Source organism: Ictalurus furcatus, chromosome 6 (genome assembly GCF_023375685.1).
Source record: "Ictalurus furcatus strain D&B chromosome 6, Billie_1.0, whole genome shotgun sequence".
In the NCBI taxonomy this organism is placed as follows: domain Eukaryota; kingdom Metazoa; phylum Chordata; class Actinopteri; order Siluriformes; family Ictaluridae; genus Ictalurus; species Ictalurus furcatus.
Genome location: NC_071260.1, coordinates 7,035,199 through 7,157,094, shown reverse-complemented (window position 1 = coordinate 7,157,094; position 121,896 = coordinate 7,035,199). Strand labels below are relative to the sequence as shown.

Below are 121,896 nucleotides of genomic sequence, written 5' to 3'. Positions count from 1 at the left end.
CCCAGACCTTCTCATGGTCCATTTTTGTGAGGACCGTGTCCCCAGGCCTCAATGTTGGCAACCGTTTAGCTCCATGGCAACGATTGTAATAGTACGCTTGTCTGTCTTTCTCTTTCATGTCTTTCTATTTGACAGTCCTTTTTTTCGGCCACATGGGTTGAAGATTTTTCTCGATGGTGGATAGAGTAGTTCTTATCTTTCTGCCCATCAGAAGTTCAGCTGGACTGACTCCAGTGGTGGCACAGGGGGTCGATTGATAGCACATAAGAGCTGTTAGAGGGTCTGTCTGCTTTAAGATCCTCTTTGTGACTTGCACTGCTCTCTCTGCATGTCCACTTCCCTGAAGGTTTTGAGGGCTTGAGGTGATATGTTTGAAATCCAGTTGGTTGGCCAGTTCTTAAAATTCTGTGCTGAAAAACAGGACCGTTCTCACTCACCACTTCATTGGGAATTCGGAATCTGGGAAAAACTGTTTTCAGCTTCTGGGAAATGTGAGCTGTTGATGTAATGAAGGGTAAGTGCAGTATCTCTATGAATCTAGTATAATAACCTGATACAATTAAATAATTGTGTTTGTTATGCTCACAGAGATCAACTGCAATTGGTTTCCAGGGCCTTTCAGGGAGCGGTTTGGAGATTAGGGGCTCTTTCTGCTGGGTGTTTCTCAGCTCATGGCATGTTTGGCACGACTCCACTGTATGCTTTATTAATGCTGACATTCCTGGCCACCAAACTGATTCCTTAGCTCTCTCTCTACATTTTGTAAGGCCCTGATGACCTTCATGGATCTTTTCCAGGATGTCTTTTCTCATTACCCTTGACACAACAATCCCGTTTCTCTTTATCACAATACCCTCATATCCATTGCGCCACAGAGCCCAGGTTATAAGTAGCAAAGGTGTTTCATCTCAGGTTCTTCCAAATTCAGTGAGGGCATAGTGCTTTCCTGTTCTTGTTTAGTAAACAGGTGTTTTTCTGTTGACAGCACTTGAAATCTACATGCAACATATGTCTGAAAGAAAGCAACCTTAGCACAAACCTGAACCCACAAGCTTTTAATCGCATCAATGTCAAGGCTAGACTTCACCATCCAGTGTCCCACAGAACCAATCTTGGCTTGCTTGTGTGGTGTGTCATCTTAGGCTGTAAGAAAGGCATAACAGTTGCACAAACAGAAGAGTCTTGTATCAGGCATTGAAGAGATTCGCACTCTGGATCTTTTCTATGCTTGAGGGGCAATTTTGTGTCCCTGCATGGCATTTCCCTTTTCTCCCAGATTCATTAGGTTGCAATTACAAAAGAGTTCCTATTGATAGCCATTGAAATTTACATGCAACACACGTCCGAAAGCAAACAAATATAGCAGGACCTGAACCCACAAGGTTTTAACAGAATCAAGCCTAGAAGTCACCATCCAATGTGACACAGAACCAATCTAGGCTTGCTGGTGTTTTCTCTTCTCTGTAACAAAGGGATGAAAGGGATGGGATGACAAAGGGATGCTCTTGAAACAAAAGAAGGAGCAGGCATCAGGCACTGCTGGGATTTGAACCCAGGATCTCCTGTTTACTAGCCAGGCACTTTAACCAACTAAGCCACAGCACCATAAGTTTTAAGTGCCATCTTTCGGAACTGATTGTTGACTCTTACTCAAGCTAAGATTTATGCCTACGGCATGCAGACATAGATAACATATTAAGACATCTACTCAACCAGCCACAAAATGCACAGACTGTGGTGTCAGATTCAGAAAAAGATAGCCCAGACCAGTGGTCACCAACCCTGTTCCTGGAGATCCTCCTTTGAAGACCTTAGCTCCATCTAAAGTAGCCTAGACATAGGCATCCTGCACAGATGCTGATCTGGCATGTGCATACACGTTGTTTGTGCCAGAATGCTGCTCCTACCGCTGGTTTGAGGCATGCTAGGATCCTCAACCTATGATAAATCACAAACATAGGTCAAGATATATATCCCTAAACAGCAGACAAGCCACAGCAGATCAGAGATACTATCTGATCTCCAGCCATAGTCTTTACAAACATATCACCAAAATTCTGTTGACAGCAATTGCTCTGAGGGTACTCAGCACATGTTTCTAATATTTTCTAAGCAGAATGCTAGTTTGGGGTTTGAATATGTGAGCACAAATTATGGCATGAATCCATGACATCGGTATTTTCTAGGAATTTAAATTTAGCACAGCTTCAGTGTAATTTTGGACAAATGAGTAGAAACATGGGGAACATGATGATGTTGTTTTCAACTGGGGCCAACAAAGCATTCCATCTAAGTTGGAGAGTAGGGAATTGCCATATACAACAGGATACCCTCTCTAGTATAGAAAAAACTAACAAGCCAGACCCATGTGAAAGCAAATAACTCAGGAGGGACTTGAACAAAGAACCTTTGAATAGCTCCAATGTTGAACCTTGAAGTCAAATGTGCTATCCATTGTGTCACAGTTCCCAGGATATAATTAACAAAGGTGTTTCATCTCAGGTTCTTCCAAATTCAGTGAGGGCATAGCGCTTTCCTGTTCTTGTTTATTAAACAGGTGTTTTTCTGTTTACAACACTTGAAATCTACATGCAAGACATGTCTGAAAGAAAGCAACTTTGGCACGAACCTGAACCCACAAGCTTTTAATCGCATCAATGTCAAGGCTAGACTTCACCATCCAGTGTCCCACAGAACCAATCTTGGCTTGCTTGTGTGGTGTGTCATCTCGGGCTGTAAGAAAGGCATAACAGTTGCACAAACAGAAGAGTCTTGTATCAGGCATTGAAGAGATTCGCACTCTGGATCTTTTCTATGCTTGAGGGGCAATTTTGCGTCCCTGCATGGCATTTCCCTTTTCTCCCAGATTCATTAGGTTGCAATTACAAAAGAGTTCCTATTGATAGCCATTGAAATTTACATGCAACACACGTCCGAAAGCAAACAAATATAGCAGGACCTGAACCCACAAGGTTTTAACAGAATCAAGCCTAGAAGTCACCATCCAATGTGACACCTAACCAATCTAGGCTTGCTGGTGTTTTCTCTTCTCTGTAACAAAGGGATGGAAGGCATTGCTCTTGAAACAAAAGGAGAAACATGCCTCAGACACTGCTGGGATTTGAACCCAGGATCTCCTGTTTTCTAGGCAGGGACTTTAACCAACTAAGTCACAGCACTATAGGTTCTAAGTGCCATCTTTCTAAACTGATTGTTGACTCTTACTCAAGCTAAGATTTATGCCTACGGCATGCAGACATAGATCACATATTAAGGCATCTACTCAACCAGCCACGAAATGCACAGTCTGTGGTGTCAGATTCAGAAAAAGATAGTCCAGACCAGTGGTCACCAACCCTGTTCCTGGAGATCCTCCTTTGAAGACCTTAGCTCCATCTAAAGTAGCCTAGACATAAGCATCCTACACAGATGCTGATCTGGCATGTGCATACATGTTGTTTGTGTCAGAATGCTGCTCCTACCACTGGTTTGAGGCATGCTAGGATCCTCAACCTATGATAAATCACAAACATAGGTCAAGATATATATCCCTAAACAGCAGACAAGCCACAGCAGATCAGAGATACTATCTGATCTCCAGCCATAGTCTTTACAAACATATCACCAAAATTCTGTTGACAGCAATTGCTCTGAGGGTACTCAGCACATGTTTCTAATCTTTGCTAAGCAGAATACTAGTTTGAGGTTTGGATGTGTGTGGCTTGCTTGTGTGGTGTGTCATCTTAGGCTGTAAGAAAGGCATAACTGTTGCACAAACAGAAGAGTCTTGTATCAGGCATTGAAGAGATTCGCACTCTGGATCTTTTCTATGCTTGAGGGGCAATTTTGCGTCCCTGCGTGGCATTTCCCTTTTCTCCCAGATTCGTTAGGCTGCAATTACAAAAGAGTTCCTATTGATAGCCATTGAAATTTACATGCAACACATGTCTGAAAGCAAACAAATATAGCAGGACCTGAACCCACAAGGTTTTAACAGAATCAAGCCTAGAAGTCACCATCCAATGTGACACCTAACCAATATAGGCTTGCTGGTGTTTTCTCTTCTCTGTAACAAAGGGATGGAAGGCATTGCTCTTGAAACTAAAGAAGGAACATGCATCAGGCACTGCTAGGATTTGAACCCAGGATCTCCTGTTTACTAGACAGGCGCTTTAACCAACTAAGCCACAGCACCATATATTCCAAGTGCCATCTTTCTGAACTGATTGTTGACTCTTAGTCAAGCAATTGCTCTGAGGGTACTCAGCACATGTTTCTAATCTTTGCTAAGCAGAATGCTAGTTTGAGGTTTGGATGTGTGAGCACAAATTATGGCATGAATCCATGACATGGTATTTTCTAGGAACTTAAATTTAGCACAGCTTCAGTGTCATTTTGGCCAAATGAGTAGAAACATGGGGAACTTGATGACGTTGTTTTCAACTGGGGCAACAAAGCATTCCATCTAAGATAGAGAGTAGGGAATTTCCATATTCAACAGGATACCCTGTCTGGTATAGATAAAACTAACAGGCAACACCCATGTGAAAGCAAATGACTCTAGAGGGATTTGAACCCACAACCTTTGAATTGCACCAATGCTGAACCTAGAAGTCTAATGTCATGCTCTGAGAGCTCTGTTTTTGCAATCATGTATTCCCTGGCCACTGTAGGAATTTGACTCTTGTGTTGCGGCCATCCTGTCTTAATCAGCGTGATCACAGCCTGCAGCTCACTATCTGTTGTAGTGGCAATTCTAATGCAATCCATTTTTCGTTGTGTCGCAGGTATACCTTGCATTACTGCAGCCACATAGCACTCCACATCTGTATGTGTTTCCATTTCCTCAGTGTTATAGTCCTGAGGGCTCCTGAACAGCACATCAGCTACAACTAGCATCTTGCCTGGTATATACTCAGCTATTGGCTTGAACCTCATTAGGTGCATAACAAGTCTCTGACATCACAGTGGGACATTATCGAGGCCCCTGTTGTTGAAGAGAGGAACCAGCAGCTTGTGATCTGTCACCAACTTAAACTCATCAGGTCACACAGGTTTTTTTCAAACTTCTCACAGGCCCACACATTGGCCTGGTACTCATTCTCGATCTGCACAAGTTTCTGCTTCAGTACGTCACATAGAGCAGTATGCCAATGTCTTCCATACATCTTTATGGAGCTGCAGAAGCATTCTTCCCAGTCCATAGCTGCTGGCGTAGCTACTGTCGAAAGGTTCAAGATGTACCTCCCCAAATAATTCACCATACCCAGCACCCTTTTAAGTTTCTGCAGATTTTGTGGTGGGGACAGCTGTTGGATAGCATCCAACTTTTCTGGATCTGGCTGCACCCCTTTCTCATTAATTAGGTGACGCAGGAACCGCAGTTGGTTTTGTCTGGTTGCATTTCTTGCAGTTCAGCTTTAATTCTGTTGACTATTCTCTGCAGCACCTTTTCTAGGTGAGTGTCTTGTTGTTCTAGGGAGGGCCCACAGACAAGTATGTTGCCCATAAAGACCTCCACACCATCCAGCCCTTGCACTGTCTCTAACACTTTCCTCTGGAAAATCTCTGGGGCACTGGAAATGCCAAAAGGGAGTCTCTTGAAACAATACCTGCCAAATGGTGTAATAAAGGTGGTAAGTCTGCAACTATCCTGATGGAGTGGAATCTACCAGAACCCGCTGGCTGCATCTAGAGAGGAGAACACTTATACACCATTCAACTTAGCTATGATCTTGTCAGCAGTGAGTAGCACATATTGCTCCCTTTTTACAGCCTCGTTTAATCTTTTTAGATCCACCCAAATGTGGGCTTGGCCATTTTTCTTCAAGACAGGCACCATGGACGCGCACCATTCTGTTGGCTGTGTTACACGCTCTATGACACAGTTGTTCTCCATCTTGTGCAACTCCTCCTTCACTTTGTGCAGCATTGGTATGGGAACGAGCCTTGCAGTGTGTACAGCGTGTGACTGTGCTGACTCTTTTAAGTATATTTTTACAGGGTCTGTTTTAAGTGAGCCGTGCTCACCATATGCATTGTAGTGTTTGAGAGCCCCATAGTAGTCCTCTTTAATAGCCTCCTCGCCTCTCTTTACAAGGTTTATTTCGGCAGATAGAGAGCGGCTAAGCAGATTATTGACTTTATGTCCACGGATCACATAGGCAGAAAATGGGTAAAGCTTCTCCTTATACACTCCAGTGGCTTGAAACTGTCCCAAACAGGCGAGTTTGCTTCCAGGGCTATCTAATGTGATATTAGCAGGCTTAAGTGTCATTACTGGGACTAATGTACTGAAAGTCTCTTCTGCCACGATGTTCACGTCAGCCCCGGTGTCTATTTCGAACGTTACGGGGGTGGCCCCAACCAAGAGCTACACTGTCCACTGTTCTTCTAGCTCATTTGCATTATAAACAGTACCTAAAAAAATATGCAGGTTGGTCTAAACATTCAGTGACTTTTCTTACTGACTTGCTGTTACGGCATACTCTGGCCCAGTGTGCAATTTTTTGACATTTGTGGCATTTGCCTTTCCTTGCAGGGCAACGCTCATCAATTGCATGCTGTGCATTTCCACATTTGCCACATTTCACATGACTGTCTGCTCGGCTTTTGTCTTTAGGCTTATGTTGTCCACTCATAGATTTCCTATTTGAGGTGGCAACCGCCCTTACTGAGCCCACTGATTCTCCTTGCATGCTGACTTGTATGGCCACTTTCTCTGACAGTCCCGGACAGTTTGAAATGTTTGTGCCAACGTGAGCTCAGTTATTAATTGCAGTCTGTGAGAGAGATCTCAGTCCAGAATGCCGACCGCTATGCGGTTGCGAATATACTCGACTCACGTGTTGTCAAATTCACAGTGCTCAGACAGCTCATACAGTGCCCTAATGTAAACTTCTGCTTTCTCTCTGGGCTTTTGCACTCTCTGATGAAAGCACACATGTTCATGGATTACATTTCTCCTCGGGCAGAAATAATCATTTAACTTTTCCAGAATGAACGTGAATTAATTTTTCTGTGCTTCTTTGGCAAACACAAACAATTTACAATTTACATTTATTCATTTAGCAGACGCTTTTATCCAAAGCGACTTACAAATGAGAAAATACAAGCAAAGCGATATATCAAGCAGAGAACAATACAAGTAGTGCTACCATACAAGATCCGTTAATTGAGTTGCGCAGAGTAGAGGTGTAAGTGCCAGAGTAGAATTTATGAATGTTCTCTGTCTTGCTTCCCGTGGCATAAATGAGACAACTCACTTGTACTTCTCCATCCTCTTTAGCCAATTTATTAGTGGCCCGGAATCTATGAAATTGCTGTCTCCAGTCCGTCCACTCTGTCAGTTTATCGATGCCATCGTATCAATACGCATTCAAATCCTGTCTTTCCGTCACTTCTGACACCATGTAGAATGACTGAGGAGAGGCAGTTTCTTAACAGATCTCTGTTGTTTTATAAACAGTCTCATACGGGGCAGTGGTGGCTTAGCGGTTAAGGCTCTGGGTTACTGCTCAGAAGGGTGGGGGCTCAAGTCCCAGCACTGCCAAGCTGCCACTGTTGGGCCCTTGAGCATGGCCCTTAACCCTCTCTGCTCCAGGGGTGCTGTATCATGGCTGTCCCTGTGTTTCCTGACAGGCTGGGGTATGCGAAGAAAACAATTTCACTGTGCTCTACTGTATATGTGACCAATAAAGACTCATTATACATCAGCTCTCTATAATGCCACATCTCTGTATAACGTGTCATCTTTGTGTGACTTCACTCTCTCACAGTCGTAAAGACTTAAAGTGACATCGCTAAACAATAAACAATATCTTCACATGACACACTACTGTGCTGAGTTTTTCCATTTGGAGATAATGGCTCTGTCTGTCGTTCTTTGGAGACCCAGAGCCTTTGAAATGCAACCCCAATTCAAAAAAAGTTGGGATGTTGTGTAAAATGTCAATAAAAACAGAATGCAATGATTTGCAAATCTCATAAACCCATATGTTATTCACAATAGAACATATAAAACATATCAAATGTTTAAACTGAGTAAATGCACCATTTTAATGAAAAAAAGGTCATTTTGAATTTGGTGGCTGCAACACTTCTCAAAAAGAGTTGGGACGGGGCAACAAAACGCTGGAAAAGTAAGGGGTTATTACAAAGAAACAGCTGGAGGAACATTTTGCAACTAATTAGATTAATTGGCACCAGGTGAACTGTGTTCACAGACAATGAGTTCTGGAGGTGTTTCTGAGCCTATGCAGTGAGTTCCATTACAGAATCATGCTGGTTTTTAATGCAGTGCCGCCTGAGGGCATATCATATTGATTTTCACTCTTGTCCCTTGCGGAATCTTTGGATGATATTATGTACTGTGGATGATGAGATATTCATAGTATTCGCTGTTTTACGTTGAGAAACATTATTCTGAAATTGTTCCACAAATTGTAGATGCCGTTTTTCACAGATTGGTGAATCTCTGCCTGTCTTTATTTCTGAAAGTCTCTGCCTCTCTAAGATACTCTTTTTATACCCAGTCATGTTACTCACCTGTTGCCAATTAACCTTCAGCTGTTTCTTTTTAGTAACACTTACTTTTCCAGCCTTTTGTTGCCCTGCCCCAATTTTTTTGAGGTGTGTTGCAGCACATCTCTTAAAATGGTACATTTACTAAGTTTAAACATTATATGATATCTATGTTTGATATGATATGTTTTCTATGTTCTATTGTGAATAGAACAGTGTCCCAACTTTTTGGAATTGGGGTTGTAGCTTTGTAACCCTTCCCAGTCTGATATATTTCAATCACCTTCTTCCTCATCATTTCTGGAATTTCTTTCAATTTTGGCATAGTGTGTTACTGGGTAAGACCTTTTAACCAACTTCGTGCTGTTGAAAAAGTTCTATTTAAGTGTTGATTTGATTGAACAGGGTTTGCAGTAATCAGGCCTGGTTGTGTCTAGTCCAGCTGAATCCCATTATGAGTGCAGTTTCATAGATTTGGGGAATTAGTAACTATGGGGGCAAATACATTTTCACACAGGCTCCGATGGTATTGGATAACTTTTTTGCTTCAATAAATAACATTATCATTTAAAAACTGTATTTTGTGTTTACTCAGGTTGCCTTTGTTTTAACTTGGATTTTGTTTTAATTTCTGAAACTATTTAGTATGAGATATACACAAAAGCAGAAGAAATCAGGATGGGGACAAATACTTTTTCACAGCACTGTATACTGTGAAGTATCAATTAAGTGAAGCTTGTTTGAATGTGATTCCAAGCAACATTTCAAAATATTAGCACACAAAATCCATCTTTGATATTTCTATCAAATATAGTTGGCTCAGAGTTGGCTGGGAAATACCAGACCTGTCTTCAGTTTCTTTTTGATATTTGCCTGTTGCTAAAACCCCAATAATAAAGAACTAAAATCATCACAAACTCATCACTCTCAGCAGTCAATCTTTAGATATGATTTTACTTTACATTTCATCTGGGTCACCTGTCTGCACCTTGTGAGCACCGAAGTCAGTAATTACTCTGTCAATTATGCTAATATGATTAACAATGGGGTGCACGGTGGCTTAGTGGTTAGCACGTTCACCTCACACCTCCAGGGTCGGGGGGGTTTGATTCCCACCGTGGCCCTGTGTGTGCGCGTGGGGGTTTCCTCCCCCAGTCCAAAGACATGCATGGTAGGCTGATTGGCATGTCCAAATTGTCCGTAGTGTATGAATGGGTGTGTGAATGTGTATGTGATTGTGCCCTGTGATGGATTGGCACCCTGTCCAGGGTGTACCCCACCTTGTGCCGCATGCTCCCTGGGATAGGCTCCAGGTTCCCCATGACCCTGAAGAAGGATAAGCTGTATAGAAGATGGATGGATGGATGGATGGATGGATGATTGACAATGACTACGTTTACATGGACAGCAGTAATCTAATTATTGACCTTACTCTGATTAAGATAATAATGTGATTAAGGTGTTTACATGAGTCGCTTTTAGAATACTCCTGTCATGTTCCCGTTTGACATGTTTTAGAACATAATTAGATTAACAGCCCGCGTCATTACGTCACTGCGCCACGCCGTCCGACGTCCCTCCAGAATTTCACGCATCAACATACAGTTCGTCTTCGTTATGGTATACAGTATACAGTAAAACCGTATACAGTTTTGGGTGTTTTTATTTATTTTTTTTACGAACGCTTTAAGTGCAGTTAATTATTTGTAATGCTGTACGTGCTAATAGACAACTGCTTGAAGCCGTGGGCTGCGTCTCAAACCACGTACTTACCGTCTATATTGTAGCCAAGATACATGTATTTTTCCCCACTACAGGCCTATAGTAGGAAAGTATGCGATTTGGGACGCGGCCGAACTCTCTTGTTTGCCATAAAACTGCCATGTGTGATCATGTCCTGTCGCAAAATGCGGTGAAAACTCTCACACGACGTTCATAATGTGATTAAGGTGTTTACATGTCTGTAATACTCATCCATAATGCGACTAAAACAGGAGTACTCCACCTGTCTTAATTCGATTAGAGCTTAATTCGAGCTATGCTGCGAATTTCAAGACTCATACAGATAGACAGGAGACTCTTGTAAATGACTGTGTCGAAGGCTGCTGGAAGGTTGAGGAGAATGAGGACTGATGACAGTTTGCCGATCAAGTTTCATGAAGCTTCTCAATAATGGCCGCAGGGGCAGTTCCTGTGCTGTGTGCTGCTTTGAAGCCTGATCGGTTAGAATGTTGGAGGTCATTCTGGATTACTGCACTGACTACTACTGCTGTTGGGCAGAAGGTCATTAGGTACACGCATGAACAATCTCTTAAGATTATTAACTCACATTATTGTTCAGTATCTTTCACTGAATTGTGGTGGTTGTGATACCTGTTTGTTGTTGCTGTTGTTTAGTTTACAGATCTTGTGTAGTCTGGAGGAAACTCCCAAAGAATGGGGAGAACATAAACGCCGCACCCACTCTGGAATCGAACCCGGAATCCAACCGTGGAAGTGCATGTTTGGAGATTGTATTTTATAATTTATTGTACTGTATGTAAATTTATAATGTAAGTTTATAATTTATTGTACTGTATGTACAGTGTCATCCACTAATATTGGCACCCTTGGTAAATATGAGCAAAGAAGGCTGTGAAAAATTGTCTTTATTGTTTGATCCTTTTGATCTTTTGTTAAAAAAAATTACAAAAATACTCTGCTGTCATGGATATCAAACGATTGCAAATAAGACACAGGTTTATCCAAAAACATATATCTTTGTAAAATATAGTTGTGCAACAATTATTGGCACCATTTTAATCAATACTTTGTGCTACCTCCCTTTGCCAAGATAACAGCTCTGAGTCTTCTCCTATAATACCTGATGAGGTTGGAGAATACATGACAAGGGATCTGAGACCGTTCCTCCATACAGAATCTCTCCAGATCCTTCAAATTTCGAGGTCCACACTGGTGGACTCTCCTCTTCAGTTCACCCCACAGGTTTTCTATGGGGTTTCAAGTCAGGGGACTGGGATGGCCATGGCAGGACCTTGATTTTGTGGTCAGTAAACCATTTTTGTGTTGATTTTGATGTATGTTTTGGATCATTGTCTTGCTGGAAGATCCAACCATGGTGCATTTTAAGCTTTCCGGCAGAGGCAGTCAGGTTTTCATTTAATATCTATTGATATTTGATAGAGTCCATGATGCCATGTATCCTAAAAAAATGTCCAGGTCCTCATGAAAGAGCCACCACCATATTTAACCGTGGGCATGATGTACTTTTCCATATGCTTACCTCTCTGTGTGTGCCAAACGCACCTCTGGTGTTTATTGTCAAAAAGACCAAAAAGACCATAGAACCTGATCCCATTTGAAGTTCCAGTAGTGTCTGGTAAACTGAATACATTTGAGTTTGTTTTTGGATGAGAGTAGAGGCTTTTTTTCCTTGAAACCCTTCCAAACAACTCGTGGTGATGTAGATGACTTCGGATTGTAGTTTTGGAGACTTTCTGACCACAAGACGCAACTAACTTATGCAGTTCTCCAGCTGTGATCCTTGGAGATTTTTTGGACACTCAAACCGTCCTCTTCACAGTGCGTTGAGACAGTATAGACGCGCCTCCAATTCCAGGTTGTTTCATAACATTTCCAGTTGACTGTAACTTCTTAATTATTGCCCTGATGATGGAAATTGGTATTTTCAATGCTTGTGCTGCCCATCACAGCTATATTCCTTGGTCTTACCCATTGTTATGAATGACTAAGGGAATTTGGTCTATGTGATACCTCATATTATGAAACAGGAAGTCATGGTTTAACAATTTCCCATTCCTAGTCACCCTGGTGTACTAAACTTTTTTTTTAATATCACTGGAAATATACTTCAAATATATTTTTCTCATATGAATTCATAGGGGTGCCAATAATTGTTGTACACCTACATTTAACAAAGATTTTTTTGATAAACCTGTTTTGTTTGCAGTTGTTTGATATCCATGAGAGCAGAATATTTTATGATTTATTTTTTAAACAAAAGATAGAAAGGTTAAACAATAAAGAAAATTTTTCACAGCCTTTTTTGCTCATATTTACCAAATATTAGTGGAGGGCATTGTAGTATGTGAACTGCCCTTATTTTAACACAATCCTAATCGCTAATGTGCTTTTGCCTTAAGCATACAGCACCATCTGCTGGACATAACTACAGAAAACACTGCATAGAGCAACTCAGATTCTGAGTCCAGTAACAGTCCACTGTTGAATTAGTTTTCTACTCTAACACCAGCACATATTTTAGAGCAGGAAAGACTCAGTTGTGTTGTACCCTCTCACTTAAACTATACACCTGTTCCTCTTCTTTGCAAAAAGACATAAAGTTTGTGATTTTATTTGTTAAAATTAAAAGGTGTGTTCCCTTCAGGAGGTCATCTGACCAATCACATGAACCTCAGTGACCTCAGATTGAACTGAACTGAAGTGTACTCAGTTGAGTGGTTAAATTCTTATTCTTATATAATTATTTTTGTTTTTGGTTTCTTGTAATATATCTCCCACCCCACCCTTTAATTGTTGTTGCTGTTATTTTCTGTTTATATGGTCAGGTGATAAATCCAGATTAGGTTTAAGAATGCGTCTTCAGTTAAAATCAAAACATAAAAACATTATGTTTTATTCAGCAGGAGAAATTCAATCTATTCTCAAGTCAGTCACTAGCTTTAGGGTGGTACATGATAAACATTTATGATGGAGGGTGTGACTTTCTGATGTCTGAGGTTTTTAGGTCAGTGAGTGTAATATGTGTATATAAAACCACATGACGCAACAGCGATGCGGATTGGACACACACACACACACACACACACACACACAAACACACGCACACACACTCACAATGTGTATTTTACAACACAAATACACTTGTTCTAATAAAATAATAAAATCATTTCACTACTAACACACCATTTAAAAGTGAAGTGTTTTTATAACTATATTCAGGAAATAACAGAACATCATTCAACTTTATTTATTTATTTTTATTTAAATGTAATATATGGGCAATTTATAACATCCACCACATAATATATGAGCAAATATGCAAAAAAAGAAATGTGTTTTATTTATTTATTCCTTCCTTCCTTTATTTATTTATTTATTTCTGCTCATGAGACTCCATAGTGTTTATTGTGGAATATCGAGCCTCCTTTCTGTTAAATAACATTGATTAGTTTATGATTTACTATGTTTCTGCAGTTATGAGCTTCATTATGATCAGGTAAAGTTTAATAGTTACAGAAGAAATTTAACCCACTTTCTGAAATTTAATACAAATAACCTGAAACAAAGTTAGATTGGTCGCTTCAAACAAACAAATAAACAAAAAGATAAATAAATAAATAAATAAACAGATAAATAAATAGATGAGAGTAAAAGGAAAGCAGTGTTGTGTTGGTGTTTATAAGAAGAGCAGGACACTACGACTTTTCAGTACACTCTAATAGCACCTCAAAAATCCAAACTACCTGCTGACAGATTATACTGAATATCTCTGTTCCTTCACTGGTTAAAAAGGCTGAAATGTGTAGCTTTAAACATGACATCACAAACAGATTAAAATATATATTTTTGAAGACTCGTTGTAAATAGTAAAAAATAACATTAAAATATTTTTTAAAAGTAGGATTGGTTTACCTGTAAATTACTAATATACAGTCATTTACAGGCAAACATTTAAAAGCTATATGTAATTTATATAATCACAGAAAAGCCATACTCTTCCTCCTTTTGCCATAAACCAAATTTCCCTCCAAAATTTAAACAATGTAATAAACCCTCTGTAGAGTAAATCTTACATTAATTAATATGGTTGATATGCTTTCATAGTCACACATAAAATAGTGAGTAAAATAAAACTAGTCACTAATGATTGGCTAAAAACATACAACGCTTTAATTTTTCCCGCTTGAAGGTCTAAACCCCACCCCCACTTCCCCAGAGTGATTTTCCCACTCAAATTTGAACTGGCCAATCAGAAAAATTCCTCCACTGAGAAAAATGTAAAGGATCAGGAGAGTGCATAGGCTCAGAAACACACACACACACACACACACACACAGCATTGCTGGATGGCAATGGGGCTCATATGGTATGTGTAGCAGATGGTACAGTATGTAGACTCAAAGGCGTAACCATGGTATGGACATTGCCCCCTCACATCCAAAGTTTGATACTGAAAATTCACATAATTAGAACATAGTTTTAGGATTACAGTTACCGTTTGAATTCACGTGATTTCTGAGTGATAGAAGCTCCCACAGCATGGGGAAATTGTAGGGTGCTGTGGATGTCCTGTGGGCAGATGTATTCTCTGCTCCATAACCTACCATGAAACCTACCACACCAAGTAGAGGCGAGCTAAGATGTGTTCAGGCAAACCACACACGCTAACACTTAAACACGCAATCACGACTTTTAAACAAACTCAGAAAGGATGGCTACTATGAAACTAAATTCAACACTATATATGTTGTAAATACAATTTCCCCATGGATGCTTCCAAGCAATGCTGTGCTGCCTGCATTGTGACCAGGTACCATTATTTTCCCAGAAGAGCAATGACTGACTTAGATGATTGTTTTAATTTGATAAACTGAATATTCTGTTTGTGTAACTGGTGTCATTTATTATGTTAATGTCATCATGCTGTTTAGCTTGCTATGTAATAAGTGTACAAAGTGTACAACAATATATAGTTGTATCCTGAAACGTTAGCTATGTAAAGGGTACTGGAGTTTTATTTTCTTAAATCTAAAGACAAACTGCCATAACTAGTTCTGAATGGATAACTACAATATGACCACAACTCAGATGTTAGTTCCATATCTCTCGTTGCCAAGCTAGCACATCTCAGCACTATGCTGAGCCTTATATTTGTAAAATCACTTAGTTGTCCTTAGCCCAAATGTAGTGTAAAGGAACGAAATGCTGTGCAACTTTCCTCACTTTCACTCGCATTTATAACAGTCTGTCACAATGTGAGGGTTCACAGCGAACTCGGCGGGAGGATATGCAAGCGAATGTAACGTTAATGGTCAAAAACTGGAACTGACAGCCTAGCCCAGTGGTTTTCAAAGTGGGGGCCGCCAGGGGGCGCACATGGGGCCTCAACAATTTGTTGTGAAAACACACACACACACACACACACACACACACACACACACAATCAATTCCTAATGTAATGTAATGTAAAGATGTAAGATGTAATTATTCATAAAAAAAGGGGGATATATTCAGAAGTCTGTATTTTTAAGGTGTTTTAAAGACATCTTGCAAAAGGGGGACCTCGGTCAAATGTTAATGCCATTTGGGGGGCCTTGCCCTGGAAAAGTTTGGGAACCCCTGGTCTAGCCTACTTCGTGGGTGTGCAAATATCAAACGTTAATTGACGTTCTTAAGAACAAACCAAGCCATGGTATGATGCCTTCTATACTAAGCCAAGGTTACCTACTATTACCTGTTACTGTTACCTAGTAACTAGTATCTAGTTACTTACTGTCTGAAAAAAGAGCTCGTATGTTCTGCTGCACTTTTCTACACTTGGCTGCTGTCTCCATTTCTCACAGACTGAGCTGCTAAAATATATCAACAAATTTGCGTTGAGTATGGGCATAATAAATAGAATAGATGAAGAAAAGATCTGTTGGCAGGGTTAATTAAAGGGATTAGAAATTAGAAAACTAATATAGAAAATATTTTGTACCAAATTTCGGGGGGGGGGGGGGGGGGGGGGGCAGATTGGTATTCCCTCAACACTGAAGGGGGGTCATGACCCCTCCAAAGAATGCCTGGTTATGCCCATGTATAGACTTCAGATACTCGTCCACTTTCTAACTTCAAGTTCAATATCAGTTCAACTTCAACGTCAAATTCAACCCATAACTCTTCCCATTTTGGCTCTATAATGGGATGAGTCACTACTAACATTTAAATTCCTGCTTATTGTGCTGCTGTGTTTGACTTAACTTCCACCGAAGCAGAAAGATTCCTGTTGATTCATAATAATATTTCCCTCCACAGTACAGACACATTATAAGACGTGATAACACATTATGAGTTGGACCCTCGTGATGTGTCAGTTACACAGAGAAGAGTCAACACACCAGTGACGGGAAGTTCGGCTCTTTACAGTGAATCAGATCATTTGTTTAAGCTCATCTGAAAGAGTCGGTTCAAAGAGTCGGCTCGTTTGTGAATGACACATCGGTACGTGAATACTGATTCTTTTTTGGATTTTATATCACAAATCGGATTTAATCTGTGAAATAAACAACAACAACACCACCATTAACAGACTTCGTCTGTAAGCTCTCAGCCAGGAAACGTAGTGACTGTGTCTGTGATCATGTCCTTTAGCCTCTCCTCTCTCTTTCTCTCTCTCACTCACACACACAAACGCGCGGATATATAAATGCGAGACAGTAACTTCACACTTGTGCGCGCACACACACACACACACACACACACACAGTGTTTCGGGTGATAGCATGGCGGATGATCCGCTGGTTGGGGCAGTGGACCAGGGGACCAGCTCCACAAGGTTTCTGGTGAGTTAGTGAATGTGTGTGTGTGTGTGTGTGCGTGTGTGTTATAGACTGAAATATATTCATTCAACAATATTAAAGGTTGCATACTACTGTACTACATAGTGTGCTTTGTCCTAATCTGGAAAAGTACTAAGTAGCACAGAAATAATATTTATTAAAAAAAAAAAAACTTTAATACTACTACTACTACTACTACTAATAGTACTAATAATAGTACTAATCCTCCTCCTCCTCCTCCTCATCATCATAATCAATAACAACAACATAATATTCTTGAGGAGATAGCTGTTACATTGATTTTATGCAATAAATGAGTGAATAAAATTTTCTGGAATTTACTGCGAACAATAAAGAAGTGTTAAAAATTAACTATGTGTGTGGAAATAGATTTGAATGAGTGAGGTTATGCTTCTTTTCTAAATGAGTTGCTGGTACTGGTACCAACAAAACTAACTAAAATTGGTGACATTATTAGAAATAGGTGACTTGCAGTAGTGCAGTAGTTGTTTTTACTTCCTGCGTGTGACATCATGACTTCAATAATATCATGTAACTGCTTTATCGGTTGTTTGGTCAGTGTAGTTCACTGAGACTGCTGTAGAACTTTTACCTACCTTGGATTTCTGCAACTAAGTAAACACAACAGGTCAAAGTACAGGTTCATCAGTTTAACCTTTGACCTCTTAACAAATGAGGTGAATGAGTGTTACAGCAGTTTCATCATAGTGCTGTGTAGTAATGCAGGTTTTTTTCTGATGTCCTAATGTGGATGAATCCTTTATTTCCCCTGCTACTAATAATGTTTTAGGATGTACAGTATATCTTATGTTTTTTTTCTTTGTGTTCTTTAAGTGACAATACCTAATAAGGAAAGTATTCTTTAAACTTATTTATCCTCTCTTTCCTCACTGTGAGCTCCACATGCCATTTTTAATAGAATAATGATAATAAATCACCTCAACACTTCCTATTTACTTTGTGGTAGATGTGCATTTCTTGAATATACTGTGCTGATACCTAGTGTAAAGCATTTTTCACAATCAGGAATTTAAGTTTCAAATAAAATAGTGCAACGTTTGTTTTGACTGTTTAGTAAAAGTGGATGTCAAGTTGACCTACTAACCTTTCTTCAGTGACTAACCCAATTAAACAAATGAGACAAAAATGTTATGCTTGGTCATTTATTTATTGAGGAAAATCATCCAATATTACATATCTGTGAGTGGCAAAAGTATGTGAACATCTAGGATTAGCAGTTAATTTGAAGCTGAAATTAGACTCAGGTGATTTCAATCAATGGGAGGACAATCAGGTATGAGTGAGCGGCCTGTTTTATTTAAAGATCAGGGATCTATCAAAGTCTGATCTTCACAACACCTTTGTGGAACTGTATCATGGCACGAACAAAGACGATTTCTGGACTCCACCAGTCCACATTCAGACAGACTGTGTACAAGTGGGGGAAATTTAAGACCATTGTTACCCTAATAGTCCGCGAGGTCACAAAGGAACCCAGGGTAACTTCTAAGCAACCAAAGTCTGCTCTCACATTGGCTGATGTTAATGTTTGAGTCCACCATCAGGAGAAAACTGAACAATGGTGTGCATGGCAGGGTTGCAAGGAGAAAGTCACTGATCTCAAAGATCACATGGACAAGCCAGAAGGCTATTGGAAAAATGTTTTGTGTACAGATGAGACCAAAATAAAATTTTTGTTTTAAATGAGAAGAGTTATGTTTGGATAAAGGAAAACACTGCATTCCAGTCTAAGATCCTTATCCCATCTTTGAAACATGGTGGTGGTAGTATCATGGTTTGGGCCTGTTTTGCTGCAGCTGGGCCTGGACGACTTGCCATCATTCAGAACAATGACTTCTGAATTATATCAGCAAATTCTAAAGGAAAATGTCAGGACATCTGTCCATGAACTGAATATCAAGAGTAAGTGGGTCATGCAGCAAGACAACGATCCTAAGCATACATAAGTTGTTCTACCAAAGAATGGTTAAAGAAGAATAAACTTAAAGTTTTGGAATGGCCAAGTCAAAGTCCTGACCTTAATCCAATAGAAATGTTTAGGAAAGACCTGAAGCAAGCAGTTCATGTGAGGAAACACAACAACATCCCAGAGTTGAAGATATTCTGTACTGAGGAACAGGCTAAAATTCCTCCAACTGATGTGCAGGACTGATCAACAGTTACCGGAAACGTTTATTAGCAGGGGTCACACCAGATCCTGAAAGCAAAGGTTCACATACTTCTGCCACTCACAGTTATGTAATATGGGATCATTTTCCTTAATAAATAAATGACCAAGTATAATATATATATATATATATATATATATATATATATATATATATATATATATATATTATCTCAGTTGCTTAATTGAGTTCTCTTTATCCACTTTTAGGACTGATTAGGTTTAATTCATCTTTATGCAGATATATAGAAAATTCTCACAAACCTTCAAGCACCAGTATCATAATATCCTCCACTCTTCTGGGAAGGCTTTCCACTAGATTTTGGAGTGTGACTGTGGTGATGTGTGTTCATTCAGCTACAAAAGCATTAGTGGGGTCAGGTGCTGATGTTGGGTGAGGAGGTCTGGAGTGCAGTCCGTGTTCCAGTTCATCTCACAGGTGTTTAGTGGGGTTGAGGTCAGGGCTCTGTGCAGGACACTCAATTCCTTCCACTCCAGCCTTAACACACCATGTCTTCATGGTGCTCGAACATGTTTGGGCCTCTTAGTTCCAGTGAAGGGAAATTGTAATGCTATAGCATACAAATACATCCTATACAAATGTGTGCTTCAAACTTTGAGGTGGCAGTTTTGGTGTCCACAAACTTTTGGCCATATAGTGTACAATACTGTCACTACGTTAACTTCCATACTGAAGGTGTTCACACCATCAGGTGAAATGAATGAGCTGAACTAGCCTTTTGCAGCCAGATCCAAATTTCCCTTTATTATAGAGATGGATGCATCTAAAGTGCTTCTGCAAAGCTGCTTTGTGACAATGTCCATTGTTAAAATCACTATACAAATAAAAGTTTATTTAACTGAATTGAATTAAAGTAGGGGTAGGTGCTTTATTATCCCACAGGGGTTAAACCCCAAAAGGGTTTGCACTTTTTTGTAGTTCTGAAGGATTGGCCCATTTTTGTAGTTCTGAAGGATTGGCCCATTTTAGTAGTTCTAGCTCATCTGACTTTATTAGCACTTTTTCTTTATTTGGAAAGAACACTTAATGACAGAACCCTCATAAATCCTGTGGGTCCCTATTTTTTTCCTTTCATTTTTAACAATATGTATAGGCCTATAAGTAAGAACACTAAGGTAGATAGCCTTCCTGCTTTTATTTCAGTAAGTGCATTAAGAACTCATCATAACTGGAATCTATCCTAAATTGTGAATGACACTCATTTGGACATTGATGAAGATATCAGTCAGATCTCAGAGCTTCCCTGTCCTGAGAACTGTCATGCCAACAAAACCTATGTGCCTCTGCGTCAACTCATATCTTGGTCTCACTCCTCTGGCTTTCCACCAATACCAACCAAGTCTTGGCTCACCGAATATTTGCAGGACAGTACGGTCCATGATTACATCTTTGTTCTGACCTTGGTGTGGATTCTGTTACTACCTTGCCCTCTCCTATGATAAATGGTCTGCACTTACTGTATATAGCGCCTTTTAACCTTAGCGGTTCTACAAAGTTTCTCATTCACCCATTCACATACACACACACACACTCACACACCAAGCCACTAGGCGCTAGCCTGCCATCAGGAGCAACTTGAGGTTCAGTGTCTTGCCCAAGGAAATTTTGGCATGTGGAGGCACGTGATTAGTGGACAACATACTCTACCACCTGACCCACAGCTGCCCCAACACTACCATACCTAGTGTAGACCTTGAGTAGATATTTCAAGGCAGTTAGTTTCATCACTCATACCTCTCTGCCTTCTGATTTTGATGCATACTGACCACTTGAACAACATGCCTTCCTGCTTTTGCATGAGGTCATTTGACAGCAGTCTCCAATTCATCTCCAAAGTTTGGAAGAAACCAGGAGTCAATATCAATCTTACTTCCAGTTATCATCCACAGTCCAGGTTATTTAAAGTGAGCAGAGCGACTGCAAATAAGTTTCATTAGTAACCAGGTGACTTTGAGCAGGGATAGGATTGGAGGCCATGTGATGAGGTTATGGGCTAAGGACCATGATAGTTGTAGTCCACAACTTTAGTAGATGGTCCAGACATGTTGTTATTCAACGTGGTATGTTTTTATTTTTTCTCCACAGGTGTTCAATGCTAAAACAGCTGAGCTTGTCAGTCAGCATCAGGTGGAAATTACACAGAGTTTCCCCAGAGAAGGGTAAGTTACAATAACCTTTCAACACTTTTAACTGTTCAGCAACATTTAACAGGTCTTCATAGTTAGCGACTGATACCCCTGTTGGGTTTTTATTTGATCACTTATTAGGAGTAGAATCATTTTTAAATTATTTAAGGTATTTAAAATTGTTTAGCTTTTAGTAAAGTCTCTGTCTAACATCAGTGTCAAAAAACATCATATTGATAAGATCCATCCATCCATCTTCTATACCGCTTATCCTTTTCAGGGTCGCGGGGGAACCTGGAGGCTATCCCAGGGAGCATGGGGCACAAGGCGGGGTACACCCTGGACAGGGTGCCAATCATATTGATAAGATTAGGTCCACTAAATGTGACTATTAGTCATGGACAGATTAGTCACAGGGCTAATTGGTCCAAGTGGTCTCGAACTATAGACTGTTTTATTTAAAAAAAAATTGTGAAAGATTGATAGTTTTGACAGTCAAACCAATGAGCATAACTTGTGTGCACTTTAATAAAAAACCTTGTCAATAATTGGTCTTTATTTTTCTGGTGATGACACAGAGACCAGTCAGGCAACACAGACATGTATCTTGGCATCTATTCATTAGCTAAGGATATATACAGTATGTGTGTAATGTCTGGCAAAGTTGCAAATGGAGCAAAAGTGGAACCAAAAGAGAAAACCCTAAAAGAGCAAGAAACAAGAGAGATAGAAGCATTGCCTGTTGCACCAGCAATATCCACTTATTTTAAACCAATAGATGTTAGTGGAGAACTGAGTGCTGAGGATAACCTTACTATGACAATAATTTGCTAACTTATAACCATAAGAACCTTTGGCATGGAAAGGGGGCCTTCATGGTGTATCAGCCCATGGGTCCCTAAGTTCTTAATTGCTCTTTGTTATTAGTCAATGCTGTTGTTTTAGTCAATAAGGATACACCTTTTGATATTTATTAAGACAGAATGATGGAATCTAGTTTGAAACATTTTAAAACACAATTTGACCCTACTGTAATCCTTGTGCGTGACTGCCATTAGTGGAAGGATAATAATCTAGAATAAAAGTTCCAATAGGGCATGTGCAGTCAATAGATAATAAAACTGGGCATGTTGATTACTATCAAAATCTAAGTATTACAGTTTAATGATCACGACAACTTCACTTTAAAAAAAAAAAAAAAGGAAAATATTAAATAATGATCATTTACAGGTTTAAATGTTTTACAGGTTTAAATTAGTTAAAGCAGACTTAAGCAGTATTAGTCTATTATTGAAATATAGGATGTTTATATATAGAATAAGATGTTTTTTTCTGATTTTCACTTGGCAACCCTGCTTAATCTAAAATATGTTTGTGATGCCATTATTTCAGTCGGTTAACACAACTATTTCAGATTTTCTACTTAAGATAATATAATCACACAAACATAAAATGGACCTTATCAGGACAATACTGGATCAAGCTTAGAACGCATTTATGCTTAGCAACACATGCACACATGACAGTCTTTCCTTAGAAATTTCATTAAACATTTACAAGAAGTTGCATCATTATTTTCTTTTTGGACTTTTTAACTTTTTAACAAAAGTCCCCAATAAGCAGTACAAAGGTTTATATTTTCTGACAGAATTTCCTGACAGTGCATTATTGCATAACTTAACTGGAAATGAAGGGATGAGTAAGAATGATGCATTTTTGTGTCCCACAGTTTATGTATATTTATATATACTGTATATATTGCACATGTATACCATATATAAAAAAATGTGTAATGAATAATGAAATATTTAATCTTATAATTTGCATTTCAGTTTTGGTTCAAAGCTTTTCCTTGCTCTAATTTACTTCCTGTGCCATCTGTTGTTTTTTTGCTGTGAGATGGGTGGAAGAAGACCCCAAGGAGATCCTGCAGTCTGTGTACGAGTGCATGGAGAGGACCAGTGAGAAACTCACTCAGCTCAAGATTGACATCACCAATATTAAAGGTGCATGCATTCGTGTGTGTGTTTGAATTTATTTATGTTTGGCTTCATTTTCATCTATGCTCCTCCATGAGGGCCTCATTGTATAAAAGTGAAATGGAAGTTTCTCTGTTTTACACAGCCATTGGAGTGACCAATCAGAGAGAGACGACGTTGGTGTGGGACAAAGAGACTGGAGAACCTCTCTACAATGCCATTGGTGAGTCAGCCTACCCACAAGGCAATAGCGGTGAGATCAACATTAAATGTGGACCGTCTTAACAGGCCATTAATAAGAATAATACCTGCACACTTACCACTATAGTGTGATACATTCACAGGGCAAGAAGATATCAGGTCTTATGAGCACCATTAGCAAAAGCAGACAAAAATATATTTGTTTAAATTCAAGAACATTTGTGAAACATAGCTCTCATTAACCATTGTTTTCATGATTTCAAATTAAGATCATGCAAACTTTTACACTGAAATGTAATTTAATGAATAGTAGCAAAGCAAATACATCATTGTTATTTCTCATATCCTATAACTGTAGACAGATAACATATAATTAGAGAAAGTCACATCATCTGTTTGAGCTTCTGTGGGTTTTTGTGTGGGATCTTTTAAAATCCAGATGATAAGTTAAGGATTCTCCAACACTGAGTACACGGATGAAATGATAATATTTTATGTGTATATCTCATCTGTCACTGTCTTCAAGCCTGATTTGTGATAATATTTTAAATGAGCGTTAGTATAAAATCCTATTCTGATTCCCATCATAATGTATATTTTATACAAGTACAATTATTACTTAATTATATAGAAGACATAAAAGCCTTACAGTCTAAAGTCCAAATACTAATTTAATTCTAATTATATACCATTATTATTCACTAATACACAGAGGTGGATTTAGTGATTTGGGGGCCCTAGGCAAAAATGTAGGAATGAGGCCCTCATTTCAGTGTTTTAACATCGATATTTAAATTTTCAGCATATGTTATTTAGCATTAATAGCAATAATCAGGGGTGGCCTGGGACAAAAAAGTGGCCCTGGACTTTCTGACCCATAACACGACACATTATAACACACTGGCTCATTGAAGGTTAGACCAATTTTTAACACCACTTACATAAATGAAAACATAAAAGTAGCACTGAACAGATATTAAGTCATATTTGTAAAACAGGCAAACAGAAACAGAAGAACAGTGTGACAAAGAATATTAAACAATCAAGCATGTTAGCTAGTCAGGGGGCATCATCTGGGTGCAGTGTAGGAGAGCTGCACCACTCAGCTGTACAACTCCTGAATCAGGAGTGAAACTTTATATTTTAGCACTAACATCAATCCACATCTAATAATTTTACCCCCCCCCCCAAAAAAAAGACCATCACCACTACTACTATTACTACTACTACTACTACTACTACTGTAACTGTCACGTAATGGAGGCATAGACAGAAGCAAATGCTGGTATGGCAGTTTAATACAACAACAACAAGTCCAAAGCATAAGGCAGAAGACAATAATCTGAACAGGCAGAGATCAGGTGATCAGGCAAACAGCACAAATAGGGCAGAGCAAAGGGACGAAATCATAAACGTAAGCAAAATAAAAAAAAACAACAACCAAAAAACCCAGAATAAACAGACATGATATAAGGCTTGGTTAACGACAGAGACAAGGCAACTGAGCGTATACTTCGCAAAGACTTAATGTTTGAACAGTCTCGTTTATGTGTGGTGTGATTGTGAGTGTAAATGGGAACAGGTGTCTCTGATTAGAACTCCGGAGAGGGTGAACGTGTGTGTGGGAAGCGTAGTCCTCTTCAGCCATGTTTGTAGTTGGTCATGCATTCTGGGAAATGGAGTCGCTGGTTTGCTTCGATATGACAATAATGATAATATAATAATATAATATAACAATAATAAATTTCATTTTCTAATATTAATATTATCAAATTAATCTCGATATTAGGCCTATATTAATAAATAAGTCTATTTCACTACGACCACTAACCAAGAGCAAACAATAAGTCGCTGTATGGTACAGTAGGACAGCAGCTTATTAAAATAGTCTTCTTTTTGTCTAAATTGTGGTAATATTTAAATATTTTTTTGAAGTAGCACTGAACAGGAATCCACATCTGAATGGCACACTATCATCATGTGACATTAAACTCACCTACTGCTTCATTTGGGAGCAGGTCAGCAGAGCTTTAGGAGGGAATGAGGAGAAGTGTGTGAGAGAGAGAGAGAGAGAGAGAGACTGAGAATGAACCCTGCTGCCTGTCTCAGCCTCGCTGAATTATTTCAGATTTGCAATAAAATTGTGAAATAGTCCAATGTAGTGGGTACTGAAGGCGGGGGCGGGGGGGGGGGGGTCTGATACACTCATGAATTAGGCATTCTGATGGAAGTTTAGTGATTGGATTTTTAGAAAAACATAATTAATTAGCCATGAGTTTATGCAGCGTTTTGTGGGCCTTCGGTAGCTCGGGGACCAAGGCATTGCCGACCTTTGCCTATCGGTAAGTTCGCATAATACACACGTGTTCATATTGACTGAAAGCAGTAGACAATAACACATAAGACATAGAGGGCCTGCATTAGTTTTGTTAGTGATCAGGTGTTCGTTATGAAGAGACAATGACATTTAACACCAAAAATTTAAATGTACTTAAAAGTAGTGTCATTCAGTGAAGACAGCAGAGGGCAGAATATCACCATTTAACCAAGTGGGTTTTAAAACAGTGCTTCTGTTTACTGAACAATGTGTATTGTATTGTTCACCTACTGCAAATAATGTCCACTGTCCTATTCCATTTCTACTGACTTTATAGCAATACAGATGCACCGTGGTTTTTAATTCCTAACATATTTAACTTCATCTCAGTTGCACATATAGTTGAATATTAGTAGCACATGTGAAGATGTTTGGCTGATCCCCACAAGGAAAACTGCTTTTTAATTATTATTTATTTTCTGTTGACAAAAACTGCACCTTTTATTAGAAAAACTAAGTTATTCCTTTTGGTTACTGAGGTTAAGGTCAGGGTTAGATTTGTGTGCGTGTGTGAAATGAACAGGAACTAAAACATTTTGTTTATTTCAGCCTCAGCTCAATCAGACTGAAAAATAACCTCCATATCAATATTATTTTATAATAAAAATTATTCAGATTTGAACGTCTTGTTTGACAAGTTATGCTTGATTCGATGACATACTGTATGTGTGTTTAAAATGACTAAAAACCCCATGGGAAAAGTTTTTAATTTTATTCTTCATTTATCTTTAGTGTGGCTGGACTTGAGGACTCAGTCTACTGTTGAGCATCTCATTGAGAAAACGCCTGGAAAGAACAAAAACCACTTAAAGGTGATGATGAGGTGTCTCGCACATACACACACTCACAAGCATACACATGCACACACATGCACACACACACACAGACACACACACATACACACACATACACACACTCACACATGCACGCACGCACACGAGAAAATGCCTGGAAAAAACAAAAACCACTTAAAGGTTATGATGAGGTGTTTCTCACACACACACAACACACACACACACACACGAACACACACACACGCACACACACGTATGCACACACTCCTCAAAAATATCATTATAGAAGCTGAGGATAGTTTATAATTCTTCCTCAGCCTGGAAAATAACTGCTATAATAATGTCCAGGAAGCTCGATGTTTTATTTACATTTTATTTCGACTTATTTCATTGCATGTATTTAATTTTTAATCATAATTTATCCAAATAGTTTAATTGATTTGATTTGATTTGTTTGACACTTTTTTTTTTTGGCTTTGGTGTGCAGCATAAGACAGGTCTGCCCATCAGTACGTACTTCAGTGCGGTGAAGTTGCGCTGGTTGATGGACAATGTGGTGGAGGTGGACGAGGCTGTGCGCTCTCACCGCGCCATGTTCGGAACTGTCGACTCCTGGCTTATATGGGTGAGTGACCACACACACACGCATACATACACACACACACACAGAGACACAAACAGACATACAGATAAACAGTAGCAAGCATTTATCCTGAGCTCGGGTTACAGTCTGTGTGGAGGTTTTCATGTTCCTCCTGTCTCTGTGTGGGTTTCCTCCTGTATCTCTGGTTTCCTCCAAACTCCCAACTTGTGGTGACACTTCACTCTAAGCAGACCCAAACCATACCAGCAAAATGCCTCTGACAGCATAACCGAGCCATCCATTTTTCCTTCAACTTGTCACCTCTACACAATTAGCAGATATACTCACTCATAATTTTCCAATTCTTGATCCATTTGTTTACTTATTTCTTGTTTCAGAGTTTAACTGGAGGGAAAAATGGTGGCGTTCACTGCACAGACGTCACCAATGCCAGCCGCACAATGCTGTTCAACATACACACTATGGAGTGGGACCTGGATCTGTGCAGGTGAACACACACACTCACTCTCTCTCTCACACACACACACACACACTCAAGGCTCAAGACTTTCTCCACTATTTCATCAGTCGGGTCCAAAACAACAAGAACTATTTTTAGATGCTTTCAGATTATACGGGTAATTTTTCTTTTTAAAACAATACATGCGGTATCACAATCAGTCTTTACCAGTTGATTGCAGATATTCTTATGTGTGTGTGTTTTTTTTTTTACATCGCCCGTTTTTCAAAAATCTACATGTATTTATGCAAATGTAGCATAAATTAATTATGCAAAAGTATTCAAATCAAATATGCATTATACTGTAAATTAGCATACTTTTTGTTTTTTAAAAAAAACCCAAAATCTAGTCTTTTGCTGTTTTGAAGTCAAATATGTAGCTCACTGTGAAAATGCTTTAAGAGGAAAACTTTTACACACAGGTTTATTGGAAAATTATTTCTTTATTGTTTAATAAAAAATACCATAAAAGAAATATTTATTGCCATTTTTTCATTATGAATTCTAACATAGATTCAGCAATAATAATTCCTCTATATTCTCCTTTTTTAAACTTTATTTTTATTCATTAATTCATAAATTAATTTTTAAGCATTTCAAGAGAAACGTATGTAAGGTATAAAATAGAAAAAAGGATTTTTAATTTTTTTTTTTTTTTACATACATAATCACAATTGGTTACATAGCACTCTCCCTAATATATCCCAATATTTTCTAAAAAGATCCATTCTCAAATGTAACATGAAGGTAAGTCTTTTCATTGAGAAAATTTCATTTACAATTTCAATCCATTGCATTTTTTTTGCACTCACCTTCTCTTTATGGACTTTTTACTAGATACCAATAGTATTTGAAGTAGTATTTATTATTTCTCCCCCCTAGTTGAAGCACTTTACCAAGGAAAAGGTACAACCATGAAAACAAAAAATCTCATTCCAAATGTGTCCTCTATAACTTTTCTAATCTCCCTCCAGTACAATTCAATTAATGGGCCTCCACAAAAAATATGGAAGCGGTCAACCATCTGAGCTCCATACCATCACCATCATAGGCCCTGATATAATCTTTTATCAAGTAATGCTGTTCTTTTAGTGGTGTAGAAAAACCTGAGCAGACATTTCCAGTTTCCATTTCCACATCTTGGGTGTGACGTTGTAAACAACCAACCCCAACAATGATCCCAATCTTCCTCTGAAATTGATGTATTACATTCTTTCTCCTATTTTTTAATTTATATAGGTTGATGAGCATCTTTTACTTATTTGTATACTCCTGTATATCCTCGAGACCAACTTCTTATTGTCCCTCATTTTGTAAGCATTGAACTGATCAGATTGTCATTAGGTATCTCTACCCTGCTCGGTTCTTTGTTAAAATCTCTTTGTTGGAGGTATCGCTAGAAGTCTTACTTGTGTATTTGGGGGATGTCCATCAGACTTGATTGTAATAAGCACATCAGATGTAGAAGTATATTTATTTTAAGAACTTCAATTTGATGAGTCATGTCTAGACGGAGTATTTACCACCTGTCAATTTCTGACTTTATAGCCATATTTATGGAGCCATAGTTACTTTTATATAGGTTTGATATGTCTTTGGGGATATTTGTACCCAGATATAGTGGGTATACCTTTATACATAGAGGTAGTGTCCCATTTAATTGCAAATTTACTCCTGATTTCTTCTGCGGGTTGACAATTATATGTGAGAATTTGTGTTTTTGTAATATTTTATTTATATCCTGAAATAAATCCAAACAGTTCTAATAGTAGAAAAAGTTCTGAGATACTGGAGTCAGGATCTGCCAGAGATTAATGTACATCATCCGTGTATAAACTTTATTTCAATTAATACTTTGTATTAAATTTTATATTCCTTCCCGCAAACTTCCATCCCTTTTATCTAAGTATTTTCCCTCGCTGCCTCTATGAAAATACTAAACAAATCCGGAGACAGTGGACAGCCTTGGCGGGTTCCTCTCTACAGATTACAGTTTTTTACACTTGCTATGACAATTTTTTCAATACTTTTAACAATTTTCCTAAACTCTTAACACAGTTAGCACAACAGCTGTCTGTGTAGACAATACAATTAACATATTTCTTGTTGCTTTGACACAAAATGCATACAGTTAACACAAATTTAAAATGCTTGAACTTCTTTTAAGCACAAGCTCGACCGAGACCAAAACAATGGATTTTTACTGCCATATTTACAAATACTTTCACACTGTATTTCAGAACAGATAACATCGTGTTCTAAACCTACCTTATAGGCTAAAGTCAAAGTGAACAGCTGTTCATATTAGGGCTGCAACTAACGATTATTTTCATAACCGATTATTTTTCCCCCAGATTAATCGGGACAATGGGGCGGGACAAACTTTCAGTACACGTTTTTTATTTTGGTTTATTTAAAATAATATCCACAAACTGAGTGTTACAAATATAAACTTCAGACTAAAACTTTACACAACTGTTTGTCCAAAACAGAAAAGAGCCCAATGCACACACACACCAGAATATATATTATCAATTTAGGACTGTAGTTTAATTCAGTGCTTTTTGTGCGTCCATAAAAATAATGCATAAATACTTATATACAAGTAATTAGCACGTTCGCCTCACACCTCCAGGGTCGGGGGTTCGATTCCCACTGTGTGTGCAGAGTTTGCATGTTGTCCCTGTGCTGCGGGGTTTCCTCCCCCAGTCCAAAGACATGCATGGTAGGCTGATTGGCATGTCCAAAGTGTCTGAAGTGTGTGTGAATGTGTATGTGAGTGTGCCCTGCGATGGATTGGCACCCTGTCCAGGGTGTACCCTGCCTTGTGCCCGATGCTCCCTGGGATAAGCTCAAGGTTTCTCCGTGACCCTGAAGTTAGGATAAGCGGTATAGAAGATGGATATATATATATATATATATATATATATATATATATATATATATATATATATGGTTTATTTATTTTAATCATTTATTTTAGTTTATATTGTATATAAGTTTTTATGCATTATTTTTTATGTATGAACAAAAAGCACCGAATTAAACAACAGTCCTAAATTAAATATGAAAAAACTCACTTTCACTGTACCTTGTGGTTTCTGTTACTCGCTGTCTTTAGGAATATTATTTTACTTGTGTTTATTTTTGATCATAATGTTTTAATTAGACATTACAGATCTTACTCGCACTCCCACTCTGTTTCAGCGTGTCTACACTGCGTGTGATCAGCAACGCGGCCTCGTTACTAACACATCACTTCCGTTATAATAAACAACAGAATTTACACTGCAAGCGCACAAATACAGCATATAATGATAAACTTAAATTAAACTAAACCTTTTAAGCAACTTGCACCAGTTTCCCCTGCCCCTTGCACACAGTGGAGAATTTTGGATATAAACATAACTTTGTGCTTGTGCATCACTGATTGATCTCCGCGGTGTTTTATATAAAATGCTCCCTGCCTTAGAGGATTTTCTTCTGCAGTCACGTGACGATTTCGCCTCCGTCTGATGGTGACTGAGGTCATGTTGGGAATAAAAGGTAAAGCTGACAGAAAGTTTTTTCCAGTTTTTAGAAGACCTGTACGAAAGACAGATGCCAGAAGCAGAAAGGGGACAGGTGGGAGATCACTTGCCAGTATATGTGAACACATGGGACAATGTGGCATTCCACCATTCCTGTGCAGTCACAGCCTGGTTTGACGGCCATCTGAGGATGATGTCCCTTTTCCTTGCCCCTTACTCCCCTTTCCTCAACCCCATTGAGGAGTTTTCTCAACCCCATTGAGGAGTTTTTCTCAACCTGGAAATGGAGGGTTTTTGACCATCGTTCACAGGACCAAATGTCCCTCCTGGATGCAATGGATGCTAGATGCCAAGACATCACAGCTGAACACTGCCAGGGGTGGATAAGGAGTTCTTCCCAAAATGCCTTGCCAGAGAAGCTATCAGGTGTAATGTGGATGAGAACATGTGGCCAAATGCCGAACACCAGGCAGATTAGAAGATGACTTTTTTCTTTTTTTATTCTTCTGTGGCTTTTTCTGTTTGTATATTTTGTATTTTCACATGATAAACGGCAGCTATATTGCATATTTTTGTTATCTTGCAGTAATGCCCTGTTGCAAAATGAGCCTTGACTGCAGCAATTCTGTCTCAGTCTTCTTTTTTCATAAACCGTACATTCCATAAAGCTACTCTGAGATGGGTCATTCATTTTTTGTATTGAATTTCTGCAGCAAAAGAAACAAAATGCATGCATTTACTAAACCCAACAAAACAAAAATGTAGAGAGGCTTCAAAAGAAACTGCAGTGCAAAGCACAATCTATGATCAATACAATATACTGTCTCTTGTATAAGGGCAGACCTGACACACATAATGCAGTTACTGTAAATGCATCTGATGTTAGTGTTTTTATGACATTGCGCTATAATTGACTAAATGTTCCTGTTGGAAGAGACCATGAGTTAGTGTTTTGGTAGACATAGTATGTTGTGCTAGTGTATTATTGTATTTTGAAAATCAGTCATGGAGTTTAGTTTACAGTGTGTGATTTTGAGCATGAAGTTAACCGTTTTGCCAATTGTGTGTTGTAGTTTTGTTGGTGCATTAAGAGTTCAGAAAAATTGTTAAAAGTATTGAAAAAATTGCCATAGCAATCGTAAAAAACTGTATTTCATCAGGTACCCTAGCTCTGGCACTTCTTTGAGCATCAACACATATTCTAACTCCTTTCTCTCTACGTTGTTCTTGTCCAGGTATTCCTCACCCTTGCCCTTGTTCCACTCATCTCCCTTGTCCTAGTACTCATCTTCCTCTCCCTCTTGCAGGCATTTTTCTTACTTTCTTTTTGTTACTCTATATTGTTCCTTTTCCACACAAGATCAGCCCAAAGAGGTCCTCTTTTACTGTATACCATATGGTCATACGATTGAAAGAACCTCAACACCTGAGTGTGTTTCCTAGATGGGAATCAGCTGTGATTGATCTATTTGCATAACTTCAATCAGCTGTTTCTCAGTAGCAATGGAATATAATACAGGGGATATATATGGGTTTCAATTCACAATATGAACTTTGACTTCAGCCTATAAGTTAGGTTTAGAACATGATGTTATCTGTTCGGACATACAGTATGAAAGCATTTGTAAATTTGACAGTAAAAATGCATTGTTTTGGTCTTGGTTGAGCTTGTGTGTAAAAGAAGTTTACTGTATGCATTTTGTGTCAATGCAACAAGAAATGTGTTAATTGTATAGCCTACACAGACAGATGTGCTAACTGTATAAAGAGTTTAGGGAAATTGTTAAAAGTATTGAAAAAATTGTCATAGCAATCATAAAATACTGTAAGTGATCATTTACTCTTATTCTAACAGTTGTAGAGGTACTGTATATAGAGATCTTAACCACTGTGTTAATCCAATTCTGGCCAAGGTTAAATATAAATATTCCCCTCTAACTCAATTGAACGTGTTCTCTGCATCCAAACTTGTTAATTCTCAAGTAATATACATTTTGTATGTTGCTAATTATGTATATATTAAGCTTATTTAATCATGTTCTTTGTATATTCAATATTTCACTCCTTATTCCCTCTGCTTTTCATGTAGAAGAACATACTTTTTAGACCTTCTATTACCTTATTTTTTAGACCTTCTTTTTCCTGACCAGTTGCTTGCTCTTTTCTTTCTCTAATTGAATATGAGACAATGACAAGAAATTACTGTTGAATTTGATTTTATTATTTTTTTATTGTTATTTTAGGTACTTTGATGTTCCTGTTGAAATCCTCCCAGAGGTTAGAAGCTCTTCAGAAATATATGGTTATACGGTAAGTTATCAGTGTGTGTGAGTGTGTATGTTTGTGTGTGTGTGGGGGGGTGTGTGTGTGTGTGTGTTTGTGTATGTTTGTGTGTGTTTGTGTGTGTGTGGGTGTGTGTGTTTGTGTATGTTTGTGTGGGTGTTTATGGGGGTATCTGTGTGTGGGTGTGTTTGTGTGGGTATGTGTTTATGTATGTTTGTGTGGGTGAATTTATACAGAAGTGAAATCTAAGATTTATCTGTAATAAAACACGAGCACAACAGAATGGTGTGATAACAAATCTGATGGGTAATGTAATGCAATTTAACATTCATTATTAATTACTGTAAATATGAATAATTCTGTGCATATTCATTTATTCGCAATATAATGCATAATAATAAGTGGCTTACTTTTAGGCTCTTTTGACTCTTTTTAAAACTGCACTGTTGCACAGAAGGTTGATTAATATTCTATAGCCAGACAGCTGATATCGTCTCGGCTTCCAGAAAGAAAAAAAACAACCTAATACATTATTTTTTCAACTCTAGTGATAGTATACTGGGCCATCACGTTATTTAAGTCTTACATGATGCACAATAAATACATCTTTTTAAGTGTTATAAGTGTATAAATGCTGCTCTGGTGGAGCTTTCTATCAGATGATGTTTATGTAACATTTATGAAAGAAGACTTTACTCAGTGTCAGCACTTTGGTAAACTACTCCTTTAAGTTTTCTCCTGTAGGATTCTGTATTTTGCTCTGTCTTGGTTATGTGACAAGCTGCATTTATTTTTTTACTTCATGAAGAGAAAAAATGGAGACTGTTGAGGAAATGACTTTTTTTAATAGCTGCTATAACATAAGTGTATAAATAATATGGAAATAATGTGTTTTGATGACATTCCACAACAGTAAATGTAACTGTGACATCTAGCCCAGACATTTACACTCCAGACTGCCAGAGGGCGTCCTCCCCTGAATATTTAATCCACTTCTTTGGTGGTGTTTCCTATTTCCTGTGGAACTGCTATATAAAGTGTATGAACTTGAACTTCCATGTGAAGACTTGTGAGTCTTGCTGTGAGTTCTGAGCTGTGTTTTTGTGGATAGATTCCTTGCCTTGCCTTGCCTTGCCTTGCCTTGCCTTGCCTTGCCTTGATTCAACCCTGATTCTGGACTGTAATTTGAGTTTGTTCATGTCAGTGATTTTTCCGGTTGTGACCATGCCTGTTTTGGCTCTGTTTTGTCCATTTTAAATTTACATTTCACATTTATGGCATTTGGAAGACACCCTTATCCACAGTGACTTACAGAAGACCTTTTGAAGTCTCTATAAATAACTACATCCTGATACTGTTGCACTAGGTCATGGATTAAGAATAACACCAGGTTCTGTTGGGCAGGTTATGTAGTAAGAAAAGCTCACAGACAACACGACTTTAAAAAAGTGCTAATTTAAGTACTTCAGGAAGAGGTAGGTCTTTAGACATCCTTTGAAGACTGACAGTGACTCAACTGTTCGGACATCTAGGGGAAGTTCATTCCGCCATTGAGGTGCCAGAACAGAGAAGAGTCATGATGCATGCCTTCCTTGTACCCTGAGAGATGGTGGGACCAGTTGAGTAGTGCTAGAGGATCAGAGAGAGTGTGGTGCAGTGCGGGGTGTGATGTTCCCATCCATGTGCAGTGAATGGTGTGATATTCTCATCCGTTTTTTGGTTTTGTAGCTAGTGGAGGAAATGTAGCAATGGGATTCTGTGGATTTGTGACAAACTGAAGTCTTCTTTCATAAACTGGTAAAAAAAATTATTCTAGAAAGTTTTAGCTGAGCAACAGTTATATGCTTTTCTTTGTTAAATAACAGCACAACTCATGAAACCTGACATCAGTGCCTGACCTCACTAATACTGAATGGGCAAATCCTCACAACCACACTCCAAAATCTAGTGAAAACCTTCCCTGAAGAGTGGAAATTATAACAGCAAAGGGGAAGTAAATCTTTAATGAGATGTTCAACAAGCACATATGGGGTGATTAGTCAGGTGTCCATATACTTTTGACCATATAGTGTACAGTACGGTACATACATACACAACACAGATGTGTGCACACAAAACTGTGGTTGGTTCCCTGTTGCACTCTAAAGAGGTATTGTGCACATGATACATATTATTGCGGTCCCCCTAAATGATAAACTCTAAAATTGCCCTTGCTTTTCATCATAAATAAGCAAATTTCATGTACTACAGTTCATACTATGTTGCATGATTTTTCCACTAGACTTATTGTTGCTGTATTATTACAGGGACTGTACAATATAATTATGGATGAATGTATGGAAATGTGCTTCATCCTATAATTTGTTTCCTGCTCTTATTTCTAGAGCTCAGGTTCACTGGTGGGCATACCAATTTCTGGAGTAAGATATCCTTTATTGTTATGAATTTATTAAGGTAGCAGATATTATCTAAGCATTATGCATTATTAATACAGCTGAATGACAAAAAATATTTTTCTTAATTGATTAAACAATTTGCTTCTGGTAGTGACCAGAGACTGCATGTGTTTGTTCCTCAGTGTCTGGGCGATCAGTCAGCTGCTCTTGTGGGACAGATGTGCTTTAGAGATGGTCAGGCCAAAAACACGTAAGAAACATATTTTGAAAATTTTAACATGTGATTTATATTTTGTAAAATGGTAAGATATGATTCATTGGCTTGTCCTTGTGGAGCATGCAGGATGTATACATGATGTCTTCCTGGAAGGTCTCTGAAAGTGCTTTAAATGTGCATAATTTAAAACTATTGTTTAAAATAAAGATATTTATCCATCATAAGCAGACAAAGGAGCATTTGGTAGAATCCAAAAAAGGTGTTACCACTTGAATCTGCAGTGCCAAATAATGTTAGTATTATGGCGTCTTTAATCTAAACTTTGCACTGAACATGGAGCATATCAGCATGCAGCATTTCAACACTTGAGCATTAAATTAAATGAATGAACAAATTCACAGATTTGACAGAGCTCAACACTAGTCAACTAGCTAGCCGTAGTTTATTCAGAAATTGACTAATGTTATTTAACTTCAATTAGAATTTTAGATTATGTATTTTCTTTAATATCTTTGGTTTGATGTGTATTTAGCTTAAATGCTGCTCTGTGTTAGATACTGGAAAGTCTATATATGAAAAAGCTGTAACATGCATGATAGGTCATATAACGGGCAGTGACGATACTCATGGGCAGATCAAAAGCTGCCTCATATGAATAATGAATGGTAAGTGATGCACTGACAGGACTTAATGATATTCAGTGGAATGTGAGTTTCAGTTCAAAACAAAGGGAGATGTGGATGATGGATGAATGAGTTAGAGAGAGTTCGAACAGGAGACCGTCTGGAATCGATAACTGTCTCAAAATCACATAGGTCTGTGCTGTTCTAGATGTTTTTGAGTGCACATGAATGTATTCACACTAAGAAATACTAACACATACTTTAGTGACTGGTTTTGTGAACACCAGTATGGATCTGCAGGCTGCGTGTGAAGTCTGCACACTCTTAGACTTGGGTGCATTCACAGACAAATAGCCTTGCTGCAGTCAATACACGTAGTGGTCTGTGGCAGCAGGGGCAGGGTCATTCTAGGTTTGTGAAAAGAGGGCAGAGTCAGGAGCGTGATTGGTAAGGATGAGCCTGCACCTGATTGACTAATGAGGGCTGTGTATTTCAGTGAGCAGCAGAGAGGAGATAAAGGACAGAGAGAGACGAGAGCCACACTAGAGAAAGCTGAGCTGAGCTGAACTGTGCTGTACCATACTATGTGTGTTTATGTTGGTGTATCACAGGGTGGGAAAGACAGTGTGCACTGGGGTGTAGGACAGAAAGCACTGAAAAGCATGGCCAGGAAGAAAAGCAGCAATAAGGGTTGCTCCAAGCCTGCCTCCTACATCCTAATTCCCACACAACAACAGGAGAGTGTCACACTGGTTCCGTCGGCCCTCGCTGAAATCATCCAAATCCCTGCCGGCATCCACCAGACTCAACACCACACCCTCCTTGAGCTGTGCGTGATACTGGAGCTGTGCGTTGCTCCAGGTGACCTGTGTGCTGGGGGAAATTCACGAATATTCACTGGTGTTCATCACTATTCATCTCTGAGGTCAAAAGCATAGCACCATGCTATCTGTTGATTCTGGGGATGAATTGTCTAGTTTTTTTGTATATTGGATAGGGGATTGTTTGTGTATGGGTCCTGCAGTAGCCAAGCCTGTTGTGGGATAGGTGCATCACTGGCTGGGGAGGCTTGCCTGCATCATCAATGTCGGATTGGCGTCAGGGAGATGCCAAAGAGCCGAAGGGAAATGCTTTTCCATATGGTTCATCATAATCCTATGGCTGAGCATCTAGGCCAGGATAGAACACTGAACCTCCTAATGGCCCTTTTCCATTGGCCAGGCATTCACGGCAATGTGTGCAGGTGGTTTGTGGCATGTTGCAAATGTCAGCTGATGAATCTGCCGGCTACTCAAAAAGTGCCATTGTGCCAAAGTCTGCCTCCCACATCTTCATTCCTAACACAGGAAGCAAGAGTGGGTTCAGGGAGAGAGGTGCAAACATCAAGTTGTGTAAGAAAATATCTATATGAATAAAATAGATTTCCAGTGACCAAACTGGAAAATCAGCGTGATATACAGTCATGGGAAAAAGAAAGTACACCCTCCAATTCTATGTTTTTATTTAATGACAATTGTGTGGTCCTCAGCAACTTTGATAAACAACCAGATAATGTCAGGTGAAAAAAAATCAATATGTAATAATTTTCCCCCCAAAGTAAACCAACATTCAGTTACCAGGTGTGAAAAAATAAGCATACTCTACAATTCAGTGACATGAAACACTTTTAGCAACAATAACATGAAGTAAACATTTTCTGTAGGAGTTTCTTAGTCTCTCAGATCATTTTGGATACATTTTGGCCCACTCTTCTTTACAACATTTTTCAGTTCATTGATGTTTGAGGGCATTTGTATGTACAGCTTCTCCTAAGATCCTGCCACAGCATCTTAATGGGGTTGAGTTCTGGACTTTGACTTGGCCATTCCAACACCTTGATTATTTTCTTCTTTTGCCATTCAGATGTTGATTTGCTGGTGTGTTTAGGATCATTGTCCTGTTGCATGACCCAATTTCAGCCCAACTTAAGCTGCTGGACAGATGGCCTCACATTTGTCCCAAGAATATTCTGGTATAAAGTGGAGTTCGTTGTTCATTGGAGTTCATTCATCTCAATGACTGCAAGTTTCCCAGGTCCTGTGGCTGCAAAACAATCCCAAATCAGTACCCCCCCACCACCAGGCTTGACAGTTAGTATAGGGTGTTTGTGATGACACTACAGTCTCATCAGTCCAATAGATATTGTTCCAGAACTTTTGTGGGTTGTTCACGTGCAATTTTGCAAACTAAGTCATGTTTTTATATTATTTTTAGAGAGACTGGGCTTTTGACTAATCACCCCTCCCTGAAAGCCATGCTTGTTCAGTGTTCTCTGATTGTGCTGTCATGAACATAAACATTTAACGTGCTTACAGAGGCCTGTAGGTCACATGATGTAGCGCTTGAGTTTCTCTTTATATCTCTGAACATTAAATGGTCTGACCTTGGACTGAATTTACGGGGACACCCACTCCTGGGAAGATTGGCAACTGTCTTAAAGGCTCTCCATTTGTAAATAGTCCTTCGCAATGTAGAATGGTGAATTTCAAATTGTTTGGAGATGGACTTGTACTCCTACCCAGATCAATGAGCAGCAACAATTGCCTCTCTGAGGTCATGGCTGATGTCATTTTTTTTTTTTTGGCATGATGTAGACACACACCTGAGTGCTCCAGAACACCAAACTGCCAAACATTCTGGTTTTATAGAGGAAGTCACACTTTATGATGATTAACTAAACCTGCGCCTTTTTTTTTGTAACACTTGAGCATTTTTTTTTTCAAACATGGGGAGCTGTATACTGCTGTATTACAGCAGTATTACATTAACGTAAAATAGAAATCACCTTTCAAAGGTTAATAATACTAGTTCATACATTCAGCACCAAATGTAGACTTTCTGAGTTGGGAATGCTAAAAGATTCATAATTCATCACCTTGCTACATTTAATCTTAAAGCAAGATGACACGAGTATGCTCATGATGCAGAGAAGATGCCATTAATAAACAAATGAGAACACACTAATGCTTCACTGCACTGAAAAGCTTCGGTAGAATGAAGGTTGTGTTACATGCACATAGTGCATAGTCACCTCATGACTATGAACCCTGTATGGAATTTAGTCAGCGGTGGGTGGAGCACAGACACACAGGAGGCCGTTTTAGTATTTCCCGTAGAGAAATCTTTATTCCGGTTAGTCTGGTAAGGGGGTGTGTGTGCGTGTGTTTGTGTGTGTGCTGAAGTGCGATCGTGTGGTGAGGGTCTCAGCCGACTACGGTTACAGCCAGGGGCGGAGCCTTCACTCGCGTCTGAAAAAACAAACACAACAGCGATTAGCGGACAGGCATTTGTCGAAAATCTCCCGAAAACACACCAGAGAATTGTGCACATGCACGGGGAGACTTCCCTCCCTCTTGCGAGTGGAGTATCGCCCTTTTATACTCTCCCCTCACCTGCTGGATGGTGGAATTCTTCCGTGCGGTGCACCATTCACCGGCCGTGTGTGTGTTGGCGGCCCCGCCACCACGTGCTCTCCGGCCATCCAAAACATTGGTGATGCTGAAGCAGAGCTGTTTCTTTGACATCACTGTGGCAGTCGCGGGAGGAGCGATCTTTGTTTCCCGTGCGCCGGCCGCCGGCCTGTCGCCACAGTACCCCCCTCAGCTTCGAGCCTACTGCCATCGTGTGTCGGGGCCACAGTACATCCCATTGCGAGAGGCCATCTGCATTCCCATGGTGGGTCCCCGCCCAGTGCTGGACCTGGAAAGAGAAATCCTGCAATGAGAGGAACCATCGTGTTACCCCGGCGTTAGTGTCCTTGGCCTTGACCATCCACTGCAGTGGGGCATGGTCTGTCACCAGGACGAAGTGCCGACCGGCCAGGTAGTATCGCAGCTCCTCGATGGCCCACTTTATCTCCAGGGCCTCTCTTTCCATGGCTGCATACTTCCTCTCAGTTGGGGACAACTTTCGACTGATGTAGAGGACCAGGTGTTCCTCTCTGTCAAAGGTCTGCGAGAGAACAGCGCCCAGCCCGGTCTCGGATGCATCTGTGTGCACGGTGAATGGAAGGGCAAAGTCTGGGTTGCATAGCACTGGCGGGGGCTTCTGGGGGAGGTACGCTGCCACTGAGGGCACCGTTGACAGAAGGCCCGGACCTCTGCGTCCATCCCCGGCCAGATGAAGTGGTCCTTCAGTTGGTTCGGGCACCCAGGTGGCCCCCGAGTGGATGGGCATGGGCCAGGTGTGTCAGCGTTTGGGTTCGGGTCTTGGGACCTACGAGGAGGCCCACGTTTTCCCCTCTGTGCTGGGTCTAGTGGTATAGCAGGCCTCCCCTCACTAAAAAGTAGAAGGCGGGTAGCCTGTGTTCTGGGTTTCGGTCGACCCCCCTCAATCTGATGCACCTGGGCCCAGCAATGCTTCAGGCGGTCGTCCTCTTTCTGCTCCTGGCTGAAGTTCCCCTGCCAGCTCACCTGTTGAAATACAGACAAGAATGGGTCAGGGGGTGTGTGCGACTTACCTTCGCCCGGGGCGTTCTCCTTGCCCCGGGCCATCTAGGCCGGCCAGCAGAGCTCTCAGTAACTGGTCCATGGCCACCGTTTCTGCCACCTCGGTGGAAGTGCACTGGTCAGGGTGGAGCCACCGTTTGGTGAGGTGCAAGAGGGTGTTCATTTGTCCACTGGGCCCCCGGCCGGTAGCTCCACTGGTGGAACTCCGCTGCCACCTGGTAGGAAGTTCGGCCATACCATGCCAGGATCTTCTTTACCTCTCCGTAGTCCGCCGCGTCCTCCAGAGAGCGGGCGTAGTAGGCGGTGTTTGCTTCTACAGAGATCAAAAGACTGAGGATGCGCGGCCAGGCTTCCATGCCCCAGCCTTCTCGGTGGGCAACCCATTCGAAGGTCTCGAGGTAGGTCTCGATGTCGTCCTCTGGGGTCAGGCGCAGGAGAAGGTGCTGGGCTTCTCGGCCAGGGTCCCGGAGCGGCGGGGTCGCTTCAGGGCCAGCAGCTCCCAGGTAGCAAATCGCAGGCTTTGGGCGAGCTGCTGTGTCGTGGCCTGCTGCTGGAGGCTAGTCTCCATGAGACGCTGTAGCGTGGGCTCCATGGTAACTATGTCTATATATCTATACCCACAAATTATTATTATTATTATTGCTTTTTTTTGTTTTTTATTTTTAGTAAATTTGCAAAGATTTCAAACAAACTTCTTTCACGTTGCCATTATGGGATATTGTTTGTAGAATGTTGAGGAAAATAATGAATTCAATCCATTTTGGAATAAGGCTGTAACATAACAAAATGTGGAAAAAGTGAAGTGCTTTTATGCACTGTATATGCAACCTGAGTGACCCAGGTTCTCCACTCACTCACAAGGGCAGTTTCCTTCAGGTATATATCAAAGTCATCACGCCCTGATAATGCATTCTCCAGACTGCACTTAAAATACAGTATGTGCTCATATCGTACTTTATTGTGAATGAAAATCAGTAAAAATGCTGTTTCTGCTTTCCATTGAGGATGAAAATCATATATATTACTCATGCTGTTTCTGTTGAGGATAAAAATTGCTCAGAATACTGATACTGTTCACCATTGTGGGTAAGATTTGTGACAGTACTGATACTGCTCTCTATTGAGGGTGAGAATCACTCAAACTCAACACAGAACACATGGCGTGCAGAAAAGCAACATAGGTCTGCACTAGTGTGTGTGGCCACCGTAGAGGTTCCTGAAAATGTTGCAGCACTAACACCACAGCTTTCATTTCCTTTCTTATTTTTATACCCTCCTCCAGCAAGTCTCTTAGGCTTGCTACGAGATATCTGTGATTACAATTAAATACACCTCATATTCCTGTCATGTTCTTGTCCCTACTAGCACTGAGACATGCCTTGTAATATGGCTGAAAGTTGCTGAACAGCTCAGCAAAGGCAGGGGTGTCCAATCTTACCAGCAAAGGGCCGGTGTGGGTGCAGGTTTCTGTTCCAATCAAGCAGGAGCCACAACTGATTCCACCTGTTTAATCAATTGAGCTTGGCTTTCAATAGACTCAGGGTGGCTTGGTTGGAATGAAAACCTGCACCCACACCAACGGCCCTTTCCGGATAAGATTTGACACCCCTGAGCTAAGGTAAATTTCCCCTAGGTGTGAATGTGTGTGAATGTGTGTGAATGTGTGTATGCATGGACAATGGACTGGTGTCCTATCCAGGATGTATCCCTGCCTCATCCCCGATGTTCCCGAATAGGCTTTGAATCTACTGTGACCCTGGCCAGGATAAAGAGTGAGTGACTGATGTTCTGTACATTCAGCAAATAATTATACAATCTACAGTGAAACATTTATAATTTTCACTACTGGATTTATAAATGCATGAATGTTCCCATGAGTGAAGTTGTTCTGTCTTTGAGAGTAGCTACTGTGACCTGTTTACAGCATGCTGAACATGCAGGCTGGTAGGGGGTTAGATACGATTGCTGGAGACAGTGATGACAGCTGTGGTTTGGCTGTATAATTCTGTCTCAAGGCTCTGAAACATTGAAAAATGATTCAAAATATGATGTAAATGAATGAGTGTAGATATTAGAATTTATTTTATGAATAAGGTAAATCTGAATTCAAATATTTTCAATCCTCTTTAAACCTTTTCAATAAAAAAGCTTGCATACATTTTGTGGGTGTTTTTGTATATACACAATCCATTAGTAAATCAGGGCCACATGCTTAATATGTAGGAAAGATTTTTACTCCTTAGCTAGTATTTTGTTGTTTAGTCTGTCTCATCAGTCTGATCGTCTGTGGTCTTTCAATTGCAAACTGACTGTCTGTCTTCGTTAAAACACCCCTTTAACCCTGATGTTCATGACTTGGCTGCAGATGAAATATAACTCCGAGCAAGAAATGTTGCATTATTGATCTGATTCCACATTGAGCAACATTTCAAACATTATGAATAACACTGTGGGCACTTATGTTCAACACACCACTGTTGTCTTCTGTTGTAGATATGGAACTGGTTGCTTCATGTTGAAAAATACTGGACTCAAGGTATTTAATGCTTTAATGACTTTGTGTGGTCTCACTCAATAGATGACTTTAGTTAACTCTTAACTCTTCCTCACAGCCTGTGATGTCAGAACATGGCCTCCTCACAACAGTTGCCTACAAAATGGGAAAGGACAAACCTGCTTACTATGCACTCGAGGTGAATATTCTTTTTTGTTTACTGAGGTATTCCAGATACTTTAAATCAGGTTCTTGCATTATTTCCTTGGTCCAAATACAAATAACTGCAGTCCATGTTAAGTATAATATAAAGATACCTTTACCCTTTTTAAGTTTTATTTGTCTGAATGAATTATATACAAAATAGATTTTTGATTGCAGTTTTACAAATGCATAATTAAATCATCTACAATTATTCTTGTGTTTAATATTACTATTTCCTCATATTTTTTTATAAGATATTATATGCTTTTTCACATTTATATTCACTTATTAAGAACATGCCTTTTACTTCCTTATGTGCACATTTCTGCAGTCAGATCTCAATTGTGATACATATTGTATCTTACCCATCTTACTATATCTTCTTTTCTTAAATGGACAGAGTATGTGATGTTTTTCATAATGTAAACCTATTTGGTTATTTGTTTCCCATCAGTGCCTCTTGCTCTCATGTCCTAAGTCAGGGTGAATATCACCCAGGGTACAACATTTTACTATACTGTCTGTTGAAGGGCCTCCTTTATTTCATCTAATACTTCTGGATGCTTGGGCATGCCAATATATACAGTATATGCAGGGGCGGACTTAGCACTAGGCGAAGTTAGGCAACCGCCTTGGGCGCCTCAAAATGCAAATTATATATATGTTTAATTATTAATGCTACATAACTATGCCAGAAAATGTAATATCAGAGTCCCATTCCTATATTCTGCCTAGAGCCTCCAAATCACTAAATCTGCACCTGAGTATATGAGCTCAGCGCCACAATACATACAGCTGGACCCATCCATGCCAGTAAAATGCCTGAGGTGAGGTTGTGGTAGATGGGGCAGTTTAGCCTTCAAATTTTACACCAAGACAAAACTGAGCATAGCAACAAGGCATTAGGTGGGCATTCATCATCATCATCAAGGTCTCACCCAAGCTCAAATTTTGTGAGGTATTTCAATATACAGTGGAGGAAATAAGTATTGAACACATCAACATTTTTTTCAGTAAATATATTTCCTATGAGGCTACATGAAATTTTCACCAGACATTAGTATTAACTCAAGAAATCTGGAAATATAAATAATTCACAACATTAAAGTCCATAAATAAAGTTATGTGTAATAAAGTGGAATGGCACAGGAAAAAAGTATTGGAGTCTCATTGGGAATATATTTACTGAAAAAAATGTTGATGCGTCCAATACTTATTTCCCGACTTGTATGCTGTCCAAGATCTTATGTAGAAACGCACACAAAAAAATGGGTAGGGCTGAGTTGGTACAGAAACTGATTGCAGTAGGCATACATCAAGCTTACTTCCCAAAAAACTGAAAGTTGGCCAGCATTGCTATTAGCTTTGAACTGGTAGAAACCACTGGGACCCTGATATCCCCATCTACAGTCCAGAGAATCTTGTCAGAATTGGTCTTCATGCAAAAACACAAGGATTGGGGTGCAGAATAATGGTAGAAGGTGCTCTACATTGATGAGAGATATGAAATTTTGGCCCTGACAGTTTGTCCACTGAACGGCTGGATGAGTGTCTGTAAGCACTCTTTGAAGCACAGTGGAAGTTCCCTGTAGGTTTGGGACTGCTTTTCTCCAAATGGAAATTTGATTTTGTGATTTTGTCAGTGAAAAAATGCATATTCTTATCCATTATGCAGCACCATCAGGGTGGCAGCTAATTCTTAATTCATTCTGCAGTATGATTGTGACGGCAAACACACAAGAAAAGTCATAGACAAATACTGCCAGTGAAAACGAGAACAAAGAGCTCTGAAACAGATGGTATGGCTCTGATCTCAACAACACTGAGCCAGTCTGTGGAATGCATGCAGAGACAGAACAGCCATCCAGAGGAATACTTTAAAACCTGCACAACAGCGTGCCTGAGAGAATGAGAGAATGCTGTTTAAAGGGTGGCAAAGAGAGGTCACACCAAATATTGATTTGATTTAGTTTTTTTTTTCTGTTTACCGTATTTCTACGATAAAGCAAAAATATTCCAGACAGGAAAGCTCCATATATACACTGTAGGAGGTGAGAGTTATAGCTCATTGCATTTATGGCATTTGGCAGACACCCTTATCCAGAGCAACTTACATTTATACATCTGCTCAAGGGCCTAACAGTGGCAGCTTGGCAGTGCTGGAGTTTGAACTCACAACCTTCTGATCAGTAGCGCTTCATCTTAACCACTGAGCTACCACTTCCCCATTTCTAGTCCTATACACTCCCTCATATATCCCTCATTTACCCTTTTGTTAGATTAAGTGAGGCTTTTTAGATACCCGCTTGACATTAGGGAACGAAGAAAGTCCTTAGCGTTAATAGCATTAATTTAAATAGAGTTAAATGACTTGCCACTATTATGTTTTGATTTTGTTTTGTTTTTTAAAGTTGTATTCCCTTGACTGGTTCATGTTTCAGGGATCTGTTGCAATTGCTGGAGCAGTAGTGAGGTGGTTGAAGGACAATCTGGGAATCCTCAAATCCTCTTCTGAAATTGGCAAGTCATTACACTTTTTTCTTTATAATGTAACCAATATTGTCACCACATTTTAGTATTTAAAGTTTATACACTCACCAGTCACTTTAATAGGAACACCTGTACACCTGCACATTGATGCAGTTATCTATTCAGCCATGTGGCAGCAGTGCAATTCATAAAATCATGCAGATACAAGTCAAGAGCTTCAGTTAATGTTCACATCAAACATCAGAATGGGGGAAAAGTGTTATCTCTGTGACTTTAACTGTGGCATGGATGTTGGTACCAGAAGGGCTGGTCTGAGTCCTCTGACCTCTCTGATTACCTAGGTGATCCTACCCACAGAACTGTCACTCACTCAGTGTTTTTTGTTTTTCTCACCATTCTGTGTAAACTCTAGAGACTGTTGTGTGTGAGAATCGGAGGAGATCAGCAGTTTATGAAATACTCAAACCAGCCACATCTGGCAACAACCATGGCACGGTTAAAGTCACAGAGATCACACTTTTTCCCCATTCTGATGTTTGATGTGAACATTAAATGAAGCTCTTGACCTGTACACTATCTGCATGATTTTCTGCATTGTGCTGCTACCACATGATTGGCTGATTAGGTAACTATTAGAGTTCCTAATAAGGGGACAGTGAGTGTAACTTGAAATGTACGAAAACCACTGTGTGGGTACATGATTCTATTAGCTTGTGAGATCATATGGTGTTGGGGGATTGTGTTCATAAATCCAGTGTCCAAGTTTGAGGATTTCTTTGCCAATTCTTCCCAAAATTTCCAAAATGTTCCAATAGAAAAGTTGGCTGCTGCAGCTGGGACGTCATATGGCTGTTATTTTGTTCCAGCATTTTCTGGGCTTTACGCTCCCTACTGGGAACCCAGTGCTCGAGGGTAAGTAACATTAACAAATACTTTATATTGAAATGAAGCAAAAGGATGTGGTAAAATCTGACCTTAGGCCATAGTTGATGCCAATACATTCTCATATATCAACCTCCCATTATTGTAAAGGGCATAACACCTAGATATACACTTTTATTTTTTCATTAAACTTATACTGAATTAACAGAGCTTCTTTAATTACTAAAAAAGCAGCAGGCTGCTGGATATAAATAAAGGTTATTCTGTTCAGTTCGATTGCTTCTATAGGGTATGACACATGATACATTTTTTTTAATTTTGGATTTTAAGCCGCTATTGGATAAATAAAATGGATTTAGTGCAACTGCCCATGGAACTGACTGCCCTTGCACTTTTAAAAGGGTTCTACTTGGAATTCTCTATAAAAAGAAAAACTCTTCTATAAGGTTCTACATGGATTTTAAAGGATCCTCCAGAGGAAAAAAGTGAAGACCCTTTAGGTGGATCATTGGTCTGCATATTTAATTTGGCATAGCTTTTATGCTGGATGTCCTTCCTGACACAACCCTCCCATAACCAGGCTTGGGACCGGCACTTAGTGCAACCCCCAGGGTATGAGTTGATTCCCTGCCCGGGAATCGAATCCGGGCCACGACGGCATGGGATCCTTAACCGATAGAGTACCAGGGAACTGTAATCAGTATAAATAAGTAATATACTTAATTACACTTATAACAGTTCTCTGTTGTATGTATGTATTTAGCAGTTACATATTACAGGCTAAACATGGTGTCGAATATGGAGCTCTGTATTTTGCATTTTGACACTTTCACAGTTGCATAAATCCAGCATTTATTGAGCCCATTTGTCCCTGTGGTAGAAACATGCAGCTAAAAGGTTATTTCATTTGTTCTGAGTAAATCAATTCACACAAATTTCACAGCATCAGCTCAGCCTCATGGCATAATAATGGTGCTTGCACGCACACACACACACACACTCTCTCTCTCTCTCTCTCTCTCTCTCTCTCTCTCTCTCTGCATGAGCCTTTTCCCCTTATTTTATGTGTGCTTAATCTATCTACTTTTAGTTTATAATATAGAAAATAATCCACCTTTCACATTCATTACACCCACGACAAGTGAACTCCAGAATAATCCGCTTTAAGACATTTCTTAATCTGATATGGATGCCAAAAATTAAACTCAATATGTCTTTTTATCTATGAAAGACAATAGGGTTTAGCTCTGTTATCCCATTTACACAGCCGCCCTGCTGCCTTGTATTATTAAGCTTTTATGAAATCTGTTTTCCTGTCAGTTTTGTGTGTACAGTCAGATCCAAGTGCTTAAGTTTGCTTGCATGATCTGTTTTTCTTCCATCAGTCACATTATAGCACACACATGTACAACACATGTAGTTTAGTCAAATTTACTGAAGTGCTGGTCACTAAGAGACAATAATATATACAGTGTGTTACAATCACAATAAATACAGTGTGTTCAATTGTTACTGTTTAAATAAAATATATGAATGAAAATAAAGGAAATAGATTTGTTACTTTGCAATGACATCTTTAGTAATTGGATTGTCCTGAGTAAATCTTGAAAGCAAGTCCATCAATTATTGTTATACAGTACCCTCCACTAAAATTGGCACCCTTGGTAAATATGAGCAAAGAAGGCTGTGAAAAATTGTCTTTATTGTTTGATCTTTTGTTCAAAAAAATTCACAAAAATGCAGTGCTCTCATGGATAGCAAACAATTGCAAACAGGTTTATCAAAAAATATTTTTGTTGAATATATGTGTGCCACAATTAATGACACCCCTATGAATTCATATGAGAAATATATTTTAAGTATATTCCCACTGATATTTTACATTATTTTTAGTATACCTTGGTGACTAGGAACAGGAAATTGTTCAACTACAATTCAAACCACAATGAGGCAACACACAGGCCAAATTCCCTTAGTCATTCATAACAATGGGTAAGAAATATAGTTGTGATGTGTGGCAAAAGGTTGTTGAGCTTCACAAACTGGGAAGTGGCTATAAGAAAATAGCACAAGCATTGAAAATGCCCATTTCCACCATCAGGGCAATAATTAAGAAGTTCCAGTAAACTGGAAATGTTATGAATCAACCTGGAACTGGACGTGTGTCTATATTGTCTCAACGCACTGTGAAGAGGATGGTTCGAGTGGCGAAAAAAGTCTTCAAAACTACAATCCGAAGTCACCTTTATCACTACAAGTTGTTTGGAAAGGTTTTAAAAAAATTTATAAATAAAAGAGCCTCTACTCTCATCCAAAAACAAACTCAAGTGTCTTCAGTTTGCCAGACACTATTGGAACTTCAAATGGTTCCATGGTCAGATGAGACCAAAATAGAGCTTTTTAACAATAAATTCCAGAGATAGTTTTGGTGCACACAGAGAGTTGGCCATATGGAAAAGTACCTCATGCCCACGGTTAAATATGGTGGTGGCTCTTTAATGTTCTGGGTTTGTTTTTCTGCCAGAGGACCTGGATCAAATATCAACAGATATGAAATGAAAACCTGACTGCCTCTGCCAGAAAGCTTAAAACAGGCCGTGGTTTGATCGTCCAGCAGGACAATGATCCAAAACATACATCAAAATCAACAATGGTTGGAAAAAAATGGTTTACTGACCACAAACCCATAGAACACCTGCGGGGTGAACTGAAGAGTAGAGTCCACCAGCATGGACCTCGGAATTTAAAGGATCTGGAAAGGTTCTATATGAAGGAATGGCCTCGGATCCCTTGCCATGTATTTTCCAACCTCATTAGGCATTATAGGAGAAGACTTTGAGCTGTTATCTTGGCAAAGGGAGGTAGCAGAAAGTATTGACTAAAAGGGTGCCAATAATTGTTGCACACCTATATTTAACAAAGTTTTTTTTGGATAAAAATTGTTGTTTGCAATTGTTTGGTACCCATGACAGCAGAGTATTTTTGTGAATTTTCTTTAACAAAAGATCAAAAGACAATAAAGACAACAATAAAGGCACAGTATCTGTGTATACACAGAATTTCATACAGTGCATCCGGAAAGTATTCACAGAGCTTCACTTTTTCCACATTTTGTTATGTTACAGCCTTATTTCAAAATGGATTAAATTAATTATTTTCCTCAAAATTCTACAAACAATACCCCATAATGACAACATGAAAGATGTTTCTTTGAAATCTTTGCAAATTTCATTAAAAATAAAAAACAAAAAAAGCACATGTACATAAGTATTCACAGCCTTTGCCATGACACTCAAAATTGAGCTCAGGTGCATCCTGTTTCCACTAGTCATCCTTGAGATGTTTCTACAACTTGATTGGAGTCCACCTGTGGTAAATTCAGTTGATTGGACATGATTTGGAAAGGCACACACCTGTCTATATAAGGTCCCACAGTTAACAATGCATGTCAGAGCACAAACCAAGCCATGAAGGAATTGTCTGTAGACCTCCAAGACAGGATTGTATTGAAGCACATATCTGGGGAAGGGTACAGAAACATTTCTGCAGCATTGAAGGTCCCAATGAGCACAGTGGCCTCCATCATCCGTAAATGGAAGAAGTTTGGAACCAGCAGGACTCTTCCTAGAGCTGGCTGCCCGGCCAAACTGAGTGACGGGAGAAGGGCCTTAGTCAGGGAGGTGACCAAAAACCCGATGGTCACTCTGACAGAGCTCAACCTTCTAGAAGAACAACCATCTCTACAGAACTCCATCAATCAGGCCTGTATGGTAGAGTGGCCAGACGGAAGCCACTCCTCAGTAAAAGGCACATGACAGCCCGCCTGGAGTTTGCCAAAAGGCACCTGAAGGACTCTCAGACCATGATGAAACAAAGATTGAACTCTTTGGCCTGAATGACAAGTGTCATGTCTGGAGGAACCCAGGCACCACTCATCACCTGTCCAATACCATCCCTACAGTGAAGCATGTTGGTGGCAGCATCATGCTGTGGGGATGTTTTTCAGCGGCAGGAACTGGGAGACTAGTCAGGATCGAGGGAAAGATGAATGCAGCAATGTACAGAGACATCCTTGATGAAAACCTGCTCCAGAGCGCTCTGGACCTCAGACTGGGGCGAAGGTTCATCTTCCAACAGGACAACGACCCTAAGCACACAGCCAAGATAACAAAGGCGTGGCTACAGGACAACTCTGTGAATGTCCTTGAGTGGCCCAGCCAGAGCCCAGACTTGAACCCGATTGAACATCTCTGGAGAGATCTGAAAATGGCTGTGCACTGATGCTCCCCATCCAACCTGATGGAGTTGAGAGGTCCTGCCAAGAAGAATGGGAGAAACTGCCCAAAAATAGGTGTGCCAAGCTTGTAGCATCATACTCAAAAAGACTTAAGGCTGTAATTGGTGCCAAAGGTGCTTCAACAAAGTATTGAGCAAAGGCTGTGAATACTTATGTACATGTGCTTTTTTTGGTTTTTATTTTTAATAAATTTGCAAAGATTTCAAACAAACTTCTTTCACGTTGTCATTATGGGGTATTATTTGTAGAATTTTGTGAAAAATAATGAATTTAATCCATTTTGGAATAAGGCTGTAATATAACAAAATGTGGAAAAAGTGCAGCGCTGTGAATACTTTCTGGATGCACTGTACATCACAACATTGAAATACATAGACAATGAAATGTTTTCTTGCAACTATCACAGATAATCTAGATAATGTTCAAAGGTATGCAAATTATATTCAAATGATGTATATTCATAGTTATTATTGTGCAAAAATTCTCAATATGAATGTATTTAAATCTGTGTTTTTAAATTTGATTTAATTCCTTTAAGGATTATCTGTGGCCTGACACAGTTCACAAACAGGAATCACTTGGCTTTTGCAGCACTGGAAGCAGTGTGTTTTCAAACACGAGAGGTAATGCAAGAAACACACATTTATACAAAGCATATAGTCTTTATTACCACTTTATTAGGAACACTTGTACACCTGATCATTCATGCAGTTATCCAATCAGTCAATCATATAGCAGCAGCATAATCATGCAGATACAGGTCAGGATCTTCAGTTAATGCACACATCAAACATCAGAATGAGGGAAAACTATGATCTCTGTGACCTTGAAAATGGCATGACTGTTGTGGTCAGTTTGGTTGATTTGAGAATTTCTCTAACTGCTGATCTCCCTGGATTTCCACACACAAGTCTGCAGACAGAAATATTGATGAGAGAAGTCAGAGGAAAACGACAAGACTGGTTTGAGCTGGAAATCTACAGTAACTCAAATAACCACTCTTTGCAACCATATCAAGGAGAAAAGCATCTCAGAATGGACAACCTTGAGGCAGACAGGATACAACAGCACAATAATGCACCATGTCACAAAGTCATCTCAAACTAGTTCCATGAACTTGACAATAAGTTCAGTGTACTTCAGTGGCCCAGTCATCAGATCTGAATCCAATACAACACCTCTGGGATGTGTTCAAATGGGAGATTCACAGCATGAACATGCAGCTGACAGATTACGTGATGCAATCAGGTCAACATGGACCAGAATCTCAAAGGAATATTTCCAGCATCCTGTGGAATCCATGCCATGAATATTTGAGACTGTTTTGAGAGCAAGGGAGGACCTACCCAGTATTAGTATAATGTTCCTAATAAAGTGCTCAGTAAGTGTATATTAATGTAATACCCCCTATTAGCATATGTTAATACAAACTGTCATGTTTTTGAACACGCAATGTTTTAAAACATTCGTTTAAATAGTTTTATTGTTAATACTCTAAAATAAAACTAGGGAATATGTATAATTGAGTCTAGAAATGTTTATTAATTGTTTAGTGAATCCAATCAGAAAAGGCCCAAATCTTTTTATTTTACAGTTAATACTAGAACTTTGTGAGTCTTTTAGCTATAGGCTTAACGGCTTTACCCTCCAAGTGCACCTACCTTTAATACAACACAGAACTCATTTAAAGTTGCTTTAGGATCTGCGAGCAAGCAGTTGCTATGGGTGTTCAAGAACATTCGACTAGTAGTTTGTATTGTGGAATATTGATAAAGATTAAATAAAATGTGAGAGAACTAAACTGTATGGTGCCTTTCATTTCCAAGAGGAACAAAAAAAAGACTGATGATAAGCTGATGATGCAGAAGAGATTAATTAAAGGCTGCTGTGATGCTTTTAGAATGTGATCTGCAGGGCTTTTTTCTCTGCATAATGACAGTAACACAGCATGTGAGGATGTAACAGTGGCTCAGTATCAGCTTTGATTTTATTAAAATACAAATGTTTTCCTTCAGGTTTTGGATGCGATGACTCGAGACAGTGGCGCTTCACTTACTCAGTTACAGGTAGATGGAGGAATGACGGCTAACAAATTACTAATGCAACTACAGGCTGATATCCTCTGTATCCCTGTTGGTAAGTGTGTGTGTGTGTGTGAGAGAGAGAGAGAGATAGATAGATGTTTTGTTATTTCATCAGCAAAGGTTTGTTGGAGTTTGTTAATTATTGACAGACTTTAATAAAGCTGGGTACAATATCTGTAGTGAAGTTGCGAGGTTAGTTGAAGATATAATGACTAAGATGCTTTTTAAATTAAATAAGATAGTGATTAGAGATAATGTCAGAATTGTTTGACTATTTTTGATATTTATGCCACATTAAATCAAAGGTGTATTTGTCATGATGAGTGGGTCCTGTTATATTCTGAGTGACTTCAAATTGCCTGTTAGAATGCATCAGGAGAGCACTCCTTTTCTAAACTGCCTTTAGTTTAAAAAAATAATTGCTTGCAGTCTGCTGTTGGACAGGAGAGACTGAGTCACTGTATGTGCACCTGGAATGCAGGCCAAGATTAAAACCACACGGGGCCTGGGGCTATGGTAACATGAAAAGGAGCACTCTCCTGACACATTGGTAAGAGGCAGTGGAAATTATTCAAAAACTCCTGTGCGGAAAGCAAATCCACGTCAGTATGTAGAGTATTTAGAGTATACAGTATGTGGTTATTTGTTTGTATACCCGCTTTTTCAAGCTATAATTTGGCTACTACATCTACGTCAATCATGCAACTAACACCAAAGACAGCTAACCAGGGGCCCCTTCAGTCTCAGGCCCTAGGGCTAAAGGCCCACCTAGCCCCTATTATAATCCAGGTCTGCAGGAATGTGTCATGGTTAGAGATATGGACTGTCAAAGCATTTTATGGTAAAAAGCACATGCGTCAGACTCAAGCCCTGCTGCCAAAAATGGCCCACTGCCTCGTTTAATTCAGATTCGTGCCTATAATGACTGGCCACGCTCTGCACTTTGTACAGCGCTGCTTCATCTCACAGCACTGAAACTCTGGGTATAATTAACACCTATCTGCTACACCTGATGCAAGCCAGGCCCATGTCTAAAAAACAATTTAGAAAAGCAGTTGGCAGTGACCAGGAATTGATTTTAAGAGGATAAAAACAAAAAAAATACTAAATAGAAAAAAAAAACTAAATAAGATCACTGTGTGGTCTGTACAGTTGAGAATGTTCTCGGGTTTGAGTGCATGCCACACAGCAGTAGGAGCAGTGATGGCATGAATTTTTTGTTTTAATCATTCAGTGCACGTCAACCAATTTTAGTCTAAAATAAAATATTTTAGTGATTAGCAGAACATGATATCTCATTTATTTGATGAGTGGTTATAAGCCTTTATTTTATTTTGTCCCAAAACAAAGAGGAGTGATTTGTAAATGTATTTTGACTTTACATAATCAACTGCATAGTTTTTTTTTTTTTAAGATAAACGTTTATTTTTAAATCGATGCATGCAACATGTTCCAAAAAATTTGGACAGGGGCAATTTAGGACTAATAGTGATGTGACAAGTTGAAATTAGAAGGTGACGTGAAACAGGTAAAGCAATCATCTAATCATAGCATATAAGGAGCCTGCAAAAAAGGCTTAGTCCTCCGATGGCAGGGATGGGTCGAGGCTCGCCAATCTGCCAACTGATGCGTCAGCGAATAATCCAGAACTTTAAGAACAACGTTCCCCAAAGACAAATCGGTAGGATTCCACCTTCTACAGTGCACAATATAATTAAAAGATTCAAGGAATCTGGTAAAATCTTGGTGCGTAAAGGGCAAGGGCAAAAACCAATTCTGAATGCGCGTGATCTCTGTTCCTTCAAATGTCGTGATACATCTAGTGTGAGTTGTAGCTGTCAGGCTTTGTGTTCATGCCTAACTGGGAGTATTTCTCCTGTGTAGTGAAACCTTCTATGTCTGAGACCACTGCACTGGGGGCAGCAATGGCTGCTGGAGCAGCTGAAGGGGTCAACGTGTGGAGCCTAAATCCTGAGGACATGACCTGTGTGGTGTTTGAGAAATACCAACCTCAGATTAAACCAGAAGGTGAGGGCTGAGAGGATCAGCCTTTTCTTTCCTCATCACTATTTCTCTTCCCAAATCTTAAATATATCTAAACTGCTTAAATGGCCTTTATAGTTTTACTTTTAAAAAAATTAAACTATTTCCCTTGGAATTTTTATCTATCTGTCTCTCTGTCAACAAATTAAATGATGAATAAGTATCAAAAAAGTATAATAAAAAAAAAAAGTATAAGAACCAAGTTGATAATCAAATTGAAACAATACAGCTACACATACACTGGATTTAACATTAAATTAATAATTCTGTATATATTCATGTAATCACACCTCCTGCTATTGACAACTAAATGAGCCATGTCCTGATCAACAGCATGATTGATCCTGATAGTTAAAGATACTTGTGTTTACAGTTCAGTTCTGCCTTTAGCAATACATTTGTGTACAAAATGAAGGAGCCATTATTTCGCTGCAATCATCCACTTCACACACAAACCTGCTCTGATGGAGAAAATTGTCTATGTGCCATTTGATTGGACCTTTTCTCATGGTAATAGTGCAACAATTGGTTAAAATTGCAAATCTGCATGTTGATGTGAACTTTTGAAGACATGTGTTTTTCTTATGGTGCTACAGCAGTAAGTCTGGCAATTTTCTAAAAGCTTATGAAGAAGAATTATAAATGATGTAACTGTTTGAGCAGAGAGTGAATTCCGATACGCCAGATGGAAGAAAGCTGTCCAGAAAGCCATGAACTGGGAGACTATGGATCCACTTTTTAACAAGAATGGTGAACACACACACACACACACACACACACACACATACAATCAGCAAAAAAAAAGTCCTCTCACATTCAATTGCTTTTATTTCCAGCAAATTTCTTAACATGTAAATATTCGTATTAACATAAAAACATTCAAGAACTGAGACATAAACTGAACAAGTTTCACAGACATTTGATGAACAGAAATGGAATAATGAGTCCCTGAACAAAGGGGGGGGGGCGGTCGATATTAAAAGTAACAGTCAGTATCTGGCGTGTCCTCCAGCTGCTTTAAGTGCTACAGCGCATCTCATCCTCATGGACTGCACCAGATTGGTCAGTTCTTGCTGTGAGATGTTACTCCACTCTTCTACCAAGGCATTTGCAAGTTCTCGATCACATCTGGGGGGGGACATGGTTACATGTAATTTTCCAATGCAAGGACGATTAGCTGTCCTTCCTGTCTCCCTGTAGCACTGTCTTAGGCATCTTACATTACAGACATTGCAGTTTATTGCTCTGGACACATGTACAGTCCTCATACCTCCCTGCAGAAGGCCTATGGCATGTTCATGCAGGTGAGCAGGAACCTATCATCTTTCTTCTGGTGTTGTTCAGAGTCAGTAGAAAAGTCTCTTTAGTGTCCTAAGTTATTGTAACTGTGACCTTAATTGCCTACCGCCTGTACACTGTTAGTGTCTTAAGGACTGTTCCAGAGGTGCATGTGCAATAATTGTTTATGGTTCATTGAACAAGCATGAAAAACATTGTTTAAACCCTTTCCAATAAAGATCTGTAAAGCTTATTTGGATTTTACAAAATTATCTTTAAAATACAGTCTCCCGAAAAAGGGACATTTCTTTTTTTGCTGAGTATATATATATAAATTTGGGACAGATCAGCTTCCGGGTTTGGGACCAGCACTGAGAGGGCACGGGTAGCCCTCTAGTGGCCGGGGTAGGTTCCCTGACCAGGAATTGAACCCGGGCCCCGGCAGGCATGCTAGCCACCAGTAAAAAATTTTATAAAATAGATAACACTGATAAAATCAAGGGCGCATATAGGAACCTCTGACTAAAATATATTTAATGGGGGTTTAGTGTCAGAGTGTAATGTGTGAATCAGAGGCACAGAGGTGGATATGTATCAGCTCACATTGGTATTAAAGTAACCCTAGCCAAACCCTAACACTAGTGGTATAATTGAGTAATAGGTGCATTTGCATACAGGAGGTATGATAAAGCTCTGACCTGTGTGTACAGCCTTGGACTATTTAAAGATACTTAGATGTCATCATAATTACATAATTTCATTACATAATTTCATATTGATACTAAAACGATACGATTTTATTCATTGTCTAGTCTGCTTTTTAGTGTTTGAGTTCTTTCTTCAAATGAAATAAGGATGTTTATTGGCTCAAAAAACCTAAGCACACTTCCCTAATGCTCTCTGTATGTCTCAATGATAGCATTAATTGTCAGCTAAATTGTATGCAACATTGATATGGTCATTTTATCATGTCTCCCCTGGTCTCCTCACATTTACAAAGAAGACAACTAAATGCCACAATTAAATCACCGCAGGCGGCAGTGCAAAAGGCAGCAGGGACTTTTCATTATCATTAACAGTGCTGTAGTGTAGTTTTTAGTATTTTAGTTTTCTGTATCAGTATAACACTACCAATTCACTGTAACAGCAGACCTTTAATCCATTTTACATTTCAGTGTTAACATGGAAATTTTAGACTGATCAATTTATTACTGATTTCAGCTTTATTAGTTACTCTAGTACATTTTATTGCTTAAACTGCAGTAGAATAAAACGGACAACTTCAGGTCTTAAATAGACAGTGAGTATGTGAGTATGTAAATATTGGCTTGTTAAATTCAGAGCTGGTTATTTGATATATTGGTAGAGAGCAGCAGGCTTGTTTTTACATCATACATGAATTTTATCCAAGCAATTAAGTTCTCCAGTAAATTATTATGATCAAATCTGTAATGCCAAAAGACTTCCCATTGCTCTCACAATTCCTGACCTTGCTCTTACGGCTGAATTTACACACCCTTAGGAAAAAATAAAGTTGGCGAATTAATTTATAGCTTCAGTATATTTGGACTTGCAGATGTTTCTTCAAAACACATATCAGAAATATAAACATGTTGAGTTAATTAATGAAAAACAACATTTTTAAAATTAAGTCAGGGAAAAGGAGAGGGCTATGTCAGACTTTTCTGTTGCTTTTACCTTTGGATATACCTGTATTTTTTTTTTTATTATTTCTTTACCATTTTGCACATTTAATTTTTATTTTTACGTGTAGATAATTTGTAAATAACTTTCTTTTCCTCCCAGGGGATGGAAACTTTTGCACTCAGCTGTTTTGTCTGCTTATTACAGACTTCTAGGCTTGATGTACTAAGATCCAAAATAATAAGTGCTAATTTGCATGTGCAAGAAGTGAGTGTGTTTTGGCTGATTCACACAGAATAACTGCATGAATTGTGTAACATGAATATTAACATTTTTGTGTGTGCTGTCAAACTAAAACAGCACAAACACACAACTGGATACCATAACGCCAATTAGGCTGTGAGATGCAGTTCAAAACACAATATGAATGCAAAATAAGAGTGCATGTTCTGTTTATAAGGTACAAGCAATATAAAAATTTCTTCACAGGCTCTCGTGTAAAGGCTTTTTTGGTATTGCAGTCTGTGTGTGGATATCTAATATCAAACCAACTTTACCTCTGGTAAAAACTTTTTATTATTAAACATTTTGAGATATGAATAGATCATCTTAAATGAGCATACATTAACGGTGCCAGTGGGGCTCGCTACAGCAATCCTATGGGCACAGGAAGAGGTGAGACAAGGAGTAATGCCATAGCAGGTCAACATTTACCTGTATAATTAATATTAAAACCTAGTAAATAGTGCCTTTTGGTTATATTAATTTGCACATGCAATCACTGTTTCCCAAAGGCACTTTCAGGCTGTAGTAAATCACACTGTGGGTGCAAAATGTATTTATTTTCAATGAACTGTATGTTGCACTTTTAGGTAGAAACACCCCAAAGTTTATATTCATTAAGGAAAACTCAAAAATGTTAATCATTGGGTAAAATGTGTTATTTTGCTAATGTGATAGACACAATCCTCCACCGAGCCTGTTAGTAAAGCTGTTCTTTTTATAAGGTACATATACATTTAAAAAAAAAAAAAAAAAAAAAAAGCTTGCATGCTTTTTTGTGTTATTTGTGTTTTGTGTTAAGTATCTACACACACAAACCTTTAGTAAATCAGAGCCATAGAGTTCTAGGGGGAAAAAACTTCAAGCCAGAAACTGAGATCTGTTCTTTCTGTGTTTCAGGTTATCAGAACTAGACATATGAAGCACTGCTGCTACCTGAAAACTCGTTAATTCAGGCTGAAGAGATTTGTGCAGTGCTGCTATCCATAACAAAGGAAGTGCATTTTCTGGGTACATTTTGGGTGCATGAACCAGAGTCTGATTGCACTGTGTGTCCATTGTTTCTGATCCAAGCAGTCCCAGCTTTCCTCTCATTTAAAATGTGTTTCATTCCAAGCTGACATCCTGTGGTCAGGCTGCTAAACTGCCCTGAGTGCAGATTATATAACCCCAGTTCTGAAAAAGTTGGAACATTATGGAAAATGCAAAAAAAAAAAAGAAATCATTTGAATATACAGTTCACCTTGTACTATATTGAAAACACATAATTAACACATTATTTGATGTTTTATTTTGTGAATTTAATGTATTTTTGAAAATATACACTCATTTCAAATCTTATGATTGCAACACACTCCAAAAAAGTTGGGACAGATAATTGTTTACCACTGTGTAACATCACCTTTTCCTTTTAATAACACTTAAGCGTTTGTGCACTGAAGACACCAGTTGGTTAAGTTTAGCACACAGAATTTTCACCCATTCATCCATTATGCATTTCTTCAGCTGCGCAACTGTACAGGGCCTTCGTTGCCTTATTTTGCGCTTCATAATGCGCCACACATTCTCATTCAGAGACAGGTCAGGACTGCACCAGGCCATGCTAGCACCCGCACTCTCTGCTTACGCAACCATGCACTTGTAATCCGGGCAGAATGTGGTTCGCTGTTGTCCTGCTCTGGATGGCAGCATATGTTGCTCCAAAATGTGTACATACAGTGCATCCGGAAAGTATTCACAGCACTTCACTTTTTCCACATTTTGTTAAGTTACATGCTTATTCCAAAATGGATTAAATTCATTATTTTCCTCAAAATTCTACAAACTATACCCCATAATGACAACGTGAAAGAAGTTTGTTTGAAATCTTTGCAAATTTATTAAAAATAAAAAACAAAAAAGCACATGTACATAAGTATTCACAGCCTTTGCTCAATACTTTGTTGAAGCACCTTTGGCACCAATTACAGCCTCAAGTATTTTTGATTATGATGCTACAAGCTTGGCACACCAGTTTTTCGGCAGTTTCTCCCATTCTTCTTTGTAGGACCTCTCAAGCTCCATCAGGTTGGATGGGGAGCGTCGGTGCACAGCCATTTTCAGATCTCTCCAGTGATGTTCAATCGGGTTCAAGTCTGGGCTCTGGCTGGGCCACTCAAGGACATTCACAGAGTTGTCCTGTAGCCACTCCTTTGTTATCTTGGCTGTGTGCTTAGTGTCGTCGTCCTGTTGGAAGACGAACCTTTGCCCCAGTCCGAGGTCCAGAGCGCTCTGGAGCAGGTTTTCATCAAGGATGTCTCTGTACATTGCTGCATTCATCTTTCCCTCGATCCTGACAAGTCTCCCAGTTCCTGCCACTGAAAAACATCCCCACAGCATGATGCTGTTACCACCATGCTTCACTGTAGGGATGGTATTGGACAGGTGATGAGTGGTGCCTGGTTTCCTCCAGACATGACACCTGTCATTCAGGCCAAAGAGTTCAATCTTTGTTTCATCATGGTCTGAGAGTCCTTCAGGTGCCTTTTGGCAAACTCCAGGCGGGCTGTCATGTGCATTTTACTGAGGAGTGGCTTCCGTCTGGCCACTCTACCATACAGGCCTGATTGGTGGAGTTCTGCAGAGATGGTTGTTCTTCTGGAGGTTCTCCTCTCTCCACAGAGACATGCTGGAGCTCTGTCAGAGTGACCATCGGGTTTTTGGTCACCTCCCTGACTAACGCCCTTCTCCCCCGATCGCTCAGTTTGGCCGGGCGGCCAGCTCTAGGAAGAGTCCTGCTGGTTCCAAACTTCCTCCATTTATGGATGATGGAGGCCACTGTGCTCATTGGGACCTTCAATGCTGCAGAAATGTTTCTGTACCCTTCCCCAGATTTGTGCTTCAATACAATCCTGTCACAGAGGTCTCCAGACAATTCCTTGGACTTCATGGCTTGGTTTGTGCTCTGACATGCCTTGTTAACTGTGGGACCTTATATAGACAGGTGTGTGCCTTTCCAAATCATGTCCAATCAACTGAATTTACCACAGGTGGACTCCAATCAAGTTGTAGAAACATCTCAAGGATGATCAGTGGAAACAGGATGCACCTGAGCTCAATTTTGAGTGTCATGGCAAAGGCTGTGAATACTTATGTACATGTGCTTTTTTTGTTTTTTATTTTTAATGAAATTTGCAAAGATTTCAAAGAAACATCTTTCATGTTGTCATTATGGGGTATTGTTTGTAGAATTTTGAGGAAAATAATTAATTTAATCCATTTTGAAATAAGGCTGTAGTATAACAAAATGTGGAAAAAGTGAAGCGCTGTGAATACTTTCCGGATGCACTGTATCTGTTTGCATTAATGGTGTCCTCACAGATGTGCACGTTACCCAATGCCTGGGCACTGACACACCCCCATACCATGACATACGCTGGCTTTTGGACCTGACGCTGATAACAGCTTGGATGGTCCTTTTCCTCTTTGGAACACGACGGCTGTTTTGTCCAAAAACTATTTGACTCGTCGGTCCACAAAACATGATTCCACTGTGCTACCGTCCATCTCAGATGAGACCGAGCCCAGAGAAGTTGGCGGCGCTTCTTGACAGTGTTGATGTATGGCTTCTGCTTTGCATAGTAAAGCCTTAACTTGCATCTGTGGACACAGTGGTGAATGGTGTTGACTGACAAAAGTTTACCAAAGTGTTCCCGAGCCCATGTCAGGACATCCATTACAGACTCATGAGGGTTTTTAAGACAGTGACGTCTGAGGGATTGCAGATCACGTGCATTCAGAAGTGGTTTTCGGCCTTGCCCTTTACGCACCGATATTTGACCGGATTCCTTGAATCTTTTAATTATATTGTGCACTGTAGGAGGTGAAATGTCCAAAATCCTACCGATTTGCCTTTGGGGAATGTTGTTCTCAAAGTGTTGGATTATTCACTGACGCATCTGTTGGCAAGCCTCGACCCATCCTTGCTCTTGAAGGACTAGGCCTTTTTTGGAGGCTCCTTATATACTATGATGAAATGATTTCCTCACCTGTGTTTTGGAATGTGTTGCATGTATCAATTTCAAAATAAACATTATCTTCAAAAAAAAAAAAAACAACAACTATGCAGTTGATTAGGTAAAACATCAAATACTTTGTCTTTATAAATTTTTTGTTTAAATACAAGTCAAAGTACATTTACAAATCACTCCTCTTTGTTTTTAGCATTTTTTATACTGTCCCAACTGTTTCAGAATGTGGGTTGGAGTTACCTCAGCACACTTTTTGAATGTTTATTTGTCAATAACAAGAAGCAGAATAAAAGGAGAGTGACTGATTGATCCAGTAACCTACAGGAAGAAACTACTATTTTTTGTCACCCTGTTTTTCTTTTCTTTTTTTAAATAAAGCCACAAAATTCAATTGAGAATTCCAACGATTGTCTTAAATTAACGATTGTCATTCCATGCAATGCCTGTATACCAGTTTTGAAATTCACAGTACACTAATGATACAAGAACTCTTTAATTAGTGAATTATTTAACTAACGACCACTTTTAAATTCAGTAAGTTCAACTTGAACAGACTGATAGTATTTCTGGATGTGAAGTGTGAGTGGATGTTGGAATGAATTTAATGAATGAGTTTAGTTTGAAGAGCTGTAGAACTTTGTTATTAATGTTATTGTTTATTATTAATGTGCTTACATTGATGCAATTAATAACTATTTATTGATTTCAGTTGATTTATTTGTTAACTTGTTTGTGTAAGAAAAAAATAATCAGAACCAATGGAACTGAGCATTCTAAAATTATTTATAATTGGCTCCTAATAGTTTTTAATGTAAAGATTAAATCTCTGCTGGACTGACATCCCATACAAGGTGTAGTCCTCACACATTCCTGGTGTTCCCAGGATAAGCTCCAGCCCAGGAGAAAAGCAGTGCAAAGATTAAGTGTTTTATTGTTGAATTTCATCGTGATGATGTTTAATAAAAGATTAAAGTAAACAGTTGACAGCTCAAAATGACTGGTTTTATTAAGATGGATCACTCATACATGGATCACTCATACAGTTTCTACACAAATATGACATTTGGGTGCTGGTTAGAAAAGCAAAATTGTACAATGTTACTACAATAAATGAGAACTGCATCATATTGACTGTGCTCATGAGCAAGCAGAGGTTTTAAAAAGTATATAAACCATCAGTCAATAAGATCAATAATCATCTGCCCTGTTCTCATGCCTTCATCAGGTTATAATACAGCTGGAAAAGGCCATTGAGAGAAAATACAGAGAACACACATGAATTCCTTTTCCAACTACTCTCAAAACCTTGCTTTAAAATATTTCAGAAATGAACAGCAACTCTATTCCCAGACATCAGGCCTGCCTCAGCCTCAGCTCATGAGGAAGGCAGAAAGAAAACCAAGCAAAATTATTGGTTACAATAAAATATTATAATAATGAAGAGTGATGGATTGCCATCCAATTATTTCACACAGAAAAGAAATGTTAGCAAGTGAAAAAATCTTGTATGCTGACAAATCTAGCATACACTAATAACTCAAAGTTGGATATTTTTGTATGAATTTTGCTGATACCACAGCAATTTGGCAACAATTACAATGTTTTATGTATCCATGAACAAAATGTGATGTGCGACATGTTCAGTCAGATTTAATGTTCAAGACTCTCTGATTTTTAAACAAGTTACTGCAATGATATACAGCTGTTCCCTCGTGTGTGTCTGTCTCTCACTCTCACTCTCTCTCAAAAAGGGGTAAACTCTTCTGTCCTGAAGACTTTCCTGTGCTGGGAAATTTGGCGAAGCACCATTACAAAGCACTGACACTGGAGAGTCCTTCCGTAAATAAACGTCTTAACAAAAATCTTCACCACAGTTTAAAAATTATACCTACAGAAACAATCCATTAGAACAAGTGCATTAATAAAAGCCTATTGTTCATGTTACAGCCGGAAATACTGTCTGAACTATGCGGTTATACCGTATAAAAATAATGCATACAATATATATATATATATATATATATATATATATATAAAAAATGGTATAACAAGTAATATTAGATAAATTTGGCCATATTCGAGATATCTTCATAAGCCAAGATATAATTTTTTGCAGTGAATGCCTGCTAGCACAATGACCATGGCCAATGCATGAATGTCTATTAACTGTTGCTAAGGTAGTGTCAGTTTATTAAAAAATTATTTTAAAAAAATTAAATACAAAATAAAAGACTAGAACACTTAAATGATCCAGGATTTGGTTCTAGCTATACCGTGCAATAAATGTACAGGTAGCGCTAAGTTGATTAGACACAGTAAGGTTTCAGAGTAATTACAGCCTGAAATGCAGGCTGGATTTTCAGAGGAAGTTAAACAAAATACCTTTCAAAATATTATTATAGGAAAATATTTTCATTTCATAGACCACACACAAGCAAAACAGTTTGATATATAAACTGACAGAAAGGACTGCACATGTAACAGCACGACAGGCACACCTGAGGTAATGCATTATGTTTGTGTGTAGAATGGAGAATATCTAACACTATACTGAAGAACTCAGTTTGGGTGTAAAAATTTAGCCTGCAGCCAAGATTTACTGATAGATACCTGAGGTCAAAGTGAGGACTGAGGGTGCAAAGAAAAGTTTAGCTGGAAGGTTTGGCACAACTTAGCCCCATAAATCCTCAGTTCGTCCAAACTTGTAGACAAGAGAGCTGTGGAATGAAGAGACAGGGGTTCATTAATACCATTTCCATTTTCTCATAATAAAAACAATTCGGCTGATTAGGTAATAAAGTGGATGGTGAGAGTCCAGCATCAGTTCAATCATGTGGCAGCAGCACAACACATTAAATTATGCAGATACAGGTCAAGAGCTTCAATTAATGTTCACATCAAACATTACAATGGCGATTATTACAAATGTGATCTTGGTGAGTTTGACTGAGGCATGCTTGTTGGTGTCATTCTCACAAAACAGCGAAATGGTCCATATGAGGAGAAAGTTTGATTACATCCGACCTACCAAATACACCCATCTGTTATACAGTTTCTCAGTTCCTCTTTAATACATCAATCATTGGATAATCAAGGGACTATCCCCCAGGACCACCAATGAGCAGTGTGGATTTTTCAGCTGCAGAAGCACTGCTGCTGGATTAAGAAACAGTCCACAAAGCAAAAATCTCCTGTGCTGTGGTCAGAAAAAAAATATATAAATAAATAAATAAATAAATAAAGACATAGATGAAGGCTACAGTACGACACACACTGTATGGAGAAAAATAATGAGCTCTATGTCTCTAACTGTACAGCTACAGAGATGGTAGGACTGTTTAATAAAGAGTTCAGTAAATATACTGAGGCTGTGGCTCAGGTAAGAGTAGTAAATGAAGTGAGAATCTGCAAAGCAATTCCCTGGTGCGAACAGAAGGTATTACAAAAGATTTAACTCCCACTTAAGACACGCAGCCACTCGTGCATAAGGCCTTTCGGTTTTATTCAGCTGACAGCCAAATGACTAGTAAGCTTAAAAAGCTCCTGGGCAAATAGCTACAGTAAACTCAGACTGCAGGGGGTTATCTGCACTTTACCCAGGGCATGGTGGCAGTAGATCTGAAACCTATTCCGGGAACACTGGGTGGGAATACACTGGATGGGATGCCAGTCGATTAAAGGGCACCATGTACACACACACATTCATTCGCACCTCGGGGCAATTTAGGATAGCCAATCCACCTACAGACACGGGGAGAACATGTAAAACGTCAGACAGAAAGTAAGCTGATCTCAGGATCGAACCTGCTACGCCACCATGCTGCCTCCATACAGGCTCATTTAACGTAAATAAAACTGAAAGCCTTCACCCACTGTTCACTGTCTTCAGATCACTGTTTTAACCTGGCTTCTCGTCTCTAGTATCAAATCTTACAGCTAATTCTGTTTGGTCCCCCAGGTTTAACGATTTTGGATTTTTGTTCTTGTGAAAATAGCTCTGTTGAGAATATCCAGGTTTGTGGCCTTCATAAGCTAATACTTTTCAGCCCCTTTATACAAGCTTTTAAGCTCATGATTAAGTTCTTCTGCCTTTGATTACAGCAAAATTGCAGTCTGGGAAAACCCACCTGAGGTCACTATGGCTGAACTCTGGAAAAAATGAAGAGACCAATTTTTTTTTCTTATAATTTAATACTTTGATCTCCCTGGTGGTCTAACAGTTAGGATTCAGTGCTCTCACTGCCGCAGCCCAGGTCAGGGATGTACCATTTGGGCAGCGGTAGCTCAGTGGTTAAGACATTACACCACATAGCAGAAGGTCCCAGCAACCAGTACCAAGTTGCCACTACTGGTCTCTTGAGCAAGGCCCTTAACCCTCAACTGCTCAGATGTATAAATGATACAAATGTGAGTCGCTCTGCATAAGGGCGTCTGCCAAATGCCATAAATGTAACAAAATCTGTACTTTAAGAAACCATAATATACTTCACCATAACTAAATATTTAAATATGTTTCAATGACCTAAATAAAGAATAAGGGCCAACAGAATCAAACTGACTAAATTAATGAGCTATTATTACTGTTTGAGTGCACAGAGATCAGTGGAGGGAAGAGACGATGAAGAGGCTTGTGCTTTTACCTCAAGCAATGAGACAGAAGCTGATGTGGATGATGCTGATAATTAAAGTAAGGATTGATTTCCCAATGCAGGGCTTTTGCCTGATACAGCCTGTCTGCTCAACATAATATTAAATCAGGTTAAGATAATTCCAACTTAAAATAGTTTGATGTAAAACATAATGACTCCTATAATCTACAAATGTTGTTTCTCATGAATTCGGTCACCTGGCAGTTTCCACCCACCAGCCAGCTCTCTATATCACACAACTGCCACCAGCTGGGGAGGGGGATGCTAATACATGCTTCCTGAGACAGGTGAAGCCAAAAATTTATTTTCTATCTGCTGCTCATGCTAAATCACAGGGCAGCATAACACCTCTGCGAAAAGTGCCATCTGCCCTTTATTACATACATGAGCTCACAGACCCCCGTGATCTAGCGGGTGTTAGCACTCCCCCTCCACAATTGCTAGCTGTTGTGTGAGCTGGCTGCTGGGTGGAAACTGTTGCTGTGATTGACAGGGGAGAGACAGCATGTCCGGTGCCTCCCTCTTAAGTTTGTCAGAAACTATTGCAGGTAGTTGGAAATAAGGAAAAGTGCAGAAGCAAAGGCTTGTGATTGGAGAATTTGGCAGGGCTGAATGACATTAATAATGACATAGCCTCAAAAACCTTTAGGTCGAAAGGCTATCATACTTGACTTATGCTATAGGCTACTATCCAGTGAATACTTAAAGTAATCCTATATTATGGAATTAGTTTTTTCTGCCAGTATTGCTGCTATATTACACAATAGCTTAGTTACAGTCCATGTTACAGTTTACAGTCCATGTTCTGTGCATCTACTGTCCTTGTATTTATTGTTTTGTTCTGTGTATTTATTGTTTAGCACTCGTCTCACACTGTTGTGCATTTGCACTTTATGTAGTCTTGCGTACTCTTCCATTTCGCACCATGGTCCTGAAGAAATGTCATTTCGTTCCAACGTATACAAGCTATATAGAGGAATGACAATGAAAACCCACTTGGCTTGACTAGGCAGTTGAGAGATGATAATACACAGTCAACTGGCATACAGTCTAGCAGCTCATTTCTTCAACTGTGGGTTGCCAGGTTTCAGCAAAATTTCCAGATCAACTACATTTTAACTGTCACACAAAAGACATTCCCAAAAAAATAAAAATAAATCGGGCATTGAAAAAGGGAAACATTTTTCTTCTTTTTCTCAGCCTTTGTGTAAGGAAACAAGTATTTGACACGTTTAAGATGTGTCCACTCCAAACTTTCCTTCTCCCAATCTTTGCAATATAGCTTACAATAGACACACTGTCTTCATTTTCATTGTTGCAGTTACCATTTTTACCACTGGGTGCATGGAAACTCCCCTAGAAAGGCCAGCAAATCAATGGAACATTGGCTTATATCTGTCAAGTAGCTATATTTCTTTAAGACAAATTTTTGCTTACTCAAAAGGGGTAATTATTATTTCAATAGAATTTAAAATGCATGGAGTTGTGAATAAGGCTTTTATTAAGATTCAAATCTGTTGATCGACTGATATAAATGGGACTATGGACAAGCCACCACTGCTCACATGGATTATTATTATTATTATTATTATTATTAATAATAATAATAATAATAATAATAATAATAATAACTACTGAATGGGCAGGACCTCTGAATAGTCATTATATTTACCGTAATTTCCGGACTATAAGCCGCTACTTTTTTCACACGCTTTGAACACTGCGGCTTAAACAATGATGCGGCTAATTTATAGATTTTTACGGCCTAACAAACTTCATGCCGCCAAAACATTTAGCCTCGCTACATCAGACCAATGAAATTACCGAACAGGTCACAGTGGACCAGTGAAACTGTTCGAATTAAATCAAACGCACTCACACTAAATCCTTCAGATCAGTCATTTTGCGCTTCATGCACACACCCTCATCATGGAAAACACACGAAGAAATGCTTATGATGCAGCTTTCAAGTTAAAGGCGATCGATCTGGCTGTCGAAGAAGGAAATAGAGCTGCTGCACGAAGTACCGGTAATTCTGAGGCTGTTCAATTCCGACACTAAAGAAGATGACTTTAGTGGTTTTAGTGCGCAGGAGGAAGATGAAGATAGCGATCAATGACTTTTCCTGGTAGGCAACTGTATTTTTTTTTTTTTTAACCAGCCGTGTTACAGGCACTGTTCGGAAAAAAGCATTTACGGTACGTATTTAATTAAAAGTTAAAAAAAAAATCTTTCTGTGTAACATCTTTCTGTGTAAATATCTCGTGTTACAACGTGGACCCCTGCGGCTTATAGACAAGTGCGGCCTATATACGTACAAAAATTTTTTTCTTTTTAAAGTTAGTGGGTGCGGCTTATATTCAGGTGCGCTCAATAGTCCGAAAATTACGGTATATCAGTCAGTACGCTACCAATAAAGACTGCTAGAAAGATCAGCATAGATTTTACTTCCATGCTTCTCATTGGTATATCAATATTTATTTATGATTATTTGTTATTTATTACATAGTATATTAAATGTAAATTAACCAGATTTTAAAATGCTAGACACAAGAAAAAGTGAATTTCAGTTCAGGAAACCCTACTGTTTCAGAACTCTATATAGTGGAAAATGTCATACGTCAGATGTAACCATGACAGATTGTTTCTGTCAACAATCTTAGAAACAGGCATCACATGCAATTTCCCCCTTAATGTCCTCTACTTGCATAGGCTACTATTGAGTTGTTGTTGTTGTTTTTCTCTCTCTGCATTTTATTGATCACACTGCTGGCCTGATTGCTGCTTCAGCTTTCTAAATGGGAGTAAGTGACCAGTCAGCTCCATGAGGTACTCTGTATGTAAATATAAAGTGTGAAAATTCATTAGCAAACACACCCACCTGAAAAATATGAACAAGTTCTGGAAGAACACAGACAATCTGGGAGACACAGGATGCACTGACAGAGAACAGAAAAAAAATGGTTTGAGTGTGTTTTGTTGTAAAAATTTCCAAATACACAAACCTGTTTGTGTTTTAATGAATTTCCATGGTTTGTGTTTTTTTTGGGGGAAAGCTTCATAAGGAAATTTTGGACAAGCAACAAATGCTCAGCTATTGGTTGTGTTAGACACTTATTTATTTATGAATAAAAACAGTTGCTACATGGTGCATGGGTATCACACTATAATTAAATTTTTTACATTAGAATAATGTATCATCATTATTATTATTATTATCATCATCATAATTATTATGATTATTATTCTTGAATAGATCAACTTTGTATCAAACAATAATCTACAAAGATGTAGGATGAGGTAATATAATTATTGGAGCCAAGGAAGAAACTCACCCGCTGAAACAGAAGCTCCAAATAAGATCCCGATAGATGCGATGAGAGACATGAACATGATCAGGAAGCCGATGAAGATCCAAAGACGAGCGCCTATGAGATGGTGACATGGACAAGTCCAATTACAGATAAACAAACAATGACCTTCATTCAGGAAATTCAGAATATGTCTAAATTTCACAAGTGAGTTGCTTAAACCAGCGGTGGATAAAAAGGTGAGAGAGACAGATGAGGACACAGACACTTCAATAAATGTTCGTGGTAACAAGTGCAGATTTAAACAGACACAACGAACAAATCAGCACCTTATGAAACTGTCGCATAACATCAAAACAAGCGGGTTTTTTTTTTGGGGGGGGGGGGGGGGTTAAGTTCAAATGATGAAATCACCTCATCTAATTGACATCACAAACATGCCCTAATCTATGCGGAGGTTGCAATAAAAGGAAAGCATTCAGCAGACTAGCATCAAGGCCAGATTCAGCAAAGTTGAGTTAGAGGTGCTTGTGTCTGAGGTCACTGCGATAAAGGTATCCTCAAAAATAACAGAAAACTGGGCAGAAAACCAATTATTAAAACTATTTAAGAGGAGGAAAGGAAGGTCCAATATGTGTGTCTTTTGCAATCTTTTATTATTACTAAAATTAATGTACACATACGTATATAGATAGTTATAGAAGGGTTGTTGTTTTTTAAAGTTGGGTTAAAATCAGGTACCAAATGAATCATTTCCCCATGTTCACACCAACTCTAAAAGTTTTATAATTTTTTTTACTTCATTTAATGGATTTAAATAAAGTCAGATGATTTAATTACATATATGCAGACCAATTTTTCTTCCTGAACAAAGAAAACCTGGAATTAACCAAACATGGAAAAGCAGACTACCAAAAGAAATAAAATCATGTATGATGTGCTTAGTATTGATATGTAATTATATACCCAGATGTGTGGTTCATTTGTTCAAGACACAAATGCACCTATTACTCAATTACACCAGTAATGAGCTGATACAGATCCACACAGCCTCTGATTCATACTTACACATTACACACTGACACTAAACCCCCATTAAATATATTTTTGTCAGAGGTTCCCATATGTGCCACTGAGTTCATCAGTGTTATCTATTTTATTGCTTATTGTTTATACGACTCTACTCACTATACTTGCTATAATTCTTGATGTTGATGTCGATTTTGATTATAAAAGGCAAGACAATACATGTAGAAATGATCCATCCATCCATCCATCTTCAACCGCTTACTCCTTTTCAGGGTCACGGGGAACCTGGAGCCTATCCCAGGAAGCATTGGGCACAAGGCGGGGTACACCCTGGACAGGGTGCCAGTCCATCGCAGGGCACAATCACATACACACTCACACACCCATTCATACTCTACGGACACCTCAGACATGCCAATCAGCCTACCATGCATGTCTTTGGACTGGGGGAGGAAACCGGAGGACCAGGAGGAAACCCCCGCAGGAGGGGAGAACATGCAAACTCCGCACACACCCGGAGGGAATTGAACACCGGACCCTGGAGGTGTAAGGCGAACGTGCTAACCGCTAAGCCACCGTGGAAATGATGTCAATCATTTTTCAGATTTTTGGATAAATTGTATCTGTATCTTGTCTTTTCTTAAATTGTACTAATAAAATAGTGTTTTTTTTTTTTTTTACCTGTATTCTTGCCTTACCTACAAATCAGCATATCAGACAGTAATATTTTTTCAGGCTATAAAAATATCACTCTCAAAAATTCAGACACTCGAGCCAGACGTCAGGTGAAAGGTGAAAATGACAGTGGGTGTTTTTACTATCCGACTCGACCGTACGCAGCTTTGATGAATAAGGGCCACTGAGCCCAAGCTGAAATGAAGCAACTATTTCTGATATAATGAGAAGACTCTGTGCAGGTAAATAATGATTCTCCATGTAGCGGTCCTCACTAATGCTACATTCAATCGTGCCTACATTCATATTTCCTAACAGTAGTGAAAAAAACAGGATCTTTTAATGGCTAGTCAGTGTGAGGGACCACTGAGGTCTACTAAATGCAGTCTCGTTTCCTTAGTAACTGAATGCTCTGATCTACATTCAGCATTATCTAAAGTTCATTTCATCTGTAATTTCAGCAAAGCATATAAATATTACATGCATATATTGAAGCTATACACTGTAAACACCTGAAACCATATCCAGGCAGCATCCATCCATGCATTTTCTGTACCACTTATCCTACACAGGGTCGCGGGGAGCCAGGAGCCTATCCCAGGGAACTCGGGGTGGAGGACACCATGGAGGGGAGTGCCAAAATAATCACAGGGCACAATCACACACAGCAGACAATTTGGAAATGGAAATGCCAATCAGCCTACAACGCAGGTCTTTGGACTGGGGGAGGAAACTGGAGTACTCAGAGCAAACCCCCATGGGAAGAACATGCAAACTCCACACACTCGGGACGGAGGTATGATTCGATTTTTATTTTAGATTTTATTTAAAGGATGTACTTTTAATTCATTTATAGTTTTGTTTACTGTTGTGGAATGTCCACGAAACAAGTTCGTTCCTGTTATCATTTATGTTAAAGCAGCTGTAACCTGTCGTTCCCTCACCAAGACTAATGTCACATGTTTTTAAAATCTGGTTAAGTGGCGTGTTCACCGTCCCTATGCAAGTTGTTACTATAGAAACAATGTCATTAGAACGGGCACATTATTATAAACTTGAATAATGTCAAAGCTGCGGTTATAGAAAATGAATCAACACCTTCTGACCAATCAAAATAGAGAATTCAGCAATGCTATATTATTAAAATATTTGCACATACAACTTATGAAAGTATTTTACATTCAATATATTATAAAAATCCTATTAGTGCAAACGGTTATTTCTGCAGTACCACTCATTAGCATTATCATCTCCATACCTGTCCTCCCGAGACAGCTCTCTCCATACATGTCCCCATGGATATGAGCATTTGACACAGCATTAATCCTGCAACACACATATACATACACACACACACACACACACACACACACACACGGTAACGCCTGATCATAGTAAGGTTTAATAATGCTGTGCAAGAAATCACTGAAATAAATGCTCCATGCACCGCCTACACTGACATGCATGACTCTGATATAAATCTCAGCCCCATAGTCAAGGTTTAAGTCATATAATTACCAAACAGCAATGCTTAAATACAACCCCAATTCCAAAAAAGTTGGTACGCTGTGTAAAATGTCAATAAAAACAGAATGCAATGATTTGCAAATCCCATAAACCCCTATGTTATTCACAATAGAACATAGAAAACATATCAAATGTTTAAACTGAGGAAATGTACCATTTTAAGGAAAAAAAGAAGGTAATTTTGAATTTGATTGCCACAACACGTCTCAAAAAAGTTGGGACTGGGGCAAGAAAACCGTGAAAAGTAAGTGTTACTAAAAAGAAACAGCTGGAGGTTAATTGGCAACAGGTCAGTAACATGATTGGGTATAAAAAGTAGATATGCCTCTCAAAGAGTATCTAAGTAAAGATGGGCAAAGTCTACAATTTGTGGAACAATTTCAGAATAATGTTCCTCAACGTAAAATTGTGAAGACTATGAATATCTCATCATCTACAGTAGATAATATCAAAAGATTCCGAGAATCTGGAGAAATCTCTGTGCACAAGGGGGAAAAATATTTCATGCCCATGAATTTCGGGCCATCAGGCGGCACTGCATTAAAAACAGGCATGATTCCGTAACAGAAATCGCTGCATGGGCTCAGAAACACCTCCAGAACTCATTGTCTGTGAACACAGTTTGCCATGCCATCCACAAATGCTGGTTAAAGCTTGATCATGCAAAGAAGAAGTCATATGTGAACATGATCCAGAAACACAACTGTCTTTTCTGGGCCAAAGCTCATTTAAAATGGACTGAGGCAAAGTGGAAAACTGTTCTGTGGTCAGACGAATAGAAATTTGAAATTCTTTTTGGAAACCATGGACACAGTGTCCTCTAAACTAAAGAGGAGAGGGACCATCTGGCTTTTTATCAGTGCTCAGTTCAAAATCCTGCATCTCTGATGTTATGGGGGTGCATTAATGCCTATGGAATGGGCAGCCTGCACATTTGGAAAGGCACCATCAATGCTGAAAGGTTAATTTAGGTTTTAGAGCAACATATGCTTCCATTCATGTTTATTTCTGAGAGACTCTGCCGCTCTAAGATACTCTTTTTATAGTCAATGATGTTACTGACCTGTTGCCAAATAATCTAATTAGTTGCAAAATGTTCCTCCAGCTGTTTCTTTTTAGTAACACTTACTTTTCCTGCTCTTTGTTGCCCCGTCCCAACCTTTTTGAGGCGTGTTGTGGCAATCAAATTCAAAATTACCCTATTTTTTCTTAAAATGGTACATTTCCTCAGTTTAAACACTTGATATGTTTTCTATGTTCTATTGTAAATAACATATGGGTTTATGAGATTTGCAAATTATTGCATTCCGTTTTTAATTTACATTTTACACAGTGTTTTTTTCTTACACTATTTAGAAGAATACTTAAATAATGTAGAATATGAGATAATTGTACATCTGTGTAATAGTGTCTTTGTATGTACAGTGGGGTCCTAAAGTCTGAGATCACATTGAAAAGCAATTTAAAATATTATATATATATATATATATATATATATATATATATATATATATATATATATATATATATATATATATATATATATATATATATTTTTTTTTTTTTTTTTTTTTAAATTGAAAATAAACAGGTTTTAGAATTTTGAAATATTTAAAACGAACAAAGCTAATATTCAAAATCCTGAATATTTAATATTCAAAATTGTGCACTATTTCTAGGTCCCTATTTAAATGTGAGCAGCTGTGTGATATTAAGGTCAGATTTTCCATATGCACACTTCAGTTAAATGCGGGTATTTGTATAAAATTGGTATTGGGCTGTGTTGAATGGCCATTGGGAAGCCTGCCAAACAGAACAAACAAAGAAAGAACTTCAGTGTTGGCGAGGAAACAGATGAATAGTCCCAGCCAAGGATAATGAAGCAAAACGAAGTGGTACGAGTTTCATGGTTCAAACATGTCTCCCTCCTACTTCCACAATCGTAAGCAAATGCACAAAAGAGGAAATGAGGAATCAAATGGCCCACACAATGACCCAAGTGACTGTGTGAGGTTTGAAGTTAAGAGAGTGAAAAATGAAGGATTGAACACTATATTAAAATGCAGAGCAGAAAATAAAGCTGTAGGCCTGGATATGTTTAAATTATGTTTAAACCATGATGCTTCACTGGACATCATGGTTCTGAGAGAGTAGAAGTATTATGTAAAAACCTTTGTCTTCTCTAAAGATATTAGATTTTCACCTGTTTTAGTACCAATACAGATTTAGTAATTAATTTCATGTTCACATAAGATGAAATTACGTTATTTCAACAAAATATAGTGACTTATTGTTATGATTGAACAACACCTACATGAAAAACGCCACCGTAGCGAAAACCCCACATGCGTGAAAAGCGTGATTTAGATCCTCCGAACTGGGGTAACGCACAGCAGCATCGATTATAACCCACCATCCTGTGAAAAACTGAGAGAAGGGGGGGGGGGGTGGTTAATGAATTTGTTCTGTGTCCCTGTGCTTTCAGAAATTAATATTCAGAAACTTATACACACACACTTACCAGAATACCAGCCACGATGGAGGCCACCATGTTCCTCTTCTCTGACCAGTCGATGCACTCGCACTCTGGCCAGCGTACGTTATCCAGAAACCCGGCCATGTCTGTCCCCAGCCTCCAGCGTCTGACTTACACACCTCCTGACCTCAGCGTGCTCGTGTCATTAGCACACACTGCAGACAGGACTTTTCTGAATGCAGTTATCACTCTGGAATAACAGACATATCATTTTCTTAAAATCAGACAAATCAGACCTACAACCATTTTAAATGTTGACTTGATCCTGTTTAGTCCATGGTGGTTCATTAAAGAACAACGCAGTTTCCCACAGGACCACACTGACTTACACCTCATGTCAAAATGAATTTGCAACCAAACAATAAAATTATCAGACACCTCTATATTTTATAAAAATGTGCCTCTATGTTTTTGTACTGGTGCATGATGCTCATGCTGAAACTTGAATCACACAAGAAAATGTCAATTTACTGTTCTTTCTTTTTACAAGCTAATGTGTGCAAAGCTCTGACAGGAAGAGGTGATGCAACAGGGAAATGAATCAACGTGCATTTATATCTGTGTGGTGACATGAAAAGCCTGTTATTACACATTTAACAGCATGTCAGGCCTCAGCTTGCCTCATTCCTGTGATATAAAGGACTTCTATGTTCTCGTCAAGTTTAGACATACCCATTATGTTAAAAAGCCAGAACTTCAATAGAAAATGGCATAAGATATGCAGTTAAACAATCTTTGATTGCAAAACACCTGCTTTGTAACTCAATCCAGTTTCAAAATCTCACTGAGAGGCTTTGCACATAATTGGAGTAAGATTTTTTTCTTTCAATTTAGTAAAGTAAAAAAAAAATTTAAAAAAAAGGCCAAGAGATTAGCAGGTCCATAGTAGAAACTGAGGTTACCATTACCATTTACTGTTTTTAATGTTATTTAAATGTATAATATAATATACATTAAAATAACCTTTAGAATAAGTTGAACTGAATGCAATGACTTATTTTCCAAATATATTTATAAAAATAAAAAAATTAAAAACCCCACACAGGCTGATTCAGATTCATCGTCAGTGTAACCAGGTGCCCAAATTTTATCCATATTCAATATTAGATTAATTTTATCCATATTAGATTAATTATATCCATACACACACACACACACACACACACGCACACACACACACAAGCACACACTAGAGTTGGGGTACTAGAGTTGAAGACCGCATCGGCTTATGCATAACTCACAGGACAGCCACAGTGACACAATGGCCAATCATAAATGCTTTCTTTCATTGCAGGTCTATGATTAGAGGATCTTCATAAGCCAAAATTGTATTGGGATCATCTGATACATTCTGAAAATCTGCTGAAATCCCACAGTATAATCACTAATATTCCTGAAAGGTTTCAGTCTGTCTTCAGGACCTGATGTAATACTGAGTGTTTTTAAGAGCGACTCAGAGTACTGCAGGAGCTATGGTTGATGCAGTTCTGGATTGACTTGATCTTAATGCTGAATCTCACATTGTGGATTAATGTGAATGCCAGATGCACTACTCTGGGATCTAATTAACATGACTTCAGTGGTGAACCTCTCAGAGGGGAAGTCAGATAAAATTAGATACGTCTGGAGGCTGAGCCCACCGCAGTATCTTCATGGAGTCAATCAGTGAAAAACTGCTGAATACACAGAGAAAGTAGATTTCATATGTACTGAGCTGATATGCTTCAGCTGACATGCCTGTAACACATCATCAGCAGTGATTCAGGCACACATGAGATACAGCCTCCACCAAAATACCTTAAAACACAAATATTCAACTCAAAATAAAAAAATTAAACTAAACGACAGACAGCTGCCTAGCTGTCTTTAAAGCGCACATAGTATGGTTTTGAAACGTGCCTAATTTTGTTTTAAAGGTCTCATACAATAGATTTACATGCACCCAAGGTAAAAAAAAACAAAACACTTTAATGTACTCATAATTTAAACCCCAGCATTACCTTTCAATCTAAAGGATTGGTTCTAAACTCTTCCTTTCAGAGAGCATACTCTGCTCTGATTGGTCAGATGTCCCAGTCCATTGTGATCGGTCTGTTGCGGGGGGGCGGGAGTTCAGAATCGGTTCCTTCTTTGGGGAGTCGATAACTCCGTTTGTCGTGCTCTTTGATTTTTGAAACTTTGCAGACTTTTGACATTCACAAACAGCTCTATAACACACTACATGAAAGGTAATATCTGAAAAACTATAATAGGATAATAGGTGCACTTTAAATGTAATCTGTGTGTGATACCTTACCCCATATTCTGATTAGGCCATGAATGAAACCTTATGATCTAATGCACTGTTCAACCCTAATAGTTTAGTTGTCAAGCTGTTGAAGATATTAGATTTTAGCCCCTAAAATCACAACCAGTCTTCACTGTCAAAACACAACATAGTCCGATTTTTAAGTACCTTCCATCTCTGATCCAACATTAATAACCAGACTGTTTGCATGTGTATACATATTGCACATGACACCAGGACGCATCTTATAACCATTAAAAACTAAAGGTCATAGGTTAAAGTTCATACTGGATATTATTCTTAGTAGTAGCAGTAGTATATAACAGTCACATTATTGTTTTTGTTGTTATTGGTGCTGCTGCACTTGGAGTTTAAAAAAAAATAAACAAACAACAACAACAACAACAAAAAAAAACACCAATCTACAAGTAAGAGAATACTTACAGCATGTAGTTAACCAGTTAGCTTAGCTTCACAGACTGTTCAGCCAAAGTGAAAGTCCAAACTAATTACCTACTAACGCTGACCTCTAATGTAGCTATGTGTATGAGAAATGAACGCAAATACCACCTGTAAGAGAAATGATTATGTTTTAAATTGATTTACCTTCGCTCTAGGCTGCTTATTCACCTCGGGACACAGGGCGAATTTATTTGACTCCTTCCAACGCAGAGTTTTAGTTTCTAACCACAGGACCTCCTCCTGTGCGCTGATTGGCCAGAAGGACAACCTTTAAACAGGCCGCCGACAGATTAGCCAATCCTGATGAAGAGCACGGGAACTGCCCCCTCGTAGCTCAGGGGGCAGGATGTGTGGGTAGCTGGTAGGAAGGAGGTTTGGGGGAATTCCACAGACAGACAGACAGACAGAAAGACAGACAGTTCCAGGAGAGCGGTGATCATATGGGTGATCATCACAAAGTGTCCCCTGGCTTGCCCAGTGTTATTTACACTCCTGGAATGCTGTAGCCCCATATGTCTTTATTTGAGCGTTAGCATTTTGCATACATTAATTAGATCACAGGTTCCCCGTGCATTATATTTTAATTACCATTAAACCAGGGGCTGAGGGTTCTTCCATTTATGTCTCAAAAGTTAGGATAGTTATTAATCCCAGTGGTTAGAAAACAACATACTGATAGATATGTTAGTTTAGATGAACTTTGACAGATGTTTTGTAGTCAACTGAAAAGGTTTAAAAACCATAGTAGTTATATCATACACTTTCTGTCAAACTGTCAATCAAAGTAGTGTGTTTGATAATTTATGGCCCCTCTCTTTCCCTGACTGACAGGTCTGTAGGTACACTTTAATTTATGACAGGTCTGGGGGGGTAACCCTATCCACTGTATCAGTGTGTCAATCTGGCTAATTTGTGTCTGGTAGTGGTGGAGAGGTGTGTGGGGGGGGAATAGTCCCCCTCCCAACAAAAGGTGTTATGTTAATGAGTTTGGTTTTTTGGTTTGGGTGAAATACGTCTGAAAAGAAATAAAGTTTTAATATGGGCATGTGTTTGTGTTACTGTGTGGGGTTATTTCGTTTGTGTAAACACATTGTTAGAAAAGCATTATGAATGAAATGTGTACATATATGAGTAGAATATTTGTTTTGTGAAATAAATGAAAACAAATGTTGATTACGTTTAGGGAGGCTGGTCTGCCTTTGAATAAAAAAGTTTAGGAGGTAAAGCGTTTTTAAAAAAAGAATCTGTTTAAAAGAATCGCGTGAATTACATACCTTCTGAAACAGAAACCTTTAGTAACTAAAAAGATTAAAAGAGTTGTTTAAAAAGAAATCCGTATTACATGTCTTCCAAAAAAAAAAAAAAAACATAAAACCTTTAAGAGGTAAAAATCTTTAAAAGAGTTGTTTAAAAAGAATAGCGCGTATTACATGACTTCTAAACAAAGATCCTTACGAGATAAAAATGTTAAAGTGCTGGCTAAAAGAATCTCCGTAATGTTTTAAACTAGGAGATAAGTTTTTTTGTTTTTTTTTCCAGAGGTGCATTCCATTCGCTGTGTGAAGCGTTAAACCGAACCCACCTCACTCTCTCGCTAAACCCCGCCCACACATAAGTGTTTTCAGACACGTCTGTCTTTCTCTCTCCCTCTCTCTCTCTCTCTCTCAACACGCCCATACAAGTGTTTTCATCGTAGACAGTACGTTCTGTCAAGCTGTCAATCGTAGAGGTAGAAGTAGTAGGGCTAATTTATGGTTTGTGTTTTTCCTGACCGACAGTTCTGTAGGTACACCTAATTTATGACCAGGGGTGGTGGGGGTGGAGGGGGTAACCCTATCCACTGCATCAGTGGGTCATTTTGGCACCTGTAAGTCTGGGTTGTGTCCTTCCTTTCCTGGGGGGGTGTTTTGTGTATTGTGGGGGATCTCCCCCAACAAATGTTTTTATGTTAATGACACTGTTGTGAAACGTGTTTCTCCCTGAATTAATCACACACAAATGTATACCTTTTTGTGGTATAAGAGAATGTTTCTTTCTGAAATTACTTTTGTGGTATTGTTTTATTTTGAAGCTTAAGGATGGTTTAGGTGAAATATGTCTGAAAAGAATATCAATGTTTAATATGGGCATGTGTTTTTGTTACTGTGTGGGTTATTTCATTTGTGTAAACACATTGTTAGAAAAGCATGATGGTTGAATGTGAATATATATGAGCAGAATGTTTGCTTGTGAAATAAATGAAAACAACTGTTGATTACGTGTTTGGGAGAACGGCGTGACTTTGAATAAACATTTACTGAAATAAAACCCCTGAAACAGATAAACCATCGATATGGCCAAAGAAATGTAAAAAATGTTTTTACATACATTCTAAACATAAACCTTTAGGAGGTAAAAGTGCTGTTTAAAAGAATCGTGTGTTTTGTTTCAACTATAAACAAGATTTTGGAAAATGGTTCGCCAACGAGGATACTTATACAGAACTGCCGTTAAATACATACGATTTTGTCTATGCTTTGACATCCCATGTCCCCACTGGCTGACAGTCAAGTCGTGTACATTTAGGCCCTCTGTAACACTGTTTGATCTGAATGTGTGATCTTTCCTGGCAGTTGTCTGTCTGTGTGTGAGAGAGACATGTGATTTCTGGGGGTTTTGCTGACCAGAATGTTTACAAATGTGTTTATGTTAACGAATTAAGGAGAGAGTCGTGTGTCTCAGTGCTTAAATAATGGTTAAGAAGTTGTAGTTAAAACACAGAAGAATCTCTGATGTGTATGTGATGTAATTGACTTAACAAATCTCTATAGCATGATGATTCATTGATGGAACTAATTTGCATTATAATGAAACTTTATAGCAACAGAGGCACATTTCATGAATTAATCATCATGCTGTAGAGATTTGTTAAGTCAATTACATCACTTCCACATCACATGAAGAAAAAACTTAACTCCATACACTAATACATTAGATGTATTGTAGACTAGCATTACTGTCTGAAAATCAAGCTTAATTTCTAAGCAAAATGCACAGGTACAGGTCTAATACACAACTCCCGGACTATTGTGGATGTTTAAAACTAGTTGTATGTAAAAGCTTGTTCAGAGTACTCCAAGATATAATTCCACAGCCTATGATGAAAATATGGAAACACATGCCATGCAAAAAGTCATGACAATGAACTCATTAGTCTTATCTGGACTTCTGATACTTTTCTGGTTTAACAGCTCATGACCCTATATGGTCACATTCTGTGTTTTTGTTGTTCATAGATGGAGGAGGGTATGCCCCGGATTATATGGAATCCTTGGTGCCAAGGTTTGTGGCACATTATCTCTAATCATGGAAAACCTTTCATATCACAAATTTGCTCAGATTTTTAAAATAAATTAATTTAGTTATTTATCTATTTTTGCAATGCAGATTTAATGGATATATACGATTTTGTCTATGCTTTGATATTCCATGTCCCCACTGGCTGACAGTCAAGTCGTGTACATTTAGGCCCTCTGTAACACTGTTTGATCTGAATGTGTGATCTTTCCTGGCAGTTGTCTGTCTGTGTGTGAGAGAGACATGAGATTTCTGGGGGTGTTGCTGACCAGAATGCTTACAAATGTGTTTATGTTAACGAATTAAAGAGAGAGTCGTGTGTCTCAGTGCTTAAATAATGGTTAAGAAGTTGTAGTTAAAACACAGAAGAATCTCTGCAACTTTCTGTTACAATGTCTGCTCCAAGAAATCCTTATAGGAATTCACCAACCCCTAGAGGAATGCTGTGTATTCACCAAGAGGACCTGTTGAAATGAGAGAGGACCTGACTTCTGCTCCAAGAAAAAAACCCAAGATGTTACTTTGGCTATTTATTCATGAAGATATTGTAAAGACGTTGTTGTTTAACCTTGAGCAGGGCGTCAACAACTCCAAAGATCGTGTCTTAAGGCCGAGGGTTTTTTTAGGAGGTAGAAAGACATTTAAAGATGATGTTTTAAAAGAAATGGGTGTTTCATCCATAATGATAAAAAAGAAAAAATGGTTGTACTGCAATGTGAAATAAATCGGGGGAGACACACTGAGTACATTTCTGTTCCACAGTCTATAAGGATCCCCACCATTAATGTAGTGTGAAAAATGTACATACCCCCCGTGACTACATTAGTTAAGGTTTAAACATTTTTATTTTGTGATGGCAGAAAGACAAAACTGTTGTACATTTGTTTCTGGTGATTTTAGAATTAGACCCCGACTGTCAAATATGTTTTGACATAGAATGTGAATTGCTTTGTCAGGCAAAGAGCACGATGGTATGGAAAGAGTATGATGAGGTGATCTAATGCTTAGGAGTTCTACAGTTCTTTGACTTGGGAACATTCCAACATGAGAGAGAGGCATTATCAGAGCATTATCTATCAACAGAAAGGCATTATCTAAAGTACGTATTTATAATATAGATCAGATCACCAGTATGTCTTTACCCACTCTTGATCTGGAGTCAAAATGATTACTGTTTATTTCCTTGTATGGGTTTATGACAGTGAGCAGTCATATACACTATAAGCCAAAGTTATAGAAACAGGAGAGTTATTTGTAAAGGTTTCAAAATATTTTAACAGTTGAGACATATTTCAACAGAACAAAATATTAGACATTTAGTGTAAACTAGGGTAAAAAAATTCTCTGAAATATATCTGTGAAAATATTTTTCCATTTTAAAGGCATCATATTAGAAAAGATAGTACAGTCTTTGTTGATAAGTTACAAACTCATACTTTATAACAAGTTGTTTAGGAGCATCTGAATCTGGCAAATAACTTTTATTCCATTTAGGCATGCAATAAAAGTTAATAAACAAATTAGGAAGAAATGACTTGTACACTACTGCTGCGGATATTAAGTCAAACCATTTGTTCAAACTTCAGTGTGATCCATAGAGTAGCAGAAACTTATGGCACCTTATGAATACCATGTGAAGGATTAAGTTGACTAGTCACTTACAGTTACAAAGACATATCCTTGTGCAGGATCACTTTCGCACCAGCACTGCCCATTGACACGTCTTCTACCATGTCAACATATAAGAAAAGGCAAAAAGTAATATGAGATGTATAAGAATATATTTTTATCAAATATAAGACATTATAATGAAAAAACATCATAATATTTTTTAACAATGTCTTACAGTCAGCCCTCTTAAGTGTAAGAGCATTATCAGTATTTTACGGCAGTTGGGACAGTGGTTAGCTTTCAGATGTCAGATGAAAAACAACTTTTTGAGTCACAGTGCCAAACTACCGTCAGAATATTTTGATCCTTCTTTTTCAGCGTGAAGGACTGACATTTATTTAATAGACAGATGGCACAGCCATATACTTGGTCAGAGGATTTAGGATTTTTTTAAGAAAGGTTCGTTGTTTTTGTTCTTTTATCATAGCTTCAGTTTGTATACTTACTTTGGTTAGTGTCTTAAACTGTTTTATTAGGTGGTGACAGATTTGGTTAACAGGGAGTGATGATAGGTGAAGATTAAGTTCATATGCATGTACAAAATAAAACTGTCTATATGTGTATTTGTCTGCTATGTATCTGTTTAAGCACTACTTTAATAGCGATTAATAGCCCATTAACTAATTCATAGACCCCCTTTCTACCTTTTCAACTTCGTTATACGTGTTTCTTTTCAAGCATTGTGTGCATAAATTGCAAATCATTAGTCTGAAGGTTAAGGGATCCTTAGACTTTTGCTTCTTCAGCATCAACAAAGTCTAAACAAAGACTAAACTCAGAAACAATATAACTGTCTGGTTGTGATCAGAATAAAAAGCAAAGTGAAAGGTGACTTAATTCCCAAAGCGCTAAAGGAGATTTCTCTATGTTCTATATGACTTTTCTACAGTATATGCCATTAAGTCCTAGTTTCCAGCCATCATTACAGAACGGGAGAGGAAATCTTTGTTCATCAGATGTGTGATGTACATCTAGACAATCTGATAACAAACTACACACAACATTTATGTTGAGAAAATTCAGCTTGCTCTTTGTTCCAAAATAACATTGGACCAGATCCTTAGTTTACATCATCTGCTCACACGTATTTAATCTGTATTACAAGTACTGAACAAGTTAGAGGAAGAGAACGTGTAGCTTTACTGTTCATTGGAACTTTATTGTTTATTTGGATCTGTCTTGATTCATTTTCATATTCAGATTTTTTTTAAAAATTCATTTCATTATGATTTTTTATGAAGTACCTTCAACCTAGGAGAGTCTGTCATCTAATAATAACGTATGAATGTAGGAACATGGATTTTCACCATGCGCTCCACCGGCACCCTAGTTGAAAAGCAAGTCAAACATGTCAAATATTCAAAGATCAGGCAGTTCCGGAGTAAGGAAAATAAAAGCACATCACCTATTTAGATTATATCTATGATTAAATTCACATTCAATTAAGAAATGAAGCTCATGTTAAGGCTATTTCTTCCACAGATATCTTCAGAAGAAATTGATGACCAATTCCCTGGGCATTGTGCCTCCATTTAAAATAAACACTCACATGCAGATACAGAAGATATGATATTGTGCATAGAGGCAAGACATACAGGAATATTTGAAATGAAATTTATAATATTTGCAATGATGGATACGAACCATATGAAAACCAAGTAGATGAAACAGTGTGGAACAGTGGCTGGTGACTCAATATTCTTGTAATTTACTGCATTTGTAATGATGATGATTTTTCAAATGAACTTGAACACTCTTTTGGTGGATTCATGTTAAAAATATGTTCTGCCTGTGATTGATGTCACAAAATATATCCATTAAATCTGCATTGCAAAAATAGATAAATAACTAAATTAATTTATTTTAAAAATCTGAGCAAATTTGTGATATGAAAGGTTTCCCAAGATTAGAGATAATGTGCCACAAACCTTGGCACCAAGGATTCCATATAATCCGGGGCATACCCTCCTCCATCTATGAACAACAAAAACACAGAATGTGACCATATAGGGTCATGATCTGTTAAACCAGAAAAGTATCAGAAGTCCAGATAAGACTATTGAGTTCATTGTCATGACTTTTTGCATGGCATGTGTTTCCATATTTTCATCATAGGCTGTGGAATTATATCTTGGAGTACTCTGAACAAGCTTTTACATTCAACTAGTTTTAAACATCCACAATAGTCCGGGAGGTGTGTATTAGACCTGTACCTGAGCATTTTGCTTAGAAATTAAGCTTGATTTTCAGACAGTAATGCTAGTCTACAATACATCTAATGTATTAGTGTATGGAGTTAAGTTTTTTCTTCATATGATGTGTATGTGATGTAATTGACTTAACCAATCTCTATAGCATGATGATTCATTGATGGAACTAATTTGCATTATAATGAAACTTTATAGTAGCAGAGGCACATTTCATGAGGTTTGGCACCCAGCAGTCCAAATACAGGCAAACAATTAGCAATTTGCAATCTTTCATGTGACTCCATTCAGAAAATGGTCTTTCTCTGTTTCTTATGCACACAGAACCTACTTTTCTTTTCATGAAATCACACACCAATTTACTATTCCTGTATAGGGGTTTGAGTAATTATAGATAAACCCATTACCGTACTGTAGCTCTCAGAGTAGCTGAGTAGCTCAGGTAACTACACTACCCCCACTTAGTAATTCAGGCCGTAACCTCATCTTGTTAACAATTCCTTCCTGCAGTTCAGCCTGGCCACAAGAATTTTGATGCCCATATTAAACATTGATATTCTTTTCAGACATATTTCACCTAAACCATCCTTAAGCTTCAAAATAAAACAATACCACAAAAGTAATTTCAGAAAGAAACATTCTCTTATACCACAAAAAGGTATACATATATACATTGTGTGTGATTAATTCAGGGAGAAACACGTTTCACACCAGTGTCATTAACATAAACACATTTGTTGGGGGAGATCCCCCACAATACACAAAACACCCCATGTAATACAGATTTCTTTTTAAACAACTCTTTTAATCTTTTTAGTTCCTAAAGGTTTATGTTTTAGAAGGTATGTAATTCACGCAATTCTTTTAAACAGATTCTTTTTTTTAAAAACACTTTACATACTAAACTTTTTTATTCAAAGGCAGACCAGCCTCCCTAAACGTAATCAACATTTGTTTTCATTTATTTCACAAAACAAATATTCTACTCATATATGTACACATTTCATTCATAATGCTTTTCTAACAATGTGTTTACACAAACGAAATAACCCCACACAGTAACATGAACACATGCCCATATTAAAACATTATTTCTTTTCAGACGTATTTCACCCAAACCAAAAAACCAAACTCATTAACATAAACACCTTTTGTTGGGAGGGGGACTATTCCCTATGGATAGGGTTACCCCCCAGACCTGTCATAAATTAAAGTGTACCTACAGACCTGTCAGTCAGGGAAAGAGAGGGGCCATAAATTATCAAACACACTACTTTGATTGACAGTTTGACAGAAAGTGTATGATATAACTACTAACCATTCCAAGCTGATGACTCATTTCTAGGCCCTCAGCAGTCTGTTTTTTTGCAGCCTGGGACACTTTCCAGCTAACACAAATATGTTATAAGTACGTTTTGCTAACATTCCCATAAAATTATGAAAACGTTATTCTGTCCAGTTTAAAAAAAAAAAAAAAAAAATGTTTTAAGAACATTTTTGGGAATGGGAACATTAAGAAAATGTTAAGGGAACTTTCCATTTTTTCTCTATGCAAAAGTCCTGCCAATGCTCCCCCTGGAACATTGCTTATATTCATGTTTATTGTTAAGTTCTTTGTCCGATACCAGTCACAGAACCAGAATTTGGACTCTGCACAGACTGATTTCCTCTTGTCTGAGCTCGGTAAGAAGTCACACTGACACCATCGCTCCGTGAAAAGTTCTTAGTTTAATGATACAGAAAGCATAGTATATATACACACAGAAATATTGATAAAGAATGATAAATGTCAATTGCAACAGGTCACAGATAAAATCAAAACATCTATTACGTATGTTCGAGTAACAAACGAACTACAAGACGTCTAATCTACCAGATAATAAGAGAAGAAGAAGAATGGAGCTAGAGAGCGAGGGTAAAAAGGGAGGGGTTTGTAGGAATGCTCAAAACAACACATACCAAGAACACAAAACAATTTGATTCTGGTACATCATGACACAAACTAGAGACCTTCAGACACAGAGATCATGCCTGAAACTGATAATTTATATTCGTTAAAATGATTAAAAAAAAATAAAAAATAAAAAATAAAAGGTTAAACATAAGCAATTCATTTCTTACAACCAAAGGTTTGGATTTCAAATCAACAAATAATTAATCTAAGGTAAACTATTAATCCAGTCATGATAACTTCTCCAAGATAGCCAGCTAAGTAACCAACTCACCTTTAGAACGGCTGCAGTTTGACTAAATATACAGACTCTGTATGCCATAGGTTTGAAATGGCGCAGTACAGACCGCATACGCAGAGTTGTGAGCATTCCAAGGACAAGGAGAGAATTCAGTTCAGATTAAATGCTTTTACAGGCAGGGGAAGAGCGAAGTCCTGATTGCTTATAGTAACGCATTCGGTTCAATGAAGTCAGTAAAATGTATTATACCTGCTTGCCAATATATTGCATAACCTACATTCATTGTTTGCTGCTTATACATGTGTCTTGTGACTTCATGTTGTAAATTCTTTTATGATCAAACATCCAAATAGTAACATTAAAAAAAAAACGTTAGACGACTGTCCAATTAAAATTGGAAATAAAAAATGTCCCACGAATGATGTATAAATAAAATTTTTGCGCTAACATTTTGAGAACATTTTTAAAGACAAGATAACTTTGAACGAATGTCCTATTAACATTACTGGAAGAATGTTTGTTCATAGCTTTGATAGAACCTTGTCAGAACGTTAGGCAAAGTTCTGAAAACGTTCCCTGAAAGTATGTGAACCTCTAGGGACAGCAGTAATTTGAAGGTGAAATTAGAGTCAGGTGTTTTAAATTACTGGGATGACAATCAGGTGTGGGTATGCACCCAGTTTATTTAAAGAACAAGGATCAATCAAAGTCTGATCTTCACAACACATGTTTGTTGAAATGTATCATGGTACAAACAAAGGAGATTCCTGAGGACCTCAGAAAAAGAGTTGTTGATGCTCCTCGGGCTGGAAAGGTTACAAAACCATCTCTAAAGAGTTTGGACTCCACCAATCCACAGTCAGACAGATTGTGTACAAATGGAGGAAATCAATGCCATTGTTACCCTCCCCAGGAGTGGTCGAACAGCATAATTTAGAGTCTCAAAACCCCAAAGCTTTGGTGGCCATTACTGGAGACTTTTACTATGTAAATCTAGACTCCACTCTTCTAACTTTCCATTAGTATGTTGACTGTACTAGATGGGAAAACAGAACACTGGATTTTTTGAAGGCAAATACTTTTTTGTATGTAAAATTTATGAGGAAGCTTAGATCTATCAATGTATGCACTAAAATGCTGGAGATCTTCTGCTGGAGAGCAACATCTACTATGCTGTGGTCTGCTGAGGGAGCAGCATTAGTGTCAGAGGTGCCAGCAGGATCAATAAACTCATTTGCAAGGCTGAAACCATCATTGGACAAAACCTTTTGAGTCAGTGAACAAACTGCTCTCCATTATGGACAATCCATCTCACCCCCTGCATGACACATTACAAAGACAGCAGAGCTCACTTTCCAACAGACTCATTCAGCTCCGCTGCCATAAAGAACATTTTAGGAAATCATTCTTACCTTCCACCATAACACTGTACAACAGCTCATCTCTGTGTGATAGGTGAACACTATTACACAATTATCTGTACATACTGTTTATTTCATACATATGTTGTACATATTATTCACTCCCATTTTTTGCACAACTGTTTTTATTGCTCCTTTTTTCTTTTATTTATTACTATTACTCTTTTTGATGCTACAGATATCTTTATTTAATTTTTGTTTTTTTCTAGATTTGCAATTCTGCTTTAATTTTATTGTTATTTTTTATGCTACTGTAGCATAACAATTTAACATAACAATTTTCCTCAATGGATCAAAATATATATATATATATGCCTTCTAATTTGAGTAAAATTTTAAAACACTAGAATACATTAAGTGTGGACACTTTAACTTTAACTCAATATTTTGACATAAAATCGAACACTTTAAATTATTACCTAATAATAAGTACCTAATAATAATATTTTTATTTGATTGCAAGCTTGAATATTATATTAATGAGGGTTATGTTTAGCAAGAAGTACAAAATGTAGGGAATCTAGCCAGTGGGGGACGGAGCACAGACACACAGGAGGCAGTTTCTGTGTGTCCCGTCACAAGAGGCCATCTGCATTCCCATAGTGGGTCCCCGCCTGGTGCTGGACCTGGAAAGAGAAATCCTGCAACGAGAGGAACCATTGCGTTACCCTGGCATTAGTGTCCTTGGCTTTGGCCATCCACTGCAGTGGGGCGTGGTCTGTCACCAGGACGAAGTGCCGACCAGCCAGGTAGTATCGCAGCTCTTCAATGGCCCACTTTATCGCCAGGGCCTCTCTTTCCATGGCCGCATACTTCCTCTCGGCTGGGGATAACTTTCGACTGATGTATAGGACCGGGTGTTATTCTCCGCCGAAGGTCTGTGAGAGAACGGCACCCAGCCCGGTTTCGGATGCATCTGTGTGCACGGTGAATGGAAGGGCGAAGTCTGGGTTGCGTAGCACTGGGGCGTTGGTGAGGGCTTCTTTCAGGGCTTGGAAAGCCCACTCCGCTTCTGCAGACCACTTCACCTGGTCCGGCTGGCCCTTCTTCGTAAGATCTGAGAGGGGGGAGGCTACAGAGGAGAAGTTAGGCACAAATCTGCAGTAGTACCCCGCCAACCCCAAGAATGCACGCGCCTGTTTTTTTGATGTAGGCCGGGGATAGTCTCTTACTGCCTCAATTTTCTTCATCTGGGGCTTTAGTAGGCCCCAGCCAGTACGGTACCTGTGGTACTATGCCTCAGTCAGCCCCAGGTGGCACTTTTTGGGGTTGGCTGTCAGCCCGGCCTTCCGGAGCTCTTTCAGGACCTCCCCCAGGTGGAACACGTGGTCCGACCAGGTGGAGGAATGGATGACCACATCATCCAGGTAGGTGGCTGCAAAGGCACGATGGGGCACAGGACAATGTCCATCAGTCACTGGAACGTTGCGGGTGCCCTGTGGAGCCCGAAGGGGAGAACCCGGTATTGCCAGTGGCCGTTCGCCATGCTGAAGTCCGTCTTCGGTCTAGCCTCTGGGGCCTGGGCCACTTGCCAGTATCCTTTGGTTAGGTCCAGGGTGGATATGAACCTCCCCAATCGCTTCACTAGGTCATCCACTCGGGGGAGGGGATAGCTGTCGAACTCCGAGACCTGGTTCAGCTTCCAGAAGTCATTGCATAGGCACATACTTCCATCAGGCTTTGGCACAACTACGATGGGGCTGGAGCAGGGGTTGTTGGACTCCTTGATGATGTTGTCCCGCAGCATTCGGCTGATCTCCTCCTCAATAGCCTTGCGGCGGGCCTCCGGGACACGGTAGGGCTCGCTGCCACACCACCACTCCCGGTCGGGTCTTGATCTCGTGGTGGACCAGCTGCGTCATCCCTGGGGAGGTAGAGAACACATCCGTGAATTGGCCCACCAACTCGGATAGCTCCTGTCTTTGCCCGGGAGTGAGGTCTTCCCCTAGCTGGACCAAGGTACCCTCGTCATGACCTGTGTCCCGTGCCACGAACGCAGACACTACTGGTGCCAGCTCTACCCATTTCTTTAGCAGGTTCACGTGATATGTTTGTGTCTCCGCTCGCTTACCGGGCTGTTGCAGGCAAAAGATTACGGCCCCCTTCCGCTCGAGGACTGTCTTGCCACCAGGCTAGGAATTTGCAGGAGCTGTTCGGCACCAGTAGGAGCACGCGATCGCCAGGTTGGAACTTCCGTGGTTGCACTGGCCGATTGTACACTCGTTTCTGCTCCTCCTGGGCGGCTCTCATATGCTCCTGGACGATCGGGGCCACTCAGTCAATTCTCCCCTGCATTTCCTGCATGTAATTGACGACTGTGCTGAACGGGGAGGACTGTTCCTCCCAGGCTTCCCGGGCCACGTCCAGCAGTCCTTGAGGTCGCCACCTGAAGAGGAGTTTGAAGGGGGTGAAACCTGTGGAGGCTTGGGGGCACTCCCGAATGGTGAAGAGAACGTAGGGTAGGAGGAGGTCCGAATTTCTCCCCTCTTTGTCTACCACCCGTCGTAGCATCTGCTTGAAGGCTTGGTTGAACCTCTCGACGAGCACAAAGCATTTTGTAAATCCCACTAATAACATGTTCCATTTCTCTCTGTCTCCAATAATTACCAGTTTTGTGCACTAAATGCTAAAGAAAGTCACTCAACACTTTCTCCAGCTAAAGACCTCTCCTGCGACAGAAGGCTGCAAAAGCAAATATTTTACACTGAGGTTGTTGTATGAAAGCATAAAACATGGTGCATCCATTTGCAAGAAGTAAACCAAAGCCTAGAATTGACAAACAAACATAATATCCATGCATTTTTTTATTTAAATATTGATGACATTTCAGTGAGATGCAGTTCAACTTGTCTATGCCTTTAATAAAAGCAGATTGGACTGTTTATAGTTATGAAACAGCCTTTTTATTTTTTTTAACAATAGTATGAACATGCAGCTATAAGTTATTTTTTAACCATAGATCAGAAAATGTATTGCTCCTGTTTAGAATGAATTACACTGGAGTGTCCAAACTTTTTGTACTGGGGCCAGGTGCAAAAGAAATAAACAAATAAGGTGTCATGGGCCGCATGACTGTAATAATGATTTTATTTTTTAAAAGTTACTATTAGACAAGCTACTTAATTGCCTCCGTTTGTCATGGATATCCCAAAGGAGCTCTGGACTTCAGTTCCTAGCAGCCTCTGCACCTCTGCATCACTGTCACATGACCACCTGCAGCTGATTCTCATTCATGTTAACAAGCACTTCTGTGTGTATATAGTCATAGTTTGCAGTTGCATTCTTTGTCTTCTTTGATTGTCTTATGTTGCTGTTGTTATGTTGTCTAGTTTCTTAGTCAGTGTTATTTCTCTCTGCTCATAGTTCATGTTTTATGTATTTAGTTTATTGTGTTAGTACCTCTGGCCTTGCGGAGAGCGTCGCTCCTCCCCTCTGTCATGAATATCCCAAAGGAACTCGACTTCAGTTCCCAGCAGTCACTGCACCTCTGCCTCACTGTCACATGACCACGTGCACCTGATTCTCATTCATGTTAACGAGCACTTTTTTTGCAGTTTGCACTGCATTCTTTGTCTTGCTTTGATTGTCTTATGTTGTCTAGTTTCTCAGTCCATGTTATTTCTCTCTGCCTTTAGTTCATGTTTTTATGTATTTAGTTTATTGTGTTAGTACTTGTGTTTCATTTGATTAAATTTCATATCTGCAATTGTATCTGTCTCAGCCTCCATTGCGTGACACCATTAATTTGTCTGTCTGCTTATGTTTTAAAGATACTAGGCAAAAAAATGTTACTGTACAGTATGCTTTAAAAATGGATGGTAAATAAAAAAACAAAAAGAAATTGTCACATGATGTTATACTGTATATACTTTTAACTCATGTAAATCATTACAATAGTATTGTAATAATATTGAATTCATAATACAACAGTAATGTCTTCCATAAATTTTACTCACCAATAACTCTACTAATGTGAACAGTGACGTTGTGCCTTGGATTTCAGAATTTTTGTCAAGTTAAGAGTAAGTCATGTAGTGGGGATACAAAGTAGATCATAGAGAAGACGTTCAGTCAAACTGGCTCTCACTGGCCTCTTGTTAAGAGTTGTCATGGAAATTTGACAAACACAAGTGGACTCATCCTTAAGAAAGCAAACAGCATCTTTTATTGAAGCGTATCAACAGCAGGAGAAGAGAGGAAAAGAAAAGAGCGCTCTGTGTCTCTCACAGCTCCATTTAAACAGTGAACTTCTGGATATATATGTGTGTGTGTGTGAGAGAGAGAGAGAGAGAGAGAGAACACAAGCATGCAGGTGTGGGTCTCAATAAGAGGAAGCTAAACCCAGTTTTGAGGAAAAAACAAGTTACACTCTTTGTTCAGAACATTATGTACAAGGTCCTGGCCTACAGAGTTATGATTCTAACATAGACAATAACATATTCATACAGAAGGAAAAATTTATGAGTTTGATTGTAGGCTTCTTTTCTACTCCCGTTGTTCCTGAAGTCCCTTTTTCTCCAGCTCGAAGATCAGCTCAGGGACTCTCCTGCAATGGCTGGCTTGAATCCACGTGACTCGCTGACTGACCTTCACTGCTGAGTGGGTGACAAAGAGCATATGGAATGGCCCTGCCCTCCTTGGTTTGTCCCACCAAATCCTTCGAAAGTCCTTGACCAGCACACAATCTCCTGGTTTCAGGTCATGCAGCAGGCCTGTTGCCGGAGTTGGGAGAGCTTATTTAATCTGCTTGTGGACCGAGTTCACAGCAGAGGAGAGGGTTGCACATTACTTCAACATTACATCATCGCACTGGGAGGTGTCTGTGGTAGGGTTGGTTTTACGTGCCCAATTCCCATGTTTGGAGGTCACCCAAACAATATCTCAAAGAGATTCATGCCATGTTTTAGTCTTTCTCTCATACGCATTTGCATTAGAGCTATGGGGAGTACCTTTGTCCATCCCAAACCCGTTTCAGGGCAGCATTTATCAGCTTATTTTTCAATGTCCCATTTTCCCACTCTACTGCTCCTCCACTAGCTGGGTGATAAGCACAATGTTTTTTCAAATGGATTCCCAAATATTCACCTACTTGCTATAGAGCTGCACTTACAAAGGGTGTTCCATTGTCACTTGAGATTTTGCTATGGATTCCCCATCTAGGATTCACATCCCGTAATAGCGCCTTTGCCACCGCTGCTGAGTCTTGTTTGGAGATGGGGAAAGCTTCAACCCATTTTGAAAACATGTCAACCCTCACTAAACAGTATTTTTTTTTCCCTTGGTGTGAGTTCAATGAAATCCATTTGTAAGTGATCAAAAGGTTTCTCTGGTGTTGGATGGGCAGCTTTCTCCACTTTCAAATCTTGACCCATGTTACGAGTTGCACAAATGAGTCATTTTGAACAAAAATTTTGAGAGTAATTTGAGAAGCTCTTAGTAAACCAATGTTTTGTTATTGCGGCTACCATCCCCCCTTTTGACACATGGTCTTTACCATGTGTCAAATTAGCATAATAGGGAAACGTGTTTAGGGAGACACGGACGAGCCTGTGGGCATTCCCAGACATCGTTCTTCACAGAGCAGCCAGCTTTTCGTCAAGTTGCTTTTTCCTCTACTGTTGTCCGCTTCTGTAGGTCTGTAAGCTCCACAGAGGTTACCAGTAGAGTTGTCACTGCATATTTAGCCGTCTTGTCTGCTCAGGTGTTTCCTAGAAAAATAGGATCAATTTAGTTAGTATGTGCATCACATTTACAAACAGCAATAGCTTTAGGGAGTAGGATGGCATCCAGCAATTCAGAGACTAGTTGGTGGTGTGCACTGTGTGTACCAGAGCTAGTTAGGAAATTTCTGTGCTTCCAGATTGTTCCAAAATCATGTACTACACTGAAGGCATACCTGCTGTCAGTGTAAGGTAAATTGTAAATGGCACACTTATATAGCGCTTTTATCCAAAGCACTTTACACTGTGTCTCATTCACCCATTCACACACACACTCACACACCAATGGTAGCAGAGCTGCCATGCAAGGTGCTAACTTGCCATCGGGAGCAACTTGGGGTTCAGTGTCTTGCCCAAGGACACTTCGGCATATGGAGTCATGTGGGCCGGGAATCGAACCACCAACCCTACGATTAGTGGACAAACCACTCTACCACCTGAGCCACAGCCATTAGCCGTTAGCGGTTAGATGGCAAACTGCCATATCTCACAGTTTCATGGTTAGTCACTACTGCATAACCCACTCTATTTTTGCCCATCTCTGGATCAAGTGATGCTGAACAATCCACAAACAATATCAGATCAGGATTGACCAGTGGTTCATTTTTTCAGGTCCAACCTGGGGAACACAATTCGTTAGTTAACATTACACAATCGTGGGGTTCATGATTCACGATCAGTTGTCTGGAGGAGAGTTGCTGGATTTAAGACAGTACAACGTTTGATAGTGATATTAGACGTGTCCAATAGAACTGTTATACCTTAACCAGCACTGGGTAGAAAGGTGTGCTCCAGCAGGAGCATGGAGACAGCATGTGGGACCAAAAGGGTCAATTCCCCATATCCTACTAAATCCCGTGAGGCCACGACAGCCTTTTCTTCTGCTGCCAGACCCGCTGCAACAGGATTTAACTTACCAGAAAAATAAGCCACTGATCTCAGCTTGTCTACATGTTTCTGTAATAGAACAGAGGTCATACACCCGGTCATACAACGTGGTGACCTCAGAGCTCCAGAATGAGACCCACAAGGAGGTTTCAGCACCGGAGCTCCAGCCAGAGGTCAACATGATGACCTCAGAGCTACAGCTTGAGACCCATGAGGAGGTCTCAGCACCTGAGCTCCAGCTAGAGGTCAACATGGCGACCTCAGAATCCAAGCTCGAACCTTAGACCCATGAGGTGGTCTCACCCGCTGAGCTTCAGCCAGAGCACAACGTGGCCACCTCAGAGCTCAAACCTGAGACCCATGAGGTGGTCTCACCCACCGAGCTCCAGCCAGAGGTCCACATGAAGACCTCAGCCCAAGAGTTTCAGCCTGAGACCCATGAGGGGGTCTCAGCTCCAGAGTCCCAGGTCGAAGAGACGACCAACCCAAGCTCTGCTCTTGCTAAGTTCCTGACCCAGGTCGAAGAGACGGCCAACCCAAGCTTTACTCATGCCAAGTCGAAGACATGGCCTCCTGCCGAGTCCCAGGTCAAAGAGATGGCCTCCCAAGACACATTACTATCCCCGGTCAAAGAGACGACCAACCCAAGCTCTGCACATGCCAAGTTCCTGCCCCAGGTCAGTGCTGAAGTCAGTACTGACCAGGTTCTGCTCATGCCTGAAGTTCTGGTCATGAACAATCAAGCTCCAATCACAACGGAGTCTGCTGACATGACCAACCAAGTGTCTGTTGACATGGACAACCAAGCTCTGCTCACGTCTAAGTCTGCTGACATGACCAACCAAGTGTCTGTTGACACAGACAACCAAGCTCTGCTCACGTCCAAGTCTGATGACATGACCAACCAAGTGTCTGTTGACACGGACAACCAAGCTCTGCTCACGTCCATGTCTGCTGACATGACCAACCAAGTGTCTGTTGACATGGACAACCAAGCTCTGCTCACGTCCAAGTCTGATGACATGACCAACCAAGTGTCTGTTGACACGGACAACCAAGCTCTGCTCACGTCCACGTCTGCTGACATGACCAACCAAGTGTCTAATGACACGGACAACCAAGCTCTGCTCACGTCCAAGTCTGCTGACATGATCAACCAAGTTATGCTCATGCCAGAGTCTGTAAATATGTTCAACTAAGTTCTGCTCACACCCGAGTTTGCTGAAACAGACAACCAAGCTCTGCTCACGTCCAAGTCTGCTGACATGATCAACCAAGTTATGCTCACGCCCGAATCTGCTGACACAACCTACCTAGTTCAGCCTGCAGAGTCCACTGAGGAAGCCGCTCTGCGTTCCTGTTCCGATGTGGACGTCACTCTGCTTTCCTGCTCCGCTGAGTACGTCGCTCTGCTTTCCTGCTCCACTGAGAACGTCGCTCTGCCTTAATGCTCCACCGAGAACGTCTCTCTGCTTTCCTGTTCCGTTGAGGACGTTGCCCTGCTTTCCTGTTCCGCTGAGGACGTTGCTCTGCTTTCCTGTTCAGATACAGAAGGTATGCTATTGTGCACAGAGGCAAGACAGACAGGAATATTTGAAATGAAATTTATAATATATGCAACGATGGATATTAACCATATGAAAACCAAGTAAATGAAACAGTTTTGAACAGTGGCTGGTGATACCCAATGATCTTGTTATTTACTGCACTCCTTTCAGAAAGACCATTTTCTGAAAGGAGTCACATGAAAAGATTGCAAATTGCTAATTCTTTGCCTGTATTTGGACTGCTGGGGGCCAAACCTCATGAAATGTGTCTCTGTTGCTGTAAAGTTTCATTATAATGCAAATTAGTTCTATCAATGAATCATCATGCTGTAGAGATTTGTGAAGTCAATTACATCACATTCACATCATAAGAAGAAAAAACTTAAACTTAGATGTATTGTAGACTAGCATTACAGTCTGATTAAGCTAAATTTCTGACAGGGGTTTGAATGTTTTCAGATAGAGAGTATATTTATAAGCAAAATGCTCAGGTACAGGTCTACTACACAACTCCCAGACTATTGTGGAAGCTTGTTCAAAGTACTCCAAGATATAATTCCACAGCCTATGATGAAAATATGGAAACACATGCCATGCAAAAAGTCATGACAATGAACTCAATAGTCTTATCTGGACTTCTGATACTTTTCTGGTGGAACAGATCATGGCCCTATATGGTCACATTCTGTGTTTTTGTTGTTCATAGATGAAGGTGGGTATGCCCTGGATTATATGGAATCCTTGGTGCCAAGGTTTGTGGCACATTATCTCCAATCATGGAAAACCTTTCATATCACAAATTTGCTCAGATTTTTAAAATTAATTAATTTAGTTATTTATCTATTTTTGCAATGCAGATTTAATGGATATATTTTATGACATCAATCACAGGCAGAACCTAATTTTAACATGAATCCACCAAAAGAGTGCTCAAGTTCATTTGAAAAATCATCATCATTACAAATGCAGTAAATAACAAGATCATTGAGTATCACCAGCCACTGTTCAAAACTGTTTCATCTACTTGGTTTTCATATGGTTAATATCCGTCATTGCAAATATTATAAATTTCATTTCAAATATTCCTGTCTGTCTTGCCTCTGTGCACAATATCATACCTTCTGTATCTGCATGTGAGTGTTTATTTTAAATGGAGGCACAATGCCCAGGGAATTGGTCATCAATTTCTTCTGAAGACATCTGTAGAAGAAATAGCCTTAACATGAGCTTCATTTCTTAATTGAATGTTAACTCAATCATAGATATAATCTAAATAGGTGATGTGCTTTTATTTTCCTTACTCTTGCACTGCCTGACCTTTGAAGATTTAACATGTTTGACTTTCTTTTCATCTAGGGTGCTGGTGGAGCGCATGATGAAAGTCCATGTTCCTACATTCATACGTTATGTTAGATGCCACACTCTCCTAGGTTAAAGATACTTCATAAAAATAATAATGAAATGAATTTTTAAAAAACCTGAATATGAAAATGAATGAAGACAGATCCAAATAAACAATAAAGTTCCAATGAAAAGTAAAGCTACACGTTCTCTTCCTCTAACTTGTTCAGTACTCGAAATACAGATTAAATTCATGTGGGCAGATGATGACAAAGAACAAGCTGAATTTTCTCAACATAAATGTTGTGTGTAGTTTGTTATCAGATTGTCTAGATGTACATCACACATCTGATGAACAAAGATTTCCTCTCCCGTTCTGTAATGATGGCTGGAAACGAGGACTTAATGGCATATACTGTAGAAAAATCATATAGAACATAGAGAAATCTCATTTAGCCATTTATGGCCATAAATTAGACTACCTACAAACTGTCCTTCAGGAAAAACACAAAGATCATAAATTAGCACACTACTTCGATTGACAGTTTGACAGAAAGTACTGTCTACCGGTGAAACACGTGTATGGGCGGCGTTTAGAGAGACAGCGAGAGAGAGAGAGAGAGAGAGAGAGAGAGAGAGAGAGAGGGGTGTGTCTGAAACACGTGTGTGTGGGCGGGGTTTAGAGAGAGGCGATTCGGTTTTAACTTCATTGATGCTTTAACCCAGCAAATGGAAGACATCTCGAGAAAACTTATCTTCTAGTTTAAACAATGCAGCGATTCTTTTAGCCAACACTTTAACATTTTTACCTCATAATGGTCTTTGTTTAGAAGTCGTATAATAACCATGATTCTTTTGAAACAACTCTTTTAACAATTTTTACCTCCTAAAGGTTTATGTTTAGAAGGTATGTAATACACGCGATTCTTTTAAACAGATTCTTTAAAAAAAAAAAAAAAATTAGCTTTACCTCCTAAACTTTTTCTTCAAAGGCAAACTGGGATCCATAAAAACGTAATCAACATTTGTTTTCATTTATTCCACAAACAAATATTATACTCATATATGTGCACATTCAAACATCATGCTTTTTCTAACAATGTGGTTACACAAGCGAAATACCCCCCACATATTAACACAAACACATGCCCAATAGTAACCACTGATACGATTTTCAGACATATTTCACACCACAAAAAACAGACTCATTAACATAAACACCTTTGTTGGGGGGCTACTCAACCACACACCCCTCTCCACCACTGCCCAGACACACAGGAGCCAGACTGACCCACTGATACAGTCGATAGGGTTACCCCCACCCCTGGTCATAAATTAGGTCACCTACAGAAACGTCGGCCTGAGAAGCACAAAGGGCCATAAATCAGCACACACTACTTTGATTGACAGTTTGACAAAAAGTGTATGATATAACTACTGGTGATTAATTGTATATCCTCTGACACTTAAAGTCCTCTAAGTAAATTTCGTGAACAGCATCATTGTTTAGAGGACTCATTAGAAGGTAAAGAAAGACACGCAAGTAAATGGTAAATCTCACACTCATATAGTGCTTTTATCCAAAGCACTTTACACTGTGTCTCATTCACCCATTCACACACACTCCAATGGTAGTAGAGCTGCCATGCACGGCGCTAACTTGCCATTGGGAGCAACTTGGGGTTCAGTGTCTTGCCCAAGGACACTTCAGCATGTGGAGTCATGCGGGCCAGGAATCGAGCCGCCAACCCTACAATTAATGGACAACCCGCTCTACCACCTGAGCCACAGTGAGCAAGTGAGCAATGCTTCTTAATTATAGACTTGATTTGAGAATTGTTTAAAGATGATTACAGAGCGGAACCTCAGAAAATTCAAAGTTTTGTAATATTTGTTTAAAATGACAAAGTACATGACAGTACTTTAAATTCAGCACTTAAATTCAGCTTAAGAATAAAACACAGCTTTAAAGCTGTATGTACAGTAAGTGTGGTTCTCCCACTGAGTTGAGGACTTACAACAGTTTACAACTTTATTCTTTAAATATTGTAACTTTGTTCTTGTAATATTAAGACTTTTTCCTCAAAATATTACAAGACATTCAAATGCTTTAAATTGCTTCAGTAGTCTCAAGTACACGTCATACAGTTTCATGAAAACATTGCTGGTTAGTTTTAGAAGTACTTTGCCACTATCACGATCTCCCCTTTAGTCAGAGCTGCTGCCTGCAGCGCGCTGTGAGTGCCAGAGGGCGCACGCGTGCACGAGCCAGGTGCGCGAGTGCTCAGCGAGCGCACGCTCTTCGATTGTTGATAACTGTGACATTATTTACTATGGACACGTGCATTTGTTTTGTTTATGTTCTGTCGTCTCCCTGTTTTGTCATTGGTTGTTGTTCGAGGGTGTGTCTCCATTGTTTTCAGCTGTCAGCACTTAACACTGATTATGTTCAGGATATATACCCCTTGCCTCACCGTACACTTTGTGGAGTATTATAGTTAGATAGTTGATAGTTAATGTTACGTACAGCGATAGATTCATTTAGTTTAACGTTAGATTAGTTCACATAGACCACGCTGGTGTTTTCCGCTCCCAGTTCCCAGTCATAGTTTCATGTTCCATGTTTTGTGTTTTGACCCCGTTTCCAGTGACCGCGACATCGATTCCTGCCTAGCCCCGTTTATGCCTGTTTACTCATCACCCGACCCATTGCCTGTTTCTGACTACGTCTCTGTTTTACAATTTGGATTTATCAGCCTGTCTCCTTTAATAAATGTCTTTACCTGCACCTGGTTCCATATTCAACTCCCTTACGTCTCAGGACTGTGACAGCCACAGTTCTTTTGGAGACTTTGGCCATCATACTTGCTTCTGTTTTTGGTAATCCCTGACAGTTAGTATTCATTCATTGTCCAAAAAATGGAATATCATGTAATATTGATAAGTTTACTGTAAACACTCTTCCCTCTCTGTTCCTTTGTAACTCTTCCACCACTGCACAAAACCAGTTTCAAACAGGTACAGACAGATAAAGACTCATACCATTTGCTCGCATTGCTATGACTTCCTGAATACCATATATGGAGTTGTTCCTCTCTTGCATTAATATGCCAAACATACCAATCAATAGTTAACCCTTTGTCTCTGTTGTATGCTGAACAAGATATATATACTCTGTTTTTCTTTGAATAAAGGGAGATCTTACCATTTGAATTTTGTGTGTCTGCATGTCATTTGGCAGCTCTCAAGCACTTGGTGCGGGAAGTGTGTGGCGGAGCGAGGGCACCTTCTTTTCTCGTGTACTTTCACTTTCAAATTCCTAACAAATACGATACTTTCTTTACTGACATAAAAATATTTATCTGTATTGTATTTCAGTTATTCAAACTAGATATGCATTAACGGATGTTATAAGACTCTGTTGATTTTAAACTCTTGGCCAAAGTTCTTGTGAAGGGGACCAGTCACAAGTCTCTACAGTCTGACCTTTAAGCAGGAGGATGCTGAGCTGAACCACATGGTTATCAATGAAGTTAAGTTGTTTTCAGTGGTATAGCTGTAGAAAAAAGTTAGTAGAAAAACATGAAATGGTGTCTAGGGATTTGAATGGGCATAGGTTTGGTCTCAATATTGGTAGGGACACCCACCCACCCCAGGAAAAAAAGGACTGTTTAATGGTGACGACCAACTGGTTTATTAAAATAAATAATAAACCAGCCCAACTGGTTTATTATTTATTAAACCAACTCAACTGCAGTTTGATTGATATTACCTGGAATGCGCAATAAAAAAAACATGATTTTTAAATATTCATAAGAATGGAGATATCTGTTTTTGCAAATGAACTCTTCATATAGGCCTATGTTTAATTGCAGTATCATTTTAAGACCTCACCTGAAGCCCTGAAGGTCCAGCTGCTTCTCCCTCAACCTGCCATATGGCATCTTTAGGCCTACTTGATTTCTGAGTTTCCTATGTGTAATAAAATAATGCATTGATGAAGATACATAAACATATACTTGAAATTTGGATCCCATTTATTTTTGAGGGAAATGTTAACATTGAATGAATAGTGTTGTTGTAATGAATTATGTTGTTTTGATGTAAGATTTTTTCTAAACAAATTCATGACCAATATGTTGACTTTCAAAGGTTATACTGTATATTTGCTGAACATCCTAAAGACTGACTTTAATGCTGATGCCTCCCTACAATTCCAAAATATAATTCATAATTAGGACCTCACCTGAAACCTTGAAGACACAGCTGTTTCATTCTGCTCTACTTCAGCCTGCTGCTGCGTTTCCTGCATACAAACTAATTCATTAAATGATGACATTTTCATGGGATTTCTAGACTAAAATTCAACTCAACATAATTTCATATATGCACCTATTTTATGTTGCAGCTAGCAACCTGACTGCTAGTCTGCAGATGACAGAAGCCAGGGTTAGCCTGCTAGTTAACGCTAGCTAACACGGTTAACTAACATCAGTTGACATTACTTTCCGCAGTGCAAGGCTGGTGACGTTTGGTCGCTAACAGATTTTCATTTTAAATCACATACTTACGCTTTTGGTGGGGAAAAAGCTCCTGATGTCTTGTTGTTTTTTTGGTGGCATGATATCTACAAAGTACAAAACGTGTTGGCATGGGAAAAAATACTTATGGCCCAATTTGGACATTTTCACTTAGGGGTGTACTCACTTTTGTTGACAGCGGTTTAGACATTAATGGCTGTGTGTTGAGTTATTTTGAGGGGACAGCAAATTTACACTGTTACACAAGCTGTACACTCACTACTTTACATTGTAGCAAAGTGTCATTTCTTCAGTGCTGTCACATGAAATAATTAAATATTTACAAAAATGTGAGGGGTGTACTCACTTTTGTGAGATACTGTATATACAGATTTGCACAAAAGAAATTCACTTCACAAAACCTTATTGGAACTACAGTTAGAATTGTGTTAGAAGTTAGATCTACTGACTTCTAGTTAGATGATACTAAAACCAAACTTTTTAGCTATGAATGCCATCTGCCTCTTGGGTATATATAAAGGGGTACAAAGAACCCTTGGGGATGTTTTGTGGCTGGCAGTCCTTATGAACAGTAATGAAGATTAATGGTTTCATTAATTTTGCCAAGTATCATGATAAGTGCTTGTAGCAGGTGAGGATGTGATCTAGCGTGGGTCTGCTCTGGAAGGAAAGTGTTTGAGGATGAGCTAAGGGGGTAATGAATAATGCAGCACACTTGACCACACTTGTTGTCTCTGATCTTTCTTTCTATTTCTCTCCGTCCCTGAGCGGTAAGCTGAGTGCATGTGTGGCCAACCAGAAAGCAGCAAACAAGCTAGAAGCAAATAATATTTCAAAACAAACAATCTGCAACATTATTTATTTTTAAGATTTTTTTTCATTATGTTATTGATTGACCACAGTGGTATATTTGAAAAACTATTTTAATATAACAAAGCAATATAGCCACCTCTCCCTCAAAGAAGCCTCAAATATCAATCACTGCATGTGTTTTATACTAATACTGATTTTTTATTTTTTTTTTTTTATAAACAATGTCAATGATTCTAGAGCTGACCACATAAAAGGTAAGCAATAAAAAATATTAATATATAAAATGTCAAAGAAACTATGCACAATGAAATATGGTGCACAGGATAAGTTTGCAAGCACTTTTTAATACACATATGTTTTGCTATCAATTCCAGCCCTATGAAAGTGAAACATAAAAAACACAGACATGGACAGCAGCCTTGGGTGCTGACTCAGTATCCTCACCCTTTGGAATAATCCACATTTCTATTTCAAACTCAGAGATCACTGCTTTTAATAAAGGGTGATGGTGTGATGGTGTAACCATACTGAAATCTAAAATAGTTATCGCCTTAATCTGCCTTAACCTGATGCTATACCAGTATACAGGATATCAAGCAAGCTAAAAGATGTTGTCTTGTAGATTTTTTTAAAAACAAGGTTTGCTACCTTTTATAGAAAAAAAAATCCAAATGATACAATAGGTTTTTCAACATTATAGTAACAAACTACTGGAGGCTAAACTCAATCGTCTACATTTAATGTTCATTAATGTCAACAAACACAAACTGAACAACATTTAATCACCACATTTTTGATGATGAATCATGTTCAAGAGCAATCATGACATGAAAATACACCGAACAAGCACCAGTTACAAAGCTGCATGTAACTGAACATATCACTAATTTTATAAATTATTTATTTATAAAAAGCTAAGATAAAGATACGATATGATGATGCCCAGAAGAAGGATCCATTGTTTTGTAGTTAACAGAACATGAAGAATAATTCTCTGTTGTGGAAAGTGATGCTCTCTAATGATACAGATTTGCTAAAGGAAATGCACTCAAATAAATGTTAGAAAGAGATCAGCAGTCCCACATTAGCCTTGTCCTTGCACTTTTACACTCTCTCCAATCATGGAACTATGGGATTTGGGGTTAAAAGTGTAATTATAACATTATTTCATATGGACATATTTCTTATGTCCTCACTACACTTGCTCCTCGCTCTTGTTGGGGTTCGTATTCGTGAGAGGAGCCACTTGTGTAGGTTTGCAGCAACCAGCACAGACATACTTGAGAAAGCAGAGGTAAGCACTTCCACTAGCAATCACGGTGACAATAATTATGATGGTGGCACCAAAGGCTGGTGAGACCGAATCCTGCAGCACAGAGTGAAGGCCACTGCCATATGATGCTCCCTCGGTGGCTGATGACACGTCTGGTCTGCCTGTGCTGTGACCTGAGAAGAAGAAGAGGATGGGTGTTAGAGAAGCCAAAAGAAGAGGTTTATTGCCCATGATAGCTTGTGATTATTCTAGTATGACTAATGGTCATAAAACTGTGATACAGTACTTTGTGTATTCTATTCAAATCTGTGGTTGAGTGCAAGATAGAAATAGACTAGTAGAAATAGTGGTAACATTACCATCATGATTAACCGGTACAGATAATGTTGTTAAAAACAAAACAAAACAAAACAAAATTCTAAGATGTAGAGGTTTAAATGTTTTTATTTATTTATTTGTAAAATCACTGATTAATAATGGATACTATATAATAAAATAGTATGGATACTATATAATGAAATAATGCAGAATTAGGAATTACATAATTATTATTTTACTTTAGTGGTTTGATTTATCCCACATTTCCCACAATCAGCATTATTACAATAGTATAATCAAAGCTGTACATTTATACACTGCTTTTTGTACACCTGTCTCTATAGAAACACACCACAATAAGTAATATTTCAAGGGGCGTAGTAAGGCAACTACTGTAGTTTATTCTGGCTGATGTACACTATGTGATTTTCTAATAATTGCACACAAGATTACACAAGTCTGACTATAAAGACTGTTGCCAGATGTACAGAGTCTAACCAAGTGCTAATAGAAAAGGATGACAGTAGCATGTAGCTTTCCTTGTAAAATTGTGCTGCTCTAATGAAAATGTGTGCATATCGTGCAGTTTGTGTAAATGCCTTCAATTGAATTTTAGTTTTATAGAGCTGGGCGCATGGTGGCTTAGTGGTTAGCACATTCGCCTCACAGGGTTGGGGGTTCAATTCCCACCAGGCCTGTGTGTGCAAAGCTTGCATGTTCTCCATGTGCTGTGGGGGTACTCCGGTTTCCTCCCCCATTTCAAAGACGTGGATGGTAGACTGATTGGCATGTCCAAAGTGTTCCCCACGACCCAGATGGATGGATGGATGGATGGATGGAAGGATGGAGCTTTTAACATTGTCAGAAATCAGCTTTACAGATAATTGGATGTAGATTTAGATTCCTAATGCACAAGCCAATACAACATGAGGAAGAAACCTTGAGAGGAACCAGACTTCAGGAACCCATTCTCATCAGGGTGACACCAGATAGTGTGATAGATTACCTGTCTACAACTGTATGCCGTAAAGTAAAACAGGAGTAAGTATGTTAAAAGTATACTCAGTATGATCATCATATATAATTGTAGATGCAGTACTTAGGTATCCAGGTGAGATTATACAATGAAGCAAAGGTGAGACTTGGGCAAAAAATGTTTTTAGGAAGTGTAAATCTTTAAGGTATCCATGTCACACAGATTCCCAACCTTGGTCTTGGAGTAACCCCAGTCCTGACTGCACATTTTATGGTTTTATCTGTGTGACGGCAGGCCTGCAACCCGCATACACAAACACCATGTTCCTCGCACAACTGGCGGCTGGGTGCTGAACGGACAGCACCATTTCAGCACCCCATTTCTTTTGAACAGCAAGAGAGCGCATGGCTGTGGGGGGAGGGGACGCACGGCTGGCGGCCACTGAGTAGAGCAGCTTCTCCTCATCGTCTGGCAGAAGACAGCCGGCTATAAAAGGGTGTAGCAGGGTCAGCGGGGTGACTTCATTCTCCAAACACATGAGTTTTGAGACATGTCTCTCTCTACCCTCCAGACGCCACACCTGGTTCCAACACACCAATTAAACACACCCACCCCATCCCTACCCCCATTCCCACTGACAGCTGTACTCTGCCCAGGGGTACCGAAACCCCCTAATGACTTTTTTTCATAGATGCCTGAAAATGGAGAGTAAATGTTCAGAAAAATTTTTTTCAGCTGTTGCTCGACCAGATCAGTCTTGCAGTCCAGACAAACAAAGTGTGTAAAATTCCACTGACTCATTCAAAGAGATTTAACAGTCGCAGATATTGTTTTCATATGTTCAGATAGCAATCTGAGTCACTGCTAGAAATATCCGCAATCCCCATATAAGGAATGAAACACTATGGGTTTTCTATTATAGAAAAATGGTGTGTGATGCAACCTGACACAAAGCAGAGTTACTGTTACCACCCCAAAGTGGACAATTTTTCCTATAACATCACATACCAAAGTAATTTTCATAAAATCCTCTGCAATGAAGACTATCCTGTGGAAGAAAACTAAGTGATTATTACACAGTGAGGACACCAGAAACTCCTTTTATAACTGCTAAATGAATGTCTCTGTATAGAAAGCTTCACTATATTAATTCTTTTTTAAAAAAGAAACACATTTAATCTGTTTATTATTAGCCATAGATTATTTACAGAGTGCGTCATACAAGTCCCTGTGAATGAGCTGTTACTGCAGAAACAATAATGTGTTAGAATGAGCAATTTAATATAAACCTGTAATTTAAATTACAGTCAGCACTATTGTCAGTACTGTTAAAGAAAATGAATAATGCCTTCTGACACCAGATGTGAGAATTCAACAGAGCTGTGATAGAATAATTTAAATTAAAATTGTGTGATTCTAACTGATTTTAATTGGTTGGTTTTTATCACAGCCAAGAAAAAACAAAAAACAGAAGATAAAAATGAAGCACTGCAAATTTTCAGTCAGTATGTAAATGACTTTAAAGCAGATGTATTCAGACATTCCCCCCATGTTGTAATTGTACTTGAAGAGGATATGTTTTATGTAAAAAAAAAAAATACAAAAAAAAAATAACACACACAAAAAAAAACCTCAACTTCATTCACATGTAACAGTTCATTAAAATGAACACTTTTTTTTGGTGCAAAATTCTCAAAGGCAACAGTTATACTTCCAGTTTTCTCAAGATGCCTAAGGGTTTGTAAGAGTGAAAAACTGATAGCTTATCAGTCGATGGCTAACAGAGACAGTGTGTGTGAGAAGGGGAAATGAAGAGGGAGCCGACAGATAAAAACAATACGGTGATGAGAGAGAGGTGGGGTGAGATGGAGAGGAAGGGAGGAGGGGGACAGCAGGAGGAAGAATGTGTGTGGATGATGATATGGGTTGCTCAATGTCACATAATTGCAACACAACTGGCTTCAGACTGTTGATACAAACTGCACAATAGCCTATTTCATTTATATATTTGACTGAAATATATATGTGCCGGCGCACAGGAAACAAAGATCGCTCCGCCCGCGACTGCCACTGTGGTGCTGAAGAGACAGCTCTGCTTCAGCACCACCAATGTTTTGGACGGCCGGAGAGCACGTGGCGGCGGGGCCATTGATCCATTCTTCTAAACATATTGTCTTTAAATCTTGTTCAACTGGATTCAAGTCAGATGATTGACTGGGCCATTCTAACACCCTGATTTTTTTTTCTCTGAAACCAATTTAGAGTTTCCTTTGCTGTATGATTTGGATCGTTGTCCTGCTGGAAGGTCCACCCATGTCTCATGTTCATCATCCTGGTGGATGGCAGCAAATTCTTCTCAAGAATCTCCCGGAAAAGGGCTCCATTCATCATTCCTTCAATTATATGAAGTCTGCCAGTACAATGCGATGAAAAACAGCCCCACACCATGATGCTTCCACCTCCAAACTTCACTGTTGGTATAGTGTTTTTAGGGTGATGTGCAGTACCATTTCTTCTCCAAACATGGTGTGTAGTTCAATTTTGCTCTCGTCTGACCAGACTACACTCTCCCAGTATTTCATAGGCTTGTCCAAATGAGTTGTAGCAAACTTCAAACAAGCTTCGACATGTGGTGGAGTGCACTGCTTATTGTTTTCTCTGTGACGATGGTACCTGATGGTACCTGCTGCCTCAAAATGTTTCTGGAGCTCTTTCCGAGTGGTCCTTGGCACTTGGGCTACTCTTCTGACTATTCTTCTGACTCCCTGGTCAGACATCTTGCGAGGAGCTCCTGTGCGTGACTGGTTGATGATGGAGTGATGTTGCTTCCACTTGTGGATAATGAACCCAATGGTGCTTACTGGAAAATTCAGAAGTTTTGAAATAAGTCTGTATCTGATTCCATCAATGTGTTTTTCAACAATTGTGAAGGTCTTGGGAAAGCTCTTTGCTCTTACCCGTCATGAGATGTTTTTTGTGAGACACCTTGGTAACGAAATGCCTTTTTATAGACCATCAATTTACTAGCCCAGCTGATATTAATTTGCACAGATGGGGGTATAATTACTTACAGATTTCAGCTGGTTCCTTGCCTTACCTTGCCTTGGAGAACTGCTTTTTCTTAGCGTGTTAGTACTTTTTTTCCTGTCATTCCACTTTATTACACATAACTTTATTTATGGACTTTAATGTTGTGATTTCTTTGTATGTGTGGATTTCTTGTGTTAATACTGATGTCTGGTGAAAATATCATGTGAATAACCTCATTGGAAATATATTTACTGAAAGAAATGTTGGCACATCCAATACTTATTTCCCACACTGCATCTTGTGTATGGTCTACGAACAACCCCATTCTGTATACTTCTTATGTATGGTCTATGAACAGTACCCCATTCTGTATATATCTTATGAAAGGTCTATAAACAGTACCCCATAGTACCCCATTCTGTATATATCTTATGTACGGTCTATAAACAGTACCCGATTCTGTATATAGCTCATGTACAGTCTATGAACAATACTCCATTCTGTATATATCTTATGTACGGTCTATGAACAGTACCCCATTCTGTATATATCTTATGAAAGGTCTATAAACAGTACCCCATAGTACCCCATTCTGTATATAACTTATGTACGGTATACAATCAGTACCCCATTCTGTATATATATTATGTATGGTCTATAAACAGTAACCGATTCTGTATATAGCTCATGTACAGTCTATGAACAGTTCCCATTCTGTTTATATCTTATGTATGGTCTATGATCAGTATCCCATTCTTTATATATCTTATGTACGGTCTATGAACAGTACCCTAATCTGTATATATCTTATGTAATGTCTATAAATAGTACACCATATTACCCAATTCTGCATATATCTTATGTACAGTATACAATCAGTACCCCATTCTGTATATATATACATATATATATATATATATATATATATATATATATATATATATATATATATATATATATATAAAGATTATGTATGGTCTATAAACAGTACCCCATTCAGTATATATTTTATGTACAGTCTATGAACAGCACCCCATTCTGTATATATCTTATGTTTGGTCTATGAAAAGTATCCCACAGTACCCTATTCTGTACAGTATATACAGTACTGTGCAAAAGTCTTTGGCACCCTATTGTGTTAGTACAAACTTTGTTATAGATTTTCATTTTATGACTTCATTTTGTACTGACGAATCAGTACAAAAAAAAAAAAAACCTTTTAGATTTCCAAACATTAGTTTTCCAGCACAAAATTAAATGTTACAGAAAAATATTTGTATGTCAGTAAAGAAAGCAGCATATTACATAAGGGACCACTTTTCACACAAAAGAACATAATGAAGGCTGCTGGGTTTTGCTGCAAAAATAAGAAGCAAATGAGACAGTCAAAGTCTCCAGAAGAACCGTGGCTGGTTCTGCAAGATGCTCAGTAAAACTTACAGCTCATTTCCTCATCAAACTACACAAACTGTACCTGAGACTACTAATATATATATATATATTTTTTTATTTTTTAAAGCAAATGGTCATCACACCAAATATCGACTTCATTTATTTCTGTTTATAGCTCTTTACAGTATTTATTTTAATGTAGAAACATTTCATTTCATTATGTTTGAAGGCATCTTTGCTGTACAGCTTTTGTTTGCATGTAACTAAGACTATAGCCTATACATAAAATGTATGGTCTATGAAATTTATGTATAGGCTATAGTCTTAGGCTATTAGGTCTTCAGTGTGTCCTGTTAACAGGACACACTGATGGGTCAATCCTGAATCAAACCGAGGTCGCTTTACCTTTGGTGATGCTCGGGGATAGAAGGGAAAACACGAAGTGCTTTAGGAGAAAAAGAAGAACTCGGACCGTGGACATTCTTGCTATGCAAACCATCTGCTCGGAAGAAAAAGAAGTGAAAATGTCAGTGTAATCTAAGTAAAACGGGATCCAGTCCCTTAAACGTGACGTGTCTGCTTGATAAAATCACGTTTTTATTTATTTATTTATTATTATTATTTTTTTTTTTACATCATTATAACACTTTTTACATACTGTTATATTTACAGAAGGATAAAATAGCCGACTTACGTACCGAAGGCTCAGTAGTCTAGTGGACGTTTTTTATTCATTGTGTCTCATACAGACACAACCCCAAGTTCACAACCCCAAATCCGCAGCCACATCCGCTCAAATTCCCATTTAAAATCCCCGTTCATCACAGGAAACGTGCACAACATCTGGACAGCTCGAGCCGCTCTGTTCCGGTAATGAAAGAATTTCTTCATAAAGCTGAACAGAACAGAAGAGTACAACACACACACACACACACACACACACCGATCTCCTGCTCTGTTTGTGATTTGGGGGTTTCACAGAGCTGCTTAAATCACTGTGATGCAAATTACACTTCACACCCGTCACACTGCACATGGATGTACATCACTAATGGTAAATATGTATGTAAATATGAGGTAAGTATATCTCGCTTTTCTAACCTCAGCGGTTTACAAAAGCGCTTTACACTGTCTCACACACACACACACACACACACACACACACACACTAATTGCTGCAGAGCTGCCATGCAAGGCGCTAGCTTCCCATTCCGTTTCTTGCCCAAGGACACTTTGGCATGTGTAGACATGTGGGCTGGGAATCCAACCGCCAACCCTATGATTAGTGAAAAACTCGCTCTACCACCTGAGCCACAGACCCCATCACTACAGCTGCGCTTCTCACCCTACATCCTCTGCCTCCAGGACCTACAGTTACCCTCTCTTACTCTCCCATAATTCTAATTATTTCATAAAACAACAAACATGGAGTAATAGCCTCCTAAGAACTGAGGTTTAAAAAAAGTATCTTTTCATATGAACGCTTTTATTGTTTTAATATGGCCATTGTAGTAGAGAGCAATAAAACAAAATGTAAAGATTTCCGTTATCTGTCATAATTGTATGAATATTAACACTGTAAATAAAACACACATGGTCATCCTGTAACGAAGTAAAACATACGTGTTCATCCTGTAACTAAATACAACATATGTGGTCATCTTGTAACTAAATACAATGTACTGGTCATCCTGTAACTAAATACAACGTACTGGTCGTCCTGTAACTAAATACAACATGTGTTGTCATTCTGTAACTAAATACAACATACAGGGTCATCCTGTAACTAAATACAACATGCGTAGTCATCCTGTAACTAAATACAACATGTGTGGTCATCCTGTAACTAAATACAACCTACGTGTCCATCCTGTAACTAAATACAACATACAGGGTCATCCTGTAACTAAATACAACCTACGTGTCCATCCTGTAACTAAATACAACATACAGGGTCATCCTGTAACTAAATACAACATGTGTGGTCATCCTGTAACTAAATACAACATGTGTGGTCATCCTGTAACTAAATACAACATACAGGGTCATCCTGTAACTAAATACAACATATGTGGTCATCTTGTAACTAAATACAATGTACTGGTCATCCTGTAACTAAATACAACGTACTGGTTGTCCTGTAACTAAATACAACATGTGTATCATTCTGTAACTAAATACAACATACAGGGTCATCCTGTAACTAAATACAACATGCGTAGTCATCCTGTAACTAAATACAACATGTGTGGTCATCCTGTAACTAAATACAACATACAGGGTCATCCTGTAACTAAATACAACATGTGTGGTCATCCTGTAACTAAATACAACCTACGTGTCCATCCTGTAACTAAATACAATGTACTGGTCATCCTGTAACTAAATACAACGTACTGGTCGTCCTGTAACTAAATACAACATGTGTTGTCATTCTGTAACTAAATACAACATACAGGGTCATCCTGTAACTAAATACAACATGCGTAGTCATCCTGTAACTAAATACAACATGTGTGGTCATCCTGTAACTAAATACAACCTACGTGTCCATCCTGTAACTAAATACAACATACAGGGTCATCCTGTAACTAAATACAACCTACGTGTCCATCCTGTAACTAAATACAACATACAGGGTCATCCTGTAACTAAATACAACATGTGTGGTCATCCTGTAACTAAATACAACATGTGTGGTCATCCTGTAACTAAATACAACATACAGGGTCATCCTGTAACTAAATACAACATGTGTGGTTATCCTGTAACTAAATACAACATATGTGGTCATCTTGTAACTAAATACAATGTACTGGTCATCCTGTAACTAAATACAACGTACTGGTCGTCCTGTAACTAAATACAACATGTGTTGTCATTCTGTAACTAAATACAACATACAGGGTCATCCTGTAACTAAATACAACATGCGTAGTCATCCTGTAACTAAATACAACATGTGTGGTCATCCTGTAACTAAATACAACATACAGGGTCATCCTGTAACTAAATACAACATGTGTGGTCATCCTGTAACTAAATACAACCTACGTGTCCATCCTGTAACTAAATACAACATACAGGGTCATCCTGTAACTAAATACAACCTACGTGTCCATCCTGTAACTAAATACAACATACAGGGTCATCCTGTAACTAAATACAACATGTGTGGTCATCCTGTAACTAAATACAACATGTGTGGTCATCCTGTAACTAAATACAACATACAGGGTCATCCTGTAACTAAATACAACATGTGTGGTTATCCTGTAACTAAATACAACCTATGTGTCCATCCTGTAACTCAGTAAAACATTACTTTAGTACTAAGTACTTTAGACTTCTTTTCTAAGACCACTTTCCAGACTGAGTCTTCAGATGCAATACGTTTGTGTTCTTCATTTTGGTGGCATTTTCTTCATTTTGTTGTTTGTTTCCAGTTTTCCTTAATGTAAAGGGTTATCTGAGGCTCTCTGGAAGCTAACAGATCCAATTGTCAGAGGCAATTGACATAATTGCTCCAGAAGCTGCTGCCTGAGATCACTGAGCATGAAAGAGAGACCTGAGGAGAGCGACTGAAGCAGCGCTCACTGAGACTTAATTGCATTTGTCAAGATCACAGTAATTTTTGGCATTTCTTCTAAATCTGTAAGGTTAATAATGAATATTGATGTGGTGACTCACTGTATGAATAAATAAATAAAAAAGTACAAGTAATTACATGCTCAGTTTTAAACAAAAGCTTTCATCAAGCATTTTATTGAGATTCTATTTATATATGTATATATCTTACACTTGTATCCAAGACAATTAGTGTAAAAATTCAACGCTACAATTTGTGTGTTGAACTTTGCTTAAGGTGACTTCCTGTGAAAACAAGATTGGCTGAGTTTCATTGGGAATGTTAAACTCATCCAATGTCATACAAAATGTGTGGGAATTGTAATGATTTTGTGCAAAAGTGCATGTAAACAAATCAGCCCATCTTCAACTGTTTGGTGTTTTCCACTCCTTTCTTTGTGAGTCTATCTTAATCCAATTTAAATACCCTAATATCTATATTCTGTTTTTTCTAGATTCAATTGTAATTATAATTTTTTAAGCTTTCACTTGGCTGTTATAAGCACTGCTTACATATTTTCATGGCTGATTTGTTAAAAAGTGAATGTCAAAACACAATTTTGTCTTCACATGAACTAGAAAGGGGAGCATTGTGTCCTAGTGGTTAGCACATCTGCCTCACACCCCCAGGACCCCCTCAAATCGTGCCTCTGCCCTGCACATGCAGAGCTTTGCTTCCAGGTACTCTGGTTTCCTCCCTCAGCTGAAAGACATGTATTGTAGGCTGATTGACATTTTGTGCAATTGTGCCCTGCAATGGGTTGGCACCCCATCCAGGGTGTCCCCTGCCCTGTACCCTGAGCTCCCTGGGATAGGCTCAATGTACCCCCATGACTCTGTGTAGGATAAGTGATATGGAAAATGGATGGCATACACAAATATAAATGTAATACAATGAAACAAACCACTTAATTATATCAGAAATGTATATATTGCATTCGTTTCTGCCACAGAAGACTGACTCATAAAAGACTTGAAAATATGAGCGACACTTTATTTTAAGGAACAGCTATTAAATGTTAATTAGGGTCCTGTTAATTTTTTCAATAAAGCACAAATTAGACACTTAGTCTACTAATACAAAAGAGAATTTATTCAAAATTATCCAAAATAATTTATTCATTATGAATTAGACTTTATTCAGAAACAACCCTTTTCAAAAAGTCAATTTCTGTCTCAAAGGTTAAAGTCATTTCATGTATTTTTTTGTAGTGAAAAAAGGATGAATACCAGAGGCCGGTATGTATTGTGTCCAAAACAGAGGGCACAAAGAATTCATATGAGAAAAAATATATTTGAAGCGCATTCCTATTGATACATTATAATTTTTTCCGTACACCTGTGTGACTAGGAATAGGAAATTGTTCAACCATGACTTCCTGTTTCACAGGGGTATAAATATGAGGTAACACATAGTCCTGTCATATCACAGCAAACCAGTGACTACATTTCCCATACTGCGCTGCAGCCTACAAACATGGCTGCCATAGACTGCAATTCCCAGAACACTGTATGAAATTCACAGCACTCACAACCAGAGTATAAAGAGACTGTTTAAACACGATGACTTTGCCAAATATTTAGTGTTAACACCGTACCAAACATTTGTACCCTATTCCTCAATTTGATTCATGGTCTTTGATCTTGTTTCTTGTTTCTCATTCTCGATTCTTGCCTTGCCTCGTTTATGCCTGTTTGCAGATCGCCTGACCCATTGCCTGTTTTTGACTACGCTATTGTCTCATGATTTGGATTTGTCTGCCTGCCTCTCTTTATTAAAAGCTCTTATCTGCACTTGCATCTGTCCTAACCTCCATTACATTAATATTGTGACAGAATACTTTGCCTCAACATGGAAGCAGCAGGAGAGCAAGGAGAGTGTCACGCCAGAGTACATGGGGATGACTGGCCACCCTTCATGTCAGTACAGTTTCCCAAGTGGTCTGACATAGACCTCCCAGATCCGAATTATGGATTGTGTGACTACCAGAGGCATTTCATTTTCCACTGCCAAATGTACTTTTCAAGTCTGGCGAACCCAAAGCAAAGGGCAGTGGCTCGGGTTCCTTGTGTCTCAGCTTTATGGCCCAGCCTACCAATGGGCACAGTATCTGGCCAGTACAGGGTCCAGTGCTCTCACCCAAGTAACTCAGTTTGCGGAACTATTTTTAAAGGAGTCTGCTGACACAGCCAACCAGTTCTGCTCATGCCTGAGTCTGCTGATACGGACAACCAAGCTCTGCTCATGCCTGAGTCTGCTGACATGGACAACCAAGCTCTGCTCACGCCTGATTTGGATTTGTCTCCCTGCCTCTCTTTATTAAAAGCTCTTATCTGCACTTGCATCTGTCCTAACCTCCATTACATTAATATCATGACAAGACCAAAATCCCTTGTCATTCATAGCAATTGGTAAGACCAAGGAATATAGCTGTGATGTACAGCAAAAGGTTGTTGAGCTTCACAAATGGGAAGTGGCTATAAGAATATAGCAAAAGCATTGAAATTGCCAATTTCCACGATCAGGTCAATAATTAAGAAGTTTCAACTGGAAATGTTATGAATCAACCTGGAAGTGGACATGTGTCTATACTGTCTCAACGCACTTTGAAGGGGATGGTTCGAGTGGCCAAAAAATCTCCAAGGATCACAGCTGGAGAATTGCAGAAGTTAGGTGGGGTCAGAAAGTCTCTAAATATATTTAACATACAGTGGGGGAAATATGTATTGGACGCGTCAACATTTTTTTCAGTAAATATAATTCCAATGAGGCTATTCACATGAAATTTTCACCAGACATCAGTATTAACTCAAGAAAACTGGAAATATAAATATAAATATAAATACAAAGTCCATGATCAGAAAAGCAAACACAATAAGGCTTGGAAATACGACAGAGACTATGCAACTGAGCGTAATACTTCATGAAGACCTAGCTGTTATGACACGTTGGCGGAGACAAACGCGGACTGGCGATAGAGATAACGTGGGACGGACAACAGACGGAACACGGAACGAGATCAGAGTCAGGATAAATCAGGTAATCAGGTTATAAGGGGCGTAGGCAAAAGCGTAGTCTAAGGACAAGTGGATATCGACAACCAGGTAAACGTATATAACAATAAGGCTTGGTAAACAAACAGAGACGAGGCTGCTGAGCGGTTACTTCGCAAGTGGCTGACATTAATGAGGCCCTTTTATAACTTTAGATGTAGTGCAGGTGTTCATAATCAGAACTCTGGCATACTCGAGCGCGGGCATGGCTGGGAAGTGTAGTCCTCTTCCACCATGTCCCTGGGCGGCACTACACGTTGTGAACTGCAGCCGCGAGTTCACCGTGGCGTAACACTAGCGTTCAAAAAGTCTCTTTTATAGCGTGGTTGTGAGTGCTGTGAATTGGATGCAGGTGTGCGTGATTAGAATGAGTGTGAGCCTTCTGTGTGTGTGTGTGTGTGTGTGTGTGTGTGTGTGTGTGTGTGTGTGTGTGTGTGTGTGTGTGTGACTGTTCTGGGAATTGCAGTCCATGGCGGCCATGTTTGTAGGCTGCCATGCAGTATGGGAAATGTAGTGACTGGTTTGCTGTGATATGACAAAAGTCCATAAATGAAGTTATGTGTAATAAAGCGGAATAACACAGGGAAAAAAGTATTGAACATGCTAAGTGAAATTTATTGAATACTTCGTGGAGAAGCCTTTGTTTGTAATGACAGCTTCAAGATGCTTCCTGTATGAAGAAATTAATCGGCCGCAGTATTCTGGTATGAGTTTGGCCTTTTCTTCTAAACATATTGTCTTTAAATCTTGTTCAATTGGATTCAAGACAAGTGATTGACTGGGCCATTCTAACACCATTTTCTCTTAGAGTTTCCTTTGCTGTATGCTTTGGAAAGTTGTCCTGCTGGAAGGTCCATCCACATCTCATGTTCATCATCCTGGTGGATGGCAGCAGATTCTTCTCAAGAATCTTCCAGTAAAGGGCTTCATTCATTATTCCTGCAATTATAAGAAGTCTGCCAGTACCATGCGGTGAAAAACAGCCCCACACCATGATGCTTCCACCTCCAAACTTCATTGTTCGTATAGTGTTTTAAGGGTGATGTGCAGTGCCATTTCCTCACCAAACATGGTGTGTAGTATGACAGCCAAAAAGTTCACTTTTTCTCTCTTCTGATCAGACTACACTCTCCCAGTGTTTCATAGGCTTGTCCAAATGAGTTGTAGCAAACTTTAAACAAACTTCGACATGCCTTTCTTTAGTAATGGAGTTCTTTTGAGGTGAGCGTGCATAGAGGCCATGGCAGTGGAGTTCATTGCCTATTGTTTTCTCTGTGACGATGGTACCTGCTGCCTCCAAGTGTTTCTGGAGCTCTTTCTGAGTGGTCCTTGGCTCTTGGGCTTCTCTTCTGACTATTCAGTAGTAGTATTCAACTTTAGGCGCCGACCTGAGTGGCAGCCAGTCACAGCAGCTCCTGCAGCTTTTTAAACTTTAACTTCTTTTTATCACCTCTTTCCGACTTTCTATCGTTCTGGTTTTACCCCAGACTTTTTATTTCACCTTATTGTCTATATTTGTGCCCGAATTTGTCATTTTAAACATTTTTCTTGCCATATTTGGACCCACCAAGATTACTCGGACAGTGCTTGTTTATTCAAGGGAGCAGCTCCTGATGTATCAGATTAGGGCGACGGACTACGGAGGCACAGGCGAGGGACGAGAGTGGGTGCGAAGGTTAGAGAGAAGCGGGAGAGAAAAAGGAGACTCAAACCTTGCCTTCCATCATTTGTTATGGGGAATGTAAGATCACTGGCCAACAAGTCAGACAAGATTGCAGCACTGACGAGTAGCCAACGCGAGTACAAGGAGGCCAGTTTGTTGTGCTTCACGGAGACATGGCTAACAGGGATCATTCCTGATTCTTTGGTCGAGCTAGCTGGCTTCACACTAGTGCAAGTGTCTTGGATAAATCAACCTTTTTAGCTTAAGTCAAAAACTTTAGAGACAGAGGGTTTAGTAGATGTCAAAAAGTAAATAAACTTTATTGAATACCAATAAAGTGTGACAGTCTGCAGAAAGTCCAAATTATGCAAACACTCACAGCCCTTTTTTATACTTTTCTCCACAGCGTAGTCATTGTAGGTGGGGTTTTGACTTTCCTCATTAAAACAGACCACTCTTCTTTGCCACAATTAAATATTCATGTCTATGTGTTATCTTAAATTTGTGGAGCATGCTCTGTTAGTTGTTTTTTCGATTATGCTTAAGTAATAATTCTAAATGTTGGAATTAACATATGTTAATGTTAGTTACACATATTGATTACGCTTCATAAATATTTTCTATACGAGCTGACAGAGGAAAACAGAGCGGTAAGAAGAAGGGAGGAGGTATAGCTGTCTCAAAATGGTGCAATGCTATATACATAACGGTGAAGGAAAGCATGTGTATGCCAGATATGGAACTACTGGCTGTGGGACTGAGACCATACTATTTGCCCAGGGAGTTCTCTCACGCCATTGTTGTGACTGTGTACTTTCCACCATTGGTCGTAGCGGCACGCACCTGTGACATCATCCACTTCACCATTGCAAAACTTCAGACACAACACCCGAGCGCACTCATGATTATTAACGGGGACTTCAACCATGTCCCCCTCTCTAAAACTCTTACAAACTTCACACAATATGTAAAATGCAAAACAAGGGAGAATAAAATCTTGGACCAGCTGTATGCCAATGTGAAGGGGGCATACAGCTCCACTGCCCTTCCACCTCTAGGTAGATCAGACCACAACTTGATCTACCTTGCACCTGTGTACAAGCCTGTAGTCAAACAGCAGCCTGTCACTACCAAGATCGTAAAGGTGTGGCCAGTGAGGCCGAAAAGGCCCTGCAGGACTGCTTCGACACCACAGACTGGGACTTGTTCCTTGAGGATCACGCAGAGGACACTGAGGGACTCTCCCA

At 39.0% G+C, this 121,896-nt stretch overlaps 2 protein-coding genes and 2 non-coding genes across 6 annotated transcripts; 1 reads left to right on the top strand and 3 right to left on the bottom strand.

Moving 5' to 3' along the window:
* Positions 1-1,531: 1,531 nt before the first annotated feature.
* On the bottom strand, positions 1,532-1,605 carry trnat-agu (transfer RNA threonine (anticodon AGU)). The gene has a single exon. It is a non-coding gene; the product is annotated as a tRNA-Thr (tRNA).
* Positions 1,606-4,121: 2,516 nt separating this feature from the next.
* trnat-agu (transfer RNA threonine (anticodon AGU)) lies at positions 4,122-4,195 on the bottom strand. The gene has a single exon. It is a non-coding gene; the product is annotated as a tRNA-Thr (tRNA).
* A 12,426-nt stretch (positions 4,196-16,621) lies between these two features.
* On the top strand, positions 16,622-64,145 carry LOC128608564 (glycerol kinase). 2 transcript variants are annotated; one of them, XM_053626378.1, is made up of 19 exons: positions 16,622-17,111; positions 21,425-21,498; positions 23,365-23,471; positions 23,590-23,667; positions 26,755-26,996; positions 27,304-27,441; positions 27,798-27,907; positions 33,693-33,759; positions 36,117-36,152; positions 36,311-36,378; positions 43,949-43,991; positions 44,068-44,148; positions 46,595-46,673; positions 47,459-47,555; positions 52,361-52,445; positions 53,838-53,958; positions 55,791-55,934; positions 56,613-56,699; positions 60,054-64,145. In XM_053626378.1, the coding sequence occupies exons 1-19, from the start codon at positions 17,052-17,054 to the stop codon at positions 60,065-60,067; spliced, it is 1,731 nt and encodes a 576-aa protein (XP_053482353.1). In that variant the 5' UTR covers positions 16,622-17,051; the 3' UTR covers positions 60,068-64,145. The 2 variants fall into 2 exon arrangements, with proteins under 2 accessions (XP_053482353.1, XP_053482354.1); XM_053626379.1 differs by having other exon boundaries at positions 16,626-17,111; positions 26,755-26,834.
* LOC128608565 (transmembrane protein 50B) lies at positions 64,144-80,217 on the bottom strand. 2 transcript variants are annotated; one of them, XM_053626381.1, is made up of 7 exons: positions 79,784-80,217; positions 76,876-77,080; positions 76,669-76,781; positions 74,086-74,153; positions 71,148-71,240; positions 70,694-70,751; positions 64,144-65,880 (listed from the first exon to the last, which is right to left on the bottom strand). In XM_053626381.1, exons 2-7 carry the CDS (start codon positions 76,972-76,974, stop codon positions 65,835-65,837), a joined length of 477 nt encoding a protein of 158 aa, XP_053482356.1. In that variant the 5' UTR covers positions 76,975-77,080; positions 79,784-80,217; the 3' UTR covers positions 64,144-65,834. The 2 variants fall into 2 exon arrangements, with proteins under 2 accessions (XP_053482356.1, XP_053482357.1); XM_053626382.1 differs by lacking the exon at positions 79,784-80,217 and adding an exon at positions 79,622-79,747.
* Positions 80,218-121,896: the final 41,679 nt, after the last annotated feature.

What these genes read in the sequence shown, in the direction of transcription:
- LOC128608565 (XM_053626381.1), bottom strand. Translation starts at nt 76,974, where the DNA reads ATGGCCGGGTTTCTGGATAACGTACGCTGGCCAGAGTGCGAGTGCATC. An exon ending in GAGCTGTCTCGGGAGGACAG is followed by an intron (nt 71,241 to 74,085) that starts GTATGGAGATGA and finishes ACCATCTCATAG; the next exon opens with GCGCTCGTCTTTGGATCTTC. An exon ending in TGGAGCTTCTGTTTCAGCGG is followed by an intron (nt 70,752 to 71,147) that starts GTGAGTTTCTTC and finishes GTTCTCTGTCAG; the next exon opens with TGCATCCTGTGTCTCCCAGA.
- LOC128608564 (XM_053626378.1), top strand. Translation starts at nt 17,052, where the DNA reads ATGGCGGATGATCCGCTGGTTGGGGCAGTGGACCAGGGGACCAGCTCC. An exon ending in TGGGACCTGGATCTGTGCAG is followed by an intron (nt 27,908 to 33,692) that starts GTGAACACACAC and finishes TTGTTATTTTAG; the next exon opens with GTACTTTGATGTTCCTGTTG. An exon ending in GATGGTCAGGCCAAAAACAC is followed by an intron (nt 36,379 to 43,948) that starts GTAAGAAACATA and finishes CTTCTGTTGTAG; the next exon opens with ATATGGAACTGGTTGCTTCA.